At 31.2% G+C, this 102597-nt stretch overlaps 4 protein-coding genes across 4 annotated transcripts; 2 read left to right on the top strand and 2 right to left on the bottom strand.

Annotated features, from left to right (window-relative positions):
* Positions 1-25950: 25950 nt before the first annotated feature.
* On the bottom strand, positions 25951-26298 carry LOTGIDRAFT_68544 (hypothetical protein; the record flags this gene model as incomplete). Its single annotated transcript, XM_009061234.1, has 1 exon — positions 25951-26298. A coding segment is annotated over one exon (348 nt), but the record flags the coding sequence as incomplete, so codon positions are not given.
* An 11266-nt stretch (positions 26299-37564) lies between these two features.
* LOTGIDRAFT_124670 (hypothetical protein) lies at positions 37565-71850 on the top strand (the record flags this gene model as incomplete). The annotated part of the gene is made up of 22 exons (XM_009061329.1): positions 37565-37909; positions 55672-55879; positions 57252-57433; positions 58402-58485; positions 59133-59292; positions 59697-59802; positions 60572-60709; positions 61158-61311; positions 61850-61945; positions 62201-62349; positions 62608-62671; positions 62981-63089; positions 63657-63787; positions 63943-64066; positions 64297-64541; positions 64969-65110; positions 65499-65625; positions 66303-66510; positions 66966-67151; positions 69613-69825; positions 70994-71141; positions 71741-71850. Coding segments are annotated over 22 exons (3429 nt in total), but the record flags the coding sequence as incomplete, so codon positions are not given.
* Positions 71851-76465: 4615 nt separating this feature from the next.
* LOTGIDRAFT_218616 (hypothetical protein) lies at positions 76466-79382 on the bottom strand (the record flags this gene model as incomplete). The annotated part of the gene is made up of 7 exons (XM_009061328.1): positions 79295-79382; positions 78876-79029; positions 78539-78587; positions 78071-78297; positions 77270-77460; positions 76960-77055; positions 76466-76578 (listed from the first exon to the last, which is right to left on the bottom strand). Exons 1-7 carry the CDS (start codon positions 79323-79325, stop codon positions 76466-76468), a joined length of 861 nt encoding a protein of 286 aa, XP_009059576.1. The 5' UTR covers positions 79326-79382.
* A 9194-nt stretch (positions 79383-88576) lies between these two features.
* On the top strand, positions 88577-94427 carry LOTGIDRAFT_124623 (hypothetical protein; the record flags this gene model as incomplete). Its single annotated transcript, XM_009061327.1, has 12 exons — positions 88577-88650; positions 88911-89011; positions 89351-89450; positions 89937-89980; positions 90658-90781; positions 91206-91263; positions 91616-91708; positions 92081-92263; positions 92607-92670; positions 92888-93037; positions 93775-93881; positions 94203-94427. Coding segments are annotated over 12 exons (1323 nt in total), but the record flags the coding sequence as incomplete, so codon positions are not given.
* Positions 94428-102597: the final 8170 nt, after the last annotated feature.

Below are 102597 nucleotides of genomic sequence, written 5' to 3'. Positions count from 1 at the left end.
ATTGGTGATGCAAGTTGGAAGCGATCACATTGAAAAAAGCATCAACATCACGATCAAAGGCCTTGACCCAATGAACTGCGTCTGTTAGTTTGTAATAATGTTTCATTCATATGAATGTGATGTAGGTAGTTAATATGACACAAATGTAATAATTGTGTTGGACATATGGCACTAATCACAATGTCTCACTGCTAGTCCAAAACATTTATTTCATTCTAGCAGTGTATGAATTCTTACCCATTAGCCAAATGTCAGCAACATGACTGAAAATTATACAGGACAGTTCATATTTTAGTATTTTTCAACCATGTCTGATGAAAATGTTGATAGTAATGAAATATTGATTTTCTGATATAAATGAAATGTTGATTTTCAGATAGAAATACAATGTTGATTTTCAGATAGAAATACAATGTTGATTTTCTGATAGATATGAAATGTTGATTTTCTGATAGAAATACAATGTTGAATTTCAGATAGAAATACAATGTTGATTCGCTGATAGTAATGAAATATTGATTTTCTGATAGAAATGAAATGTTGATTTTCAGATAGAAATACAATGTTGATTTTCTGATAGAAATACAATGTTGAATTTCAGATAGAAATACAATGTTGATTAGCTGATAGTAATGAAATATTGATTTTCTGATAGAAATGAAATGTTGATTTTCAGATAGAAATACAATGTTGATTTTCAGATAGAAATACAATGTTGATTTTCAGATAGAAATACAATGTTTTATTTTCTGATAGAAATACAATGTTGATTCGCTGATAGTAATGAAATATTGATTTCTGATAGAAGTACAATGTTGATTTTCAGATGGAAATACAATGTTGATTTTCTGGTAGAAATGAAATGTTAATTTTCTGGTAGAAATGAAATGTTGATTTTCTGGTAGAAATGAAATGTTGATTTTCTGATATAAATACAATGCTGATTTTCTGGTAGAAATTAAATGTTGATTTTCTGAAAGAAATACAATGTTGATTTTCTGATAATAATGAAATATTGATTTTCTGATAGAAGTACAATGTTGATTTTCAGATAGAAGTACAATGTTGATTTTCTGATATAAATACAATGTTGATTTTCTGATAGAAATGACAATGTTGATTTTCTGATAGAAATACAATGTTGATTTTCTGATAATAATGAAATATTGATTTTCTGATATAAATACAATGTTGATTTTCTGATAATAATGAAATATTGATTTTCTGATAGAAGTACAATGTTGATTTTCTGAAAGGGAGCAACAGACAGATTATTATACCGGAAAATAGGTTGATACAATCAAAAGTAGCTTTGTTAAGACATCTTTAAGTCAAAACAATTTCTTTGATGTGACTAATGAGGCAGGACATTCTTACTTTTAATGGAATACCAATTACTATTCTCAAATATACTTATTGGCATGAAAGAGTCAGGTTTATGCAGTAAGTGTATAGTCAAAAAAAATCATACTTATAGCAATAAGTAGGGTAGTATTACACAGTACTTATTATACAATGACTATTGACTAGTATTTATATACACTAGCATTTGGTACACATACCTATTGTTGTAATTGTCGAAGTACCAAGTAAATTCCTTACATATGTGGAAGAAACCATGATATTATGAAAATATCAGAAATATTTATAAATATTGGTAAAGTAAAGTAGTTTTGGTGTTAAGATTTGGGGCAATCTAGCATTACTATTATAATGTTGGTATATGTTACATCTAAAAAAGGTTTTGGAATTTATTTTTTGTTTCTGAAGATTTACCACAATTAAAGATAGATTCCCTTACTCATCTGGCAAATGGTGTCTGAAACATCTTTCGATAATCTATTCCAGATGATTAACCAAGTAGGAAATGAAATGAGATTGACCAACTAGGGATATGAGATTTATATAAATATGATTATCCTAAAAACTAAATCCAACATCTGACACTTTTTACAAATGATCTCATACTTTTAACAAATGATCTCATACTTTTAACAAATGATCTCAGACTTTTTACAAATGATCTCATACTTTTAACAAATGATCTCATACTTTTAACAAATGATCTCATACTTTTAACAAATGATATTATACTTTTAACAAATGATTTCATGCTTTTAACAAATGATCTCATACTTTTAACAAATGATATTATACTTTTAACAATTATCTCATACTTTTAACAAATGATATTATACTTTTAACAAATGATTTCATGCTTTTAACAAATGATCTCATACTTTTAACAAATGATATTATACTTTTAACAGATTTTCAGATTTTTTTCATGGAAACTTTTTACAAATGATCTCATACTTTTAACAAATGATCTCATACTTTTAACAAATGATCTCATACTTTTAACAAATGATATTATACTTTTAACAATTATCTCATACTTTTAACAAATGATCTCATACTTTTAACAAATGATCTCATACTTTTAACAAATGATATTATACTTTTAACAATTATCTCATACTTCTAACAAATGATATTATACTTTTAACAATTATCTCATACTTTTAACAAATGATATTATACTTTTAACAAATGATATTATACTTTTAACAGATTTTCAGATTTTTTTCATGGAAACTCTTGGAATTTTTTAGTACCCATGTACAATCAATTTGAAGCATACTAAAAAGAATACGTTAAAAAAAGTTACTACCAATTGATTTCAGATGAGGGGAATCCATGTTTAATTTATTCAGCATCTGTTTAACTTGCCTCCCATATTTTTGTAACTCTTAATGTCGGCTTAGTTTATTAGTGTAAGGTAATTTTATATCACCAATGTAAGAATGATGAAGATACTCTATAATAAGTTAAGAATCTGATTTTGAACAATGTTCCTTTTACAATTTATTAACCTTACTTATTGTGTCATTGTAATTTTGGGAGCAGACGTGGCTCGGTGAGTTTAATGCTTGCTCTCTAAACTAAGGTCCAGATTTGATCCCGACATGAACTGTGTTTCTAATTGAGGGGCTTCCATATAAAAATCATCTGAATTTGATCACAGCATAAATTCCTAAGATTTTCAACCATAGTTTTAATGCTGAAGGTTGGAGGGACTGGAGTTTTAGTGTAAAAAGTAACTTCAGATGGGAGAATAAACTGAAACACTATGTGGTACAAGCAATGCAAGTTCCCTTGACAATTGGATATGGACAAAGAGAAGGCATTGCTGTGTCAACATTAGACCAGGACAAGAAAAGTAGCACAAAAGACTCAGTTTCATACAAAAGAAATTTGACTAGGCATTAATCACAAATTTTATATCCTTATAAAAGAGGAATTGTGACCATTCTAGTAGGTAATGCATGTGAAATCAGAATTTCAGGATTTCTATAATGCTTCAAGAGGAATAGAAGAGACATGCACTGATCAAGCACTGTGCAGAATTGGCATGAAACCAAGACAAAACAAGTTTTGTTTCAGTTCCATGCTCATTCACAGGTATTATATTAATATTAAAAATAAACTATTTTACATGGGTCCATAACACCAAGATGAAATGGTCCAGTCTAACATCCAGCTCACAAGGACAAAAGATAGAATGGGTGAAATTTGGCTGGAACTGAAGTTTCAATGATATAGAAACAAACAGAAACACCCTTATTTATCATTAAGTATACGATAATCATACAATACAAAATTGTATATGCACACAATGAAGAAAATAAATGATATGTGTTCATCTTAAAACATTGTATTTGTATTTAATCTGGAGATTACAAGAAGAGATTTACAAGTCTTGTCAATGTTAGCTGGTTTGATGCTCGTATCTTTTCATCTTCTTTTCACTGTAGTTTTAATAGTTTGTCAACTGTTTGTTGATGGGAGTTGGGGTAAGAGACAAGTCAGAGTTTGAATTGTTAACTTTTGTTGATTTGTACTGATATCACTTTATCACTTAGATGTTATTAAATATATTTATCTCTTTGTACGTTTATAGTTAGTGTGTTATAGCAAACAAAAATCCACCCTCATGTCGTGGTATTGTACATGTTCATTATGGGTATTAATATGAATACCTGTATGGGTGCAAAGGGGAGCCCTTCGTTTTGTCTGATAACTATTTTGACATTTGTGGACTGGAGTAGGGTCAGAAAAACATGGCTGTGTTTTTATGGAGATTTTCCGCACCTCCAACTGTGCTGGGTTTTCATACCTTGGACTAATATTTGGTAGAATAGGGTTAGAATATTTTATAAACCATTGGTACATGGGCATTGTCTCCTCAACATGCCAACCGTTTCTACCATGTTTCACTTGAGCAGGAAGTGAAGAAATTAAAGAGTTAAGAATCCAACATTCTCTATAATGGACTTCCGTTATAATTTGTGATCAAACAAATCTTACGTCTGCTGCTTAATTATTATTAGTTTACATTATTGTAATCCAATACTTGCAATTATGCAAACCTTTGTGAGAGTAACATAAATTCTGATGTAGTTATTTTACAAAAGACTTTTGGTTGTTTCAACTGCACGCGTCTGCTCTGTTTTATTTGACCCAAGGTGCAATTCTACATTATTGACAAAGATCATTGAAAATGTTAGTTGTAATTTGTTGAATAGAGTGGTCATGAACATATTTGTGAATATAAATGGCTGACAAACAATTTGAATTATCATATTCAAGTATGACTAAGGTTTACATACTTGAAATCTTGTTTAAAGTCAAGAAAATTTTTTCTTTCCTTGATAGCTTAGTTATTGCAACTACACAGCATCAATCCAACAATGGCCTTATTGTCTTCTTTCATCCGTCTTCATTAGCCCACATGGTGCAGAAAAGTAGAACGTAAAACTCTATTCATTTCATTTCATTTCATGAAAAAATCAATGAATTTTCAATATGGTAATGGTCAACTGGTGATGCGAAGCATTTCATACGATTTTCTATAAAAGACATGTGCAAAACTTTTCTGCACCTAATTGAGCTAATGAAGATGGGCAACGCCATACAGTGTGCATTGAGGAAATTTGGCAGAACACCGGCATTAGCCTACTCTTTTTAGATTTCCAATAAGGGATCTTTAACGTGCACAGTTTGTAGCACACAGAGCCTATATATATGTCCCATCAGAACAATAAGGCATGTGCAAATCACTTGTATTCAAAAATTGATTCACATTATAGCCTGAGAATCAACAGACACATTAGGAATGCTCAGGTCAGTGAAAATGCTGTCTTTTAGTCTAGACTCAGTAAAAATTTCCTTTTCAGGGTATTAGGTGGTTAGACTATATCATTGTTTCAACTTATACCAGATCATGATGACAGTATATGTCACAAGGTTAAAAAACGGCAGACATTTTTTAAATGCCAAAGCCTTTCATGACAGTGTTAAATTTACTGTTTTCAACATCTCTTGTGAAATAAACACCATAACACCATGACAAAGGCTAAATGAGACTTCTTCAGTTTTTCTTGCAGACACAGTAGAGTCAACCCTGTCTGCAGAGGATTTTCAAGACAATTAAAGAATGTTTGATTTTCAGTTTTATGGATTTCCCTTGAATTTAAGAAATTTTGTGAAATGCCCTAAAAAAAATCAAATCAAATGCTAGTTTTTATTTGTGAGCATGATGGAGATTGCAATTTTGATCAAATTATGGTTATGTCCTTTCGACATTAATTTGTCAAAAGTTACTCAAATTAGATAGACTATTTTTGACATATTTTTGGTAGAACTGAAAGTATTTTGATGTTAGATGTTTCTTTATAATGTTACTTGTCTGGTTCATTAGGCTGGTGACCGGGTTAAAGTTTAGCGGCATCGCTTCAAGTCAAAATGACCCCTTTCTCTAACCAATATTTTCTATGATTAGCCAAAAAATCAAATCAAATTCTATTATTTTGTGAGAATTGTCTGCCTAATCTAGAAATATATGGCAATACTTGGCAGTCTCTGTAAACCTTACAGTAACGTCGTTGGCAAGATCTTAAAAGTACAACTGGAACATTTTGAATTGATACCAAATTTTTGTGAATTGCGACCAAATTTTAACTTGATTAGCCAAATCTGAAATTTCGTGTGATAAATTGCTAATCAAATTGCACCTGGCCTGTGAATGGCATGGCAAGAAGACTGTTACATAGTTATAAAGCATTGCAGCCATATCTTTTAGAGAACCAACCCCCTGTTGTTTACAGATTTTATTGCTTACTATATGGACTGAATATACTCATATAGTATAACAAGAAAATATGATAATATACATTAATAATATATTCATTCATAAAATAACCATTCATATTTGTTATGAATGAATGAATTCTTGTCAATGACACAAGTGTTCATAATAATTTATAATGTCTAGGCTCTCAGTGCAATAATACATGTAACTACTAGCTAGTCACAATTACTAAAAAGTGCTGACATTGTAAATAGTAAATGTTCTAATTTATTGGTAAACAAGCACATTAAAGATCTGTTTGTTGTGCTTAAAGGGGACATAAGTGGTATTTTCTCACAGGCTATTTGTGGGTAAAATAATTGAATGGAAATATATTATGGTCAATTGATCGTTTAATATGCTCAAGTGCTTTCATGCTCGATTAGACATTAGTCGGACATACTCTATCTATAGTCAAAATTAAGACACTGGTCAGACAATATTTTTGAAGTAACTAATGTCTCAAAATTACAACTTAATTCTTATTAAAATAAGATTACTATTTCGTTTCATTATTTATTTTTTCCTGTCTCTATTGTAATCTTAGAAGATTTATACCAAAGTCGTGTATGGTTGATGTTCATTTCAACCAATCACAATTCATCATGTGGAATCAGCGTATCAACTATGAATTGTTGGATAGCAAAATCCAAAGAAGAGCGATATAAATTTCGATTTTATGAAGAATTATGATGCCTGATGCCAAAATTGCTGCTTGTTCATTGTTATTCTGATTGTCAGGAGAGTAGGGCTTTTATTAATAGCTTGTAGTGTCACCAGTCAGACAGCGGTTGTGGAAAGCTTGATTACAGTAATTGAAGGCATCAAGGAAGAAATTTTGGATCATTAAAGAACAGTACTGCATATAGTCCAGAGAAATTTTGCCTGATTAGGAGTTAAGACGCTATAATAGTCTATGAAATTTTTGAATTAGCTTCATTAAAATTCAGCCTAACATTTTGCTGAGGTTAATAACAGAGCTCAGTTAAAATCACCCTGATCCTGAGGAGTCACAACAACATAGATGGAAAAACTTTCAAATATTCTCACTGTGTAGTATTATCTGGAAAATATTTGTCACCTTTTGTGAAAATATCACCTGTGCTGACTTGGCTTAGTGAGAAAGGTTGTCGTGTCAGAACACAGACCAGTTTTCTCTGAACTTTAACAACATCTATCTCATTTTAACACAAAGAAAATAACTTTGAAGTCAGTGGCCTGACCTGAACATTTTAAAAAGTTGCCGGTACTTGTTACAGGAAACTTGTTTTTCTTTCATAATTCACTTTTACAAATGAAGTAATTTTATGAAACTGCTCCCTGATTTCAGAACTTTGTGTGTATTCGACCCCATCTACATGATGTCAAGCTATTACTAACTGCTTCTAATACCTTGACTGCAGTAACCACCTCTTTTGTATCATGGAATGTTTGTAAATGCAGCAATTTGATTGGATTGTAAGTTACCGAATACAACCAATCCAATAATGTTTTCAGTCCATATGTTGATGGATCTGATTGGCTGTATTCTCCAGCGTAGCATACAATCCAATCAAATTGCTGCATTCCATGATACAAGAAAACTTGTTATTGCAGTCAAGGTATCAGACAGTTTGTAATAGCTTGACATTATGTCAATGATTTACCGGTAACCCTAAGTGATTTGTGGAGGGTTCACAAACCCTTGATCCATGGGGATGATATTTCTCACAGTTTGCGGTAGGCATGTACCAATGAAAGAGAATTTTAACTGAAATTACTGAATGAAAATTCTGTGATCAAATTTCAAGAGGTTATAATGGGCTGTCTTTTATTATAGAAACTGATCTACTCTCTAACACTTGTTACTCTTTGTAATAATGATACAAGTTTTTTAGCTTTGAAGTAGGTGTCAATGTCATTAAATGAAAGGACACCCGTAATTTTCACTTCCATTACGAAAAAAGTTGAGTGGTTTACAGACAAAATGTGCCTCTATCAAGTTTTCGATGTTTGTTAAGTAGAAAGGACACAAATCGTGTTAGTTTTAACACTGTGTTGATCACCTTTTTATACGTCTGCTCTGTATTCAATTTGTCATGTTAACAGTTTGTCGCCATTTTGTTGCCTACCTCCCACCTCCACTGAAAATCTGACCAACATTCTCACATCTCCTGTTTAAAGATCTTTATATACTGGTCCCAAACCTAATGATACCCTGGAAAGCTGGTTGCCTTTTGTTCTTTCATTTTTTCACTGTTGGTGGTTAAACTTAATATTTACCCTCATTATAAACTCTACTTCACTGGCCATTCAAAACATTTCATCTTCTCATCTCCAGATTCTACTTCTGACCACAATAAGTGTAAATTGAAGACTTGGACTTGAGAGGTTTTCTCACATCTTAATATTTGTCCACATTATATTTTTACATCATACAACAAGCTTTTCTGACCACAATTTTAGTAGTGTAAATTGGAGACTTGGACTTGAGAGTTTTTTTTGTCATCTTAATATTTGTCCACATTATATTTTTACATTGTACAGACATCCTACTTAAATTTTACTCGACTTTTCTTCCTTCATGGGAAAAGTTTTCTTTATTACAGTATGGGTTTATATTAAATTAAGAAAAAATTGATAATATAATTTTCTGTAGGCTACACGTGTTTGAAATGAAAAATGTCTGCCTTCCACTTTAAATGTCATTCTTTCACAGGTGCAGATGACCGAATGAAATGTGTAGAATGAACACTTGCAAGGGAAGGAATTGACACAATAATGTGAATTTTTAAAGGTACTAACTTAAAGGGATTGTAAAAAGGTTTTCCAAATTTTTTATGTGTATCAAGGACACTAATCGAATCGATTTGCCCCATTCTAATTTTCAGTCAGGGTCTTGCAAGTCCACTAAAACTAAACCTTTTATGATGTTGTAATTGCCCTATTATAATATTATATGCAGCTTTTACTACAGAAACTACAGACGTCCGATCGAAAACTGGAACAATGCAAATAGAAGCCATAAATGGAGTTGATACACATCATAAAGCCAGAAAACTTCTTCAATATCCTTTTCATTAGTTGGCTTGTGATATCGTTATCACTGTTAAGACATTGGAATGAATTCTTAAAAAATTTTCTACATTTAAAATTCATTTCTGAAAATGACAGCTGAATATATTAAAGTTTTAATAGACAATTACTGTTTAGGATCCATTTTTGGTATAATTTGTGCTAAAAAAGGAATGAACTGAATGGAGTTTTAGAGCCTTATCTCCTGCACCTAATTTGGTGAATGAAGCAATGTCATGCAGTGTGTGATGAGGGAAATTTTGCTTGGACAGCGAATAACTACATTCTGTGTCCATCTGCATCCATTTGGATCATTGAAATATGTTTGAAAATGCACCATGTGCAAGTTTTGAAATTCTGTGTAAAATCTGATAATAAATGTACCTGCTAACATTGTACACTATCAAAATGATGTCCTGTGGGTTATGTGCACTTACTTCTGGTTTCCCATGAAAAAAATTCAAAAGAGAAGGAAGTACTGTTCTGATAAATTTCAATTGTCAAAAACATATCATAACCATATTTACAGGTCATTCTTAAATTTGTTTGTTGACAAAATTCACTTGATATTTGGAAATTAGATCAAGTTTTATTTTGACAACATATGATTCTCATATTCAAGTCAGGTTTATTCTGTACTGTGACATATTTTAGCACTGGTTATCATTTGTTTCAAATGTAAGAATGATTTCCTTTCAGAATTCTTTTACTGGCATGTGCCTGAAAATTATCCATTTACATTGTACTTGATTTCGTTTTTTCTTCTCTCTGGTGCATCCTTGGTGCATCTTCAATTCCTGTTTATTCTTTGATTTCTCAATTCCTTCCAAAACGTAAGCTCACAGTTGTTTTTATAATCCTTCATAATTGCAACTTGCATCAGCATATGATTTGTAAATGGTAATTTTGTATCCAATTTTCCAAACTTATGGTACCCTACATGTGGAACTATCTCACAGCTTTTCTGATTGCTTATCCATTCTAAGTACATAAAAGCCAGTGGTGGTATTGGAGCAGAAAAATATCTGATTGTTTCTAAACTTTTATTGCATTCGGGTAATGCAGTAGATATCAGTTAGTCAAAGGTCATCAGTCAATGGTGTAAAACTTGTAGAAATGTTATAAATAATTTATATAAAATGACATTATAAGTTATAATTTTTATAAGCAGACATTATTGATTGTATCAATAAGTATTATCAATGGTGTAAAACTTGTGGAAATGTTATAAATAATTTATATAAAATGACATTATAAGTTATAATTTTTATAAGCAGACATTATTGATTGTATCAATAAGTATTATCAATGGTGTAAAACTTGTGGAAATGTTATAAATATTTTATATAAAATGACATTATAAGTTATAATTTTTATAAGCAGACATTATTGATTGTATCAATAAGTATTATCAATGGTGTAAAACTTGTAGAAATGTTATAAATATATTATATAAAATGACATTATAAGTTATAATTTTTATAAGCAGACATCATTGATTGTATAAATAAGTATTATCAATGGTGTAAAACTTGTAGAAATGTTATAAATAATTTATATAAAATGACATTATAAGTTATAATTTTTATAAGCAGACATTATTGATTGTATCAATAAGTATTATCAATGGTGTAAAACTTGTAGAAATGTTATAAATAATGTATATAAAATGACATTAAAAGTTATAATTTTTATAAGCAGACATTATTGATTGTATAAATAAAGATTATTATTTTAACTATATATACACTTTACAGTGTCATATTTCATTAGGCTACTCCATTATATAGGCTTTTATTACCTAGACAAAAACTCACTTAACTTTTGTATACATAAGACTGATTTTTTCATTGCCTTGGCCCATGTTATCTAACACTTCAAGGCAAATAGTAGCTCTCTTCAGTCCTCTTACAAAGTAAATCCATTTATTTTTTTCATCATTTACAGTATAAAAGTTACATTGAAATTTGCTTTTTGATATAATATTTGATTTGGTTACTGTTGATTTTTTAGTTATAAAAATATCAGAAGATGTTCATGTAAGTTAAATAAATACTCTTTGTCCAGTTTCAAGGGCTTTGATCACTTAAAAATCTTTCAGTGAATTAGATTTTTCAGAGCTTGAAGTCATTAAAAAATGATAAATAAAGGTCAAAGATGGTGGTTGTGTGTTCTAATTTTGGTCTATATGTGAATCCCCAATTATTTCAGCAAACCCAGCTGTAAATGTGTAAGATGTAATTAGAAAAAGATCAATGCCAAGAGGATTGGCCATGGACCAGCTGGTTGAAAGGATCCTGCTGGAAGCAAATATTGTCATTTGATAAGAAAATCTCTCTTAGTCAGAAAAAGAAAATCGTGGGTGACCGCTATATGACGCTAAATTACTTTTCGAGAAAAACCCAAAAAACTATTTGTATGCATATTTTGTTAAAAAAATGTTATTATCTTTTTTACCACTATACGTGGTTTTCATTCTTTGAAAATTTAAACCTTGTATAACAATTTGAGTCCCCGACCTATTCAACCAATAACTCGTATAATAGTACAGTATACGAGGTTTTTGCGTTTTCATCAGCAGAAAAAAAGAACATTGAACCTTGTATAATATAATATTATAAATCTGACTGTTTATATACATGTTATTTAATTGGTTGTTTTTTAGTTATTTACAATCAAGAATAAGATGTTTTTATCACAAGATCTGTTTTTTTACGAGCTTTCGAATGGTACCAAAAAGTCAAAATGACTAAATATGGCATATACGAGGCTTCAAGCGGTCACTTAAGATATCTGAAATTGCCTATCTTCTATAAAATCGTGCAGATAAGAGAGTGTAAAACTCCATTTGAATTTGCAGCATAGGTTATGAAAGTATTGTTGTTTTTCAAGCTGGTTTTAAGGGACAATATACATTGGCAATTCGTGCAACAAGATGGGCACTTTCTGCAATTTGTGCTACAAGATGGGCACTTTCCAAGATCTCACTCCAGTTCAAACAAACATCACCCATTAAAAACCTTTTTCTCAGGCATTCTGAAACATTTGTTCCTCTTCATTATGTCATTTTCATTTTTTATATCAGTTTATATCAATGACATTTAACAATTCTAACTATAAAGTGAGATAGCAACAATGTCAGATATACGTGTTATACAGGTGTAATTGTGGTTAACACTCTTTATAATTTAAACTGAAGACAATTTTCTACTAGACACCCATCTTCCCAGTGTCAAGTTATTACTAACTGTGTCTTATACCTTGACTACTGAAATAGTCATCTTTCTTATATTTAGTTACATAATAGGATTATAGGACAGTACCCTCTCTTGTATCAAAGAAGATTGTTAATGCAGTTATCTAATTGGATTGTACACAAGATAACACAGCCAATCAAAGCCCTTGACAGATTCACACTAAACAATTCAGCTGCCGGTAATGGCAGGTTATGCTTAGCTGTATTTGCTAGCGTACTATCCAATCAGATAACTGCATTAACAATCCTCTGTGATACAAGAGAAAAGGCTATTGCAGTCAAGGTATTGGACGTAGTTTATGATAGCTTGACATTGTGATGATGCCTTTCTAGTATGGCAGAAATTTGTTATAGTAGTGATTTGATTGGATTGTATGCTGGACATTACAGCCAATCAGAGCTCTTGACAGATTCACAGTAAACAATTTGGCTATAGGGGTTATGATTTGCTGTAATCACTAGTGTACAATGCAAATCAAATTGCCGCATGTACAATTTTCCGTGATACAAAAAAGGTGACTATTGCAGTCAAGGTATAAGACACAGTTAATAATAACTTGACATTGTGAAGATGATAGACACCTAACATCTTGGTGTTATTAAAACTTGTAATCTTATCTATATAAACATTGAGATGACTTAAATATTACCATTTCACGGCTCACAATTACGGAAATACTGTAAAAAATACTGTTAAAATACTGTGAAAAGAATGTTATATTAGTAATAACTGAACATCTGATCTCCAGCTGCAATGTCTTGTTGTACAAATGTTTGAAGGTCACTCTTAACTTTGACCTTGAATATTTGATTTCTGATACCAGCTTAAAAAGGTTGGATTATCATATCTAGAATGAGGCATGGGAGCACTGTTATGTGACATAACTCATAGGTCAAAGTTTGTGATATGGGTTTTTTTTTTTGTTCTCACCAAAGCAGACGTCATATCTACCAAAAAGATCAGCAGATCTGGAAAAGATGAATTGCCAGTGGTATTCCCTAGGAAAAGATCCTCCATACGATGTTATCCTTGTTGAAAATGGTTGTTTCTTTATTTCTCCCCCCCCCAGACAATCATATTGGAGTCATTAACTTCAGTTAAAGGGATTGTAAAGAGGTTTTCTAAAAATTTAATGTGTATCAGAGACACTGATAGTATCAATTTGCACCATTCCAATTTTTAATCAGATGTCTGTTGTGATTGCAATTCTACTTAAAATAAGCGTTTGATGACGTCACTTATTACAAAATATGCTGGACTGGTGCAAATTGATGCTATTGGTGTCCCCGATGCACTTGAAAATTTAGAAAACCTCGTTTCGTACCAAAAATACTTGAAGACCTTCTATCTGGTTGAAGAAATACCATAAATAGTTTACTAGGAGGAAATTAGGTTTTAATTGAGTCTAATTTGATTAAATAATATAATTAAATTATGATGCATACTTCACATTTCCTGTTTTGGTGCAGAAGGCAAACTTGTTTTTTTTTTTTAAAATTAAATATTGAAGATGTAGGGTATTGGTGCATGGCTTCTAAAGCTTCTATAAACATGCATCTTGATGGTCTTATGGACTTCCGCAGAACTTTGGCTTTGGATGGTAACCAATATGCTGGTTGTCGGAAGAATTAAAAAAATTATGTTTCTAATGCAGAAGATGGACATTGTTATGTGTTCATGATTTCATTAGCTACACATGATGGACATTGTCCAAAAGAAACATGATTTATACCACTTTTTCACTTGTGACTTTTGTCTCACGTGACCACCAGGTACAAATAAAATGTTATTCCACGTGATGAGATATCATATGTTGATTGGTTGAGAACGGAAAATATTTTTTGGTAACACACATTACAGACTTTTGTCACAAAACAATGATTCGCGGATAAAAGTCTGTTGTGGGCGTCAGGCTTTAAGTTCTATATTTTGGGCTCGGTATACCCATGAAGTGAACTTAAAAACACGAAGACGACCACACAAAAATCAGGTGTTCCAGAGAATTCACCTTTCACCAAAATCTCAGTTCCGTGTTTAGAATTAATAATTTTATAGGATGGGTGCAAGGTTAACAGATTTCTAAATATTTAAGAAAAAAAAATATTCTTGAGACTAAACAAATTTGGTAGTAGCCATTGGCAAGAGAGCTGGTATCTACTCCAGATGGTTTTTGTTGTAGAATCAAGTGGTTTGATTGTGTCTTGAAGGATCTTCATTAATGAACTTCCGGTTTGTTTATCTCTTCGAATCAAGATGTTTATAATTATATCTTATAAATAGTTTATAATATCATTCTTCAATTGAACATTTTTATTAACAAAATTATCTTGATCTGTTAGTCTAGTTCGAACAGGTAGATACTGTCAAGGTGGTATGGTTTTTGTTTCTTTTGAGGCGAATTGGAGAATTGATTCTGCTTCATTTTTCACCATTTAAAGATGGGTTTCCTGATTTTTTACTGTCAAATGAAGCAAACTATTTGATTAATTGGTTTCAAAACAGATACTTGGACAGATCTATTTATAATGGAATACAATATTTTACAATATTTTACAATTTTACAATTGGTCCTCCCTAGGTAACATAACATAGATACTTACAGGTATAATATTCGACGGAGACCAGCACTGGGCTCTCGATTCACCTGAGCTTGATTATTTGGTGTTTCTAATGAGTTATCATGTATTCTTAATCATATCATGTTCTTATTGAATATAATTGAGAGTTTTAACCAATCATAAATGTCCTTATAAGAACAGTCTGGATAAAGAAAAAAAGATTTTTCAACCTTTCTTGATCGGTCACTCATTGGAATTCATACATCATATAAGTATTAGCATTTTCATTTTCATATATGAAAATAAGGGAACCCATCTTTAATGCATGCATGGTGAATTTTATTTACTTAAAGAAAAGTGAATATGGCTAATTCTGCATGGTTATGTTTATATTCATGGCTTTTGTTGATGAATGTACAAGAATTTATATAATAATAATGTTGCTGAAATGAGTTATTTTAAAATGAATATTAAAATGCATAAATAAAGATGTCAATGTGTAGACAATACTTTCATGTTTTAAAATTTTATTTCCATTTCCCTGTGAAAAAACAAGTTATGTACTAAGAATATCATGTCTTCCGTTTACTGAATAATAATAAATATGTGGGAGGTCTACTCTGACTTCAGTTTCATTGATGTTCATTTACAAGGGATATTTTGACCAGGATACTATGAGGGTTGTTAGAAAAGTTTAGGATTAAATACAGAAATATCAATGGGTATGCATTTTTCATTCAATCTCATTTGAATACAAAAATATAGTTGAAGCTCAAAACTATAGTTAAAGCTCAAAACTATAGTTGATGCTTAAAGCTATAGTTGAAGCTTAAAACTATAGTTGAAGCTCAAAACTACAGTTGAAGCTCAAAACTACAGTTAAAGCTTAAAACTATAGTTGAAGCTAAAAAGTTGAAGGTTAAAACTATAGTTCAAGCTTAAAACTATAGTTGAAGCTAAAAAGTTGAAGCTTAAAACTATAGTTTAAGCTAAAAAGTTGAAGCTCAAAACTATAGTTTAAGCTTTATTCGAGCAAATAGATTTGTGCACATCTTGGTATAATTCAGTATCTAAGAAGAAACAGCCCACTTTATGTTTTGAGTAGAAAGGTGACAATATGAGAATGAGTATGGGAATGGGAAACATATATGAAAGGGCCATTGGATCAGCACCTCCTTTCTCCAGCCTATGATAGGTCTTATTTAGAATTGAAACTTTAGCTCTTGGAATGCTCAAAATTCTTCTCAGGCCATCTGAAACTGTTGGCTTCTGGGGGAAAATTTGGCTGACCCTAGACCTCTCGGAGCCATGGCCTTTGAGGCCTCAGCAGGGAGAGAAACCCCTCATTTTTGGCCAAGATACGCACACAAAAGTGCAAAGGTGGCAGACACAATACAGTAGCACTGAGTAAAACTACTTCCTCTAAAGATGTTAAAATTTGTGTCCAATCGTACCTAGGTATCCATTTTGCACTAAAGGATCAGAACTTTTCAGTCATCCCTCTTAAATGTTTTATGTGTCTAACACTATTGAGAAAAAACGGCAATGAAATTATATTGTTTACTGATACAATTTGTGCTCTAATGCCTCTATATTAAAGATAACTTAATGGTGTCCTGCTGAGAATTGTATATTATCTTTCTTACAGTTAATATCTCAATCCAGATATCTTAACACGATTAATATACTTTTCAAACAACTTTATCAAACACCTGGTGTCACTCTCATATGGGTCATCATGAATTGTTTAACTCATTTTTTCTCTCTCAATTTGTAGGCTAATCTGTTCATTATAGCTTACTGTTGTATTGAAAGGAAATTTTGTGAATGATTTGATTATTATAGAGACGTTTGTTTTTACATCTGATTTTGAAGGAGGCTTTTATATAACCCAGTAAATTATTAGAGTCCTGGTTAACAGTGTTTTGCTTTGTATTTATCTCTTGGTTCCTCTGGTTGCTTAGTGAGCTGGACTCATGCTTGCTAACCTGTATGTCCAGAGTTCAATACCTTCAAATTATTTAACCCTGTTTCCCCCTATCAGTAATGCAGATCTGATAGGCTGATCCTAGAAAAAAATGGGACAATAAATTGAAGCCCTTATTTGTGTGCACGTCGAGGATCAGTTAACAGTTGGGAATCGAGTAGGCTTATGCAGCTATCCTGGCAAAATTTCCATCATTGAACACTGCACACCCTTCAGCAACCCAAACAAGTGCAGAAACCATTGTTGTCAAGTCCAAATTTCCCGAAAGAAATGCAAGCATGAATGTTTATGTTTCTAGCATTTCTTTGTTGTCCTTTTTAGCCAATCAGGTGAAGTGTTTTCATTTAATTCACAAACTCTAAATTGTTATTTTTCTTCTACAGTTTAGGTAAATTAATGAACACTCAAGTGGGAATTGGAAAGAAAAGTACCATAAGTACTAATTTACTCTTGGTACCTAGAACTTATATATACTAATATTACTGTTTATTCATTTATAAATTTGAAAAGATGAAATGGTTCTTTGATGTGCTTCTAACTCAATATTTTGTGATAATTAAAGAATTTTATCTAGACATAAAATAGTAGATTTATATTCACTTAGTCAGCTTCAGATGGTCATTTTACCTTAAAGGAGCATGTACCTTCAGGTTTTCTAGATTCTTGTGAATCACCCTTGCCCTTTTGACTCAAACAAGGTAATGAAAATTAACAACATATGTGCTCATCTTACATAGTTTGCAGCTTATGGCATGTTTAACACTGAACAATTTGCTTCAAAGATATTTTTTCATATTTTGGAGCACCTAAGCAACACACAAAGAAGGGCTATGCCATCCCTATGCATTGCAAGACATATCCTTTTTTGATTTCATTTTTTGAGATCATTCACAATATTTTTTGCCCTTATTCTCAAGTGACTCTTAAGTAAGTGCCAAAAAATCTGAAAATCTTGATCTATGCTGGGATCCAACAAGAACAGAACTTACAAACAATAAGCAAGCAAGAAATTTTCTCACTGAATCACTGCAGCTCTAGAAAATGTTTCAACAACATTTATTTCGAACTTTTGATGGGGACAATGTACCTTTAATGTAAGATTACATGTGCTGAACAAGATGTCAATATTATGTTTATAGTAGAGTATATTTGTTGAAGAAATCTAAAGACTTTAATTAGGTAAATACAGACAAAATAGGAGACAGATGATGATCTATAAAGACATGGTCATAACTAAATAATATTTCTCATTGTAAATATATATTATTATGGTGGGTGAATTAGGACTCATCAACTTTTTAAGCTTGGCATTGAATACAAATAATTGTCTTTTTGGCAAAATTTGAACTAAGATAATGGAGAGATATCTCAAATTTGATTCAGAGATTATTCTTCTAATTTGGTGGAAAACAAGAGCCAGACAAAATTCTGCAAAATAACTCAAATTTGCGGTTAAGCAATGTTACAAAAGCACAGGCACAGGCATGTAGGTGTAACCTCTAGTGATAGAGCAATGTTTGTGAAGTTAGTTTAAAAGAATGATATAGAATATTTGAAATGCAAATCCATTATCTTCCGAATCTGAAATATATAAGAAGAATACTGGTTCCAACAGGAACATTAATAACCATGGAAATTATAATAAACATTTTTACTGGTGAAACTGAGGAATTGTCCTATATTAAATGAAAAGGAAAATGCGTATTTCATATAAAAAATATATATAATTTATTAAGTGAAAATAGTATACATGTATGATATTTTTACGAGGAAACTCTTCAATTGTAAGTTATCATAAATAAGAAATATTAATTTTTAGGGTTATAACTATGAGATATAGGTCTTGATATATTGTGCTGTGAATTTGTAAATCAGTTCATCTTTACCAACCCTGCAAAGCACAATTTCTGTAAGACTTGGAATTTGCATGATGACATATATTGATAAATATTCAAAATTTCTGCATATTTTTATGTTAACACATACTTTGCCTTATTTTGCAAATGTGAAGTAGATTTACAAACTTTTTTTTCAGGATTAACTTTTAATCTGATTTGATTTGATAAGTGTCACCTCTAACGATCTGCATTTTTGTAACCGTGGAAACAGAGTTGAAAAATCTAACCTCATATCAAACTCAATGAGCAAGCACGATTTTCTGTATTGTACATTGCATTGCATAATTGGCTGTCTTCATTATCTCAATCAGGATGTATAACATCATTCATTCCTTAACTGTGTCCCAAATGAGCCACCATACAAACATCATTGTTTAAATAACCCAAATCTTCTACTGTTTATCAAATAAAGTGTGTCAAGTTTTGTCTAGTCGTTATTTTTTCAGTGGTGATTTGAAAAGGGACTTTACCTTTTCAAGTGCATATGATTGCTCATATATTATCAGGGTTCAGATTTTTTTTATGAATGGGTGAAATAAATAGACATTATCATGCATTTAATGGCGACTTGAATTCTTTAAGAGATTAAAAAAGGTTCTCTAGTCTTTGAAGGTGCATAAGCAACACTTTAAGCCTTTGCTTCCTGTAATTGCAGAAATAATAATGCTCTTTAAGATTAAAGGTTGTTTTAGTTTAGTTAAGAGTAGAACCAAAAAAAAAGCAATTATTCTGAAATTTCTGCTAACCATCTTTCTTTAAAGGGGAAGAATGCCTAAGAAATGTGTTAAAATTGTTTCTCCTTATGTACACAGACTTATCAGTTTTTTTTTACATTGTAAAATCATTCTGTTTTTTTGTAGGAATTAAAAATTTTTTTTTTGCTAATTGAATTGAGAAAAGAGATTTCAGCTAAAACAAATGAATGAAGTCCAAGGATAACTTCTGCACTGTCAGTAAATGATTTAGTGTTTTAGTGATATTTTATATGTTATCGATAAGAGTATATATGAGAAGATAGGGTAAAATTTTTACCCAGAAGAAAGTGAACTTGTTTAAGAAATAGGCCCACTATATTTGAAATTTGAATATTAAGTATTTGTAAATAATTGTGGTGTTAAAAAGGAAATTCCTGATTTGATAGGATAAGAAAAAATAGTGTGTTATGGAATGCAGATAACATGTTAAACTCGAGTCATACAAATAGATTAACATTTGATTTGAAATGTAGATTGAAAATTTTCTCAGCTGAGAATGATATAAATGGTGTAATTATCAAATTTTAATCTCCTCAAAAAAAGGTAAAAAAAGATTTCAGGTCTAAGTTTAAATAAACTATTGACAAAGATTTGATATTACCATGGTTAAAATATCATTTACACTCTATGTTATCTGTGTAGAACAAATCAAATAACAGCCAATATGTCTCCTTGCGTTGTACAATTTCATTAAAGTTTTTCAGGATTATGTATTTAATCTGAATATATTTTTATAATTGCAGGTATGTGAATGGAGTAAAGCTAGTAGTAGACGTTCAGCTGTGCTCGATTCATTCCCATCAGATTTTTCTAGTCAATATAATCATGGTAAGTTTTCTTTGCTCATTAATATTGAATTCAAATTGAAAAGGGTTACATTCAGAATTTAGACCAAACCCTTTCTCAATTAAGTTAGAAACTATCCTATCACATGTTAGTCAGATTCTAGCAGATTACACTAGCTACATGTAAGTCAGATGCTAGCAGATTACTCTTGTTACATGTAATTCAGGTGCTAGCAGATTACTCTTGCTACATGTTAGTCAGATGCCAGCAGATTACACTAGCTACATGTTAGTCAGATGTCAGCAGATTACACTAGCTACATGTTAGTCAGATGTCAGCACATCAAAATGAAAACTATGAGTCAAAGTTCAAAAAATGACAAAATCTATTATCTGATATATAGTAATTATTAAGAATGTTTTTTACAGACAGACCATCAACACAATCAGACATATTTAGGTTAAATTCAGTTTTGATGCCATTAACCTCTTGTTGCCATAATGCTCTTTAAGATTAGAGGTTGTTTTCGTTTAGTTAAGAGTAGAACAAAAAAGTTCACACATTCTTGTCTAAAAGCTATGATACCCTTTTTTGCTTTATTTTGTCGAAAGCAAAAAGTCTTCAAATGAAGATTTAAACAAAATCTGCAACATTTCATAATCCCAGCAATATTCCAAACACATTTTTTTTTACAAACAAAATGTCACCTTGGGTCATTATCCTTGATAAAATATCCTCCAGATTATATTTACAGTTGAAATTAAGACTCCAGTCCTGCTGAGTTAGAGATGCCAATCAAAAATATATCCTAGTATTTCAATCCTATATTTTTCTGCTTTTGAAATTCTTGACATTGAGACTTGTTTATTTTTCCATTCTTTGTTGATATTTCAACTTACAGCCAAAAGTCATCTTTTTCTCTGATGAGAATTCGAGAGAATGTGAGATTTTGAGATTTTGAGAGATTTATGTCTTACCACAGTATGGGGTTATATAATCTGTAATTATTTTGTGCTTCTCTTGAAAATATCAGACTGGGAATAATGGTTGTAGATTGAGGGTTCTTGTGTTTCTCTTGAAAGTTTAGCTCAAGTTGTCTTTCAACATTAGGCCTGTAGATGCATACCTACTTGATATTACAGAGCAGTGATAAGAAAGATATGTTATATGCTGTAAACATGAAAGGAGCCACGGTGGCTAAGTGAATTGAACCCTTTCTCGCTAAGCAATAGGTCATGAGATCAATCCCATAATAGGGCAAGATGATATCTTTAGATTTTTCACCCTGGTTTCCCCTGTTAGTGATGCAGGTTGGAAAAAGTGTTTAGTTGCCTGGATGAGACTATAAATCAAGGCCCTATATACTACTATCTGTGCACGTTCAATATCTCTCGACATTGAAAATCCCAAAAGAGTAGACTAATGCTGCTATCCTTGCAAAATTTTTCTCATTGCACACTGCATGGCTTGATAATCAGCAATAAATGCTAAGTAATGCAGTTATGGCCATCATTGGATAAGAAGACTGTTAAGTAATCTTCTACTTTGTCATTCAGGAAAAAAAATCCATGTTAAGAAATTAAAACTCTTTGAAATTGGTTTATCTTTTGAAATCTTCTAAGCCATTTGTACATGTAGTGATATAAAATCAGAAACCAAACAAGTAAGTGGTTAACCATGTCGCCTTGTATGTAATCCCTCAATTGCTTGGCACTTGGCTACCTGTTGGTAGAAAAGAAACCTGTTTTATACCACTAGTGTCAATTATGACAGTTAAATCACTAACTGGCCTATTTGACATGATAAAGATACACTATTAATGTTGATCATTGTCAATGATAGAGGTTGTACATGTCAACATCAGTTTATTTTATCTTTATTATAGTCTTACCAGATACTCTATCTTTTTTTACCTTCATTGGGCTACTCTTCATTCCAGGTGTGCTCTGGGATTGACACAAACCATTTAACTGATTCTTATGAACAGGGAAACAGTCTGTTTAATACTTTGCATTTGATATACAAAATCTGCTAAACAAACTCAAATTTGTACAACTCTAGTTTTTAGTGTCATCACTTTTCTTTGGCAGTTACTCTGTCATAATATTGAGACAGTCTATGCTTTTTTGTTTTATCGCGTAGGAACCTTATGTCAGATTTTAATTATTTAAAGTGATATGGATACCTGAAATTGATCACTATCAGTCCGCAAAATGTATATTTGACTCTTTTTAGTTAAATTTTAATTAAACCTGAAGCATGTTTTAATGGCACAAGATGAGCTCTGTACTTTAAGGATTGCCGCTTTTTTTCGTGCTCAAAGATTTATCTGAGATTTCAATTACAAAATCAAAGGCCAACATTGATTAGGTTACCTTTTAAACTCTATTAAATCTCTTCATGTTAAATACCAGGAGAATAGTATAGGTACACCAGATATTATCAAGAAAATAGCAAACCTCCATGAAATGATCACCTTTCAGTCTCTACTAAATTTCTCCTAAATTATGTTAGTTATTAATTACCAGTAGTATCAGGTACCTACTAGTATGTATGATAACAACATTAGTTATAAATGACTTCTGATACTTATCATTGACATACAGGTTATTCCCACCAAAATCATCACATTCTGTCTCATTATACTATGATTTATTATACATTCATAAGGAATTTTGGCAGGATTTGTTGGATACCTGACATGAATTTTATCAAATTATGTGATAATGCATATTTATTTTGAGATAATATATATGCACCTAATATCAAGAAAATTTCTTTACCATTCTTTTTGCACTAATTTTACTAAAGAGGTGGAAAAGTGTACTATCCCCTTTACAGGAATTGTTTTCAAAACATTTATGGCTTCCATCTGCATCATTCCAATTACAGGTGTCTGTTGCTGTCATATTAGAAATATTCTAGTGGAATTGCAGAACCCATATAGTTTAATCATTAAAAATTGGAATGGTGCTATAAGTGTACCTGATATACATTCAAAATTTAGTAAACCTCATTATAAACCCTTATAGAGTATAATATACCACTAAGTAGATAAAAACTATATCTTGATAATAGTCTTCAGAAGTACTAGAAATGTACTAAATTCGCATAATTCCTTCAAAAATATCTAAAACTAGGAATTTCTTTTGCTATTTCTATATATGTCTTTTCTATATGGGATCAGTGTCTAAATAAAAGAAGACTCATCATTTAACATTCAAACGCAGATATTTCTAGACACACCTGAATTTGACGGTGAGCTGTGATCACTGATCACTGTGATATCACTGAATGATGGATGGCAAACTTGTCCCTTTTAGGCTTCATTCTTAAAAAAAATAGGCTTTTAAGAACAAAGCAAAACTTTTATGATTGTTCTTTGATTAGAATTCAGTGTTTATTGAATACAAAAAACTTTTAAAGGATTGGTTGAATGATCTCTCAGGTAAAAAAAATTCATTCGTTTAATATCATGTCAGACTTTTTATTAAAAGAATTGTGTTTATGAGATTTTGATATGATAGTAAGTGTATTAAAAGCTATTATATAAGTTAAAAGCATTAAAAGATGAAATTGATTGTGTTTTTTATTGTTTTATATGTGTATGTCTTTTGATTTTAAAGATCTCAATCCTTTGTTATTTGCTCAATTGAGTCTCACTTCAGTAGGATACAATCTTCATATACAGTGTATAAATTAGGCGTAAAATTTAGGGTATCACTCACCGATATTTGTTATAAAATTGATGTGAACAATTGTCCTATGTCTGATTTCTTTGGTGAGAAATTGTCTGGTGAGCATCTGTCCAGTGAGCAACTGTCCAGTGAGCATCTGTCCAGTGAGCAACTGTCCAATGAGCAACTGTGAGCATCTGTCTGGTGAGCATCTGTCCAGTGAGCAACTGTCCAATGAGCAACTGTCCAGTGAGCATCTGTCTGGTGAGTATCAGTCCAGTGAGCAACTGTCCAATGAGCAACTGTCTAGTGAGCATCTGTGAGCATGTCTGGTGAGCAACTGGCTGGTGAATAAATGTCCAGTGAGCAACTGTCCAGTGAACATCTGTCTGGTTAGCAACTGTCTAATGAGCAACTGTCTGGTGAGCATTTGTAAGCATCTGTCCAGTGAACATCTGTCCAGTGAGCATCTGTCCGGTGAGCAACTGTCTGATGAGCATTTGTAAGCATCTGTCCAGTGACAGTGACCGAAAAAAAAACCTCAGGCAGACAAGTAGTGTTTTTGGGTGACGCTACAACCCAAAAACCCCCAAAATTACAGGTAAAATTGTTGAAAACCTCAACCTTCAAAATTTTCGACCAAACAAGTCTGCTGCCCTGTATGAACATTTGAATGAGTATGATCAATTTGAATTTTAGGATTTGTAGCTGGTTTATTTTAGTGTGATTTCTAAACCTTTAAAGCATAAATTAAATTGCCACTTTACATTTCTGTCAAGATTTTTGACTAGAGATTAAATGGACACTTAAATTTGTGTTGTTTTTTAGTATTTGTACCAGTATGTAAGGTCTAGACCAAAACTAACTCCTTTACCTGTACCAATCTATCATACTTTGGCTGGACTTGTAAATTTTTTACACAATAAATTCAAATGTTAGCAAATGCCATGTTGTGAAAATTAACATGCCAATCAAATGTGTGAACAACTTTTTTCCCAAGGTACCCAAAAACCGCCATTTTGTTTGAAGGTGTCAAAACTTTTGACCAATTAATAGTGATTATCATGTCAAAATGATTAACTCTAAATCTTATTAAAGGTGACACAAATTGTCAACCCACTTATTAATAGGTCAGAGGTCGTGAAAATATTTGGGGGTTCATGATTGGCATTAGTATCAAAACAATGAACATCAAACAATGTTTTCATTTGCCGCCCATTTTTAGATTATGTTGGTGATAGATCAAAGTAATGGAGGTTTATTTTGAGACTGGATGTTGGTGTGGGGGAGTTATAAACATGAGATTAGAATAAAGAAGTAATTTATCCTTCCCTTGTATCTTCTTTATAGAAAACAATCTCTTGTCAAATTACTAGACAATCCTACCTGGAATTTTAATAGTTGTCTTTTAACAGACCCACACTGATCAAACTTGAAAGGAAATTTTGATAACTTATAAAAATAAAGCCTTATATCTGCATGTTTGAAAAGAGAAGTAAGTTAAACAGCTTTGGATAATCATAATTCTAAAAGTCAAAATTAGATTAAACGGGGCAATTATCAGGCACAAATAAAGTTGTATATCCTACTTTTCTGTATCTGGTTGGGATAATGAAGATCAGCACCCCCATGTTGTGTGCAGTGAGGTAAATTTTGCCAAGACAGTGACATTAACCTATTTTTTTCAATTTCAATCTGTTAAGGGATCTTTAACATGAGTGTAGGACATTTGCTCACCAGACATTTGCTCACCAGACATTTGCTCACCTGACAACTGCTCACCTGACAATTGCTCACCTGAAAATTGCTCATCTGACAATTGCTCACCTGACAATTGCTCATCTGACAATTGCTCATCTGATAATTGCTCACCTGACAATTTCTCATCTGATAATTGCTCTCCTGACAATTGCTCATCTGACAATTGGTCAGATGACAATTGGTCAGATGACAATTGCTCTCCAGACAATTGCTCACCAGACAATTGCTCTCCAGACAATTGCTCATCTGACAATTGCTCATCTGACAATTGCTCACCAGACAATTGCTCTCCAGACAATTGCTCATCTGACAATTGCTCATCTGACAATTGCTCACCAGACAATTGCTCTCCAGACAATTGCTCATCTGACAATTGGTCCCCTGACAATTGCTCAACTGACAATTGCTCACCAGAAATTAGCATCAATATTCAGGCACAATTTCTTTATTACAACGATTTGTGGCTTAAGAGGTCTTGGATATCTCAAACAAGAATAAATACTACAGGTGAAGCTTCTGCCATGTTATGTGTATACACCCAAATCAAAGGACCTTGTCAAGTGTTTGTTGTTGTCTGATCTAATATGTTAAAGAATGATAATATTGATAAAAAGACAGGAATTTAATCCGTCTGTCAATAAAGATTATCGTGTTGAAATCAAACGTGATAATATTTCATTGTTTACAACATTCTCCATTGAGCAGACGGACAAAAAAAACTTTCTTCTTTTTTTGTGATTGATGTTTATGTTGTTAACCTTTTCTCCTCGAAATCTGACAACGCATAATCCCAAAATCAACTGATAAAAGACCAAGTTTGTCAATAACATATCAAAATTATTTACTTTTGGATTAAGTAAAAATTTATTCTGTTGTTCTTTTTTATTTAGTTTGATCTGATTGAACATGATCTGAGTAATTCACTTGATAAAAACTTAGAGAACTAGTGTTAGTAGTCTAGATTGTCCAGATCCCTCACAGTGCAGACAGGAAGTTGGTGCAAAAAGGGACTTCCAGTCCTGATGATGCAATGAAAAAACCCAAATCCACTCATAAAAATCACACAGGGCTTTTTGACTTATTGTACTATTTGAGAGACAACTAGATGCATCTAGAGCCATCAGGGGTGTATCTAGAAAAGTCGTCTCTCTGAGACGAGGCCCAAGAAGTCTGAGGCTGTCAGAGGCCCCTATAAGCCTGTGGATTAAAGATGGACTGAGATGAATTTAAAGCATTTAGAGGTCTAAATTTGCAATTCAAAATAAGACCTTTTACAGGCTTGAGAGGGATGGGGGGCATGGCCAACCCCTAAATATGTCACTATGTGCTAGGCACCTTCACAATAGCAAGCAAGTATCTAACTCACTGAGCTAACATATCCTTTCGTATTTTGTTACATTTTCTATACTATAAAAATAACAAAGGCATTTAATTTTATTTCTATTTTAACAAGTCATATGAATATAAGTCACCCATTTCTTAATACAGAACATTAAATTCTCAACATTAATTACCTTGGATTTACAACTAAAACCCACTTGTGACATCTTTTTAGTTTAGTGTGGTCTGACATAACTAATCATAAAACTGTTACAATTCTGCACCACATTTTAATGCACTTAAAAAACTGTTTCTAAAATTATTAGTTAATTTCATATTTCTGCATTCCCAAAAAGTTATGGAAATTATGAACATATGTGGCTTAGCATTGAATATTTTAGCCTTTAACACTTTGAACACTGAGTGTAAATAACAAAATTCTTAGATTTAAAGGGATTGTGAAGAGGTTTTCTAAATTTTGTATGTGTATAGGGGACACAGATAGCATCAATTTGCACCATTAAAATTTTCAATCAGATGTCTGTGGTTCCTGCAATTCCAGTAAACTAAGCGTTTTATGACATAACTAATTGCGAAGGGCCTTATGTGATAAGCATATTTTGTGATTAGTGGCATCACCGAATACTTAGTTTTAGAGGAATTGCAGGAACCATGTGACAGATATCTGAAAATTGGAGTGGTGCAAATTGATGCTATCAGTGTCCCTGATACATATGAAGAAGTCAGAAAATCTCTTTACAATCTCTTTAAGTTTATAATATAAACATTAATTGATGACACATTAAGTGTTTGACAGAATGGCTGCTAGTGTAGAAAGGGTAAAAAGGATGGTAGAGAAGGATTCTTTAAAAAAAGTTCTGGTGTCAAAAAATGAAAATGAAATGAATGGAGTTTTACGTCCTACTTTTCAGCACCATCTGGTGTCAGAACCAGAAGAAAATATAATTGAGACCTTTTGCCTACCTTTTGCCTTATTGGTGCTACAATTTCTCATTTCCAGCAAAACATATTGATCAGTAAATAAGTTTTATAACCTCAATTGATTTAATCATCAACAAAATTCATGTTAGTCTTTGAAAGGGTAAAAAATGGAGATGATAGGCACAGATAATCTATTGACGATATTATAGCTAAGGATGACATGTGCCTTGACAAATTATCAAAATAAACCATGATTCACTATTCCAATTAAAAAACCGATGTCCATTGTTTTTATGATTGATTAATACTTGAATGACATTTACTTACCCTTTGTGGTGGACATATGACCAGGGATTCAAATCGTGTTTGAGTAGTCTATTGAACAATAAACCGACAACCCCAATACCTTCAGATTTTACAACCTGGTTTCCCCCTGTCAATGAAGCAGGTAATAAGGGCTGACATGGAAAAAGTGTCTAGTCGTTCGTATGGGACGATAAACCGAGGCCCCTTGTGCTACAGGCTGTGCACGTTAAAGATCCCTCGAAAGTTGGAAATAGAAAAGGAGCAGGCTATTGCCGCTGTCCTGGCAAAATTTCCCTCATTGCAATCTGCATGGCGTTGCCCGTCTTCATTAGACCACATGGTGCAGAAAAGTAGGACATAAAACTTCATTCATTTCATTTTCACTATACCAACATTTTCCACTGATCTGGTGGGATGCCAGTTAAGAGGTATTTCACTGTAGTTATAAATATTAATTTCTTTATCCGAAAGAAAATACGTAAAAAATGTCATATCAGCTCAAAGAAACAATATAGAATTCTTTATATAATTAGTAGCTTAAAAGAAAAACCTGTATACACCATAATAAATCATAACTTAGCTCATTATAGAAGTCAAACAGTGCCAGGCTTTCAATTTAGTCAAGTAGAAGAGGCAAAGATCACAATAACATCATCCATTTACTCTTAAATACCTGTAAATAACATCTGAACACTTCCAACTGCATGCTGCGGGCTAATCTCTTTTAGATGCTCTTCTTTAAAAAAAGTATGTTTGTCTGTTTTCAACTCTTGAAATCTAGACTGAAAAAACTTAAGTACTTGCAGTTGTTTCACGAAAATAAAATGAAGTTTTTACATCCAACTGTTACTACAACCTTATAGCTTGATATTTAACCGTTTTCTATCATTTATTTGCTTTGAATAGATCAGTCCTTTCAGGTTGTTCGACTCATCTGAACTGCTAAGGGAGCTTGCTCAGTAAATTGATTTTGTCTTTGCGTTTATTAAGATGCTTGCTAACCTGAAGGTCAAGTGTTCAGGCCTGGCTTAGGCCAGAATAATTATTTCGGGTTCTTCAACCCTGTTTCTCCTTGACTAAGAGAGGAGCTGAAGTGGAAAATGTGTCTAGTCATTCAAATGGGACAATAAACCAAGGCGCTTGTGCCAAAGATTGTGCACGTTAAAGTTGGAAATCCACAAAAGTAGGCAAATGTGGCTGTCCTAACAAAATTTCCCTTGTTGCACACTGCCTGGCATTAGCTCAATCAGGTGGAGAAATATAGGACATCAAACCTCCATTTCATTTCATTTCATTTGCCTTAAGTCAAATTACATTTGCATTTAGAACATGTTAATCATAGAACTATGCTTGAACCAACCAGCCATTGTGAATTTTGTGTAACAGAGTTAACAGAACTGAACTGAACATGTGATAAAAATTTCAAACACTTACAAAGATTAGATAAGCAAATTTCTTAAATACATTTAAAAAAGAAAATGGCAAGGAATTGTTATGTAATCTTATCTTGAGTGGTTACAACATGAAGAAATAAACTAATAGTATTTAATATGTATTACTTACAGTTCATTTAGTCAAATTATACAGGTGAACATCATTAGTACTATAATACTAGTATTTATTCACTTAATAGTATAATAATTAACATAATATGATAAATAACAAAATATTATAAATAACATAATATGATGAATAACAGAATACGATAAATAACATAATATTATAAAAAACATAATATGATGAATAACAGAATATGATAAGTAACAAAATATTATAAAAAAACATAATATGATGAATAACAGAATATGATAAATAACAAAATATTATAAAAAAACATAATATGATGAATAACAGAATATGATAAGTAACAAAATATTATAAAAAAAATAATATGATGAATAACAGAATATGATGTATAACATAATATGATATATAACATAATATGATAAAAAACAGAATATGATATATAACATAATATGATAAAAAACATAATATGATAAATAACAAAATATTATAAAAAACATAATATGATAAGTAACAGAATATGATAAAAAACATAATATGATAAAAAATGTAATATGATGAATAACATAATATTATAAAAAACATAATATGATGTATAACTGAATATGATAAATAACATAACATGATATGATGTTTAACATAACATGATATGATGATTAACATAATATGATATGATAAAAAACATAATATGAAAAATAGAATAATATGATGAATAACATAATAGTTCTGATGAATAACATAATGATTTTGATGAATAACATAATATGATATGATGATTATATGATAAATAATCAATTTGGAGTTTCAAAATCATGAATTTACACGCTTGGGAAAAATCACCCGACTTTTCACCAAATCTCCAGATATTTCTAGGTATTTCTCCAGATTTTAGTAATATTTTATACTTTTGAAGCTTTTGGTATTTGGTTTTTAATATTAAAAATGTTTGATCCCAGAATGAGATTAGAAAAGATTTTTTTTTTTTCGTAACAGGAAAAGAAGGATTATATTAAATATTTCACAACTTTGATATAAATTTTGGCGGAAACAAGATCAATGATACCCTTTTAAAGACAGATTGAAGTTTTCTTTTGTAAGATGATGACTTAAATACGCTATTGTTTGTGAAGAGAACGAACTGTTTGTAGATCTAGACCTCAAAAAACCCTGATCTTTGTTACAACGTTGAGAGAAAGCACATCATTGTCCTTTTCACTAAATACATTTTTGAACTGCAATTTTCTGCTGAACTCTTATTTGGTTGAAGCATGTATTTGAATTAAAGGGACAGGTGCGCTATTTATTTGAACAATCATACTTTAGTCTCAGAAACGGGAATTTTTGAGCTGAGCTAATCAGTAATAGTGTTCACAGCTCACGGTTGAAATTTGAGCCTTCAAATCCATGAGTGTCCAGAATTATCTGCGTTTACTGAATGTTAAAATGACGACTCATCCATTTAAAATACTCTGTGATATATAGAAAAGACATATATAGATATAATAAGTAAAATTCCTAGTTTGACATATTTTTGAAGGAATTTTCATACATTTCTTATACTTTGGAAGACTATTTACATAAATTCAAGACTTAAATCAACCCCCCTAAAATGGCGCATCTGTCCCTTTAATACTGAAATGAATTGGTATTCTGTTCTTTTTATTGATTTGTGTATTTAGGATCTTCACTTAACACTTTGTCTACACCAGTAAAAACATTAAACGCATGCACTTTTCAACTTGTGCAGGTTTTTTTGATAATAGATACGTATGTTTGCTGTAGGTAAGGTGAAGTTGTACATGTATGTTTTACTCTTAAATACATTCCACCTTTTAAATGTTCTTTTTGTTTGGCTGGTCTCACTGAAAACGTTATACTTGATGCATTGTGCTCAAATTTTGTTTAAGTTATAAAAAACAGTTTGAGAAAATTGCAAGGTGGAGAATAATAATGGCTTTGAACAGTGTAATGTATGTTATAATTATTTTCGAAATTTCTATAAGAGATGTCGCAGATTAATTGATTCTTGAGAAGAAAATCAAATTGAAGTGCAACTTCTTACCTAGACTTATTGACATTGTTGAAAAATTCACAGGTAGTCAAGAAAATAACTAAAGAAGGGAGTACCATTTACTTCAAAGGATTTTGATATTGCTTTGTAAACATCAAATTTGTTCATAGAATTTTGAAATTTAATTTCTAATCTGAATTAAATTAAATTTTTAAATTTCGCAGTCATTTGCATATTATAAGTTATAAAAAAATTGTTAAAGACACTTTTCATATGAAGTGAAAAATAAATTGCATGTTTAAATTGATGACAAAGTATTGAAAGCTTTCAATATGTAGTGTTTGTCCAGAGAAAAAACCTCAATGACTGTAAATTACTTATTTTTGGTAGAAAATTAAAAAAAGTATTCAGACACTCCAAGTTAATTTCAAAACGTATAATTTGTGTGTATATTCCATTATGCTGCAGACACAATCTCATCCATTGAAAAATATATCCAGGATAATTTGACAGAGAATTTGCGTCTGCACAATTAATATTCAATTTGCGCTTTATGTCTAAATGTTGATGCTTTAAGTGTTTTTTTGTCTTCAGGGCTGGCAAACATTTCTTTGTTGCTTATTCTTAGCCAAGGCTCTGAGGTTCCACACTGGCACATGTCCTAGCTGGACATGAATTTGTGGGGGAGGGGAAGTAATATATCCAGAGGGGCAATTTGGTGTTTAGTTGCGGTGACAATATAGGGTGAGAGGTTACAATCAATTTTTTCGGGCAATATCCACTGTTGTTATGGCCCTGCACTGGCATAAGTCTAGATGACATCTATTTTCACGCCATTTCTCTTTGTCAGTGATGCAAGATGGATGGGATTGCATGGAAAAGGCTTTCAGTCGTTAGGTCACAAAGCCAAGACCTCATGTGCTACAGACAGTGCATGCTAATTATCCTTGACAAACGGAAAAATAGTAGACTAATGCCATTGTCCAAACAAATTTGTGCTGGTTGTCTTGAGGATCCCAATCTGGAGCAGAAGATAAGGACTGAATGCTATGCCATTTTCTTTACTGTATGATTTGTCCTCGCGAACCAGTCACTTTGAGTGGACAAAAAAGCTACTTGAAGCTCCACTTAGCTTCAACCATGTTACTATGTTTGCTGGTGCTTTGTTAAACTTTTGACCTGCTCATGTGGTAAGCTGAACCTTCATGATACATCATCATATATAGATCATGCAACTGTGGCATTCTTTGCCGTTACTTAACAATACTCATACTTGATTAGGGTCGCTCTCATTCAGCATTCCAAACCTGTACACCTATTTGTTAAGCAGACTGCAAACACACAACTAAATCACATTGCCCACTGCATAGACTTAGATTAGCAAGGTATGCTTAGTCTTCTTGACACCTGATATTTCTTTTCATTACGAAATATTTCCTCATTTATGATTGATATACTTCCTCAAATGAAAGTTCATTTGCTGCTACCAATGTATTGACATAAGGTTCGGATCATAGGTACTTGGGTATTTTTTGTTGGGTGTGCATCTTTAATTTCAAATTAAACAGAAGTGTGAGAAAATCAACATCAGATGATAAACATCAGAGTATTTATCATATTATCAAATTTATTAACAACTCTTTAGCATTGATAAGAAAAAATATAGTATTATGTAGAGATGTGATGGTAAAAAAAAAGAAATAGAGGGAGAAAGAGTTGATTTTGATCTTAAAGATATGATGTATTATTATGGCTCAATTCAATGAAATTTGTCTATGAATTGAATTGCTATCAAATATGGCCCAAGGATATTTGTACTTCATATTTACAATGTAATAACAAGGCTATGTCATTTTTATCTTGTGTTTTACTCTGTAATTGAAGACGTGAACAACTGTAACATTGTCAGGTGATGTCTTATGATGTCATTTTGAACGAGTGAACGATAACATTTATTTTGTTTAGATTATTGGTTAAGATAATTTTGCAAAAAAGGTACCAAACGTACCAAATTAGACAAATGTAGGCTTATGTGTATCCCATAAAAGGGTTGCCAAGCTGACAAGCTCAAATGCAGAGTTCTGTGAGGCATTTTGTATTAGTTCATCATATATCTATTGGAATATAATTGATAACAATCAAGTTTCTACTCAGTTTAAAGAATACAACTCAGCAATCTAAATCTACTATAATAAAATTGATAGTGAGTTGTATTAAATTCTACTCAGTTTGATTACTGAATACAACTCAGCAATCAAAATCTACTATAATAAAATTGATACTGAGTTGTAATAAATTCTGCTCGATTTGATTAAAGAATACAACTCAGTAATATACATCTACTATAATAAAATTGGTAGTGAGTTGTATTAAATTCTACTCAATTTGATTAAAGAATACAACTGAGCAATCTAAATCTACTATAATAAAATTGATTGTGAGTTGTATTAAATTCTATTCAGTTTGATTAAAGAATACAACTCAGCAATCTAAATCTACTATAATAAAATTGATAGTGAATTGTATTAAATTCTGCTCGATTTGATTAAAGAATACAACTAATTAATCTAAATCTCCTATAATAAAATTGATAGTGAGTTGTATTAAATTCTGCTCGATTTGATTAAGGAATACAACTCAGCAATCTAAATCTACTATAATAAAATTGATAGTGAGTTGTATTAAATTCTGCTCGATTTGATTAAAGAATACAACTCAGCAATCTAAATCTACTATAATAAAATTGATTGTGAGTTGTATTAAATTCTATTCAGTTTGATTAAAGAATACAACTCAGCAATCTAAATCTACTATAATAAAATTGATACTGAGTTGTAATAAATTCTGCTCGATTTGATTAAAGAATACAACTCAGCAATCTAAATCTACTATAATAAAATTGATAGTGAGTTGTATTAAATTCTACTCAGTTTGATTAATGAAAACAACTCAGCAATCTAAATCTATTAAAATAAAATTGTTAGTGAGTTGTATTAAATTCTACTCAGTTTGATTACTGAATACAACTCAGCAATCTAAATCTACTATAATAAAATTGATAGTGAGTTGTATTAAATTCTACTCAATTTGATTAAAGAATACAACTCAGTAATCTTAATCTACTATAATAAAATTGATAGTGAGTTGTATTAAATTCTGCTCGATTTGATTAAAGAATACAACTCAGTAATCTAAATCTACTATAATAAAATTGATAGTGAGTTGTATTAAATTCTGCTCGATTTGATTAAAGAATACAACTCAGTAATCTAAATCTACTATAATAAAATTGATAGTGAGTTGTATTAAATTCTACTCAGTTTGAATACTAAATACAACTCAGCAATCTAAATCTACTATAATAAAATTGATAGTGAGTTGTATTAAATTTTACTCAGTTTGATTAATGAAAACAACTCAGCAATCTAAATCTATTAAAATAAAATTGATAGTGAGTTGTATTAAATTCTACTCAGTTTGATTAATGAAAACAACTCAGCAATCTAAATCTACTATAATAAAATTGATAGTGAGTTGTATTAAATTCTACTCAGTTTTATTAATGAAAACAACTCAGTAATCTAAATCTACTATTATAAAATTGATAGTGAGTTGTATTAAATTCTACTCAGTTTGATAAAAGAATACAACTCAGGAATCTAAATCTACTACAATAAAATTGATAGTGAGTTGTATTAAATTCTACTCAGTTTTATTAATGAAAACAACTCAGTAATCTAAATCTACTATTATAAAATTGATAGTGAGTTGTATTAAATTCTACTCAGTTTGATAAAAGAAAACAACTCTGGTAATCTAAATCTACTATAATAAAATTGATAGTGAGTTGTATTAAATTCTATTCAGTTTTATTAATGAAAACAACTCAGTAATCTAAATCTACTGTTATAAAATTGATAGTGAGTTGTATTATCTATATTCATCTTCATCAGCCCCTTCAGAAGAGTAGGGAGTAAAACTCCATTTCATTTCCAAAAAAAATACAGCTGTCCCCTAGATCTGAGAAACATAATTTCAAAATACTGGCCTAATATTTACTACAAGATAATAATATGGTTTATAGTGTTGATATTTCTATGTTAAATGTCTAGTTAAGATACCTCTCTGTTCAGACATAAGACTGTTCACAAGATTCAATTGATCTTTTAATGAGACTTCATGGCGCTAAAAACTTGTTATAAAAAGTTTGTATTTCTTGGGTGTCTCTAAGGTGGTAAAATTCACTCAAATGATGACATGATAATGGAAAAAATGTAATTAACTTATATAATAGTCACCGTAGGTTGGACTTGTTTTAAAGCCTCAGGGTTTCAAATAGCACTTTAAAACAACTTGAACTGGATTAACTTTTGATAAAAAAAATAAACAAAACCACATTAGTATTGTTTATAGAAGCTTCTCGGATTAGTATCTGATTAAATCTGCCCAAACTATATTGAGAACTCATTATTTTCTGTCCCCCACCCCTTCCTGACATAATTTTATGAATCTTAAGAGTAGTATACCATAAAATTGTCTTCTGTTATCTAATGATAATGAAATAATAATTAAAAACTGAAAAGAAAAAATATCTACCAGTACACAATATTTGGATGTACAAAATGTGTAAAAACACATAATTACATGTGTATTAGATAGACAGATTATGTTGCTGTAATCAGCTTGTGTACAAGCCAACACAATTTAAATGATATATGCACAAACTATATATTTTATATCAAACAAATACAAACACCATCACTGATATACCACTCCACCCCCTCAACACCTGCAACACCTCAACCCACATAATCTCATCAAGCACACAACAACAACAATAGAAAACAGAACAAGCATTCAAAAATATAACATAGTTTTTCTTGAGTAGGTAGGCCTACTAGCACAATCTGAACTTTGTGTCTCCATTAAAGCAAAGCTTGGCAGACACAAAATCTTCTTCTTCTTGAATATTTTAATTGCCAGTCACTCATATATAGGGATTGTAAAGAGATTTTCTAAAAGTTATATGTATATCTGGGACACTGATAGCATGAATTTGCACCATTCCAATTTTCAATCAGACATTTGTGGTTCCTGCAATTCCACTAAAACTAAGCATAAAACGATGTCACTAATCACAAATTCCTTATGTGATGAAGCATATTTTGCGATTAGTGACTTCATCAAACACTTGCTTTTATTATTGCAGGAAAATGGTATGGTGCAAATTGATGCTATCAGTGTCCCTGATACACATACATTTTAAAAAAAATCTCTTTAAAATCCCTTTAAGTGAGTTTGATTACTTTGGTCATGCATCCAGAGTCAATCTAAATGAAAGAACCCCTCATTTCCAAACAAGTTATCTGCATGGTTGATTTTGAATATGAAGATCATAATGCATATTTAGTTTAATAAGCTATATATTAGTAAATTATATATTGTAAATATGTAAATATAACATGTATTTTCAATATATATACAATGTTAAAAATATATTAATAAAAAGTAAAAATTATCCTTTTTATATTTTCAGAATATGAAATTGTGATACCAGAAATCTTCAGTTTAGAAGGTGAAGAATTTTCCAACGAAATTTACAACAAACGTCATAAAAGAAGCTTAAAGCAACATCATCTATTAAAAGTCAACATCAGTAGTCTTCAAGAACAGTTTGAAATTGACTTATGGGAAAACAAGGAATTATTAGCACCAGGGTTCAAAGTTTACCATCGGAAAGACAAGGGAAATAACTCTGTGAATTATGAAGAAACAACGACAGTATTGGAAGAAGACGAGACAGCATGTCATTATACTGGAAATGTTACATCACATGAAAATAACACTGTAGCATTGTCTATGTGCGATGGCAAAGGAATGGTAAGTAAAGAATTTTTGATATGTTATTTGTGGCAATTTGTTTTACCCTTTGAACACTGAGTTTGAATGACGTAAAAGGTCATATACCCTGAACTCGCTAGTAATATGACATGGCGTGCATGAAGTTAATCATGGTATTTTGTAACTACCGCTTTACTGTTAATACTGGTATATATCAATTAAATATACGTGGCACTATAGCGACCTCTAGTTTAAATCCATGACCGTTACATCTTATCTTCATAAGCATTTTTCACAAAACACACAGAGGGGAATAGTATAATGTTTGTCAAAATGTTGTTGGATTGTGGGTTTCATTTTGCGGTTCAGATCGTTAGTACTGGACAATGACTATAAATGGAGGAATGGATATAAGCTGAATTTCGAATACCTTATGATTTTGAGCATGACCTTTGGCACAGTCTTCGCAAAATCCAATCTTTTGAGCTACAAGTATGTAAAAATTTGTTCAATATATGAAATAATCAGGAAATTCCTGCAGTTATATCACATGTAGCCGTCAATCTGAAAATCTCAAAGATTATTTTACCAAATGGCAGATTGTGAATGAAATAACTTTATAACTAGTAAAATGTTACACATGATAGCTATGTTAACAATTCAACAAATGTTTTAAAAACAAATAGCCTCAGATTTCTAAATATGTGAATACTTAATTCTGCTAACTTCAGAGTCTACATGATTTTAAGTCCAAATTCTGGTTGACATTAAAGATGGGTTCCCTTATTTTCATTTATGAAAATGAAAATTCTAATACTTATATGAATAGAAAGTAGAGGTGTTCTAATGACTTGGAAAAATATCAGTTTATCATTATTTATTCATAATTAGCTAAATTAGAGGAGAATTATCAGCAGAATTCCAATGAGTGACCGATTAAGAAAGGTCAAAAAGTCTTTTTTTGTTTATCCAGACTGTACATACTTGGACATTTATGATTGTTTAATTACATGCAAAAAGAATATAATGATATGATTAAGAATACATGATAATTCATTAGAAACAACAATTAATCAAATAATTTGCTTAATTTGACACAAAAATATAAGGAAACTCATCTTTAAGAAAACATCTCTATATTTTTATAATGTTGTGTTAATTTGCGTGCTGGTATCTGACTTCTCTGTTTTTCATTTAGAGATGACATTTTTTTCAAGCAGTTTTAATATTTGACAAGATTTTCAAGGATTACTTTTTCCAATTTAAAACAGCTACGACAGGAGATCATCATAACTGTGCAACTAATTGAATTATGCAATTATGCAGACGGTTTCTTTGAGTTTTTTGTCAAGGAGGTAGGAATGTGACTGTAGTAGACGGTAAATGACTTGAAAAGTATTTAACTTTCTATGAACGTGTTTTTGAACAATTTTTCAGTGTTTGCTGACCAAAAGATGTACATATTGCATAAATAGTTGCATGAATGTTGAATATTGACTTAAAATGTTGAATATTTTCCAAGTTTAGACCTTCTTTGAAGTTGCATATTAAATAAATATAACTAAACTCTTCAATTTTATTGGAATACACATTCCATATTTTTTTCCTATGTTTGAAATTTTGGCTTCTGACAAAGACTTGTGGAATATTACTTCACTTATATGGCACATTACTTTTCAGCAGTGGCTGGACTAGAGAAATGAGACCAGTGAACTTAATTGGGTTAGCACCCCTCCAATTGAAATTTTTCTTGTAACATATGCACTCCTGCATTTTATCCTGGGGGTCGGGGACCGTAGACTTGGTTCAACCAGTCCCTTTGGTAGTTTAGCCACTGCTTTTGGCAGTGCCACTCAAGTCGTCAGCAGTCTGAATTGTATATATTTCATTAATAAAAGTAGGGACGCTACAGCTTGATCAGCCTTCAACGCAGGTCCATAGCTAGCCCAGGGTCTCAGACGGGGCGGCCAAATATGTTGAAGGGGGGTCAACTATAATGACTCAACAAGTCAATTAAGTCTTCTGAATTTTTCAGGGGGAGGCCAAAAATATTTTAGAGGGGCCTGACCCCACATGACCCCCATTTAGCTACAGGCATGCTTCAATGGCTTTTATTTTCATAAAAGGAATGGCTAGCCACCTTTCGACTTTCTGGCTTTTTGGTCCTGCATGACCTGGTTGTCAATTTTTCATTTCTATTTTCTGATCAAGATATTTGTTATGTTGATGGCAATCTTGCAGATTCCCCACCCTTGAAAGTATATCTGTTAAAGCACTTTGTCAAGAAGGTTGACTCCCTATCTTATCTTATCATCAGTGATTGGGTTTCTGTAGAATATTGAATTTTTGTACCACACCAGTATCCATTAAAATTGTTCAGATACCTTAAAGGGATACAATAAACTAGAAATAGCCTTAATATGGAACAGTTATATATATTTTTTTATTGTGTTTCATATCTGGAGGTGCCCTCATACCAGTTGTGTATGGTTGTGAATAAGAACAGCGGTCATACGTTTCAAATACAATTCTCATCAACTGAGTTGTGAGTTGCATTCGTAACTTCATTATTCACAACTATACACAATTGGTAATCACTATGGTGTGAAGGTATCTTATTAAGCATCCGTTCATGACTGCAGACAGTCAAAGGATAAATAGGGGATAAGGGTACCAAAAATTGTTTCTTCAGCTAAATTAGGGGACTAAATGCCTTTAATTACCATTATAAGAAAGAAGAATCTGTATGTAAAAGGTCAAGATTTGACTAAACTGGTAGTTGAATAAAGAATGAAAGGGTCATGACTCATAAGCTATCATCAAGGTTTGACGTTTTCCATCATGTTGGTAAAGACTAGAAATGTCAAATTTAGCGAATAAATATACATGACATATTGTTACACAAAATAAAAGTGAAATGAAATAGCTTTTAATTTAATGATTGTGTTACATTCATATTATTTTTACTGTGAATCTGACATTTTCTGAACAGCAGACGGCTTCAGTATATACATAGATTTATTTATTTATTATTATAAAGAGGGAGCAAATTCTGAAATTTTGAGGATCAGATGAAGATGATAGAGCAATAGAAAGTAATGGTGGTCATGAGTTCTAATCTCAGTCGACTTAGAAAAGTCTGGTGACCTTGAATAAGTCATCTTCCCTCATTACTCCATGGCAGTCACTTCTGCTGTAAATGGGTACAGCTCATCTGTGAAAGAACAATATCAAGAGGATTGTCCAATAGCCAACTTTGAGACAGGCTTCTCCCTAGATTAACTTATCATCCTTAGAAAAATTGGTCACTTCTGTCTTTTTGAATGATTTATTTTTTATTTATTTGTCAGCTCTAATGAAAGGATTGTAATCTGACAATCTGTACACCAAACTTATAATTGTTTTTTAAGTTTCTTTAGGGAAAGGTGAAAAATTTGTGCATTACTTGAATTTTTTTATTATATTTCCCAAGTCATATTTATTTGAAATTCCCAGACACCTTCTATTGTAAATTGTCAACTAGAATTAATTCTATGTTGACTTGTCCTTCAGTTTTTTACCTCCATTTTACAACACCTCTCTAATTTATTTGACTTTGCCGACATAACATGTTCTAATGACCTTTTAGTATAATAGACGGTGACGACTCCATGTTAAACATAACTTTTTTTAAACTTCTGCGACCTTTTCACAATGCAAATTACCACACCAACAATCAGTGGTAAAAACGTGTGAATTTTGTCTCTTTGTGCAGGTTACACCTTAAAGGTTGAATTCCTTGGAAATACTGCTGAGTAATTTTCATACTTTCTCATTCAATATCATACTTTCTCTTACATAATGTCATACTTCTCATACAATATTATACTTTCTCATACAATGTCATACTTTCTCATACAATGTCATACTTTCTCATACAATGTCATACTTTCTCATACATAGTCATACAATCATACTTTCTCATACAATGTCATAGTTTCTCATACATAGTCATACAATTATACTTTCTCATACAATGTCATACTTTCTCATACAATGTCATACTTTCTCATACAATGTCATACAATTATACTCTCTCATACATAAAGTCATACTTTCTCATACATAAAGTCATACAATTATACTTTCTCATACAATGTCATACTTTCTCATACAATGTCATAATTTCTCATACAATGACACGTTTTCTCATACAATGTCTATTTTTTGGTTGATTTTGAAAGTTCCCATGAGATTCATGAAGTTTGAAGTTGACATTTTAAGGCCGAAAAAAAGTTAGTACTAACTGTTTAAAAAGTAAATAACAAACAGTGATAATTAAGATTAAAATAAAAAAAGTAAAATTTACCCACACAATCAAGTAAAAAAAAATTTTCAATAACTTTGTGAAAATTTACATTGACTCAAGTTGGTGTGGAGACAAAAATAGAATGTAATGGAAAAATTTGACTGAAAAACTTAATTGTTTTTGCACGCATTCTTTAATCTTCTGTTTAGGCTATTTAACTGCACAAGTTTGTGTTTTTAAGGATTTTTTTACATCGAAAGGAAATTGAAACAATACATGTGAAAATACTTTGACATTTATTGAATGGATTCACATTTTTTGATAACCTTTAATATCCAGTGAAAAAATGTAGAATATGAGTTGTTGGGGTAAATGTCAGTTGTCTCGGAGACATTTTTAATTTGAATTTCTACGCCTATCAGTCGGCAAATCACTGAATCTCCAGATCTGTCGTCTGTCTGCAATTGATATATGTTTTTCATTTTAAAATAAAAACAAGCTTCTATCTAAATGTGAAATAAATAGCTTTGATTACATGAGTAAAGGTGACTATCTGATTTGCGAGGGTTTTTTTCTGCAATATGTTAAAATGACCTATAGAGGTTGGGGTACCCTGCCAAGCAGCATAGTTTTAGCTAATGAGCCATATTGGCTACTTGCCGATCAGCTTTTCCACTGTCGCTTGGTTAAAGGAGAACTATTTTCAATGATGTGCTTATTACAAACTCAGGAGAGCTCCAGCAGACAAAACATGATAACTTGTTAGCCTTATGAAAAAAAGAAACCTTCCCAATTAAGTTCATACCCCTCCTACATGTACAAAAAGGCTGATCGTCAATATTGACTGGGGAACATCTGGAGAAAAATTCCAAATTTTTAGTCACTATGTTTAATGCACACCCTATGTTTGGTTAACCCTTTGTAGGTTAAAAAATTGTGCATTATACTCGAAAATATACGGTAAATGTATCATGCTGATATTTCTTTGCATGGAAACAAATTTTATAATTTAGGCTTGCCATTACTATTAAATACACTCAAAATTAAATTTGAAAGATTGCTCAAAAGGCAGCTATAAATCCCTTCCTCCTAACACCTGTTTTTTGTCAGACTTTGATAGTGTTAATAGAAGTTTTAAGTTTTGAGCAGGGTAAATTAATTGACATGCTTATTTGAGCAAATAATCCATTTGACTTTATAATGTGTGGCATTAGATGTAAAATACATGCCTTTTTACACAAAGTAAAAAGACAACATAAACTTTATTTGTGTATATCAAGTACTTGTCAAAAACAAGTACATCTTGTAGTCAATTTTACCTATTGGATGTAAATTGTACTTAACTTGTATGTAAGAGATATATTATGTTGTAAAGTTGTACTTGGCATGTCGAAACTTAAGTTTTTGGCTTTTGTTACTTAGTACATCTTGTTGTTAACTTGTACCCTACTTGTATTTACTTGGTACATCATGTTGTAAACTTGTACCCTACTTGTATTTACTTGGTACATCATGTTGTAAACTTGTACCCTACTGGTATTTACCAGGTACATCATGTTGTTAACTTGTAACCTACTGGTATTTACCGAGTACATCATGTTGTAAAGTGTGTACTTGGCATATGGAAACTAAGTAAATCATAATGTTTTTGGCTTTTGTTACTTAGTACATCATGTTGTAAACTTGTACCCTACTTGTATTTACCTGGTACATCATGTTGTAAACTTGTACTTGGCTTATTGTATTACCCAGGTACAGAATATTGTAAACTTACTTGTATTATTCTTGTATGATGTTGTAAGCTTGTACATAACTTCTGAAAACTCTTCATGTTGTAAACTTGTGTAGACTTTGTACATTGAGTTGTAAACTTGAACCCTACTATTATAAATAAGGTAGATCGTGTTGTAAACTTCTATTGACTTGTGTAAACTTAGTACATAATGTTGTAAACTTGTACCTGACTTACATTTTTCTGGTACATCATGTTGTACCTGGATTATGTATGATTAGTACTTGTACCAAAACTTGTGTAAACTAAGTACATCATGTACCCTACCGGTATAAATTTTTTACATCATATTGTAAACATGTTGTACACCACTAGTGTAAATTTTGTACATCACATTGTAAACGTTTAAGCAAAAATATCATTTTGAATTTTCTGTAAATTTTAAACTCTCATTAAATTTCTTGCTGAGCTTGTAACTTTTTATCATAAAAAATGATCAATTGTAATTGAATTCGAGTATTTTCACCATTTTATGACCCTCAGGCCTTTTCAGAAAAAAAGTTTTTCCAATTAAGGCTTCCGTTTCATAAAGAAGATTACAAATAAGATTACAGGGCTTTTGCAATTAAGTCAACTGATGTGTTTCAATTCTAGCAATGATGGACAGATCGGAAAATCTTTGACAACAAGCAACAATATAGAGATATGTATGCCACTTTTTTATGATGGAGCTGCATTGGTAAAGAGTTTTAGACGCTAGCTCAATGACTTGAAGGTCAGGGTTAAATCCTGGCATTTTTTCAGATAATACCTTCAGAATTTTGAGAGACTGACATGGAACATAGCGTCTAGTTATTTGGATGGGACAGTAAACTGAGGCCATGCTTAATACAGGCTGTGCATGTTAAAGATCCCAAAGAGCCCTCCCAAAAGAGGGTAAAGAGTTATATAATGCTGCTAGGAAAGTTTACATAATGGCTTTGTCTGTCCTCATTAGGGACAGAAAAGTAGATCTAAAAAATCTATAGTCCCACGCTTGTATTTTTCTATCGATGTTAATAAAATGCATTATAGTATAAACAGAAAATATGATATGTGCTGAAAGAAAACTGTTTCACATTATTTATCTTGTTAAAGATGTACATGTTGCACAAAAACACCCAATTGAAAAATTTCACCCTTGTAATTATATAGCCTAACAACTTAATTCACATTGAGAAAAAAAACTCTTCAAGAATATAACAGAGACGGTAGTGTTACAAATACAGAGGTGGTATTGTTAACTGTTGTACAATAGATAGAAGATGACATCAAAAACAGGATGTACAACCAGATAAGTTACAATATAACTGCAGCACAAGACTCTTTTTTATGTTTTTTCCCCCGTCAATGGGTAAGGGTGTGAAATAACACCCCTTTAAAGATTTGAGTGATAAGAAAAAATAAGTGACAATAATATGGTATATTAAGCTAAATAGATAGAGAGCTATTGACAAAGCATACAACTGCCAAAAATTGGACAAAGCGAAAATGTGGTAATAAGACAACATCAATCACATTAAGTGTATTTCTATTTTGCTCTGAAATTGATGTATTGAACACTATTTTAACAGTGGTATTTCTATATTGCTCTTCAATTGATGTATTGAACACTATTTTAACAGTGGTATTTCTATATCGCTCTAGAATTGATGTATTGAACACTATTTTAACAGTGGTATTTCTATATTGCTCTTCAATTGATGTATTGAACACTATTTTAACAGTGGTATTTCTATATCACTCTATAATTGATGTATTGAGCACTATTTTAACAGTGGTATTTCTATATCACTCTACAATTGATGTATTGAGCACTATTTTAACAGTGGTATTTCTATATCACTCTATAATTGATGTATTGAGTACTATTTTAACAGTGGTATTTCTATATCACTCTACAATTGATGTATTGAACACTATTTTAACAGTGGTATTTCTATATCGCTCCAGAATTGATGTATTGAACACTATTTTAACAGTGGTATTTCTATATCACTCTACAATTGATGTATTGAGTACTCTTTTATAAAAACAGTGGTATTTGTATATCGCTCTATAATTGATGTATTGAACACTATTTTAACAGTGGTATTTCTATATCGCTCTAGAATTGATGTATTGAACACTATTTTAACAGTGGTATTTCTATATCACTCTACAATTGATGTATTGAGCACTATTTTAACAGTGGTATTTCTATATCACTCTATAATTTATGTATTGGGTACTATTTTAACAGTGGTATTTCTATAGCGCTCTACAATTGATGTATTGAGTACTCTTTTATAAAAACAGTTGTATTTGTACATCGCTCTAGAATTGATGTATTGAACACTATTTTAACAGGGGTATTTCTATATCACTCTATAATTGATGTATTGAACACTATTTTAACAGGGAAAATATTTTATTATTGAATACAAATTTTAAATTGGTCTATTATTACTAAATAATATTAATGCTGACCTATAGGCTGTAAAATCCCTCGACAGTTGGAAATGGGAAAATAGTAAGATCATGTCGCATTGTGTACTGCATGGCATAGCTCTTTGACCAAGCAAGTACATTAAAGTAAGACATGAAAGATTTGATTTAAACACAGGAAATAATTTGCTGCTTATGAGTTTGCCCCATGTGAACAATCCAATTGTTGATATTTAAATGATCAAAGGCAATTGGAAAATAGAAAATAGTTAGCTAATACTGCTATCAATTGCAAAATATACCTCATTGTGTTCTGCATGACATAGCCCTTTCCCATTTGACAAAACAAGTGCAGAAAAGTAAGACATAAAAGATTTGATTTGAATACAGGAAACAGTTTGCTGCTTATGTGAACAATCCAATTGTTAATATTTAAATGATCAAAGGCAGTAGGTAGTGCTTGTAGGATGTGTTATATCAAGATTTTTCCAGGTCATATCCTATGGGTAGGCCCCACAGTATGTCAATGTGTCCATATTTCTAATTTATTCCTTCACATTTGTATGAACCATAAAACATCAATGAATATTAAATAAAAGCTTGATTTTTTATTATAGAAATTATAATTAGTTTGAACTAGGGTGTATAAATGATTGCCATTTACCACTTTTAATTTAAATTTCATGAGAAAAAATGTTTATATACAGTATAAAGACCCCCCAGTTTGGATGAGTCACTATTAGGTATACAATAGTTCGTAAGTAACTGTCAATTAAGGCTTCTTTCATATCTTAGGCCAATATTTTTCACTTATATCTTTCTTGTTCTTAAAGGGATTGTTAAGAGGTTTTCTAAAATTTTTATGTAAATTGAGGACACTGATAATATCAATTTGCACCATTCCAATTTTCAATCAGACATCTGTGACTCCTGCAAGTGTTTGATAACATCACTAATCACGTAGGAAGCATATTTTGCAATTAGTGAAGCATCAAATACTTAGTTTTAGTGGAATCGCAGGAACCACAGATGTCAAAATGAAAATCGGAATGGTGCAAATAAATGCTATCAGTGTCCCAGATATACATAAAAATTTTAGAAAACCTCTTTACAATTCCTTTAAGAGTGTAACTTATTTGAAGTTTGCTGATATTTTCATAAATGGGTTTTCTCGATATATACGTAGAACAAAAAGTTAAGCGCCACTAACTTTAATTCAGTATAATCTGGGACGTCGCGTACGTCGTAGAGACCCTCCTGTGCAAACTGTAACAGAGTTGGATGCAGCATTGCATCAGGAGTGGCAGCAAATTCCTCAACAGGACATTCAAAGACTGATGAAAAACAGATACTTTGCATTTGGGGCTATAAAGACAATATAATGTAAGATCATCCACTTCCTGTTGTTGATTTTTTCACGAATACATATTGTTTTCAACATCCAATATATACATCTCTGTTATCAAGTATGATTGTGCATTGCATTCATTTGCGAAACAATGGTTCAAAATCTGGTGGCGCTTAACTTTTTGTTCTAGGTATATCTATTAAATCTTTGGTCTGAAATATATTTTTCTTTCCTATGGAAGCATGGCATCAATCTCAGATTGCTTGAGTTGCCTTTTCAGGAATTACATAGCAATCGTTGTTTACTGTCAAATGTAAATGATATAAACATTATGAAACCAACAATTTAGTTTGCTTGGTCTAACTGTCAAATTTGTAATGATTGTTTATTCTTATGATCATTGAAGCAGATACACTGCATGGTGTGTTAAGTACAAATATGAATGGAAAAAGAAGTGTAATTGCTGTCTTACTATATGCTACACTTCATATATCATATTATAGTTGAAAATTTAATGAAATATACAGCTGGTTGAAAAAAAAACATATTTCCATTGACAATTTTAAACATGTTATGAAAGGAGAAGACTTGAGAAACTTCTGTACTGGAAGACTTGGGTTTATTTTTCTAAGCAAGGGATTTTAAAAGGCTTCAAAAGTATCCACCAATATATGTAGCATAATCTTTTACATTGTATCAATTGTATAATCTTTTACATTATATCATTTGTATAATCTTTTACATTATATCATTTGTATAATCTTTTACATTATATCAATTGCATAATCTAAAATTTTCACTTTTGACATGTTCTCACATTGAGCATTAGTTATATTACCTTTTCCTGAGAGTGCTTCTAGGTTTCCTGAATGCATTGGTTCAATCTAGTATCTTGATGAGATTTTCATTAAATTGTATAGGGTACATATGTTAAATACATAGATATGTAGAATAAATGAAAATGTGTAGACAAGAATAGATATGTAGAATAAATGAGAATGTGTAGACAAGAATAGATATGTAGAATAAATGAAAATGTGTAGACAAGAATAGATATGTAGAATAAATGAAAATGTGTAGACAAGAATAGATATGTAGAATAAATGAAAATGTGTAGACAAGAATAGATATGTAGAATAAATGAGAATATGAAAACAGGAATAGATATGTAGAATAAGTGAGAATATGAAAACAGGAATAGATATGTAGAATAAATGAGAATATAAAAACAGGAATAGATATGTAGAATAAATAAGAATATGAAAACAGGAATAGATATGTAGTATAATAAGAATATGAAAACAGGAATAGATATGTAGAATAAATAAGAATATGAAAACAGGAATAGAAATGTAGAATAAATGAAAATGTGTAGACAAGAATAGATATGTAGAATAAATGAGAATATGAAAACAGGAATAGATATGTAGAATAAATGAGAATATGAAAACAGGAATAGATATGTAGAATAATATGAATATGAAAACAGGAATAAATATGTAGAATAAATGAAAATGTGTAGACAAGAATAGATATGTAGAATATATGAGAATATGAAAACAGGAATAGATATGTAGAATAAATGAGAATATGAAAACAGGAATAGATATGTAGAATAAATAAGAATATGAAAACAGGAATAGATATGTAGAATAAATGAGAATATGAAAACAGGAATAGATATGTAGAATAATAAGAATATGAAAACAGGAATAGATATGTAGAAAAAATGAGAAAATGATAACAGGTATAGATATGTAGAATAAATAAGAATGTGAAAACAGGAATAGATATGTAGAATAAATGAGAATATGAAAACAGGTACAGATATGTAGAATAATAAGAATATGAAAACAGGAATAGATATGCAGAAAAAATGAGAAAATGATAACAGGTATAGATATGTAGAATAAATGAGAATATGAAAACAGGTACAGATATGTAGAAAAATGAGAATATTTTGGTCGGAATATGGGTCTGAAACAAAATATCATTCATCTAAAAATTGTTAGGAGACCACTCCATTAGTGTCACAAAGATTTGAAAATGGAGCTTGTCTGGTCTTACACAAAAACCACCTGTTAACTCCTCTATACATATGTTATTAATTCCTTCAATTAAAATATTGTATAACACAACTATGTATGCTTTATCTTTCATGAGCAACCTTAATATTTTTCTAAGCTTATTTGAAGTTTGATTTTATTACAGTTGCATCCTCTCTGAGGTCACTTTTGGGTCATCATATTTTTTTTCGAGTGCACATCTTTGTGTTTGTTTTGGGAAAATATTTCTGATAAGTGGTTGATAGCAGTTGAAAATGGAATGTAATGTCATATGATTTTATAATAACTTTTAAAATCATTTTCTTATTTTTTTTTTATGAAATTCAGTTTCGTTTGAATTTTAGACTTGAATAAGATGTACATCTGGGTTTTAAAAAACAAATTCCTATATACTGAACTATGGAGTTACATAGAATTACCTCTAGGGTTTGGAGTTACCTGAAACCTGAAATTGATAGTCAGCTAAATATTTCCTTTTCTATTGACAGAGCTCTAACTCAAAATTACTTATGTGGTAATTACTAATAGACTGTTTTTACATTTACTGGTATATTGTATTTAATTGCAGATGAACCAAATGTCAGATTTTAATATTGGAAAAGATAAAGCAAATATTTAGAAAATTCCTATGCTTGAAGGACCAAAACAATTTTTATTTTGAGATAAAAGGCAACCTCTGTAACTCTTAGAGAACCTCACCTTATTACTGAATTAATTCTGCTTCAAAAGACATTTTGATGTTAAAATTCAAAACATCTTGAATAAATTGGTAGTTTGGATTCTAATGTGTATTCATAACCCTGTAACCTGCATATGTTAAGTTATCAGATACATTTACACATTTACACCAATTACCTTTTCGCGTTTGTTTGATCTCTAATGTAACCTTGACTCTAGATTAATTATCTAATAGTTTGTTGAATTAACAAGAATTGACGCTTGACTGTAGAGTAATTTGATGAATCAAGTTCACCCACCTTTGAAGGTTTGTTTGGTACATCTCGCAATTGATTCATGGGGATTTGGTATTTTGTAAAGGAAAGGGTTAGATTTATGTTTTTGTGGGTCAATTATTATAGTGAATCAAAGTTTGAAAAACATCTCCTGCGGTCATCTATGCATTCCCTTCTTTAATGTTTGTGGCCAACTTGCTTTGAAGTTTTGATTGTCAAAATGTGAAAAGTTTATCCTATAAGAGGGGGAGAAGTATATAATTCAAAATATAAAGATCAAAGATTAAAATTTGCGAGAATTGAAATAAAATGGCCTAACTTATTGAAATAGAGTAATATTAATTAAAAATTCTCACTGTTAAAATAGTGTTCAATACATCAATTGTAGAGCGATATAGAAATACCACTGTTAAAATAGTGCTCAATACATCAATTGTAGAGTGATATAAAAATACCACTGTTAAAATAGTGTTCAATACATCAATGGTAGAGCAATATAGAAATACCACTGTTAAAATAGTTTTCAATACATCAATTGTAGAGCAATATAGAAATACCACTGTTAAAATAGTGTTCAATACATCAATTGTAGAGCGATATAGAAATACCACTGTTAAAATAGTGCTCAATACATCAATTGTAGAGCGATATAGAAATATCACTGTTAAAATAGTGCTCAATATATCAATTGTAGAGCGATATAGAAATACCACTGTTAAAATAGTGTTCAATACATCAATTGTAGAGCGATATAGAAATACCACTGTTAAAATAGTGCTCAATACATCAATTGTAGAGCGATATATAGAAATACCACTGCATAGTGCTCAATACATCAATTGTAGAGCGATATATAGAAATACCATTGTTAAAATAGTGCTCAATACGTCAATTGTACATAGAGTAATATATCTTTTCAGATGGAAATGATTTGACATTGAAATAAGCTCAATTTTCTGAGATTATGGAATCAAAGCCTCTGTAGTTATACTTGACTTTATTTATCAAAATCATTGGCATTTGTCTTATCTTAATTAAAAATACAACAATGCTTGCATACAAGACAAACTATAGTACAGGTGCACGTTCATACCAAGCTCTGATTTATCATTGAATGTCAGATTAGATAAAGCAGGTAAACAGGAAGTACTGTAGACACCACAGGTAAAGGTGTGGATGGGATGAAAACAGGAAATACAAACAGATAAGTTAGTTGTGGTCTGTTTGCTTTTTTGACTATCCTGCATCATTATTTAACTTCCTGCAACTTCCACCTGTTCACTGATAAACATACACCCACATCTCTACAGTCATTGGTAAATCCTATTTTAGGGAAAAAATTGTCTTTGAGCACCACTAGACAATGCAGTGACCCTGCTCTGCAACACCATTACAACATTAACTTCTTTTAAATGGACGGTTGCACCATTTTGCGGGATTGATTTGAGTCTTGAATATATGTAAATAGTCTTCAAAAGTACTAAACATACCCTCCTTTCTAAATTTTACATGCAAATGTCCTCTTGTCTCTTACTGCAGGGTTGACGCATTAAATTTAACCAAATGTATGCTGGAGATTATCAAATCATAGAGGATTGGTGCTAATCAAATTTTCCAGCTTTTTTAGTTTAATTGAAATATCAGCTTTAGAAATGATATTCTCGGGTTGTTTAAAGGGACATTCTGCTTTATACTTGAAAATATTTCTAAAATATGGTATTTTTATCTATATATCTACTTGATCAAATTGAATGTTTTAAAAGGGTAAATTAAAGTACAAATTGTTAATTTAGCAGTTTGACCTAGTTGTAGTGTTTTGGTCTAACAGCTGCCAAAAAGCGTAACTTACTAGGGTTTTTAAATATTTTGGCGTTTGAAAATTAAGGGCTAGATTTATTTAGTTAAAACTTTCAGATACGTTAAAGGGCAAATTTCACTAGATTTTGATGTAGTCTTCACAAATTTGAGCAAGAAAAAATTCTGACCTACAAAAAAAAAGCTTAATGTCCCTTTAACATTTTAACATATGCACAGATTTTCCTAATTTCATCTTTCTTTTTGTGTGAATAGGTTTTAATATAGTACTGATAGTCATAGTATGACTTCAATAGAAATATATAATTGTGGAAATTATGAAATTGTTTTTACAAAAAGCATTTTTCAGGCAAAATTTGGGATAATTTTGTTTGAAGGTCTTCGGAAGGTGTGTTTATATTAGTAATTCCTTGTACAAAAGTATTTTGTTATCAACTCTTTGTCATTTTAAGATTATCTGTATTGTTTTGAAGCTGACATTCAAAGTCTCATTAAAATGAGGGGGAAAAATTTGATATACTGACAAAAGTGTGAGGACATTGTTTGGTTATTAAGAGGACAATTTTCAGTCATAAAGTTATGCTTCAGTGAAGATATCTCACTGCACTTTATTGAAAGTTATATGGGAGAAAATGTTTATCAAAATGTTTATCAAAATGTTTATCAAAGTGATAAGCAAACACAAACACACACATCTTTGTTGAATTTAAAAATTATTAACTACAAATTATGATATATATGAGTCATATAACATGACATTTTAGGTATATAGAAAAATTCTAACAAAAATAGACGAATTTCATATAATCTGTTTAAAGGATTAGACTGACATCTGATCTAAGGGATAATTTAAGATGATTACCGAACACAGACATCATAAAATACCAGTTTGAAAAACTGAGTCGACAATAGGATTAGGATTATAACAAGTTCTAACAATGGTATTACTGTCCTATACTTGATGACAAGTTACCTTTCTTAATCTTCATCCTATTTCTTTACTGATATCTTATACTTATTACACTGATGTTTTTGTGAGAGCTCAAGTCAAAGTCAATATGGGTCATGAAACATACTTTTAATATATACTCAGTGAAGGAGCCATAGTTGCTCGAGTGAGTTAGATGCTTGCTAGCCAATCTATAGGTGCACTGGTCTAGGGATCTTTGCCAGCATGGGTTGAGATAATATCCTTGGATTTTCATCCTGGCTTATCCCTGTCGGTAATACTGGTCCAAAGTACTTGACGTGGAAAAAGCGATTAATCCTTTTGATCGGAAGATAAACAGAGACACTGTTCTACAGGCTGTGCATGTTAAAGATCCCTTAAAAGTTGAAAATCTGAGAAAATAAACGAGTAGGCTAATACCGATGTCTTTGTACACTGGATGGCATGACCTGTTCAATAAGATGCAGAAAAATAGGTAGAATTTAATACAATATTTTAATAGATTTAGATTACTGATTACGGTATTATTCTTTAATCAAATTGAGTAGAATTTAATACAACTCACTATCAATTTTGTTTTTATAGATTTAGATTACTGAGTTGTATTTATTAATCAAACGCGGTAGAATTTAATACAACTCACTATCAATTTTATTATAGTAGATTTAGATTGCTGAGTTGTTTTCATTAATCAAACTGAGTAGAATTTAATACAACTCACTATCAATTTTATTATAGTAGATTTAGATTGCTGAGTTGTTTTCATTAATCAAACTGAGTAGAATTTAATACAACTCACTATCAATTTTATTATAGTAGATTTAGATTGCTGAGTTGTTTTCATTAATCAAACTGAGTAGAATTTAATACAACTCACTATCAATGTTATTAGTAGATTTAGATTACTAAGTTGTTTTCATTAATCAAACTGAGTAGAATTTAATACAACTCACTATCAATTTTATTATAGTAGATTTAGATTACTGAGTTGTATTCTTTAATCAAACTGAGTAGAATTTAATACAACTCACAATCAATTTTATTTTAATAGATTTAGATTACTGAGTTGTATTTATTAATCAAACTGTGTAGAATTTAATACAACTCACTATCAATTTTATTATAGTAGATTTAGATTGCTGAGTTGTATTCTTTAATCAAACTGAGTAGAATTTAATACAACCACTATCAATGTTATTAGTAGATTTAGATTACTGAGTTGTATTTATTAATCAAACTGGGTAGAATTTAATACAACTTTTTGTTTTGTTTTTTTTACAATTAATAATGTGATAAGACAAAATAGGTTTACTTTTTGCATATTGATGCAAATCAAGACAACAGGTGATTTTGTTAGCTTGCTTACAAAATAGATCTTAATACATGACATACCGTGCCTTTAACTTACATATCATCACCAGAAACGTTAAGTGGATGGTTGATGATGTTTTTTAAGTATGGCTTTATCTCCAGAACAAAGAATCATTATCTAAGATTAAATGATTCATAATGAATCACAGTGTCTGTAAGATTATAAACATGGGTGCTGACATGGCAATTAGTGTATACACATTTAGTACCTGTAATCAACAGGTCAAAGTTCAAGATTCTGTTTTATCTTAGACTCGGTCAGCAATTTTTTCTGACAGATGTCTGCCAGCAGTATCAAGAAAAACTAGATTTTGAAGATTTGGGCAACTCACAGAATATTTTGATTCCATTCACGATGATTTTCTGCCTGATCATAATTTTTAATTTTGGTTGTTTCAAAGTAATTTCCAGATTAAAGGATAATGTCCAAATCCAACTGTCGAAAAATTTGATTTTTTTTTAGAAAGGCTGGGGGTGCAAATAAGAGGCAGACTGACTTCATGGGTGAACAACTGTCAAGTTCAAAATGCAACAGTTCCGTGGCAGCACCATAGGTACAAGCCTCTCATGGAGCGTCTGAAATGGTTCTTCCCTAGACAATTTTGAAAAATAGAATTTATGGTGCATTCTGACACATATTTTGGGGCAAAAATCGAAATTTGTTAGAAATGGCGGCACTAGTGCTTTCAGACACTACACTAAGTATTGTCTTTTGAATTGTTTGAGGTGAAATCCTGAAATGGAATCAAAACTGACCGATATATATATATAAATAAATACAAAATAGTAATCCTGCGTTTTTGAATATTTCAGAAAGGTGTAATAAGAACAGCAGAAGAAGACTATATAATAGAACCTGTAGAACATCATATTATCATGGGTTTTGATATGAATAAAAAACTCAAGAAACTTGGTTTACCTCATAAATTATATAAAAGATCAACATTACAATCCTCACAGTCTCATTATGAACATCATAAACATCAATACTCTGGTAAGTGTAGGAAAATTTCATCATTTTGTTTACTGAACAACATTGTAATATGAAAGTTTAGACTGTAGTCTCTTGCAGATCATTATTGAAATACTAATATTATTCAAAAATAAAATATTGACATCATCCATAATGAGCACATATAACAAAACACAAGACATCTGATGACGACACGTGTATATTGTGTTGAAACGTTATGTGCCCTACCTTATTAAAGGAGTGTGTTATATTCCATAATATTGTCTTGTGTTTTGTTATATTGATTGTTGACAATTTGATCCTAAAATCTTGCACCAAAGTAAGAGATGAAAGCAACAAAATTAAACATTCACCTTTAAGAATAAATGAAGGGACCCATCAATAACACACACAAGATACATTCACTTTAAGTAAATCTGTCAATGAGAAAGATAAAAAAGTGAATATCAGGTAGTATTTATGTAATGTGTTAAAGTAATGATAAAGATGGTAGAAACACTATAAAAATGTTTGTATTATTGTAACATGATGGGCTGTTTCTTGGTATCTTTCATGTTATATCATTCTGAATGAGTTAAAAGGCAAGATGATTGTACAGATTATTTTAAACGCTAACTGCCAGTGGAACAGAATGAACCTGTTTTTCAACAGACAAATACCTGTTCCAACTAAAGTGGTATTAAATTAAACAACAAAGCATTTTTTCTTTCTTTTGTCAATTAAATCTTTGAATTTTCACTGTGAAATGTTTGTACTAATTTATTTCTACATAAAAATAAGTCTAGTGTGTTATCTAGTTAAACATTGTTTGCATTCTCTAGAGTGCTTTTAGAGTTATTGCCCTTGACTTAGTTATAAATCAGTCTCTTACATGTTTTCATCAGATCACACTGGGTTTTGGTTTAAAACATGAATTAGTGCTATAAGGTGGTTAACAATGGTCTATATGTGGATATTAAATCTGAAAGAAAACAGAAAGGTCTTCACAACTAATATCAGGAATCTTAAACAATACACCCACACTATTTTACTGGCTCTCGTTATTTCATATTTATTTATAGTAACTTACAGCATAATAACAATTAAATCGAATATTTGCCCATTCATTTTTAAGTGCAAATAGAAATATTGTGATTCTCCCCTCATTAAGCCAGTTGTCCAAATACTGATCCCTGTCTTTAATGTGTACATAGCTTGGTCTCTTATCAGTGAGGCACATTAAACCTGTCAGACATAAAATTGGACATTTGCATCATTTTTCCAACAATAAGATCTGTTGACTTACATTTTGGCATTTTAAGATGTCATTTCAACTAGATGATTTGATTAGCAAATGAATATTCAATAAGACTCAGATTAGTTATGTTTTTCGTCAAATATGAGTTAATTTTTGTGTCTCTTTTCCAATTTTTTGAGGTAGCATTAGGAGAGAATCCTTACACAGATCCAGTACATAGAGAGAAAAGATCATCATTTAAATGGATCCAGAAAGAAAATAAAGAACCTAAAACTGTGGAGACATTGGTAGTGGTTGATAAAACAATGTTCCATAAACATGGTGATTCCAACATAACAACTTATACTCTTACTTTATTTAATATGGTAAGTTTATTTATAACAACTTATACTCTTACTTTATTTAATATGGTAAGTTTATTTATAACAACTTATACTCTTACTTTATTTAATATGGTAAGTTTATTTATAACAACTTATACTCTTACTTTATTTAATATGGTAAGTTTATTTATAACAACTTATACTCTTACTTTATTTAATATGGTAAGTTTATTTATAACAACTTATACTCTTACTTTATTTAATATGGTAAGTTTATTTAAAAAAAACTTATACTCTTACTTTATTTAATATGGAAAGGTTTTAACAACTTGTATTCTTACTTTATTTAATATGGTAAGGTTTTAACAACTTATACTTTTACTTTATTTAATATGGTAAGGTTTTAACAACTTATACTCTTACTTTATTACTTTATTTCATATGGTAAGTTGATAACAACTTATACTCTTACTTTATTTAATATGGTAAGGTTTTAACAACTTATACTCTTCTTTATTTAATATGGTAAGTTGATTACAACTTATACTCTTACTTTATAAAATATTGTAAGTTTATAACAGCCTAAATATACTCATACTTTATTGAATATGGTAAGTTTTTAACAACTTAAATATACTCTTACTTATATTCTTACTTTATTTAATATGGTAAGTTCATAACAACTTATACTCTTACTTTAATTAATATGGTAAGTTTATTTACAACAACTTAATTATAAACACTTACTTTATTTAATATGGTAAGTATATAACTTACACTCTTACTTTTTTTGGTATAGTATGTATATAACAGTATATACACTTACTTTAGTTAATATGGTAAGTTTTTAATAACTGATACTCTAACTTTATTTTATGTGGTAAGTTTATAACAACTTATACTAAGTTTTGGGAGATTTTACACATCTTTGAAACTTTTTCAGAGTTATTTTATGAATCCTCTAGACTCGAGAAATTTGTTTATATATGTACATGTTTTTGTGTTTTCAGGTATCTAAATTATTCCAGGACAGTAGTCTTGGTAACAGTATTAATATTGTACTGGTTGGGTTGATATTATTAGAAGGTGATGAGGTAAGATTATTCCTTCGGTCTTCTTATTGTGTGATTAAAGGGGAACAATTCTGATAATGAGAGTGAACTTCTGCCACCAGTAATCTTGTTGATGGATACTCATTCAATTTAGCTTGAATTTAAAATTTAACAAATTGACAAATGGGAAGAAAGAAACAACTATATTTTATACGCACAACTACTACTTGCTTCTCCATTGTCCTACTTCTGACCATTCCCATGTTGGTGAGCTTGAATACTGAGGAAAGGTGATTGTGCAATCATTTTACAATTACTTTGAATTTAAAGGAATTATGCAGAGGTTTTGTAATTTTTTTATGAGTATCGGGGACACTGATAGCATCAATTTGCTCCATTCCAATTTTCAATCTAATGTCTGTGGTTTCTGCAATTCAACTGATGATGTCACTTATCGCCAAGGGCCTTATGTGATTAAACATAGTTTACAATAAGCGACATCATCAAACACTTAGTTTCAATGGATTGAAAATAGGAATGATGCAGATTAATGCATGTTAAAAGTTTAGAGAACCTATTCACAATCTCTTTAAATAGAAAAGTAAAAGTATATAGACAAAAGTAAGAACTGAGTCATTTATACATGACAAGAATGTTACAAGAATGATTCTGTTTTTTTATATTTTTAGCCTGGTCTATCTATAACTAATCATGCTGATAAAACATTAAATAGTTTTTGTTCCTGGCAGTCTGTATTAATTGGCGCCAATGGTCGACAACATGATCATGCTATATTATTAACTGGACTGGATCTATGTTCTTACAAAAATGCCCCTTGTGATACTCTGGGTAAGATTAATTTAGAATTTAGATCCTACTTTATGTTCTTATAAAATGTTCTTTTTGAATTTTACTTCATGTTCTTATAACATAAAATGCTCCAATAGAAAGACATCTCTAGATAGTACTTTATGTTTTCAAAGAAATGTGATGCGCTTCTTCGATATAAGACTTAGAGGTAATTGCCCGACTTCAGTAGGGACGCAAGCTGAAATAGGTCAGTTGTCTGAAGATCGTATAGCATGAAACTCTGAGTAATAACATGATTCAAGTTCTGTTTTAATATTTCCAAGAGTAAGTTATATAGATTCATTTTGTCTTGAAAAAATTCTCCAAATCTCCTCTATAACATATTCTGAAAATCCATGCACTACAAAAATGGCCATTCTCTGAACCTATGTTTGTTTTTTTAGGATTTGCTCCTATAGAAGGAATGTGTAATAGAATTAGAAGTTGTACTATTAATGAAGATACTGGTTTAGCTACTGCTTTAACTATAGCGCATGAAATAGGCCACAAGTAAGTTAATTCATATTTTAATTCTTCTAACTTTAATATGTTGGCTTTCAACCAGGTTTCCCCCTGTCAGTGTTGCAGGTAAGATGGGCTGATGTGGAAAAAGCGTCTAGGCGTTCGGATGGGACAATAAACCAAGGCCTTGTGTGCTACAGGAAAATTGAAAAAGAGCAGGCTAATGCCGCTGTCCTGTCAAAATTTCCCTCATTGCATCCTGCATGGCGTTGCTCGTCTTCATTAGGTCACATGGTGCAGAAAAGTAGGACGTAAAACTCCATTCATTTCATTTTATTTTTATATGTTGGCATATTTCCATCTGTAGTAGGATTGAGTTATCTCCCTTTAGTCTTCAGATTTAATTCTTCAATCCAAATTTCTTGAATTTGCAAATACTTCATGATAATTCACTTTGAATCATTCAAAATGATGTGCAGTCCAGCTAATATGTTTTTTGTTCATCTGGGTCAAATTTAAACCATAAACACAAGCTGTCCTCATCATTTGTTTCAGGTAGAATAAATAGTAATAGACATAATATAGATATAATGTGTTGATTAATACTTAAATTACCTAGAATAAAATGGACTACTTGTGTTTATTTTTTGAATCATGAGCAAAAATATGATTGATAATATTGGACTTGTAATTTTGGGGATTTTCTTAACATTGATAGTTGAATTATCTCCCTTTAGTCTTCAACTGCTGATCAAAATTTTCAAGATGTCTATTTTCAAATTCTATTTAATTCTGTTAAACTGATTTTATTTTGTAGTTTTGGTATGTTTCATGATGGGGAAAGTAATTATTGTAAACATTCAGCAGGATCTATCATGTCTCCTACATTGATGGGCAAGGACGGCAAATTCAGTTGGTCTGTGTGTAGTAAAGCTTATTTACTGAGATTCTTAAAGTAAGGACTGTTATTTCTGAAAAATTCTGATTCTTTATGTGTCTTGAGGACTGGCTGTAGCACAGTTGGTCAGAGCATTGGAATCAAAAAACATTTGCTTTGTTACATGATGATGGTGGTGGATTCTAATCTCAGTTAAGAGTGCAAAAATCAATTGACCTTGAATAAGTCATCTTTCCTTATTATCCTAGTTGGCCCAGCTGTAAATGGGTACAGATATTTTGATCCATTGCCAAAATGTGACCTTAAGTTCTTATCCTTGTAAGAATTGGTTGTTTCTCTTGTATTCATATATCACCTTTATAAAATAAATTACTGAATCTGTCCTTTCAGAGAAAATTAGAAGGGTGATACTATTTTTCAATACGGACATAAACTCCAGTTCATTTCATTTCAAATAAAAATAAATTGTTGACTTTAGTTAAAAAAAATTGACATTATTTTTCAGTACACCTCAAGCAGATTGTTTACAAGATAAACCTAAACATGTAGCAGAATTAAAGTTTCCTGAGAAATTACCTGGTGAACTATATAATGCTGATACTCAGTGTAAATGGCAGTTTGGTACTAGAGCTAGATTATGTACCTATGATTTCGGAAAGGTACCATAGCTAGATTCTTTTACTATATTACTTGTTTTAATTTTTAGATTGATATCCATGCTTATCTTCTGCGTTTGACCTGTTTTGAATTTTTATGGGGATTACCCCTGGGTGTTACCATGGAGAAATAGTACTGTATATTTCCGTACATAATGCACAGTTTTTTACCCTGAAAAGGGCTCCACACAGAAGAAGTGCGCACTATGCATAGTGAAATATTTTTTGAGCATTTTCCCCCCGAAAATTCTGAAAATTCCACCCTGAAAAGGGCTCCACACAGAAGGAGTGCGCACTAGGCATAGTGAAATATTTTTTGAGCATTTTCCCCCCGAATATTCTGAAAATTCAGTATATTGTATAGTCTTCGGAACAATAAACTGAATTCTCCTTTGCTTAAGGCCAGTTTGTAGCAAAAATAAGTAGGCAAATGCTGTTGTCTGGTGTAGCAGCAATTGATCAATTTCTTGTATAGGTCTTCAAAGGATAACAAACAATTACATGTTTTAGAAAAAATATATTTTGAAATTGTCTATTTTAGGATATCTGTAAAGCTCTATGGTGTTTCCGTGGTAACAAGAGATGTGAAACTAAGTTTTTACCAGCTGCTGAAGGAACATCATGCGGGTCGGGTATGGTAGGTAGGCAAAATTCAAAACCTTCATGATTTCACTCAGAAAATACCAGGGCTGTTGTTTCATTTTTTACAGACGTACATGCTGGAATTTACATATTTTTTTCATGAAAAAAATTGCCAAAGTGACTCAAATCAAAATCGTCTTTATTTGACAGAAGTGAAAATTGTTGACAAATACACATCGTAAACAGCCCTGGATCTTATTTTGATCATAGTTTTTTGATTTTATAAATTGACTCTTCTTTTGAATTATAGTGGTGTCGTCAAGGTAGCTGTGTGAAATATGGTAAAGAAGGACCTATACCAGTCAATGGAGGATGGTCAAAATTTAAAAATTGGACTGAATGTACAAGGTCATGTGATCAAGGTGTTATGACGAGAGAAAGACAATGTAACAGTCCTTTGTAAGAACATTTACTTTTATTTTTTTGCGTTAACTCTTTAAGCCCTGACTGTAAATGAAATAAAACATCTCAACGTCTATACCCTGAACTTCGATTAATAAAAGTAAAAGCGTATGACGTTAACATTGTATGATGTCACTTAGTAACGGCCAGTATACCGTCTGCTCGGGTATATATTGCATTAGCATGTGGCCGGTAAATTTGGCTGTTAGGGTTGAAAGGGTTAACTTATATGCTGATAAAAACTTTGTGTTTCAGACCTCAATATGGTGGAGAAACATGTGAAGGAAAAGATAAAGAAGTCAAACTTTGTAATGTTCATGTAAGTAAAGACATGATAATTTTATGGAGACTAAAGCATAGGCCAGAGGTGGTGATTTATTTATATATTGGACAAAGCAAATTGCCTTGTTGTCTATTGGATAAATTTCTTCATGCAAATACTAAACTATGTATGAAATTTCAAAAGTTACTCAAATTTGACATATGAAAGATTTTTGTAGATAAATTTTAGTGACATTCAGTGAATTTTGTTTATTTCTTTGTGGATCGACTTTACCTATTTTCCCTATGAACCAGAGAGTATATGAGTATTTGTTAGATCATTCTTCAATATATTTGTCTTCTTTAGAAATGTAGTAAGAAAGAAGATTTCCATGCTAAACAATGTACTATTTATAACAAGAAACCATTCAGAGGTTGGCAGTTACAATGGAAACCACATCGTAAAGTTGTCAATAGTAAGTTTTCCTCAAATAGAATTTTCAAATTTCAGGCATCAACATGCAGTCTTTTTTAGTCCTCTTCCCAAACTCCTCATTCGCCAACATATCAGAACACTTTCATGATGTGAAATTTCATTTATTTTGTATGACTACAAGAATATAAGAAATAGAAAAGTATTAGTGTAAACAAACACAGCCCAAGCTGTCATGTGTCTAGTAATTGTATTAAACAGTCCTACAATGTTAAAGCTCATAGATTACTAATTTGTTATTTTGGACATGTGATATTTTTCCCCTAAGGAGGCCTTCTGTTTTTTTGAGATTTGCATTTTGGAGCCAGGGTGGATCTCTAACCTGGAGGCTCAGTCCCATAGGAGGTGCTGACCTGGAAAAAACATCTTGTCCTTTTGGATTGGACAATAAACTGAGGTCTCGTGTGCTATAGGCTTTTCACATTAAAGAGACTTTGTTTGCAAGAGTAGGAGAATAGTATGGGCAAAATTTCCGTCATTGTATATATTCGAAAGCCCAAACTAGAAATTTAGTACGTAAAACATTGCATTATTTTATTTTGTCTTTTAGATGGTGATCCCTGTAAATTATATTGTATGGCTGAAACATTTAACTATGTATTTACTATAAAACATCCGGCAGTTGATGGTACACCTTGTGGTTCTGTTGATAATAAAATCTGTATTAGTGGTGCTTGTAAGGTAATGTCTGCCACTTTTCATTTCATTCTTTGCCTGTCTATTCACTTTTATTTTCCCACGTGCATATATATATAAGAATTGCTTTAAATATGGAAAAATAAATCTCCATTCTTATTATACACTTTAAGAAAACATGTTCTTATTAATATTTTTAGATGGTTGGTTGTGATAATGAAATAGGATCAACAGCAACTCATGATATGTGTGGTGTTTGTAAGGGAGATAACTCTACATGTAAATTAGTTACTGGCAAATATACACAACAACCTACATTAAATCGTACGTTTTTACATTTGTACCTTTCATACTTCAAATGAAATAGATTTTTATTGCTTTCTGCTTCTTAGTTTTTGTTGTATTCCTTGTGCTCCTTATATGTGCAAACAAAGCTCGAAAGCTGACTTGTGTTTTGGATACACAATCTTCATCAGTATAGCTGTCAGTACAATATTGGACTTCAAATATATGAGCAAACCCACTGAACAGTGTTCTTATTCCTTATTTTTCAGGATATTTTCCAATTGTTGTTATACCAAAAGGAGCTCGGCATATTTTAGTCAGTGAAATGAAAATCTCATCAAATTATTTATCTATAAGAAATATTTATGGTGCGTATTATTTAAATGGTGACAGACGTGTTGCCTGGCCTGGTAGATACAAACTAGGGGGCGCTGTGTTTGAATATGAACGTCCATACAGTAAACCAGAAACATTAAAATCTGATGGTCCACTTGGTGAAGATCTTATTGTTGAGGTCAGTTGAAAATTGCGTCATTTTCTTGTGAACGAATGAATCCATATATTGAACGGTCGCCATATTTTCATTTAAGAAATCAATATATTTATTCTGTTATTGAAACTTTTTATACATCCACAGACAATTTTCAAACTCAAGATCTCATGAATTAAGAATCAGGAACACAAATTCAGCTAGCTCGAATCCATCTTTAAGGCTAAAATGACACAAAGTAGAGCAGATATTTCTTTGTAGGGAAATTCAATTAAACATTTTTTTTAGAAGTTATGAAATTTCATGAAGAAAATGAAATGAAATCCTAAAACTTTTGTATTTTGAGATACTATGTATGTTGTCAAAATCAAGATAGTATGTATAAGAAAAGATTGCATTAATAGGCATTTTTTTTTATTGGAAATGAAAATTTTAGTACCGTTTCTTACAGATGTTGGTACAAGATCATAACCCAGGTGTGACCTATCAGTATACAGTACCACAGAAAACAGTTAGATCACGTCAAACATCACCACCACCAGTTTATAAATGGAGTGTATCTTCTACTACATGTAGTGAGCCTTGTGCTGGTGGTATGTTACTAAAAATAGTATTTATTAGCACATAATATAGGGTACAGAAGGTTTCCCAACAAAAATTTAGTGTGGAATATTTCATAGTACAAGCTGGGTGGGAACTGGAAGATCTTGAGTTGCTTCTATAATTTGCAGAACAATGATGATAATGTATAGTTGACAGTTTGGGGTGGGGGTAGAAAAAACTTTATGGCTTCAATATAATGATTAATTGAACCTGCTTGCCAATCTGCAAATTTTGACCTGAATATAGCTTGCATATTGTTATCGTTATTTGTGCAAAAATTTGGTTTGATACTAGTTTTTTACTAGTCAAGTCATAGGAATTTTATGATGACATTTAAAATCTTTCTGAATCGAAATATCATTTATGATGTATTTTCAGGTAAAAAGACAGTGACAGCAGTATGTTATAGAAACACTAGAGAAAAAGTTGATCCTTCATATTGTAGAAATGAGAAAAAACCTGATGATGGAGTTCAACCATGTAATGTTAAACCTTGTAAACCTAGGTGAGTTAAACCTTGTAAACCCAGGTGAGTTGAATCTTGTAAACCTAGGTGAGTTGAATCTTGTAAACCTAGGTGAGTTGAATCTTGTAAACCTAGGTCAGTTGAATCTTGTAAACCTAGGTGAATCTTGTAAACCTAGGTGAGTTGAATCATGCAAACCTAGGTGAGTTAAACCTTGTAAACGTAGGTGAGTTGAATCATGCAAACCTAGGTGAGTTGAATCATGCAAACCTAGGTGAGTTGAATCATGCATACCTAGGTTAGTTAAACCTTGTAAACCTAGGTGAGTTGAATCATGCAAACCTAGGTGAGTTGAATCATGCAAACCTAGGTGAGTTGAATCTTGTAAATATGAACCTTAGTGAATTCAGTCTTGTAAACCTAGGTGAGTTAAACCTTATAATCCGAGGTGAATTTTTTAAATCTAAACCTAGGTGAGTTAGACCTTGTAAACCTAGGTGAGTTGAATCTTGTAAACCTAGGTGAGTGAAACTGTTAAACCTTGCTAACCTAGTTGAGTTAAACCATGTAACTTATATTAGTTTGATTTTGTATTTCTGGGCGACGTATACCTAGGTGAATTTGATATGAAGTTTGTAAACCTAACTGGTTTTAGTGTGTGAACATGTTCAACTCATGATTGGCTCAATGAATGATGCAAATTGTTTACATTTTAGATGGATACCATCAGAATGGCAGACGTGTACAAGGTCATGTGGAGGAGGCAAGCAAGTACGAAAAATAACTTGTCGACAGAAAATAAGTTTAAATAAAGATAGAAAATTACGCCGAAAATATTGCCGACATTTACCAAAACCGTCCAAGAAAAGAGTTTGTAATAATCATCAATGTCCATCAACATGGCATGTTGGGAAATGGTCTAAGGTTTGTATATGTGACAGTTTATTTCAAGTACGGTATCCATTAATTTCATTGAGAAAGATTTGAGCTTCTAAAGAATTAACAAGCAAACAAATTACTTTAGTAATAACTCCCAGTGATAAATGGAATGGATAAAATAATTTTTGTAAAAAGTGCACATTGAATGACAATTGAACTTGTGACTTGATGGTATTATAATTGGACGGAAACATCTGCCTGGTTTCCAGCCTCTGATAGTTATTTTGTGAGTTGTCGTCTTGAGCAGGGCCAGAAAAAACTGGACCCTGTTTTATGGGGATTTTTCCTCACCATCTTATATCCCGGTAGGCCATATCATCCAATTTTATCAAGGTTTAATCAAATATAACAATGATACATTTTTGGAGAATACAATAATTGTGTTGTATTTGTGTTTTCTTTATGAAGATTCGACATTCAATAAATTATTTTTTTTCCAGTGCTCAGTAAACTGTGGTATTGGTAAACAACAAAGAAAAGTTTTATGTAGAAATAAACAACATAGAGGTTTTAGAATATTACCAGAGAATATGTGTAAAGTGAATGAGAAACCTCCTAAAACAAGACCCTGTAAAAAACGACAGTGTGTCAGAAGATACGAATGGATCATATCACCATGGGGACCAGTAAGTTTTTGATTTTGGTATTGTTGCATGTTTTCAATGTTTTTTACTAATAAAATGGTTGAGGTTATATCTTGCGTCACTGTTTACACCGATCTAAATTTATTTATATCCTATACGACCTGCACAGAAATCTAACAATAGCACTGGTTTATTAATTTGATGTTGTCATGGGAACAAGGGCGATTTACTTTGTAAATGTAGGTGAGGTATAAGCTTGTAAACCTAGGTGAATTAAACTTTGTACATCTAGGTTTAATTAAACCTTGTGCACCTTTGTGAGGTCTAACATTCTAAACCTAGGTGAATTAAAACCTTATCAACCTAGGTGAGGTCTAACATTGTAAACCTAGGTAAATTAAAAACCTTATTAACCTAGGTGAGGTCTAACATTGTAAACGTAGGTGAATTAAAAACTTTATTGACCTAGGTGAGGTCTAACATTGTAAACCTAGGTGAGATCAAACTTGTAAATCATTTTTACAGAGTGTACATAAGGAAATTTAAATCTGATGAATTGCGGACACTGATTCCACTTTGCTCACAAAACTTCTGTGACAAGAAAGACATTTTTATACATGTAGTTTGTACAAGGTCTATGAATTGGTGAAAACAACCCTGCAATAGGCAATTAAATTGATCCCAATTTCTATGAAAAAGGGTAAACTTTAACTAGGATAAGTTAATGCACTTTACAAAAGTGTTGTTGTTAAGATTTTGCACACAGGATAATTAATTGTATTTTAACTCTGAAAATATCATATGATGTTGAGATTGACTGAAACATGGAACACAAACACAAGATATAACCTGTCCTTGTATATGTGTTGAATTTAATTTCTTGGTTCAATGTTGTTTTAAAGAGAAAACGTTGTCTGAATATATGATTTACCAGCTGATAGAATAGAATAGATGTCTTTTCTGTATCCCTTTTCAAAATTAGATACTGTACATGTGGTTGCCCTACAGTTAAGGCGTTAGTCACTTGCAGATTGTATTTATCACATTCTCATGTGGAATGATGATGGGTTTTATGATGCCATTGGATATAACATAACTACTTGTGAGAACTTTTAAAACTCATAATCATCTATTTTAATTGTTATTTTGTAAGGGACTCATGTTGAATTTTGATTTTGGAAAGTGATACAGCTAAAATCAGCTTTATCAGTATGTAAAACAAATATAAGGCCAACAATATTCCTTTAAATTATCATTTGTATCAAATATTTTATTTCATTGGTGGCCATTGCATGAAATATTAAAGAAGGATATAGTCTGCTAGATATTCACTTTAACAGCAAATACAATTAAATTTCAGAGCTGCACAGAAATACAATTTGTTATTTAATACTATAATGAAATATATTCACTGTTAAACTAGTGCTCAATACATCAATTCTAGAGCGAATAGTCTTAAAGACAGAATTAAGTTCTACTTCAGTAGAGAGGCAAGCTGAAATAAGTCAGTTGTCTGAAGATGGTATACCATACCACATGTTTCAGGTTCTGTTAAATATGTATATCATCTGGAATGTTTAGCAATTATCTACAAGACTATATTCTTTGATTTATAATGAAATTATCAGTTTGGTTTGAATTTTGTATGTTTTTTTAACTTTTTTTTATGAAATATGTTCAGTATGTGGCTAAATAAAATGACAATCCAAATTTTAATTTTGATTCAACTTTAGAACCCACCTTTTGTTTTTTCTGTTAACTTACATGTAGTTGTTTTAAAATATTTTGTGTGTTTTTAACTCAAGTTAAAGATTTTATAAAATTAGATGTATCTGACGATTAGATTTCCTTATCCCTTTTAACTTACTGCCAAGCCTAATTCTATATTTTTTACACTTAAGTTAACACCTTACCAGAAGAGTCTGAGACTTTTTCTGATTTTAGAACAGATTTTTAAATTCATGGAAATGATAGTAGGGCAAATTATTACTGTTTTATGAACCTCATTTGCTTAACAATCTTTATTTCAAACTCTTCATTTATGACTGAGATTTGAATATTTTTGAATAAAGTCTACCATGTTGATTGACACTTTTAACTGCCACTTGAAAATTCCTTGTTTTTAATAGGCCAAGAAATACTTTAAAGGAACAAGTGTGCCATTTTTTTTATCAATCATACCTTAATCTCAGAAACAGGAATTTTCCAGTTAAGCCAATCAGTAATAATGTTCACAGCTCACTGTTGCAATTTGAGCCTTATGTGTGTCCAGAATTATCTGCATTTGAAAGTTAAAAAGACGAGTCATCTTTTCTTGAGACACTGCCATATATAGAAAAGACATATATAGAGAAATTGAGTAAAAAATAAAAATAAAGAATACAATTAAATGTAGACTTTTAAAAATTGCTGAGAACAAAGTAAAAATATAGAATCATGCTTGGTATTATCTTAAGTTTAAAATCCAACCTTAGATATGTGTGCTTTTATTTGCTTCCTTTAGTGCTCAAAAACCTGTGGTCAAGGTCGTAGAACACGCTTTATCAAGTGCAATGCTGTCAACTCAAATGGAAAGCGTAAATATGTTCAAGATAGACATTGTGGAAGAATTCCGAAACCTAACTTCAGATTAGAAGAGGCCTGTTGGCTTGTAACCTGTCCCCAAGCCTTATTAGCTATGCAGAGACATACCTGGCATGTTTCTGATTGGACTCAGGTCTGCATGATTTTGATTTTTATTTTTTCGATTGAATTTTGATTTGTTACTAGTCATTTGATTTGGAATCGTTAAAAATTTATGCTTTCAATTTATCATTTTTGTTTGTTTTACTGTAATTGCAAAAATCATGCTCCAGAACTGTTTGCAAAAATTGATAGTTTGACCATTAAAGGGGTTGTTAAGAGGTTTTCTAATTTTTTTCTGTGGATTAAGGACCAAAGTCAAAATTCAAAAACAGGAGACAAAATATCGAATATGTATTTGCATCTGAGAGACTGTTCTAGATATTTTGATGGCATCTTTACTTTTGTAACATTGCAACTCTGCAAGAGAGAAGACCCCTTACATTTTCAATCCCTTTAATATATAGCTTTCAATCCACTAACCAGATTAGCTTGCTTTTTGCGATAACTCTCATGCTTAGCTATGTCTTAAAACTGTTCATTTCATTGGATCATGGAATAATGGATAAGTATTATTACAAACAGTGAGAAAATAGCTTTCTCAATTTGAACCCTATTCCAAATATTCTAGATATTGTCTTATGGAATTACTAAGTTCATTTAGTACAAATGCTGAATGGGGAATTAAAAGTCAAAAGCACAATGTTACTATTGCAACATTTTACCTTGGGTGGAATAATCTTGGTTGGCATTGGCGCTTTCTCATATTTTGCTGGAGAATTGAAATTTTTTTCCCTTCTTGTCTGTATGTTCATCAGGTACAGGCTTTGCTTATTAGCAGCAACCAGAAGATTTGTGTTAGCTGTAAGCTAATATATTTTATGATATGCTGTTCATCTTCACAATGGTCAAGGTATTAGTCTTCATCTTATATTGTATTGGCCCACTGTCTTGTTTCACAGAATGCAGCAATTTGATTGGATTGTACGCTGTTGAATATAGCCAATCTCAGCCGTTGAGGGAAGGACTGATGAAAATATTTACTCTTGAAATCGAGTGCTCTGATTGGCTGTTTTCGCTGGTGCACAATCCAATCAAATCGCTGACTGTGAAACACTTTAGGGTCCTTGCAGATGATATAAGATGAAGATGTAATAATACCTTAACCATTGTGAAGATGTATGCTATTATATTTGACATTCCTGTTATCTATTTGTTGACAATAACACTTATCTGAAATTTGTCCACCATTTTGTTTTCAGTGTTCAGCCAGTTGTGGAAGAGGTATACAAAGAAGAAATATTAAATGTGTTGATAATATAGCTCATTCCAGATCTAATCTCTGTGTACAACGCCTCAAACCAACTACCTCAAAACAGTGTGACAGTGGACCATGTCCTATACAGGATCGTAAGAAATCATTTAATACCTGAAACAATTAACCCTAAACTCATTATTCTTTGTACATATGAAACTACATAATTTAATTGTTTCTTACATAGAAATAACACACAACCATTTAAAAATTTGACTTGTTAAATCGCAGAAGAGATTCAAAATCGTTTGTGAACTACGTTCCTGTGTGTTATTTCCATGTCAGAACCATACATAGTTTCATATGATTCTTTGTAGCGCTATCTTAATGGAAATCACAACTTTTCATTACAAGCAGTTTCACTCTTATTATGGAATCCAAATTTGGAAATTTTCATTACGAGCAGTTTCACTCTTATAATGGAATCCAAATTTGGAAATTTTCATTACAAGCAGTTTCACTCTTATTATGGAATCCAAATTTGGAAATTTTCATTGCAAGCAGTTTCACTCTTATTATGGAATCCAAATTTGGAAATTTTTAATTCCAGGAGATCTTTTTTGAATGAAAGTTTAATAAGTTAATACAAATGGCCATCAGAGCAAAGTTTCAAAAGACATATAAGTGTGATATCTGTTGATTTTGCTGAATTGTGACTTGTGTATGAAATTCTTTTACATACTTTTTTTTTTAGAACCATCATGTACTGATAAGGAAGTATGGTGTCACCTTGTCTTACACCATAGAGCTTGTGGTCAACAGTATTACAGAAGTCGATGTTGTAAGACTTGTGAGAGGTCCTGATTGGTCAATTTCAATATTGATGGAACCAATAAGAGAGAAGAAGTAAACCAAGTCATAAAAAGATCTCGTGTTGGGTTGTGATGTTGTATTTATTGTTGTTATCGTGCATTTATAACATGACAGGTTATGGTCAAGGTCAAATATCAAAGGTGAAGGTTCAACTATTGGGGACCTGGTCACATTCTGGAAAAGTACCTCATTTGTATTGTATTTTGTTGACTTTATTCCATCTTACCAACCACTCTTTAATAGAGGTTGTCTACTTGAGGATATGAAAAAAAATCCTAAAATTTTGTTTGGTTCAGGTTCCTATTTCAAGCTTATTACAATACTCTATTTCATATATAATTTCACAATTAAATGTAAATATACATAATGTAGTTGACATTTGTAGTAAGGAAAATATTTTTTTTTAATAATTTAATTGCTAGTGTGACAATATATAGATAAAACAGAACAGATCATTCAATAGGATAATCACTTAAAGAGGCATCTTCACAATTTTAAGCTATTATGAACTTCGTACAATAGCCACTATTCATATATCATACAGTTTGTTAATGAAGCGATTTGATTGGATTGTATGCTGGCTAATACAACCACTCATAGTCCTCAACAGAAAATCAGTGAACATAAAACCATAATGTTTACAGCCTATCTGTTGAGATCCAATAAGATCGCTGAGTTACAAGAATAGTGGCTATTGCAGTCAAGGTATGAATTCGAAGTTCGTAATAGCTTGACTATGACAATGTGAAGATGTTTAATGGGGAGCACATAGAGAAATAAAAAAAGGCTGTATTTTAATCCGATTGTTTATGTGACTCAATCCAAACTATCTTGTAAATAACATACAGTATATATATATATACATAATGATATTCGTGGATACACTTTAATATTGTTTTTATATTTAGTGATTTTGTTGAATGAAAACTATATATTTGATATATAATTATTTGTAGATATATTTTTTTGTTTATATTTATATATTTTTTGTATGATTGTTCATAGTAATGTTTGTCAGTGCAATTTTTTTTTTAGGTATATTCATGATTTTAGGTTAAGTACATGTACAAATGATCAGTTTAATATAAGTACATGAACAAATGATCAGTTTAAAATAAGTATATGAACAAATGATCAGTTTTATGTTAAGTTCATGTACAAATGATCAGTTATTGGTTATGTTCATGTACAAGTGATCAGTTATAGGTTATGTACATGTACAAATGATCAGTTTTAGATTAAGTACATGTACAAATGATCAGTTATAAGTTAAGTTCATGTACAAATGATCAGTTATATGTTAAGTACATGTTCAAATGGTTAGTCATAGATTAAGTTAATGTACAAATGATCAGTTTTAGATTAAGTTCATGTACAAATGATCAGTTATAAGTTAAGTTCATGTACAAATGATCAGTTATACGTTAAGTACATGTTTAAATGGTTAGTTATAGATTAAGTTCATATACAAGTTATAGGTTATGTACATGTACAAATGATCAGTTTTAGATTAAGTACATGTACAAATGTTTAGTGTTAGATTAAGTACTCACATTATAGGATAAATACAAGTACCAATGTTAAAATATCTTAAGCCTGTTGCATTGTTTCATAAAAGTGCCTCAGATTTTCATAATTGGCTACTACAGGCTCTATCAACAGTTTCAAATATCAGTGTCATTAGTGGCCACTACAAGCTTTGTCAGAACTATTATTGGTTCCTGAAATCTGAAAGTGCAGCAATCAGTGTCTCTGTTGGCAGTTGAAAGTCAGTCATTGATTGCCAACAAATTGAATTTACAGAATTTGGCAACATGGGTGCTGGTGTCTCATTTTATTTTATTTTATTTTATTTCTACAAATTTTAGTTTCATATATTAAAAATGTTTTGCAATTTTTGAGCAATACCACTTTCATCTGGCACATTTTAATTTCTTCACTCCTGCTTTTTCAGTTACATAAAAAAATATGTTCTTTATTAACCCATGGAACAACAGCGACTGCTTAAGGGTCATATAAATATTACATTGTATTTGAAGTGTATGTATGCAAAATATTCACCCAAAAAGACTTATTCTGAGTTATGCAAACAATATCTATATTTGATAAAGAATTGAGTCACTAGTAATATCAAGATGTTGTATTTATGTATAAATATTTTGATATAACATTTATCAATAAAATGGTCATAAAATATTGTTTATTTAATCTAGGGTATTGAACATTTTTTGAAAGAGGGGGAATTGGAAGACACAACTGTTTCAAGTCCTTATGGCTGCTAAGGTGAGCTATTGGTCCTTTTTCAAGCACAATGCACTTAAGGAGTTACTTTGAAGTTACATTATTCACAAACAATTCCTTTTGAGTTATGTACTTCATGTGAGCAACAAGCATCATAGAATACAAAATGACAAGAAAAAGGGTTAGTAATTTATTTGCTTTCTTAAGATATTGTTAACTTAACAAAAGGTAAAACATGATTTAACTTCAAAATAATTTTTCCGATTTTGGAAATTGATTAATATTTGAAATAAAAAATTCTGCTGAAAAATTAACATATGAAACAAAACACAAATCTAACAGATTTCCTGAGCTGAAATTGATGTATATTAATAGAGAAATTTTCACAATCACTACTCTCTTGGCTGGAAAAGCAAATTGAAATATACATGTTCAAGTTAAAACAAACCTTTAATATAACAAAAACACAAGACGATATTATGGAATATAACACACTTCTTTAATAAGGTAGGCACATAACGTTTCAACAAAATATACATGTGTCGTCATCAGATGAAATGTAACGTTATGTGCCCAACCTTATTAAAGAAGTGTCTTATATTCCATAATATTGTCTTGTGTTTTTGTTATATGTGCTCCTCGCTTCTATATGTTATTCGAATATTAAACCTTTAATAACAGAAATTCAATAATAATAAATGATAACATTTAACTTTAACTAAAATAAAATATGTAAATACCATTAACAATTAACAATAATCAAATTGAAAATTATTTACAATATAAAATCAACATTTTATTTCTCTAACTGAGAATATCTATAACATTTTATAAATATAAACTAACAATAAACTATAAATATAAACTAACAATAAACTATAAATATAAACTAACAATAAACTATAACTAAAATAAAATTATATAAAATATTTAAAAAAATCAACATTTTATTTCCCTACCTGAGAATATCTATAACATTTTATAAATATAAACTAACAATAAACTATAACTAAACTAGAATTATCTTAAAACTTTAAATCAACATTTTATTTCCCTACCTGAGAATATCTATAACATTTTATAAATATAAACTAACAATGAACAATAACTAACATAAAATTTACAATATAAAAAAAAATCAACATTTCATTTCTCTATCTGAGAATCTTATATATGTAAGCTTATATAATTTCATTACAGATAACATTAGCAATTAACTCTAATCAAAATATTAAAAATATTATAAATTATAAAATCAACATTTTATTTCTCTTCTTGAGAATCTTAAAACACTATTAACAATTAACTACAATCAAAATAAAGGTTATTTTGATAAACATTTTATATTTCTCTACCTGAGAATATCTGTAACATTTTATAACTTATAACAATAACCAAAATAAATATATTTTAAAATATCAAATCAATATTTTATTTTATTTCTCTACTGGAGAATATTATATTATAACATTTTAACTAATATAAAAACCATTTAACTATAAATAAAATAAAAGTTATTTTGATAAACATTTTATATTTCTCTACCTGAGAATATCTGTAACATTTTATAACTTATAACAATAACCAAAATAAATATATTTTAAAATATCAAATCAATATTTTATTTCTCTACTGGAGAATATTATATTATAACATTTTAACTAATATAAAAACCATTTAACTATAAATAAAATAAAAGTTATTTTGATAAACATTTTATATTTCTCTACCTGAGAATATCTGTAACATTTTATAACTTATAACAATAACCAAAATAAATATATTTTAAAATATCAAATCAATATTTTATTTCTCTACTGGAGAATATTATATTATAACATTTTAACTAATATAAAAACCATTAACAATCAACTATAAAAAAAATAAAAACATTTTTAAATATTGAAAACATCAAATCAACATTTATTTCTCTACTTGAGAAATTCTATAACATTTTAAACATATTTACAAAATATGATTTCTTGTCCCTGAGACTTATAACATTTTAAATTCAGAAACTAAACAAATAATAATAGTGAATGAAAATTATAAGTTCTCTACCTGAGATTTTGTATGTTTTACAAAATAACAATAAAACTAAATTAAATCCTCTACAGAGATTAAAATATCTACAAAAAAACGACAGGACATCTACCTCTGTTATTTTTTTCTAATTAACATGAATGCTCGAATTTGATACTTTGTTTTTTGTGCTTTCTTTCACTGATAAAATTGTAATATGTATATTTGACATGGAAATTAAATATGGTGATTTCTTAATTTTGGTTTACTTTAATCGTTGATGAACCATTTTTTTAGATTTTCATTGGCACTCGCTGAAATTGTCGATGCAGATTATCATGTATTATCCACTTTCACCATAACTTTTAGTAAAAATTTCAAACTTTTTCAATTCTTCTTCTGATACAGTTTTTCTGTGGGTGTGTAATGATTTTATGAAATCTCCCTTTTTTACATCTCTGGGTTGAATCTGAAATTTAGGAAAAGCCATGTGAAATATATATCACAGATGGAAAAGATTAATCTTCCTTGAAGCACATGAAAGATTAATCTTTCTTGAGGCACATGAGAAGATAAATCTGTCTTGAAGCACATGAAAAGATGAATGTTTCTTGAAGCACATTCAAAGATTAATCTTTCTTGAAGAACATGAGAAAATTAATCTTTCTTGAAGAACATGTGGTCAAATAATTTGTTCTTGAAGCACATGAAAAGGTTATTCTTCGTAAAACATTGTAAAACAACTCTTCCTTGCAAGACATGAAAAGATTAATATGTCTTGACGCACAGATCAATCTTTCTAGAAACACTTAGTAAGATTACTCTTTCTTGCAACACATAAAAAAAGGTGACTTACTTTATCAGCTGGTAAATCAGTTAAAAAAGCCTCTACACTATTAGAATATAAAATATCTGCTGGCTGATATTTACCGTCTGTATAAAAAACAAAAGAAATTGACGTAGCTATCGAAACAAAATCCAAAATGTTTAATGATCATTGAAGAAAAAGATTTAAAGGAATCAATTCATCCAATTATTTACTACTCCTAATAACAATTGAATTTTGTTGTCTGTAACTCTTTTCAAAATCAAAAATCGGATCATATTCTTTAAATATGCTATATGTGTCCCTTATGAAACTTCTTACCTGGTAACATGTTCCAATATTGTGCACTCTGTAGATCTCTAATTGGTTCAAATAAAGCACCTAGAGTCATGGTTGCTATATCACTTCCAGAATAACCATCTGTACAGTCTACTAGATTATTCCATTCTTCATCTGTTAAATTCACTGAATTATCTTGACTGTGTAACTTCAATAACTGATGTCTTGCCTCTCTGAAAGATTAAGACAAAACTCTGATTTTTTGTAGCACCATGTTGAATGACAGATCAAAATAAGTCATCTGGAATATGACATGTCATGACTTTCCCTCAGAGAGAGTGAAAACAAAAACAGGGCAGTTACTTATAAAATTCCCTCCCTTGATGAGCTGGCACTCAGTTTTGAAAGTGGTCCTCATAAAACCAAAATGACAGCGGCATTCTGATCTAAGGCTGAGTAAAATAATTGATAAATAATAAATAATTAATATCAAATTTCATAATTGATTATATGTCAAAGTTCCACTTTCTCCAGTGTCCCCGCTAACAAGTACCACATAGGTTTCCTTCAGCACATAACATACCCAAAATAAACAATAATAACCGATCAAAGCAAGAATATACTTCTATAATGCAACAATAACCCATGAAGTTAAGAATTTGGCATGTTCTTCATTAAGTTATTAAATTTACAGGGTTTCTCAATTAAAATATTTCGATTATCAGTGTATCACATCTGAGAAACAGGAAGGGCCAAATTTGTCAGATTAGCCAAGGACTAGTTGTAATAATTGATCCCAAGTGAACATGAGTTGTCATCCTTTCCTTCTTTTTAACAATTTACCTTTCGGGAAGTGGAATATAAATTCTCTTTTGAAATCTACGTAAAAAGGCAACATCTAATTCCCATGGACAGTTTGTAGCACATAATAAAAATATTTTATTAGATGAATCTGAAGTATCCGCTCCTTCCATTTGTTTTAATAATTCTGTTTTTATTCTTCGTGTATGTTCTTCTTCTCTAGCACTACGCTGTCGAGTTATACTGTCTATTTCATCAATAAATATTACCTATAAAAAAAAACGATCTAGATATTTTGTTTCCTGTTTTTTCTTTGGATGACTAGTCAACTATGATCTGATCAAATTTTTTTGGGGAATTGGCATTTATGTGAATAATTAATTAATGATTATCAAGTAAATTTTAGATAAATTGTCAAAATGTACTGTACTATGAACACAAGATGTTTTTGCATAATCAATGTGCTAGAATTTTGATGGAATGGAACCAGTATGGTAAAAAAGAACTTACAGATCTTCCTGTGTTATTAGTAGCATGTGAAAACAGTTCTTTAATCAATCTAAAGGAGGAAGGAAAGATACAGGACCAAAAATAGTAGGGGTGATTTGAATTATAACATGCATTCAGTAATTAATGCCAGTACTATGGTACAAATGATGTGATGCTGAAACTTTTTAACGAAAAATAAGAAAATTGTAAAATGGCACCTCTTCAGGTACCTTAAATGGATAGATCTTTTTAAATTCATATTAGAGACCTAATCTTATCTACTGATCATTGGCATCCAAGCATTTTTCACTAACATAATGCTTATTGCGTAGTACCCAAATATCAAAGCATCACCTACTTTTCACTCTCTCCAACCCAACTGGAAACCAAGTCAGCACTAGAAACACAATAAAAGGTAGACTGGATCTCTGAGGCTATGGCTTGTGCTAGTCTTGATTTTCCAGTTCCTGGAGGTCCGTACAATAAAATTCGCTTCCATGGTTTTCTTCCTCCTACAAAATTGAAAATGCAATTGGAATATTTCTTACAGAACACTGAATCATTAGTCAGTTCTATGCACAACTGCACAAAGATTATGGAATTTTCCTTCATAATAATATAAGAATATAGGTGAGATATCTACAAATAATAACAGTAGGCTAATCCATGGATGTGTTCATCTAGGCAAGATACATGCAGTAATCTTATTGGCTTATATAAGCTATGATAGGAATACTTAAAATAATGCCAAGTCTGTCAAGACTTAGTGAATCATACCTGTAAATAGATGAGGATATATAAAAGGCATAATAATGGCTTCTCTTAGAGCAGTTTTAGCATCCTGTAAACCAGCAACATCTGAGAAAGTTAGAGTTCCAGCTTGTACTATAGTATCATTTATAGCAGATCTTCTATTCTGTTTCTGGGTATCTTCAACTTTATCTATTTTACAATCTGAGCAACAAAAAAATTCAGCAACGAACAGCAATTTATTGGTAATGGTAACAGTGGTAATAGCATGTTTACAGAATTTTACAGGCTTTCTCACTGTCAATGATACAAGTCAGAGAGACTGACATGAAAAAGGTCTCTAATTGTTCGGATGGGGCAAAAAACTAGGGCCCAGTGTGCAAAAAGATCCTTCATTACACACTGCATTGTGTTGCCCATCTTCATCAGCCAATTAGGTGCAGAAGAAAATTGTGGTTTTTACAAAAAAAAAAGTATTCCAATGCACAAATTAGACATACCATCTGTAGTTGTTGGTGTATTGTTCATTAATTCAGATTTTATACCACAGATAATACGACTAGAATTCAACTGCTGTATCTTTCTCATTAAAATATCTACATGACATCCCAGACTAGATTCTAGATTTATTAATGACAGCTGTAATACATTATAGAAATACAACATTGTACATGACAAGATTCTACATACTTCTAGATTCTAGATTTATTTTTAGCAGTAACTAAAATATACCATTCGAATTGCCATCATTCTTTCAAATATAACTTGTTTAGAATAAGGAATTTTCCAATTTTAAAATAGAACTCATTGCATTGATTGCAGAGTGTAATCTTAGATAAAACTTTTTTTTTTTCACAGAATTTCAAAATATACAATCTTCAAACAATGGGTGAGAATTAAGCCCCAGCAAAATCTTCTTCAGTTCAACAGAAATTGATTCATTTACAGTGTCTTTGTACAAAATCACAAAGATATAGAGTTTGATACGTTTTTAGCACTTCAATATTGTCATAAATGAGTTCTCTGGGCCCTTAAATTCTTCAAATTTTCTGAGTCTAAAATTTGAGCCCCAGTACCAATTCATTAATTTCATTTCAAGAAATTAAAAATTCTCACCATTGTTGATTGAGGTTGTTTTTCACTGATAAACTGTCGAACTATACTCTGACATCTCTGTACATTACTCAACATTAACTGTATATCTACATTAGAATTCTTTTTTCCTTCATTTAAAGTCTGTTTTAAACTGAAAAAAAATAAAATAAAGATAATCAAAATTCAAAAATCAAGTATTCCAAGAGGATCAGCTGCTGCATGCCTTGCCTCTTTTCCTTGCAATGACCTTGATTCAAGTTTTTTCAATGTCATATTATGCTATAGGCCTATTGAGAATTCTCAAGTCTATATGTCTAACAAGTAGGCTTAGATCTAACTGAAGTTTTTGAAAATGAAGAGGTTCTCATATCTGAAGGTTTGGAGCTAAATTAATTTTATGTTGAATGTTTAGAAAATAAAAAATTGCCATTTTAATTACCAAGCTAGAGCTTCTAATCCATACCAAAGCATGAAAAGAAAAATGAAAAAATTAAGTAAATCAGGCTAGGGCTTGAGAAAATCTGGATTGAATCATATAAATAAGGCCAATAGGACAAGCCTTTTCTTTCTGTTTTTGTGGTTGTAGCTGCAGAACTTTGGATTGGAATTGGATAGGGTCACTGGGCACTGTCAATTTTTTTTCTAAATCCAATCTAGATCTGAAGGTCAAGAGGAAAAAATGTTGAAAATAAAGGTCTTTAATTCTGCATTGTAGGTCTATGCAAATTGGAAAGAGTAGTTTATACTTATAATCTTACAGTTACAGTGAGCCCTCAATGCTCTAGGTCTACCTACACTAGGCTACAGTTAGATGTTAGAATACAAGCTTTGATTTAGTTGTGCCTTTAGAAATAGACTAAGTGACCAGCCACCTGTCTATATATCTTATTCCTACAAAGGCCAAAGGCTTGATAGGCTCAATAAGTTTAAGGCCTGTAGTAGGCTAAGCATAAAGCTAAGGCAATGTGAGGCTGTGTCCTTCTTGGCCATCATAATTTCAAACTTTCAAAATGATTTTAAATCTAGAAAAACTACTTGGATTCTAAAATCTTTTTCATACATATGCTGAACATTGAATTCTCACCAGAATATAATTCAACTTCTCTAAGTTCCATTTGTTTCCAGATTTAATTCAGATAATTAATGAAAATAAAAAAAGTTTCTAGATTAGTTTCTTTACTGAGGTCGAAGGGAAGGAACTCTGTGAATAATTAACCGTGGTCTGAGTTTGCCGACATCTAATCTAATCTAAATCATTTGGTTTATTTACTGATAGTCTATATGTAAATTAAATGAAGGAATATTCCAAGACGTTGCTCTCACCCGATTGAATTAAAATAAACCGAGCTATTAGAAATCTAACAAAAGAAAAGGTTGTCCCGAATGACTAGTAAATAGTTGTTGTCTGAATCTGAATGATAAAAAGATGAGAGTTATTTCCCCTCATGACTTCATTTTGTTTACATAATTTGGTCAAAAAGAAATTGATGTTTATATATTCCTATAGAGACCATTTTCTCCAATTGTTTGTAGAGTTTTGTAAATATCAACATGTAAAGGTACGTAACTGTTTTTCCAATGTACTTTTGATTGTTGACAACAAGAACTACAGGCACTTCACTGTTCTGCAGCTTGTCTTTATTAACTCAGTGAGAGTGGACACAGGACAGGCCTATGAGTATGACACTAACCAAGTAGACCTACCAGACTCTGTATGTGCATTCGAAACTTCTTGACCGTTAAGAGATTCTTCTTTATCACAATGTCATCCTGAAAATTGTCTAAATTAAGTGGGTCAAAGGTGCCAGACACCTGCTTGAATTTCTGACTTTGTCTGAAACATCTGCTCTATTCCAGCCTCTGCTCTGATATTTTCAGATCCGAGGTATCTTAATACTAGGTTTAACCTTTTTTTTTTCTGTCTCTACACCAGCCTACAGATAGCCATCAGAGGCTGGAATAGAGACAAATGTTTCCGTCTATGCCTAATTAAGTAAACTGCCTCTTCCAACTAACTAACTGAATGTTCAAAAAAATTAAGATGGTTCGACCATTGATTGAAGTTTAGGTTGGTTTCCTATTGCTTTCCTTTCCTCTCAACTAGAACTGTGTGATGTGTGTGTAGAGCCAGTTTAGAGCTGCAGATCTCGGCCAATTTATAACTTAACTTGGGTTTTGTGATGATTACTGGTGCCAATTGGCAAATATATCGGCTGTCTTAATTCAGCACAACTGGAAAGTTTCTTGCTGAAAGATATCGGTGGAAGCAGTCGAAAAAAACATTACTCAATTTCTGTTTCCTGCTCGCAGGATAGAATTTGTGGCAATACTATATCTTAAGGGTAGAATGAGGTAAATAAGCCGGCCCATAATCAGCCCAATGTGCTAAGAGGGGCGGCCACATTTGCATGGGGGCAATAGCTGATAAAGACTGATTTCAGCTTCAATTGAGAATTTGTTCTAATTTTGCAGGGGAGGCGAATGACTTAACTGGTTTAACTAACTTGTTTGAAATTGAATAATTTCTTCAATTATAACACACATTTGAAACCTTCTTTATGTAAGAATAATTCTGATGCAATGATCGGTGCTTCTGAAAAATATGCATGGTTTTGGCTTTCAACCATTTCGCCTGTTTTCTTTGTCAATTAGCTGATCAAACTTTTAATGAACAAAACGAGAAAATGCTTAAGGCTTGGGCACCCAGATTTCAGTAATTCATATATGCAGGAAAATAAAATAGATCATTTTAAAAGAAAATGTTTTTTCAGACATCAGTATGTTTTTGAAGAAGTCCTGACCAAATGAGTAAACTTCGTAAACAAGGATTATTCCATTTATTGACAATGATTAAAAATGATAACATATTATGTGGAGACAGGATTTGTTGCACTCACTCCCCTTTGAAGCTTTCAGATAATATAATATCTATGCAAAACTACAAATAGATAATATCAATACCAGTAATTTTGAATGTACAATGGGACAAAATATTGGGTTTGCCAGTATTCCAGTTCACCTACAATGTAAGCTCATTGAATGAAGGTGATATGAAATTTTTTTGTTACCTTACTTGGTTTTCCATCTAACAGTTTCGTGCTTTTTAACATGTCTCTTGTTTATCTATTATAGGTTGATATTGACGATATGAACAAGGCTGAATGGGATTAAGAAATTCAGTAAACAGAAATAGAATGCAGAGTGATACGGAACCTATGGATGATGAAAGTGATTTGCCGTCAATTATAGCCTATTTAATTCGTAGGTAAGAATCCATGTCAATTTATATCATTCAATTTAAAAGAATTGTAAATTTTTCATGTGCATTGGGGACACTTATAGCTTCAATTTGCACGATTCTGATTTTCAATCAGACGTCTGTGGTTCTTGCAATTCCACTAAAATTAACGTATTTTATGACGTCACTAGAGGGGAGCTTGCAAAATCTATGATATCTATGCAGTTCCCCTCTAGTGACGACATAAAACGATAAAAATTGGAATGGTGCAAATTGATGCTATCAGTGTCCCCGATACATATAAAAAGTTTAGAAAATCCCTTTAATTGTCATATATAAGCTTATTTATATAATAAACTACACATATTTTAGCAAGATATATTCTGAGCAACTCATTGAAGAAATTATTGAGTGGTACTTTGGCAATTTGATCAGAAGTCAAAGTTTTTCGGTCATATGACCATAAAAAGACTTATTAACTGCTGCTGTGGGTGTATGTTAGCTTGTCTGGCAAAGGAAATTTGCGTCAAATTTTTGTTAATTTTCTTTAAATACGAATCACAAATTTGTAATAAATCTGAATTTACATTTGAATATGTGGCTATTGAGAATTTCATTCAAAGTTTATAAAAATACATTACACCCTGACATTTTACAGCACTTATTTGTGCAGATTGGCTAATCGAGCCAAATCAATATCCCTTGTCCATTTCAAATAAAAAAAAAGTCCACACCTTAGACCTTTGATACCTAGAAACAGGTATTTAAAGATATAGCAGACTTTAAACTGACCTAAATAATATTTTGCTTAGTCATAATGATATTTCAAATGAATTGAAGGTTCTATTTTCTTTATAACTACTGTATTATTCTGTTTACAACTAAAATATAAACTTCAAATTAAATGTCAATTTTATTTCATGGCAACGACCTCACTAGATATCAGCATTTGAGCTTAGTCTGGTTTTGAAATGGGGTTGTTCAGTTCTAAATCTTTTAGATCCTGTAAAATATTGAAAAATTGTTACAGAAAAAATGTGAGCAAAAAACTGAAATGTGAAATACGTTTCCTAAGCTAAATCAGGATCTTTAATGAGATATTTTTACCTAATTGGACTAATGAAAATAAGCAACTCCATGAAGTGTGCAATGAGAGAAATTTAGGTGTCTGATAAAGGGGATTGTATAAGAGGTCACCTAAAAAATTTTATGTGACACACATTTTTTAAGAAAACCTTTTCACATTCTCTTTAATTTTCAAAATGAAAATAGAACTACAGGTCCAAGTATATAATAGATAGTGTATTTTCACTTCCAGGATAATGTTAAATAAGCCTAAATATATGATCTTCTGATGACATTCTAAATTAGAGAAAAAAAATTTTTGTTGAATTTTGATTTTATCTTATCTGAATGCAAAAAAAAAAGGTTTATCTACTACATGCAAAATTGAACATATTTCTGTTTTATCTTTAATTTGTTTTTATTTTTTCAAGGTCATGATTATGCAAAAACAAAGTTCCTGCTTAAAGATGGGTTGCCACATTTTTCTTGTTCAAATCATACTCATTGTTTGACGTTTCTAATAAAAACTTCATGTACTCTTGAATGTATGGATATAAAAAATCTCTTGGGGAATCCACTGAACTGAAATTCTGAATCTGTATGAAGGAATTAAATAATTTTCATACATTTCTGGTATCTCTAAAATTAGCTGCATTGCAACAGGATTTGGTGTAATAGATTATTTACGGTTTGTTTGATCAAAACCTAATATAGGGTGAATATTACGCTATTTGAACAAACTGATTGCAAGAACATGTAAATTAACTTACCAGTACATTATGTCGTTTTGCTTAAATTATTTTACAACCTAAATGAGGGACAAGATTTTCAAAGTTGATATTGGTATACTTTGCAATGCAGTATACAGTGTTATCGCTTATTTACAGTTTACTTGAACATAACTTATAAATGCATTTAGCATGAATATTTCGTTATTTGAACAAACTGATTGCAAAAGTACGAGTAAACTGATTGCAAGTACAAGTAAACTAATTAAATTTAAAAGTACTTGTAGTTATGCTTGAATTGTTTCAGTGTTAGGTTATATATATATTGATGGCATATTTGATTTATAATGGTTACATAAATGTATATATAAAGATTTAAAGGGAGGTGATCACTGACCTAGTTTATGTTAAAAGAGGAAAGATAAATTTTGTGAATTTGAATTTTTCATTTTGATGAAAATTTGAAAATAAATGGTAATCCGTCAAATGCAATCAAAACACAAAATGAAACAATCAATACAATTCATTCTGTCTAAAGCTTTGCCCCTAAGGAGCTATTGTCATCTTGGCATTGATTGGACGAAATTCACATCATATAGTAACGTCATTGAGGTTCCTAGTTGTCAATGCTAAAGACATCTCACTAAATCCTGGGTCAAAATTATGCAATTGCCATTTAAGCCATACATGTTGTTAGTGTATCGATAAGCAAGCACAAGAGTCAAGTTTATAACTAAATAAAGGCCATATAAAGTTAAATTATCATCACAATGAAGCCAAACTTAAGTTTCTTGATGCATAAACCCTTCGATAAAGGTTTGATTGATTTATTTGTTATAAAATTTGAATGGGGCTATGATTGCCAATAGTTCTACTTTAAATATAGTGATTTGAGTGTGTCATGACTCGGCAGGTTTTGATATTTATATTATCACAGTGTATTTACTGTGGACACTTCCTTAGATAAGAGTGCATGTAGTTCACAGTCAATTGACTGCATTCAACTTATTCACTCAAAGATATGTTATATATGTTGTGCTTAATGTTATAAAAGCACACAGCTGTGATATTGTTAGGCTTGTGTATGAACTTATATGGAGGTGGTAATAACTGATTGGAAAATGTAGTTTATTAGTGATATTCAGGCAGGAAAAGACTAAAGGAATTCAATTATTATTTAACTAATTAGATGTCAAAATGGACACATTACCAAATTTGTTTGATGTTGTCACATTGTGTAAGAGATTTAACTTCATCTTCTTGGCGGTGTTGCAATTCCAGTGATAAAATTATTCATGCTTCTTGCAGGAATGCAAATTGCAACAAATTTGCAATGTATCCTGTAAATTTTTTTCACTTTTTGTTACAGCGGACAAGTTCACATCTTTTCCTCAGATGAAGCGCAGTCTGATGAGGATACTGGATCGGAAACGGAGGAGTCTGAGTCCAGAATATCACCCTCAGGTAAGAAGAAATTTCAATATTCTTTTCTTACTTGTAAAGTCATCTTAGTAAGCCTCCATTTTCAGACGTCTGCAATAAGTTTCATGCAATTGGTGCCAATATTTTTGATATTATTTCCCCATTCTTTGTTTGCCTAGTATATCTCTTCAGTAGTTTTTTTTATTTTTCTTTCCATATGCTTAACCGACACTTTTTTACATGTCCTTTGACCTTGAACTTTGCTCTGTGGTCTAGTTCCTAAATGATATGAAACATAAATAAAGCTGAAATTCCTAAGCTGAAAGGAAATTATTTGATTGAGATTTTCATTATATATTTTTAGGTGAACTGACCACAGAATTGAGTTCACTAGAAGTAAGTTTTCAATTTAGTTTCTATCTGTTTTAGTTTAATTTAAGGAGATCAAATTGCTTTAAAATTTCTGAACCCACTTATAAATTTTTTTATTTGAGCTAACCCTCTCACTTTTCAAAATGAGATTCTGGGTTGTCTGTAATTAAATAGGAAAGAAATGACTAGAGTCTAAATTTCAAGGTCATTCATGCAGATATTTCCACTCTATGAATATCAATAATTAGAATATTTCTATCTTTATTGGAGTATGATGATAAATTATCATGATGATGGAAATTAATACTCTAGTCACATTCTTTGGACTTTTTTTTATTGAATGGTATAGGAACTAGATACCAATTTTCAATCTAAAAAGTGATCTTTAAATAATATCTACTTATTTAGATAATCAAGTAGGCTATTATAGATTTACTTCTTCCTTTGATATAAGCAATTATTCAACGAGTGTATCACTATTCAAATGTTGCAGTAACCTCCTACTGAATTGGGTATTTGACATTATTATATACAACCTGATGTCAAATATTTACATTTTGATAAGTGATATGGGTTAGCAATTGGTAATTGATTGGTAGCTGTATGCTTTTAAGTATTTTTCCCCATGTTTTACAGAACAACTTTATATTACAAGATGTGAAAGTAAAATCAGGGAGATTCAGAGGAAAATATGATGAAAGAAAAGTTTCCAAATCTTTAACAAATCTTATACAAAGGGTAAGGGTTTATATTGATATATAGTAAATTACAATATATCTTTCATAGTTACCAAAATAATAAAATCTATTTAGACAAACATAAACGCAAAGTGGCTTTAGATGATCAAGAAGAATAAGCAAGTACTGTCTTGTAACATTCATGTCAGTGACAAAAATCATTACATCTATATTTTACAAAATTTATCGCTGATTTTGTGTCCACATTTACAGCATCGCCAAATAAAATAAAACATAACCTTGACTTTCTGAAGGCCACCAGATGTCCTTTAGCCATTTCATTTCTTATCTCTTATTTTGCTGTAGATGTGTCAGAAATGAATGTCCATAAAAAAAATATTGTTAATATATCAGGTGTCCCATAAAAAACGTCCCAAAATTCGATGGGTAGTACCTTAGCTGTTGGTAAACTGATCTTTTTCAAAATTCTCACAGATATACTTCAAGATGTTCTTGTCCAACCCCGAAAATATGAATGTCATTGAATAAAAATTGTACAAGAACTGCTCCAAACAAAATAGCATGTCAAAAAATGAAATATTGAGGAACTTTACCTATTTCAACCTGTGTTCAATGTGTCCTCCATCTTCTTCGACCAATAGACATAATAAGAGTGGATGTCTCAAGAGTAAAGTTAAAAACTTGTTTTTGTATTTTCCAGAGAGAACATGGTCTAGATAAAAGACAACAATTCACTCAAGGAGATAAATGTGTTATAAATTCCAAGTATGTTATTTAGCTTCAAATGTCATTTGACAAAACAAAAATTTACCTAAAAATCTTTCTTAAAAAGGAAAAATATAACAGATAACCAAATCTTTGTACCATGCAAGCAAGTTTATCATATCTTTGAAAAATATTGAAATCAACTATTCTTATTGGTCAATCTAAGTTCAGTTTCATCATTAACCAATCAAAACCTCATTAGTTATGCAATGCTGGTCAAAATATATTTTTATGAAAATAAGTAAGGAATAAAATTTCAGGTTTTTACCAAATAAAGTGAAGACTGTTGCCAAATATCATCAAAAAGCTTTCTGTGGTACCTATTCAAAAGATGGTTCTATATTTTTATCTGCAGCACAAGGTAATTTATTATTGAATATTGCTAAGAGCCTGTTTATTCAATGCAATTTTTCTCATGACAATCCATCTGATAAAATTTGATATGTTACACATAAATCTCGCTTTTTACATCCCCAAGATATTAAACCTGTCATCTTGCCTATTGAAATGCTATGGAATCCACTGATTTTTCATAAATTTGTAGGTATGACAAATAGTGAAATTAATAGCTCCTTTAATTTTCAACCAAGCAGGACTTTGAACATAACAACAGCCTGTTCATTAATTTGATGTAGTTAATTTTAATTAACTGACTAATGAATTGAAATTATAATACAGTGAATATATTGATATATTACAGATCAGAATTTACGTGTTTATAAAACAGACAAATCATTTAAACTTTATAAATCTATACGAGCTAGAGATGTTGGTTGGAGTGTATTAGATACAGCCTTTAGGTAAGATAATATCGATTATATTTTTCAAACATATGCTTCCTAAATGTCTAAACCAGATGATAACAACATTGTTGTGAATTTTGATGTGTGGAAATGAGTCAGAAATGAAATGACAGTATATAAGTCCATTCAGAGTTCGAGGTTTATTTGGGTCTTAAATATATGTAGATAGTCTTTAGAAGTTCAAGGACTGCATGAAGATCACAATATAATCACCTCAAATATACAATAAGGATTTGAAGGCTCAAATTTCGATAGTGATTGCAGAATAATATTATTAAAGTTAGATAAAAAAAATTCCTGTTTCCGAGACTAAGGTATGATTAGTCAAACATATTGTGAATCTGTCCCTTTAAAAGTATAATCAAATTGTTATCTGAAATAAGTGCATTGGGTTAGAATGTCTTTTCTAGAACACGTGTAACACCTGTAGATTAGATAAAGGCTACATGACTTAAATACATGTAGATTTTTATTTACTTATAGCCCTGATGGAAATTATGTTATCTACTCAAGTTGGTCAGATTCAAGTTAGTATATTTGTTGGTTAAAACCTTGGTTCCCAATCCTTTGGTGTTCTCAGACACCCAACTCCTGGATCTCCTTTCAAAGTCAATGACCAAACAAAACCAAATATAGCGTACAGTCCACAGCTTTTCTGTGGAATTGGGTTAGGGTCGTTTCCAAAAACACTCTTCAAAGATATCTGGTACCCCCTAGAATTGGCTAGTAGGCCTTCACCAGATAAGGCACCTGGCCACATAATTCAAAACGATCATAGCGCTAGGATGTCCTAAGTTTTTACCTATTAACATTGATTCTAGAATATCCAAGCGCTAAGATAGTTCGAGAAAACGTGGCCTGGCATACACATGTTCATTTCCTTATAAGCATAAATTTATGAAAATTGTGGACCTGAACTTTTCAATAATAACATGTCTTAGTTTAACATTTTAACAATTAACCCTTTAAACACTAAGTTTGAATAATATTTAACATCATATACCCTGAACTCCAAGTAATACAAATTAAAACATATGGCTTTAAGATTGTGTGATATCACTTCGTAATGAGGCCTCTACACCAGTATATACACATAAATTAAGTGGCTGGTAGAGAAGTTGCTACGAGTTGAACGAGTTGAATTTTTATATTAGATAGTCATCATTGTAGTTGAAATTTAAACAAAACTTGGGGTATTTTTCAGTTCATTTATGCAGTATACATGGTGACCATGATGTTCACGAGGCCTTAAATTTAACTCCAGGGGAACACAGTTTTTGTATTTTTTCTCTCACTTTTTCTTCCGATAACACCGAAATATTGGGTGGGTGAGTAGTATATTTTCAATAGTTTTTAAATTTTTTAGTAGTATTAATTTTAAAAGATGGTGTAAAAAAAACTTAGAAATATAAGAAATGATAGTATTTTCCTTTGAGAAATCAGTCATAAAAAATGGCAGAAATGAAGGGTAATACCTTTTTAGATCTGCTGTTCATCCATAATATTTTTAGCATTCCAAAGATTAAATAAGAAGGCTTTGGCGCCAGGCAGGGTATGCTTTATCTTGTAGACACCTGACACCACTTTTCACAGTGTAATACCACTCTCATTATGAAATGCCACTTTTCACTATGAAATGCCACTTTTCATTATGAAATGCCACTTTTTACCATGAAATGCCACTTATCATTATGAAATGCCACTTTTCACTATGAAATACCAATTGCCAATTACATGTTGTTGTTCTTACAGTGCTAATGATGGTTGTTTATATGTATATGATAGAGAAAGCAATCAAAGGAAATTGAAGGTTTGTCATATTAAAATCTTTGAAATACATCTGAAGATGGGGTCTCTCTGTCTGGGAGATGACATACTTTGCAAGGTCATCAGACTTTCACAGATACAACTGCAATAAGAACCAACAACCACATTTCGACATAACTCAGCATTTGACATCATGCTCTAACCAACTGTGCTATGGCCCATCCTGTATTATCAGTACATAAGAATATACCATACAATACTTCATATAGTTATGGATCACAAAGCATAAAACAAATTTCCATAAATTCTGGAATAAAGCCTGAAATTTTAGTCCCTGTTCTGATTGAAAATGAACAATTTTCTGGGTTTAGCATGATAGGATTTGATTATTTTAGATTGAAAGTCATGATGATGATGTAAATGCTGTAGCGTTTGCTGATGATAATTCCCAGATATTATATAGTGGTGGTGATGATGGTATATTAAGGGTAAGTAAGTATGGTCTGGTGAATATGAATACTATGATCTATGCTTTATTGACATTGCCAACTGTACATCTTGCGGACATGTCCATGTGTTTTTATTTTTTTTGTAACAATTGTACAATTTTTTTTTAGACTTTCTATGCGTGACTTGAGCTAAATTGTGCAATAATGGGCAGTTTTTTATGTGAAGATCTCTAAAGAGTTACAACCTGCATTTACTGTAAAGGTTTTGTGAAATTTTCCATTTCTGGATGATAAAGACCATGGTCTATGCTAAGGTGAAAAAAAAACTTTGATTATTGATCTTTACCTACAATAGCTTATATATTTGTACTTGCTTATCCAGTAGTGAAAAGTATTATTCATTTGTAAAAGGTATGGGATCGGCGAACACTTAGAGAAGATCATCCAGTACCAGTAGGAACATTTGCAGGACATAGAGATGGTATAACATATATAGATTCCAAAGGTGATGCCCGATATTTGTTATCCAATTCTAAAGATCAGACAATCAAATTATGGGATATTCGAAGTTTTTCGGGTAATGATGGTGTTGAAGTGAGTTGACATTTTTCTTTAAATATCTTCTGTTGTGAAATTATGATCAGAGTATAAGCCCACAACTCTTTTCGTGGACAAGACTGTCCCATGAGTTATTCTTCAGGCTATATTGGAATTGTAAGGCAGAGGTTTCTGACATTTCTTGAAAATCTGATGCTATTGATTACTTGATTTGTTAACTTGGCATCATTTTCAGAGTCTTCATAAATGTATCCTCATTAGATACAAAATGGTAACGTGGTTATTAGTGTACATAAAATAAAACATTGTAAAAGACGTTTAGTAAATTAGAAAATAAATACAATAGTCACAGAATAATCAAAGTAATAATATATTCTAGGCAACAAAAAGAGCGGTTTCTGCACAAAAATGGGATTACAGATGGCAGCAAGTTCCTAGAAAAGGTAAAAATTCTCAACTAGGACACGATATTTGGAAGTGTTTCAAGCAATATTGCAAAATATCTCAAAATTTGATTGAAAAAAGAAATTCTGTGTGTATTTCATCTACAATATAAAGAGATTTTGAGATTTTTGAATCTAATTTACACAAAAGTTACAATTTTGAACCAAAATTCTGATGAATTTTGATCAGGGTCATCATTGATATTTTTTATTTCAGTTCCAAAGAATATCTTGCCTGGCGATACCTCAGTGATGACCTATAAAGGTCATTGTGTTTTACATACATTAATACGATGTCATTTTTCACCTGAATATTCTACAGGACAAAGATATGTATATACTGGTTGTGCTACTGGCTCTGTGATAAGTAAGTTTAGTATATTCATTATGAGGATTAAAGACCCTTTACTTTATAATTGGAGATTTCTTGTTTGTTCTCTCTTAAGCTCCAATATGATACCCTTGGACCACAGACTCAAATGCCAGTGATTTTTGTCAGAGATTGACAGTCGCTGAATTAGCTATAGGCTGTGCATTTGATATGGGCTTCAAATAGAGGAAATGTTTCTATTCTCTACTGTTTTGATAATCCTGCATAGTCGAAGCACTGGATGCAGTACTTCGTCCATCTCCAGGAAAATGTTGCCTTATTGCACACAGCATGATGTTGTCCACTCCTTACCAATAAGGTACAGAAATTTAAATCATTTTAAAGATGGGTTCCCTCATTTCCATTTATGAAAATCAAAATGCTAATACTTATATATATAGGAAGTAGAGGTGTTCTAATGAAAAATACGAGTTTATTTGAGAGAATTACCAGCAGAATTGCAATGAATGACCGATCAAAAAAGGTCAAAAAGTTTTTTTTTGTTTATCTAGACTGTACATATATGGACATTTATGATTGGTTAAAACTAAAATTATATGCAATATAAGAAATTAATGATATGATAAAGAATACATGCTAATTCATTCGAAACACCAATTAGTCAAATAGTTTGCTTAATTTGACACTAAAAAATAAGGAAACCCATCTTTAACACTCAAATTTATGAATGAATTCAATGTAAATTTCCTACAAAATTGAATTTATTTTGACAGTTTATGATTTGTTAACTGGTGCTGTTGTAAAGAAGTTAGATAAACATAGTGCTTGTGTTAGAGATGTGTCTTGGCATCCTTATTATAATAAACTCATTAGTACTTCGGTAAGTTAGTAGTTAGGTTGAGCTTCTGTAGCACCACAGATGTCTGCTGAAAAATTGGAATGGTGCAAATAGATGCTATCAGTGTCCCCTATAAGCATACACAATTTAGAAATCCTCTTAACAATCCCTTTAAACATAAATCACATAAGCACTTATTTATGGTGTGATCTCACCATTTTGATCCTTGAAGTCATCAGAGTCACCATGATTCAGTTAGATATGCATGGATTATCTTGTATGCTAACTATGACATTGATGCCTAATGGACATGATGCATCTAGCAATGTCAATTCTTAAGAGTAATTACTTTTCAAATTTCAGTGGGATGGAACTTTAGGATTATGGGAGCATCATTCCACCTCAGCAGAAGATTCTGATTCAGATATGGACAATCCTTGTCATTGTGATGATGAAGATGAAGATGGTGAAAGATCCTTGCGTCCTAGATCTTCAGGTTTGCGTGCTCGCTTTGCACCCCGCAGTCCCCCTAGACCTAGAAAGCCTGTTGTTGAAAACACAGATCGATTTAAAGGCTTATATGATTGAAGCAAAGATTGACCATTGAACCGACAAGGTCATCTTGCTGTATGAGGGTACTGTATTTAATTGCAAACCTTGGAGCCAATAAGCTGATATTTTTTGTGACTTACTAATTACCTCCCCTTATTTAATTTGACCACTAAGCAATCATGTTACATAAGCAGGAGAAAATTACTTCAAAAATAACAACTGTTTTAAGTTTCTATTATATACAGCAATTTTTTTACCAATAAATCGATTTTTGGCTGAGAATTTAATACTGTATCAATCGAATTTAGTATTTTGAGATATTACCTAGAATGAGCTCATGAAGTAATTCTGTTGGTTAAGACGTGGGCACACGAGCTATCGTCAGAGATTTTTGTTGCAGACTATATATATAAATTCAGGAGTTTCACTAACTGGCACGGGAACATGAGTGGACAAAAATCTCCAGTCGGTAATCATGGGCGCAGCATACAAATGAGTTTGATTGAATGATGACGGTCTGTTTTGCAGACGATAAAACTGAGACAATTATCAAACTTGTTTGATATTATAAATCCTGTCAGGGACATGATAATCTTGTTGTTGAAGCATGGGCACATGTGAGATTTTACTCAAAACTGTAATCAGCAACAAAAATCTCTGACCAAGACCGCTCATGTACCTTTAGCGTGCACAACCTGTAGCACACAGGTCCTCGGTTTATTGTCCCATCTGAACGACTAGACGCTTTTTCCAAGTCAGCCCCTCTTACTTGCATCAAAATCTGAAGGTATTATCTCGACCTATACGGGGATTGAAACCTGGACCTTCAGGTTAGCGAGCAAGTGTCTAACTCACTGAGCCACCGCGGCTCCCAAAGGAAAATTTAAGACTATTCCTATGCCTTGGCAACGGAACATTAAAGAAGGCAACATTTTGTATATTTTTGTCAAATCTATGCAGATAGTAATATGCTACTTAGTAAGTCAAAGCTATTTGTGTTTATTCAGGAAATATTCAAAGCATAAACCAGAGTAGTCATCTTCATCTTGAGATAAATAGTAATCAAAACTATACTAATGAGACTTCCTAAAAATGGAATGAATTGCACAAGTTTCCTGTTTTGAGTTTTGCACAAAATCTTCTTTACGACTATATTTTTTGAACTTGCCATGAATTTTTTCGTAACGTTTTATTTTTTTTAAAGCATGATGTCATTATTAAGGAAATTGATTTTATGTTTTTGCAATAATATTGTTTTCTATATTGATTACCAAATTATTTAAAGGGATTGTAATGAGGTTTTCTACATTTTTTATGTGTATCTGGGACATTGGAAGCATCAATTTCACTTATTGTGAAGTGCCTTATGTGATAAAGCATATTTATATTAATTGACGTCATCAAAAACTTATTTTTAGTGATTGCAGGAACGTCTGAATGAAAATTGGATTGGTGCAAAATTTGCAAATTGATGCTATCAGTGTCCCAGATCAAAATAAAAATTTAAAAAACCTCTTTACGATCCCTTTAAGATTATTAGGGTAAATAACAAAATTGTTATAACTTGTTGTGTTATTGATAATTTGTTTTAAGAGAACATTTGTTATCACTGAATTTTCAAACTTCCATGATACAGGAATAGTGACTATTGCTGTCAAGGTATAAGACAAGGATTGTAATACATTTTTTTGTGATCTGCTAACATTTTATTTTAAAACATTTAGCTCATATTTCTTATGAATTTGAATGAATTATTCTCTTACTGTCTTCCTACTTAATTTGATAAATTGAATTTTAGATTTTACAGAGGACAATTTGCAGCCAAAATCTACATTTTACTACATTGAAATTTATTTATTTAATTTCAATTCAAATGGTTACATAAAAAAAACAAAAGAGGATGGTAAGAAAAAAAATAATTGCTTTTGAAACTTACTTAAAAGGGCAGTATTCAAAATTTCTATCATCAAAAACATTGTAAATTTTTTTTAAAAGGGGTGAATAAAAACTGAGCATTGTTAGTGTTAATTAATCAGTTTAATCTAATTTTGGTGATTGGCCTCATATGGCTTGATATTTTTAGTTAAAAGCTTCAGAATTTTGCCATTTATTTTGCTAAATTTGTAGATAAGTTTTCCAAGCAAGCTGTGTATTTAAATGTACAAATGTATATACCACTAATTATTATTTTTCAAATATGTGCAATGATAATCATGTTATGAAGGAAGTGTCTAGAATATGGCAGACCGTTTATTATTTATTTCACATATGGGTACACAAACACAACGCAAACACAATACATGGTGTATTGGGTAAAATAAATAGTTAATAGTGCTAAAATCCACTAATTAAATGATAAGGTTTGATTTTGTTTTTTGATGTTGCATTATACAGTAGATTTTTCTATAGAAATTATGCATTGTTATTGGTGATGTTTAAGTCAAAGATATATATGCCTTATTATTTGGCTTATCTTCACAATAGTCAAGGTATTACCATCTTATACCTTGACTACAATAGCCACTGTTCTGGTATCACAGAATGCAGTTATTGATTGGTTTACAGTGTGTATGCCAGCCAATACAGCCAATCAGAAGCCTGGACAGAAAGACTTAACATTATGGCTTATTATTTACAGACGTTCTGTTGAGAGCTCTGATTAGCTGTGTTCACCATTGTACAGTCTATAATACAAGGTTAGTGGCTATTGCAGTCAAGGTTTCAGACAAAGTTTGTAATACATTAACCATTGTGAAGATGATTTTGGCTGTGCAGGCTGGTTTACAGATTATATTAGATTAATGGACATTAATATCTTAGTCAGGAGGAAAGGCTAAATATAAAGACAATGGTAGAAAAATATTTTCACTTTAAAAGGATACAGTTCTTAAAATGAATTACAAGACTACAGACCACACTAAAATTAAAATTATCTCCCTTTGACCATATGATTTACTGCCTGAACACCTTAATTTGCTTGGTTGACCTTAGTCTTTATTACCTTTGATCATTAATTTATTTATGGAATATCAGAAAGTAAAAGGACTCGTATTCTGTAAAGAATTACAACTGGTAAAGCAAGATATTGATTTGACAACTGTATCCCTTTGAGTAATGGTATTCTAGAATTTTGATAGAAAATGTCTTTTGATAAAATTATTTATAATATTATAATATGTAAATAATAAACATTGATGAACATACTGTATTTGGTAATATTTACAGTTTGCCCTCGTCTGTCCGTATGTTCATCGTTCCCATTTGATTTTGATGAAATCAGATTTTAACAAAAGCTAAACTTTTGAAAATATCTTGATCGACGGATTTATGCTATTGCCTCTGATAGATATTTTGGCAGTTATCGGCTGTAGTACACCAACTTTCGAAATAGCTATCATAGGCTGCCATGGGGGCAGATGTTTCGGTCTACGTCGTCAATGAACATCTCAATGAATATCCTTGAATAAATAACTTGAGTCTGTTCAGTTTCTCTTCTCTAACATAAACTTTATGGGTCATTGACCCCTCTTCGAAATTGAATGATTCTTAGTTAAAATGTTTGAAAAGCTTAGATTCCATATCCTTGTTTTTTCTTTTTTTGTCTTCTGGACTATCTTTATTAATTTCATCTCCCATCGTCATATGATTTTGAAGCGAGTGCATCTCGTAAACATCGTCACGTGATAAAAACAACAGACGAAAATTACGTGCATACATCAGTGATGATGACAAATATTTTGCTTTGAGATAAGCAATCTGAGAAAATGGAAGTTTATTTACATTTTGAACTATCGCCCAGAGGACTTGGAGGTTTTTTTATGTGTATAACTGAAACATTACCCGTCTAATTCTTTATTTCAAGAATTGATGAATCAGAGGTAAATAAAATGCATCTTTGAATGTGTAAAATGCAACATGAAATAACCCCCCCCTCCCTCATGATTACACTTCAGAATTGATTTTTTTGGGGCATTTTACACAATTTGCGGCCGACTTGGGAAAATGGTTTGTTTCCTACCTCATTTGTAGCAAAATTAAACATTAGATTTTAATACGTTTTTGTCACAAAGTATGGTCAAAATGCACCAAATCAATTTTTTTCAAAGATTTTCTCAATCTCTATATTTACCCCATTGAATCAGTCTGATCCCTATTTGTACCCCCAGTCTCGAGAGGCTGGAGCTGCCACTGATTGTGTGTAATATCATCCACCCAAAACTAAAAACCTCATACCATTCTTTGTTTGGTATCTCAATTCACATGAAAATAATTATTAGCCACATAAGAGGTAAGGTATTCAGAGCAAAATGACTTGTCATACAGCCTACTATCCTCGTGCAGATTTTCGTAAATATTTAGATAAATGATAGAAGCTTTGCAAGTGTGATCTCCAATGCAATCAAATAAAGAGTTCTATTGTAGACCTGTGTACTAGATTGGACCAAACAAGATGAGGGAGGGCCATGCTTAGTGTCATGAGAAGGATTTTTGTCAGGACAGCTCTGGCACACTCATTTCAACTTCCAAATGCCTTTTACTTACACTCGGGTATTATAATAGGACAAAAGGCTTCGCATGTCAGTCCCTCCAATCCGCAAAACTGACAAAGGGCTAGGGCTAGATAAATCTCGACCTATGCCGGGATTGAACCTCGTTACAATTCAGGGAGTATCTCAAGAATCACTACTGAATTTGGGATAGTGACATTCTTCAAGTAATTACAAAAACCAAATGAATAGTCCAATTAACAGACTTGGAATATGCTAATTCATGGTTGTAAAGCGAATAGTTAACAGGAATGCATGTTACTACAGACCTCTTCTATGCAATAAATTATCTCTATTCTAAAATGCAAGTAATAAGTGACGGTGGCCTCAGGGATTTTACAATAGACCACACAAAGTTAAAATTACCGCCCTTTGACCACAAACGAACTCTATTGATTAACGTTGCACGTGCTGGAAACTAACATGGTTGTTACAAGCAAAGTAAATATAATGGTTTATTGAAATGCAATGCAAATTCAGGTATTCAAAAATTCAAGAAAGTAAAACATGATATCCGAACAAAAATATGTCATTAATCCACCATCCCCGCTCGCGTTTTTAGTATTTTATACTATGTCAAATTCCAATTCAGTGCTATCAATATTATAAAATTAATATAATCTGACATACACTCACTTTTCCAAACATCTGAGTTTAAACCTATTTATTTAAATCAGATCCATCAATCTCGAATCTGAAAATCAAGTTAATATATAAGCAAGTTTTGTAAAATTTAGACTATCAGCGTATTCTGGCAAAATACACTTCCCTCCAAGAATTTTCAACCGAAAATAAATTTCGTAATGATAATATATGCTAATGTTTTTTTTGAAGCTGATATTACAATTCATATGCAAATAATTGGTAGAATTCGATGAACTAACGAACTTGCGAAGACAGTGTGGGCTTTCAACCTACTTGAGTGTTCAATTGCAACATTTGAAAAATCCTGAGAATGCTATTGAATTGATGTAAAACCCAAATTATCTTCCAAGAAACTTTTCAATTCTAATGTAAATTTTTTACAGACCTGGTGATATTGATAAAGAGAAATGCTCCACTAAAAACCTGTATAGAAAGAATTCATCCTAAATAACTCTACAACACCATACCACTAATTCATCAGATAAGTTATACATTTTATCATCATCCGGATGGGGTATGTCTAGGTAAAGCCTATCTAAAGCCAATCTTTATTCTTAATTCGCAAACTGATTAATTGTTGATTTTGTAGTAATTCTACAGGTACATTAACTAACCATCTGAGGAAATTATGTGTTTTCTAATAATATATACCCCAATAAATTTTAGATCCAATGCTGGTTTAGGACCTAAGAAGCCACGAATAGAAAAAAATACATGACTGATTAGACAATAAACCATCAGATAAGTTATTGAGTATTTAAATATTTTTTGTTCACCAAGAGACTATTAATTATACAGGAACTCTTTTCCAAGCTCTAAAATTCATTATTATACAGACGATTAAGTCATATTTTAAGCATATAAGTAACCAAGAGATATATTTTCAGATTAATGGTCCAGTGATTTATAAAGATGGTTCAGAATAGTTAATGATAAAGATGGTTCAGAATAGTTAATGATAAAGATGGTTCAGAACGGTTAATGATAAAGATGGTTCAGAACAGTTAATGATAAAGATGGTTCAGAATAGTTATTGATAAAGATGGTTTGGAATAGTCATAGATAATGGTGGTTTAGAATAGTTATTGATAAAGATGGTTCAAAACAGTTAATGATAAAGATGGTTCAGAATAGTTATTAGATAAGAAGAATAGTTTTAGATATAAATAGTTTAGATTAGTGACAGCGCAGATCTTAATATGTTAATGCTGAAAATAGTTGTTAAAGATGCGGTGTAGAAGAAAAAGAAAATTTCTGGAGAAAAAAGGTAATTCAGTTACCCCTTAGACTAATGTTACGCTTTGTTTCTAGATTGCAGGTTGAAATGGAACACAGAATGAAGACAACATCTTACTTGAATTTATACCCATTTTGTAAGAGTGATTCAAAATAAATTATGTAATTTTCATATTGGAAATATATGATTTTAATGAAATGACTTGAGACTTGACAATTATATTTTAAATTGAATTACTTACCTAGAATCCCCAAATTTGTTCACAACTCAACTCTACTCAAATCAACACATCTGGACTATTTTCCCGCCTTATCAAACAATTATATTCTCCGTTCACTGTGTGAATCCTAATATGACCGGGCAATATCAAATAACAAGTATTGAAGCAATTAGGCCCATAACTCCAGTTTTGTTTTGTCTAATATCTTGTTGTGTGTATCAAAATGTCAAACATTGTATCAATCTTAAAATTCAGAAATGTTATAAAATTTAAAGATACACTAAATGGAAAAAAAAGCTAAACGATAAAATATCTAAATCCAACTCGAAGGCAAGGGACATTTTCCCTTTAAACCATTATTATTGGATATAGAAAGTGATATTTAACTTCATGACATCAATTACTCACTGGCACGCGTTATAAATATTCAAAACTACCCAAATATAACGTTGATAGTAAAGTCAGTGACCTATAAACATTTCATTATTTATCCATTCCGCGGGGCGCTTAAGAAGCCTATATAAAATTTGATCAGCTGATAGGGCCGTATGACGTATTGCAATGCAAAGTCAATGGTAAAATATCCATGTTTCGACCTAGTTTGGACTTAAAAAAAAAAAAAAAAAAAAAAAAAAAAAAAAACGTACTGCTACGGGTTGCGCTTTGGTGGGTGGGTAGCCAATGTCTGGTTCTATACGACACAAAAAACCAGGATGCTTTATCTGAATTAGTTCCGAAGTTACAGCCGCTCAAAGTTTGCCCTTTTTTCCCCCACATTTAAGCCAATTTGCACAGTTTTTCGACTCTAGTTTTTCGCCAAAATGCAGGAAACAACTTTGAATCGAATTTCCGACCCCCCCGGGTCCCCCCGGATCGATTTTAGTCAAAAAAAAGAAAATTTTTTTTTGGTCCAACTTAGAAATTTTTCCTGATCAAAATGACTAAAAAATGGCCGATTTTTTGCGTTTCAATACGACTTTTTGTAGCTGCTCCTGAAGGCGAACCGTAACTGCTACAGGGTTGCGCTTTGGTGGGTGGGTAGCCAATGTCTGGTTCTATACGGCACAAAAAACCAGGATGCTTTATCTGAATTAGTTCCGAAGTTACAGCCGCTCAAAGTTTGCCTTTTTTTCCCCCACATTTAAGCCAATTTGCACAGTTTTTCGACTCTAGTTTTTCGCCAAAATGCAGGAAACAACTTTGAATCGAATTTCCGATCCCCCCGGGTCCCCCCGGATCGATTTTAGTCAAAAAAAAGAAAATTTTTTTTTGGTCCAACTTAGAAATTTTTCCTGATCAAAATGACTAAAAAATGGCCGATTTTTTGCGTTTCAATACGACTTTTTGTAGCTGCTCCTGAAGGCGAACCGTAACTGCTACAGGGTTGCGCTTTGGTGGGTGGGTAGCCAATGTCTGGTTCTATACGGCACAAAAAACCAGGATGCTTTATCTGAATTAGTTCCGAAGTTACAGCCGCTCANAGTTTGCCTTTTTTTCCCCCACATTTAAGCCAATTTGCACAGTTTTTCGACTCTAGTTTTTCGCCAAAATGCAGGA

The sequence above is a fragment of the Lottia gigantea genome (assembly GCF_000327385.1).
Source record: "Lottia gigantea unplaced genomic scaffold LOTGIsca_47, whole genome shotgun sequence".
In the NCBI taxonomy this organism is placed as follows: Eukaryota; Metazoa; Mollusca; class Gastropoda; family Lottiidae; genus Lottia; species Lottia gigantea.
Note: the sequence above shows the minus strand (reverse complement) of the source record. Positions and strands in the feature narration are given on the sequence as shown.